The sequence below is a fragment of the Oncorhynchus mykiss genome, chromosome 1 (genome assembly GCF_013265735.2).
Source record: "Oncorhynchus mykiss isolate Arlee chromosome 1, USDA_OmykA_1.1, whole genome shotgun sequence".
In the NCBI taxonomy this organism is placed as follows: domain Eukaryota; kingdom Metazoa; phylum Chordata; class Actinopteri; order Salmoniformes; family Salmonidae; genus Oncorhynchus; species Oncorhynchus mykiss.
The window spans coordinates 34,123,935-34,245,830 of NC_048565.1; the positions used below are offsets into that span (position 1 = coordinate 34,123,935).

A 121,896-nucleotide genomic window follows, 5' to 3' on the forward strand; every position below is an offset into this window, starting at 1 on the left:
TCACTGTTAGTCTACACCTGTTTACGAAGCATGTGACAAATAAAATGTGATTTGATCCCTGTGTTCCAGAGTTTAACCCATATCTTATTGTTCTGATGTCCCATCACTCCTATTCACTCCCCTTCAACACACACAAACATGTCACTCAATCCTACCTACATTATTCACACACACTCCTAACCCACATCTAACCCCAATGACCTGTCTCCCACTCTAAACCCTCACTCACCCCCCAGGTAGATATGACCTGTGTGTGTGTGTTTTCATGTGTGTGTGTTTTTGTGTGTGTGTAGGTGGATGTATCATGGTTCTATAGGAACTGCTTGACAGACACGTGTAACTGTAACCGAGGCGGAGACTGTGAGTGTCTGTGTACGTCCATTGCTGCCTATGCACACACCTGCTGTCAAAACGGTGTCACTGTGGTCTGGAGAAACCCCTCTGTCTGCCGTGAGTACAGACACATATACACACGCAATGTGTGTCTGTTCCTCTGACTTTCTCTCTGTCTGTCAGCATAGGTGCTGGGTCAGTCAATGCTCCTACACGCCCGCATGCACACTCACACACATGCCAGTACACAGAACTATAGAGTACCCCCTCTGACCCTAAAATATTTATATCTGTTATCAAATGACCACAGATACACGTGCACACACACACACACACACACACACAATACCATGGTCTCTCTATCCCTGTTTGATCTACACAGTATGTCTTGGCTATGAATGGACACAGTACAATCACATACTGTACATATGTGATGTTGTATGTTTCTAAATGTTTGTACTTGTTTTTTCTTTCAGCCTATGATTGTGAATACTACAACCAAGGTCTGTTTGAACGCTAACCAAAATGACTGACAAAGGAACACCATTCAATCACACAAAAATACAAATACACATATACAAACTGAGCTACCTAATATAGTCACTCAACATTGAGAATATCCTCCACCCCTATCTCTCTCTCTCTCTCTCTCTCTCTCTCTCTCTCTCTCTCTCTCTCTCTCTCTTGCTCCCTCTGTAGAGTTAGGTGAAGGACCGTTTTCGGTGGTCAGTGCTGTATATAACGCTACAGTCTTCGGTGTGAACAGAACCAGTGGGTCAGTGTTTCCTCTAGTTAGGGAGTTCGTAGGCGGGCTGCCTCCCCCTGGGCTACTCTTCAACTTCATGATCACAGCAGGCCTACAGAAGGACCGCACATCACGTGAGTCTCACACACACCTACACAGACAAAACACACACAAACTCAACTCACATGAGCTTCACCCATATGTTAAACTCTGTATGACAGGTCTCCCGGTGGTCTCTCTGGAGTCAGCAGAGCGTCCTAACTACTTCCTGGTTGTGTCTGAGCGTACTGGACTGCGGTTGGAGCAGTGGACCCGAGGGGAGGAGTTTGGCCACAGGGCTTCCTTCCTGCAGCACCAGGGGGTGTTCCTGCCTGGCCACACCTCTTTTGAGCTGATTGGCCAGCCAGGAGTGTTCCTGACTCTGACACGCACGTCTGCACGAGCTCAGAAATATGACAACTCTGACAACTTCAAGACCAGCAGCTCCTTTACCCTGGAAGGTTAGATAGAAATACAAATTCATAATACGCAGCACACACACAGTTTCTTTTACTGTAGTTCTTATGTGTATGTTCACAATGTGTATGTTTGTATTACAGAGAGCAGTTTTGTGATCCCGTACCGCATGATGTGTGAGTGGCGCTACCATGCATGTGCCAGTCCGTGTGTCCGTACATGCAGCGACCCCGCTGCCACACGCTGCCACTTCCTGCCCCCGTAAGAACACGCCTAACACACAGTTAGAAATGCACACTTACAAACACACACTTACAACATGGTTATACACTGTAAGGGCATGATTAATGCGTGCTTTGAACATTTGTCCATGTCTATATGTGTGTCTGGCAGGGTGGAGGGCTGTTTCCCTCGCTGCCCCAAAAACATGGTTCTTGATGAAGTCACCAGGAGATGTGTCTACACAGAGGACTGTGAGTAGAGTGTGCATCACACCAGGATCTGTAAAGTTACATCGTTTTTAGAGTAATGTATGTCTGTGTGTCTTTCCTCAGGTGTGTCCCTACCTCCCACTCCTACACCCTACGCCTTCGTAAACCGAACGACCACCACCCCAACTACTACTACTGTTAGGTCTACTAGTACTATTACTACATCTAGGACCACGACTACTAGTACCAGAACTACAACCAGTGCTGCCTCTACAACTGTTACTGCCACCAGAGCCCCCACTACGCCCAGTACAGCCCACCTAACAGAGAGTTTCACTCCCACCCTCACCCCTCCTCACTCCCCCTCTCCTCCTCCCCCTTCTCTGCCTGCATCCTCCACCCCCACTGTGACTGAGGACACCCCTTTACCTGCAGTCTCTCCCTCCATCTCCCCCTCTCCCTCCCCCACCATTACTAGCAGCACCACTGGGGTCACGACCCCGACCTTGACCCCTGCAGTGGTCACTAGAGTAACTATGGAAATGCCATCCCCTACTTCCCCCAGCCTGGTAGTGACCGAATCCACCACTCCTCTTCTCTCTCCTGATTCTCCCTCTCGCACTCCCCCTCCTCCCCCTCCTGCTACCCCTCCCCAGCCTTCCACCCAGCCTTCCAGCTCCCCCTCAGCTCCCCCTATCTCCTCCCCCACTTCCTTTTCCCTTCCTCCCCCTCTCTCCTCCTCCACCCCCACCCTGACCACCACAGAAACACACCGTCCTGTTGCTACGCCCACGGAGACTACCTCTGTATTCCCAGTCATTTATGACACCTCCGTTACCATGTCGACATCACCCCCCGAGACGACGGAGTCCATAACAACGGAAACAGCCACTAGCCCAGACTCCTCTCATACACCTGAGGCAGTCAGCATGCCGACAGTGCTGTCCCCCTTCCTCCTGCCCACCACCCCCTGCACAGTAAGAGCCTATCAGTGAGAGACAGTTTGTATGGACATGATAAGAGGGCCAAGCATGCAGCCCTGGAGAACTCCCTTTGCCAGGAGCTGAAATTTTGATCTCTCTGGTCTCCCTCTCTCTCGTCTGTCTCTGTTCTCTCCAGCCCCCGTATTCCTACCGTGTTGATGAATGTGCAGAGCTGATCTGTTTTAACGGGGAGCTGCTCCTCCATAACTCCTCCCTCCACTGTCGGTACAACACCACTCCTCCTCGCTGCTCTCTGCTGGGCATGGCTGTCCTCACCAACACCGACCCCTGCTGCCCGCTCTGGCAGTGCCCCTGTAAGAACACACACTACTGTACATACACACACACACTACATACATACCAACACACACACACATTTTACAAACATACTGTGCTTGTGTGTGTTTGCCTATCCGTGCATGTGTGTGTATGTGTTAGGTCGCTGCTCTGTGATGTCAGACCTGCGTGTGATAACGTTTGACGGTAACAACGTGGCGCTGTATGATAACGGCTCCTACATCCTGGTCTACCTGCCCACAGAGAACATCATAGGAACAGTGAACAAATGCCCTACCAGCCAGGTACACACACACACACACAAAAGCTAAAACACACACACAAACGCTCTCTGTTTTAAATACACTCGCTATTACAAACTGTCATAGGATGCTATAAGCACCTGATTCTGATTGGTTTACTTTTTCTTGTTTCATATTTAGAGCGTCAACTCCATCAGACGACCTGTGAGTTTCCTTTTAACATCTAATCATGATCATTATCATAGTAATTGTATGGTCATTATCACATTGTGTTACTTGGACATCTTTCTCTCAGAGCCCTAGTGGTGGAACGTCAGGTCTGTGTTTCAAGAACTTGAACATCACCACTCCCTCCTACAGGATCATCATCAACCGTCTTGACCGCAAGGTGACCATCACTGACCGCAACCGACTGACCACTGAACCATTACTGATCGCATACACTGTAGAACACAGCTCATGCTATATCTGTGTGTGTGTGGGTATACAGGTGTCAGTGAACCACATCAAGGCGCGGCTGCCTTTCTCCCGCCAGGCTCTGTCAGTAGAGGACACAGGCAGTATGTACCTGATCACCACTCCTGGAGGAGTCAACATACAGTGGTACCACAGCACTGGCATCATGGTGCTGCAATACACCGCCCTCTCCAACACATCTGCTCCTACTAGAGGCCTCTGTGGTAAGACATCCATGAGCTAGATTTGGCATTTACTCTAACGCTTCCATACTTCATTGTCAGATCAGGGATGTGGGTTTGTTTTGAAGACATGATTTAATGAACCTGGAGAAGAGAGAACGTTTCTCTCAGACCTTGCCCTATTTCTGGCCTATTTCTTCAGGGTGTGCACGTGTGGGCGTGCATTTGTTCATCCGTGCATGTGATGAATATAAAAGTGTATCCGTAACAGTTTTGTAAATAAAGTATCAAGTTGTTTTTAAATTGTGATCGAGAGTTGCGCCTCTTCCTTCTCAATGCTCATACTATTATTTGGTTGCACCTTGTCTCACGTTGGTTAAGCACCTTTTACTCCCTGCTGGTGTGTCTCCCAGGGTGTTGTGACGGGAACCCGGCTGATGACCTGAAGCTGCCTAACGGTACGGTAGTGAGGGAGGTGGCAGACCTGGGTCTGTTCCTGCAGGCCTGGAGGGTCCACACCTCAGAGGACACGGAACACACACGACGCATCGGAGACAACTGTACCACTGGAGACTGCTCCACCTGTCTCTCCATGCTCAGACAGAGACCTTTCACTCCCTGCCACAGCAAGGTGTCTCCAGAGCAGTTCTGTGATGTGATGTGGGCAGGGGACCTCCACTATAAGGCCCACCAGTGTGACTTCCTGGCAGCCTACGTAGCTGTCTGCTACACTTACCAAGTCTGCATCAACTGGAGACGACACAACTTCTGCCGTAAGGACCTCGTACACACACGCACCAATACACACTAATACACACACACATCAGGTCAAATCAAATCAAAATCAAATAAAATTTTATTTGTCACATACACATGGTTAGCAGATGTTAATGCGAGTGTAGCGAAATGCTTGTGCTTCTAGTTCCGACAATGCAGTAATAACCAACAAGTAATCTAGCTAACAATTCCAAAACTACTACCTTATAGACACAAGTGTAAGGGGATAAAGAATATGTACATAAAGATACAGTGCCTTGCGAAAGTATTCGGCCCCCTTGAACTTTGCGACATTTTGCCACATTTCAGGCTTCAAACATAAAGATATAAAACTGTATTTTTTTGTGAAGAATCAACAACAAGTGGGACACAATCATGAAGTGGAACGACATTTATTGGATATTTCAAACTTTTTTCAAACTTTTTTAACAAGCAAGACATCCTGGTCCGTGACGGGGCTGGTTTTCTTTTTGTAATCCGTGATTGACTGTAGACCCTGCCACATACCTCTTGTGTCTGAGCCGTTGAATTGAGATTCTACTTTGTCTCTATACTGACGCTTAGCTTGTTTGATTGCCTTGCGGAGGGAATAGTTACACTGTTTGTATTCGGTCATGTTTCCGGTCACCTTGCCCTGATTAAAAGCAGTGGTTCGGGCTTTAAGTTTCACGCGAATGCTGCCATCAATCCACGGTTTCTGGTTTGGGAATGATTTAATCGTTGCTATGGGAACGACATCTTCAACGCACGTTCTAATGAACTCGCTCACCGAATCAGCGTATTCGTCAATGTTGTTGTCTGACGCAATACGAAACATATCCCAGTCCACGTGATGGAAGCAGTCTTGGAGTGTGGAATCAGATCGGTCGGACCAGCGTTGAACAGACCTCAGCGCGGGAGCTTCTTGTTTTAGTTTCTGTCTGTAGACAGGGATCAACAAAATGGAGTCGTGGTCAGCTTTTCCGAAAGGAGGGCGGGGCATGGCCTTATATGCGTCGCGGAAGTTAGAATAGCAGTGATCCAAGGTTTTTCCAGCCCTGGTTGCGCAATCGATATGCTGATAAAATTTTAGTCTTGTTTTCAGATTAGCCTTGTTAAAATCCCCAGCTACAATGAATGCAGCCTCCGGATAAATGGATTCCAGTTTGCAAAGAATCAAATAAAGTTCGTTCAGAGCCATCAATGTGTCTGCTTGGGGGGGAATATATACGGCTGTGATTATAATCGAAGAGAATTCCCTTGGTAGATAATGTGGTCGACATTTGATTGTGAGGAATTCTAAATCAGGTGAACAGTGTCTGTATTAGCTGGTGACGTCACAACAACAGCAGTGTGTCTGTGTGTGTGTGTGTGTTTGCGTGTCTGTGCATGCTTGTGCGTACGTGTGTGTGTGTGTGTGTAGCGTTGAGGTGTCCTTCAGGTAGGGAGTACCAGGCGTGTGTGTCGACCTGTACCACCCGGACCTGTCAGAACAGAGAGTTCTATGAGGAGACCACCTGCTCCCACATCAGAGAGGAGTGTGTGTGTCGCTCTGGAACCATCCTGCACCGAGCAGACTCCACTTACTGCGTCACAGAGGAGCAGTGTGGTGAGTATGTCAGCTCTATGTCAGCTGTATGTCAGCTCTATGTCAGCTGTATGTCAGCTCTATGTCAGCTGTATGCCAGCTCTATGTCAGCTGTATGTCATCTCTATGTCAGTGTACGTCTTCTCTAGTATGTCAGCTCTATGAGCTTGTGCTCTGTATGACTCTTGTTATGTTTCTGCTTCTGTGTTTTTTAGAGTGTACTGATACGTGTGTCTGTGTGTGTGTTTGTAGTGTGTACGGATAACGAGGGGTCTCCGCGGGCCCCTGGGGAGGTGTGGAATGGGTCATTGCGTGGCTGCTGTCTGTTCCGCTGCCTGGAGAACGGTTCTGTGGTGGCAGTAGAACCTGACTGCAGCTTTAGTCCCACTCCGCTGTGTGAGAGGGAGGGAGAGTACGTACTGGATGTCCTGGAAGAGGGGGCTTGCTGTCCCAAGAAGATCTGTGGTGAGGACACACACATGCATGCTTAGACACCTACATATACCATCGACTCTCTCTCTCTCTCAATTCAATTCAAGAGGCTTTATTGGCATGGGAAACATATGTTTACATTGCCAAAGCAAGTGAAATGGATTAACAAAAGTTAAATAAACAATAAAAAGTGAACAATATTACACTCACACAGGTTCCCAAAGAATGAAGACATCATATTATGATCTATATACAGTGTTATTATGTATATATACAGTGTTGTAACGTTGTGCAAAAAGCTCAAATAAATACACTTAAATAGAGGTTGTATTTACAATGGTGTTTGTTCTTCACTGGTTGCCCTTTTCTTGTGGCAACAGGTCACACATCTTGCTACTGTGATTGCACACTGTGGTATTTCACCCAATAGATATGGGAGTTTATCAAAATTGAATTTGTTTTCAAATTCTCTGTGGGTCTGTGTAATCTGAGTGAAATATGTCTCTAATATGGTTATACATTTGGCAGGAGGTTAGGAAGTGCAGCTCAGTTTCCACCTCAATTTGTGGGCAGTGTGCACATAGCCTGTCTTCTCTTGGGAGCCAGGTCTGCCTACGGCGACCTTTCTCAATAGCAAGGCTATGCTCACTGAGTCTGTACATAGTCAAAGCTTTCCTTCATTTTGGGTCAGTCACAATGGTCAGGTATTCTGCCACTGTGTACTCTCTGTTTAGGGCCAAATAGCATTCTAGTTTGCTCTGTTTTTTTGTTAATTCTTTCCAATGTGTCAAGTAATTATCTTTTTGTTTTCTCATGATTTGGTTGGGTCTAAATGTGTTGCTGTCCTGGGGCTCTGTGGGGTCTGTTTGTGAACAGAGCCCCAGGACCAGCATGCTTAGGGGACTCTTCTCCAGGTTTATTTCTCTGTAGGTGATGGTTTTGTTATGGAAGGTTTGGCAATTGCTTCCTTTTAGGTGGTTGTAGAATTTAACAGCTCTTTTCTGGATTTTGATAATTAGTGGGTATCGGCCTAATTCTGCTCTGCATGCATTATTTGGTGTTTTACGTTGTACACGGAGGATATTTTTGGTATTTGTCCCATGTTGTGAATTCTTGGTTGGTGAGTGGACCCCAGAACCATAAGGTGCAATGGTTTCCATAACTGATTCAAGTATTTTTAGACAGATCCTAATTGGTATGTCAAATGTTATGTTCCTTTTGATGGCATAGAAGGCTCTTCTTTTTTTATTGAACCTTTATTTAACTAGGCAAGTCAGTTAAGAATAAATTATTATTTTACAATGACGACCTACACCGGCCAAACCCGGACGATGCTGGCCAATTGTGCGCCGCCCTATGGGACTCCCAATCACGGCCAGTTGTGATACAGCCTGGATTCAAACCAGGGTGTCTGTAGTGACTCCTCTAGCGCTGATATGCAGTGCCTTAGACCGCTGCGCCACTCGGGATCCCCTTGCCTTGTCTCTTAGATCATTCACAGCTTTGTGGAAGTTACCTGCGGCGCTAATGTTCAGGCAAAGGTATGTATAGTTTTTTGTGTGCTCTCGGGCAACTGTGTCAAGATGGAATTTGTATTTGTGGTCCTGGCAACTTAACCTTTTTTGGAACACCATTATTTTTGTCTTACTGAGATTTACTGTCAGGCCCAGGTCTGACAGAATCTATGCATAAGATCTAGGTGCTGCTGTAGGCCCTTCTTGGTTGGGGACAGAAGCACCAGATCATCAGCAAACAGTAGACATTTTACTTCAGATTCTAGTAGGGTGAGGCCGGGTACTGTAGACTGTTCTAATGCCCTCGCCAATTTGTTGATATGTATGTTGAAGAGGGTGGGGCTTAAGCTGCATCTCTCTCTCTCTCTCTCTCTCTCTCTCTCTCTCTCTCTCTCTCTCTCTCTCTCTCTCTCTCTCTCTCAGAGTGTAATCTGACCATCTGTGAGAGTGAGGCTCCGCCCTGTGAAAATGGGAACCGGCTGGTGATTGGTTACAGTGCCTTGTCCTGCTGCCCAGAGTACCGTTGTGGTAGGTACTGAACCAAAAGATAATAGCTTTAATCATTCACTGGTATTGATAGGTGTGGTTTAATAACTGAGTCCTTGTTATTGGTCTGTCTCAGAGTGCGACCCCCATGCCTGTCCCCCCGTCACCGCCCCTGAGTGCAGAGAAGATCAGTTCCTCGTGGAGGTCCGTGAGGACAACTCCTGCTGTTACTCCTTCCTGTGTGGTAAGGTCAGACCTTCTACTGCTTCCTGGGTCGACCGTCTCCGTCCAACATTACTGTAGCTGAACTTTGGGTAGATGTTGCCCTTAAGTAGAGGACCGACGATCGGCCAAAAACAGTCAGTGACCAACGGTGTGTGTTTCTTCTCTCTGCAGTGTGTGAGTCATGTATCGAGCCCGTCCCAGCCTGTTCCGATGGCGAGATATTAGCTGTGAATCTAAACACCACTAACAGCTGCTGCCCTCAATACCACTGTGGTAACACACACACATTCTACTCTACACACTATACAAGCTGTACAGACAACACACATTCATGTACACACACACACACAGGGTTGATGTTTACAGCAGTGTTCTCCTGTGTGCAGTGTGTGATGTGAACCTGTGTCCTGAGTCGTCTCTGACCTGCTCTCCTGGCCTGTCTTTGGTCCAAACCACCCACCCTGGACACTGCTGCCCCGACCACCGCTGTGGTACACACACACAAACACACATTTTTGCACACGCAATAGTTGCACACACACATCTAAATGCACACACATACCATCATGCCCAGAACTGTGTCTTTGAAAAATCTTGTAGTCCTAACAGAGCATGGTTCTAGGCCTCCAGTTCTGTAGTAAACAAAGTCTCTCTTCTTCTCTCAGAATGCCAGTGTGAGGACAGCTCTCTCCCAGTCTGTCAGGTGGTGAGTCAGTCAACTTCAGGAATATTCCTGTTTGTGTGTGCAATGTGCATGCGTGCATGTGTGTGTGTGTGTGTTTGTGTGTGTCATAGTAACGTCTCTGGTCTCTCAGGGGGAGGTACAGGTGGAGGTTCCAGACAGCAGAAGCATCTGTGGCTGCCCCCGCTACACCTGCAGTAAGTACACACACATACACACACACTATGCACAAACACACCCTAGGCTACTAACCCCTGACCTCTGTGTGTAGAGAAGGCAGAGGTGTGTGTGTTCCAGGGAGTCACGGTGCTGGGGCCAGGGCAGAGCCTGATTCAGTACTATGAAGGAGAGCTGTGTTACACCGTACACTGTCTGACACACCGTGACACACACACCGGATACTACGCCATGGACGTGTCCGCTGTCAACTGCTCTCAGAAGTGTGGCCCGGTATGTCTCTCTCTCTCTCACACACACTCCAAACTTCCATCCTGATCAGAGTTACGTAAACCCTTCAGACCCCTTTCTGACTCCTCTCCCCCTTCTGACTCCCCCCTTCTGACCCCCCCTTCTGACTCCCCCTCCTTCTGACTTCTCTCCTCTTTCTGACCTCTCCCCTCTTTCTGACTTCTCCCCCTTTTTCCGACTTGTCCCCTCCTCTGACTTCTCCCCCTCTTTCTGACTTGTCCCCTCTTCTGACTTCTCCCCCTCCTTCTGACTTCTCCCCTTTCTGACTTCTCCCCCTCTTTCTGACTTGTCTCCTCCTCTGACTTCTCCCTCTCCTTCTGACTTCTCCTCCCTTCTGACTTCAACCCCTCCTCTGACTTCAACCCCTCCTTCTGACTTCAACCCCTCCTCTGACTTCAACCCCTCTTTCTGACTTGTCCCCTCTCTTCTGATCCCCCCCCCTTATGACTTCTCCCCCTCCTTCTGACTTCTCCCCCCCCTTATGACTTCTCCCCCCTTCTGATTTCTCCCCCCTTCTGACTTCTCCCCCCTTCTGATTTCTCCCCCTCTTCTGACTTCTCCCCCTCTTTCTGACTTCTCCCCCCTTCTGATTTCTCCCCCTCTTCTGACTTCTCCCCCTCTTTCTGACTTCTCCCCCCTTCTGATCTCCCTCCCCCCTTCTGATCTCCCCCCCTGCTGACTTCAACCCCTCCTTCTGACTTATTCCCTCCTCTGATTTCTCCCCTCCTCTGACTTCTCCCCCTCCTTCTGATTTCTCCCCCCCTCCTTCTGATTTCTCCCCCCCTTCTGACCTCCCTCCCACCTCTCAGCACCAGCTTTACGCAGCATCGTCAGATCCTCAGGTGTGCTGTGGCTCCTGTAAGAACGTCTCCTGTTCCTTCAACATCCACAACAGAACCACTGAGGTCTTCACTGTGAGAACACCCACACACACACACACACACACACACACACACACACACACACACAACCTAATACTGCCAAACAGACACAAATAATCTACCTAACACACAGGACAATCCTGGATGGATAACTTTGACGGTGTGTGTGTGAACAGGCGGGGAGCTCCTGGGTAGATAACTGTACACGGTACGACTGTGTGGAGACGGCAGGGGGAACCGTGGTGCTGGCCTCAGGGGTGGTCTGCCCCCCCTTCAACGACACAGAGTGCACTCAGGTAAACACACACACACACACACACACACACACACACACACACACACACACTAACATTCACACACAATGAGGTCTGTCTGTAACTTTTTTTCAATCATTGCAGAATGGGGGCGTGGTCCAGAGCTATGTGGACGGCTGTTGCAGAACGTGTAAGTGACCGATCACATTTGCTTCTCATATGCTTTCAGCTGTCAATCACAGGGGTGGGCAGGGCATTGCCTGGCAACGGTTGGGCTTATTGGCTGACTGGTTGGGGGGTGTGGCCTGTAGCAGCCTAAAGCAGAGTAAAAGCTTGTGGTTGGCTGGCAACAACCAGCATGAATCACTACACTACCCAGCAGCCTCTGCTGTAGGGGTGGTCCTAGATCTGCCTGATGGTCCTGATACACTGTCATGATAATATTGACGAAGGATTTTACTGTTGATTGGAAAATACTTTATTTGGTGGATAAATTATCATAACTCACAGTTATCTGGAGATTAACAGCATGCAAACAGTGGTCCGTCCTACCACTCCAATTTTCTTTTAAACTCAATGATGCTAATGATAAACTGTAGCTAAACAGACTCTGTAAATCCATAAAATACTTAGATGTCCATAAGAGGAAGGCAGTTTGTATTTTAAGTGAACTGCAGTGTTGGAAAAAGTATCCATTTGTCATACTTGAGTAAAATTATAGATACCTTAATAGAAAGTTACTCAAGTAAAAGTAAAAGTCACTCGAGTAAAAGTTTCGAGTAAAAGTTTAAAAGTATTTGGTTCTAAATATACTTAAATATCAAAAGTAAATGTAATTGCTCAAATATACTTAAGTATCAGAAGTATAAATCATTTCCAATTCCTTCTTTTAAGCAAAGCATATGGCACCATTTTCTTGTTTTTAAAGTGTATGGATAGCCAGAGGCATACTCCAACACTGAGACATCCTTTATAAAAGATGCATTTGTGTTTAGTGAGTCTGCCAGATCAGAGGCAGAAGGGATGACCATGTGTTGTCTTGATAAGTGCTTGAATTGGACCATTTTCCTGTGAAGTACTTTTGGATGTCAGGTAAAATGTATGGAATAAAACTACATTATTACTACTTAAGTAGTACTTTAAAATATTTTTACTTAAGTACTTTACACCACTGGTGAACTGTCCCATTAAACACAAATTGTGCATGTAAAGGTGAAGAACACAGACCCAGTCTGCTCTCCCAGTAATACAGCAGCTCTGCCTCCTTGTCCGCTTGCCTGCTTTACCAGTTTGGCCAATGGGAATGCTTGTTTTTGTTACATTTTGGCCAATGGTGATGCTTGGTGTTTAGTTTGGTCAATGAGAATGAGCCTTGGTGCATCAGCGTGTAGTAATCCTGAGTGTTTGGCCATCTGGCTATCTTCCCCAGTCTCAGAGAACATTGTCTGGCTCCCATGGCTGTGCATGCCACTGCGCTGATTCCTCTGTGTGTTTTCAATGTGTTCTAAACCAACGTTAACCTGTGTGTTCTCCTATCGTTCTCCTGACGTTGTTGTTCCTGCCGCTGCTACCAGGTTCTGGAGTCGGTGTTATACCGTTTACCGTTAACCCCGTAACCCCCACTGGTAGTACTAACTGTGACAAAGGTACCACGACCTCTCACCTTTCATCTTTAACCTCTCACCCCATAAACCTCACTGGTAGTACTAATTGTGACACAGGTACCACAACCTCTCATCCTTCACCTATCACAGTGTGTGTTTGTCTAGTCCTAACCCTACCACACCATACATATAAACTACAGGTCAAGGTTCACCTAACATTCCTCAGGACAAAACCCCATTCCAATGTGTCAACATGTTATTGCTGTGCTGAATCCTCTATGTGAGTAAGAATCATCCCCATTTCTTCACATATACAGAGAGTTTGGCCAAGTGTAGAGCTGGACGCCATGTTGCTACCTCTCAACATTCCATCATCCCCCACCCCTCTGCCCCCTGTGTCTTATCCCCGATTGGCTAGAGTGAGTTTAAGTTCAGGCCAGTGGCCAATGGGAGCTGGGTCTCTGGCATGAGAACTGCCCCCCAGTCAGCTGGCTGTCAATTAAACTGAGCCCCCGCTGCTAGGCAAAAGAGTCCTGCTCAATAGGCCTTTTACTGTGTGAATGACAGGACTCTGGGGCTGAAAGCTGTGTGTGTGCTTGCGTGTATCTCAGCGTTTCCTCTGTGTGCATGTGTGTTTAGGTAAGGAGGACGGTAAGATGTGTAAGCGTGTAGCAATCCGAACCACCATCAGGAAAGACGACTGCAGGAGCAACGCGCCGGTAAGAGAGAGACAGTATCAATAAGATGTTTTTTTTATGGAGTATAAAATCTTACCACCCCTCTCTCTCTCTCAGTTGACAGTGTATTCGTGTGATGGGAAGTGTCCGTCTGCCACCATCTTTAACTTCAACATCAACAGCCACGCCCGCTTCTGTAAGTGCTGCAGAGAGAGTGGACTACAATCCCGCTCCGTCACCCTCTACTGCTCACGCAATGCTACCCTGGTGGACTACAGCTTCCAGGAACCTCTAGACTGCTCCTGCCTATGGAACTAAAGATATCTACTGTAATCCAGGGGTAGGCAACTAGATTCAGGAGGATGGTCGGGGGCATGGAAAATTATTATAATAATTTGTACACTGTACACACACTGAAGAAGGCTGTAAAGACGAAACATCTGTGTACGCTATCCCTGATGCAGTAGAAAAATGTAACATATTGAATAATGAAGTAAGCTTTATGCAACATATTTTGTGAACCCATTACACCTCTTTGTTTGTCTGAATTCACAGGTTTTATGCACCAGCCAAGCTTCTGGGAGAGCGTGATAGTTCTCTTTTGATTAGTTACACTGCAAATTGACCACAACTAAGCCAAAAAATAAATGCTATTTGAAAATAACAATCATTTCATACATTGAGACACGTCTTTTTTTTTGTGGGAATACTTGGAAACATTTCCTAAACTAAAGTCATTTTTAGCTGAATTCCTGGTGATTTTACAGTCTTTTTTAACGTAAAACTAAAGTCTATCTACCCTGATCTAGTCAATGTGAGCTCCAGTATGGTAAACAGTAGGTTGGACGGAGGATGGAAGGTTAGAGGTCAGACAGGTGAAGACTCCAGGTAGGCGAGTTCTTTAGTCTTCCTTCAGTCTGTTGTTGAAGGGTGTATGCTGGCCTGTTGTAGTGACCCTGTCATTACAGATGTGTAGGGCTGTAACCAGTTCCTCCTGTACTATGATAACACTAGTCCTATCTGTACTGCTGTAGCCTGCTCCTCCTCGTGTGTAACACTAGCTAGTCCTCTCTGGCTTTATAATGTTCAGATCAGTTGGTCCCAGCTGACAGGACTACTGCTGATTTAGTATGTCAGTGATCTAGTTCTCTCCTGATGACTGACATGTTTAATATGCCGCTAATATTTGTCTTAGAACAAAAAAGATTCATTACAAATGTAAAGCTTTTATACAAAATTATTTGGATTTAAATCAATTAATTATTAATCCACCTAAGCATCTGGAAGTAGATGATCTGTAATTCTACAGAAGGCTGTATCTGCTGTGTTGTTTATTGTGAAGCATTGTGCCAGTAATCATACAGTATCTGCTGTGTTGTTTATTGTGAAGCATTGTGCCAGTAATCATATAGTATGTGCTGTGTTGTTTATTGTGAAGCATTGTGCCAGTAATCATACAGTATCTGCTGTGTTGTTTATTGTGAAGCATTGTGCCAGTAATCATACAGTATGTGCTGTGTTGTTTATTATGAAGCATTGTGCCAGTAATCATATAGTATGTGCTGTGTTGTTTATTGTGAAGCATTGTGCCAGTAATCATACAGTATCTGCTGTGTTGTTTATTGTGAAGCATTGTGCCAGTAATCATACAGTATGTGCTGTGTTGTTTATTATGAAGCATTGTGCTAGTAATCATACAGTATCTGCTGTGTTGTTTATTGTGAAGCATTGTGGCAGTAATCATATAGTATGTGCTGTGTTGTTTATTATGAAGCATTGTGCCAGTAATCATACAGTATGTGCTGTTGCCATCACACAGATGTTACCACTCAGAATAGAACAATAAAATACTCAACAGTGTCTGACTGGTTGGTGTTTTTTTGCATGAATGAAAAACTTTCCATCCTCCTCCACACACACACTCCCCTGCTGACTCAGTGTGTTCAGTGCTGATGTGTGTTTGTGTTTCTCTGGCCTGGTAGTGTGTAATTATTGTGTGGGGGTCTGTGTAACAATGTGTGTGTATATACACTGACTGTACAAAACATTAGAAACACCTTCCTAATATTTTGCCCTCAAGAACAGCCTCAATTCATGGACTTTACAAGGTGTTGAAAGTGTTCCACAGGGATGCTGGCCCATGTTGACTCCAATGCTTCCCACAGTTTTGTCAAGTTGGCTGGATGTCCCTTGGGTGGTAGACCATTGTTGATACACACAGGAAACTGTTGATTGTGAAAAACCCAGCAGTGTTGCAGTTCTTGACACACTCAAACTACCTGGCACCTAATGCCATACCCCGTTCAAAGGCACTTAAATCTTTGTCTTGCCCATTCACCCTCTGAATGGCACACATACACAATCCATGTCTCAATAGTGTCAAGGCTTAAAAATCATTCTTTAAACTGTCTCCTACCCTTCATCTACACTTATTGAAGTGGACATAAATAAGGGATCATAGTTTTCACCTGGATTCACCTGGTCTATGTCATGGAAAGAGCAGGTGTTCCTAATGTTTTGTACACTCAGTGTATAATTACCATCTAAATAAACCATGTTAATGACACTTCGTCATCAGTAAAATACCAGTGACCTCCACCAGGAAGAAGTGAAGTATTGAAGAGGCAGGAAACCACATTGATCCGTCATTGATTACTGATTGATCGGTAAATTATTCATTTTTTTATCATTCACACAGACCACTAGCTCACATTCAACTACTCGCTGTTCAGCTCTCAGCTCTCTCTACACCCACTCTCTCTCATACACACACCGACTGTTTTGATCTGCCGTGTGGAACACACAGCAGTGGAGTTGGTTAGCAAATCACTCCATCAATACAGCCCAGAAATTAATCGACTGAACAGTGGGTGTGTGTGTCTGTGTGAGAAAGAGAGAGTGGTCATAGATGCCCTAGAGAATAAATCTGCAAAGAGGCTGAGGTGTATGGAATGTTGTCTATCTGGTCTACTTTAAGTTCTTTACTTTCTTTCTCCCTATCCTTCTCTCTCCCTCTCTTTCTTTCTCCCTCTCTCCCCAGGAGTTTCTCTCTGTGTGGCTGCAAGCCTGGTTGTCATAGTAACCGGCTCTTATCCCAACAAAGAGGAAAGGGCGGCAGGGCAGAAAAAATTGGGCTGAACGACACACAGACTGATTGAATTGGACTGTGCGTGTCTTCACACGAGGCTCTGCTTCTCGGTATGCTGCTGCGGAGCGCTAAATTCAAAGTTGTGTTGCGTCACTGGGGAGGACTCCTCGGTACAGTTCAGCTGTGATTACACTCCTCCTCCTCTTACACAGAACTCTGACAACCTCAGTACTCACTGAAGCCACTGGACATTACCTCGCTCTTCGGTACATAGATGAGATATCCAAACAGACAGGTTTTCTGATTCCAAAGCCATATTGATATTGGATGTATGCATGTTGTGGTACTATCTTTAGAGGATGGTGCATGTCACTCCTGTTGTGCACTGATGAGAGGACCAGGCTTCCCAATGGATGGAATGGTGCGTGTGTGGCTGCTGATAGGGTTCATCCAGGTAAGACACACACACACAGTTTCTAGCTATTAGTTTTAGGTGAAACAGTTATCCATCACAACTCTCGTTTAACAGTCTGTGTAAAAGTTTCAAATGTGACACCTATAGTCTGAGCGATTTATAGAATGTCTATGTATAGAACGTTTCTCTTTCCCCTCTCACTCTCCCTCTCTTTCCAGGTGGTCAGTTTCTCTTGTGTCCAGTGCGCCGAGTTGGCGGTCGTGGTTGTTGAGGTTATGTTTGGCCGCTTCCCCTCTGGTCCAGACTGCTACACTATCTCCTACAGAACGGCACACAACCTCACGGTCAGAACCCACCCACCATACAACCATCACCCAACCTCACGGTCTTACCACACAACCACTGGACAACCACAAACATATCGCAACCACTAAACCACTCTCTGTCCTCGCCCCTTCAGGTGTGGCTTGATCCTATTGGCCGCTCTTGAGTGTTCACCTGACTGCAGGCTGCTGCTGCAATTGGCTGAGGAGCCAGTAGGAAGTGACATCACATTGAACGCTATAAAAAAAAACGCCACACTGGAGACTAAGACCTTTCATATTGGTGAGCCTAACCTTGACCCCTGACCTCTATGGTCCTGTTATACAACATAATTTAACAGATAATGGATGAAAAGGAATGGTTTACTGTTTCACAATTAGACTTGTGCAGTTGTAACAGGTTCGTGTGCGTGTGTGTGTGTGTATGTGTGTGTGCGTGCATTTGTGTTTGTTTATGTGTGCACTGTGTAGCTCCTGTCCCCCTCTCCTCTCTCCGTGTCGAGGTGACCACCACCAGTGCTTTGCTGTCCTGCACCCTACAGAACCAACAGACTCTCACTGCCCTCACTCTTCACTATCATGCACACCAAACACACACACACTGAACACACACACACTGACCACACACACAACTCCTCGTACGCAGTGAGAGGTCTGCAGCCTGGAGCACACTACAGCATCACAGCAGAGTTGACCACGCCCTTCACACACCTCAACATCAGCCTCACCCAGAGACTACACACCACCATGGAGACAGGTATATTTTTACATTTTTTCCCTTTATTGAGACCAGGACTCTTTCATAAGGGAGCCCTGTATATACAATGTCATGAGACAAAATCACAAATCTAATACAATATAAAACAAGTAAAATACAACATTCAAGAAAAACAATGGCATTCCTCAATAAGAAGGTTCCCAATCAGTATTTGAAATTGCTCGAGCAACACCAGAACATCCAGTTGTAATGTATTTTGTAGTTGGTGCCAGCAATGAGGTGCTTTAAAACTAAAAGCGGATTTACCTAGTTCGGTGGAGACCCGAGGAACCTCAAGAGTTAACCAACCTTGTTAACGGGTTTGGTATCTCATATTTTAATAGTGAAGTTAGGTGAGTTGGAATGTTGTGTAGTAGAGCTTTGTAAACAAAATGGGAATAATGAAGTGATCTACGGGACTTTAATGAGGACCAGACAACCAGATTCAGATTCACATCAACTGTATCATCCCACCAGGGGGAAACTCATTTGGTCATGTGCTTGAAAAGACAGTAGATAAAACATGACAACACAAAAACGACACAATAGAATTTAGTCCAAGTGCTATAGCTGCACATTAAAAATGAAAGTGTACACGAAGGATCAACAGACTATCTATTATACAGCCTAATGGCTGTCGGAATAAACCAGTCCCCATATTTATCTGTTTTGATTTTATTTTGAAGAAGTCTCTTTCCCCTTGTCCGGCTGCTGCTGAACTGAATTTTAAGTGAAGGGGATGTCCTGTAAAATGCTTTCAAGTTTTAGGATGATGAGTTTTGTGTACAAGTTGATGGCTGAAGGTGTAAGAGTACAGTCGTGGCCAAAAGTTTTGAGAATGACACAAATATTAATTTCCACAAAGGTTGCTGCTTCAGTGTCTTTAGATATTTTTGTCAGATGTTACTATGGAATACTGAAGTATAATTACAACTATTTAATAAGTGTCAAAGGCTTTTATTGACAATTACATGAAGTTGATGCAAAGAGTCAATATTTGCAGTGTTGACCCTTATTTTTCAAGACCTCTGCAATCCACCCTGGCGTGCTGTCAATTAACTTCTGGGCCACATCCTGACTGATGGCAGCCCATTCTAGTATAATCAATGCTTGGAGTTTGTCAGAATTTGTGGGTTTTTGTCCCCCCGCCTGAGGATTGACCACAAGTTCTCAATGGGATTAAGGTCTGGGGAGTTTCCTGGCCATGGACCCAAAATATCGATGTTTTGTTCCCCGAGCCACTTAGTTATCACTTTTGCCTTATGGCAAGGTGCTACATCATGCTGGAAAATGCATTGTTCGTCACTAAACTGTTCCTGGATGGTTGGGAGAAGTTGCTCGTGGAGGATGTGTTGGTACCATTCTTTATTCATGGCTGTGTTCTTAGGCAAAATTGTGAGTGAGCCCACTCCCTTGGCTGAGAAGCAACCCCACACATGAATGGTCTCAGGATTCTTTACTGTTAGCATGACACAGGACTGATGGTAGCGCGCTCACCTTGTCTTCTCCGGACAAGCTTTTTTTCTGGATGCCCCAAACAATCGGAAAGGGGATTCATCAGAGAAAAGGACTTTACCCCAGTCCTCAGCAGTCCAATCCCTGTACCTTTTGCAGAATATCAGTCTGTCCCTGATGTTTTTCCTGGAGAGAAGTGGCTTCTTTGCTGCCCTTCTTGACACCAGGCCATCCTCCAAAAGTATTTGCCTCACTGTGCGTGCAGATGCACTCACACCTGCCTGCTGCCATTCCTGAGCAAGCTCTGTACTGGTGGTGCCCCGATCCTGCAGCTGAATCAACTTCAGGAGATAGTCCTGGCGCTTGCTGGACTTTCTTGGGCGCCCTGAAACCTTCTTCACAACAATTGAACCGCTCTCCTTGAAGTTCTTGATGATCCGATAAATGGTTGATTTAGGTGCATTCTTACTGGCAGCAATATCCTTGACTGTGAAGCCCTTTTTGTGCAATGCAATGATGACGGCACATGTTTCCTTGCAGGTAACTTTGGTTGACAGAGGAAGGACAATGATTCCAAGCACCCCCCTCCTTTTGAAGATTCCAGTCTGTTATTCGAACTCAATCAGCATGACAGAGTGATCTCCAGCCATGTCCTCGTCAACACTCACACCTGTGTTAACGAGAGAATCACTGACATGATGTCAGCTGGTCCTTTTGTGGCAGGGCTTTAATGCAGTGGAAATGTTTTTTGGGGAATCAGTTCATTTGCATGGCAAAGAGGGACTTTGCAATTCATCTGATCACTCTTCATAACATTCTGGAGTATATGCAAATTGCCATCATGTGAAAATTAATATTTGTGTCATTCTCAAAACTTTTGGCCACGACTGTAGTGTCTGCTGCAATCTGGTAAATGGTGTGACCATAGTCAAGAACAGGGGAGTTGACTGTATAATCTTCTTCCTGCTATTTAGGCAAGAAGCAAGATCTATGAAAAAAATAATAACACACATAGATGTAATTAACGTTGACTGCTATATGTCTGAGTTGACTATTGTCTCTCCTCAGCCCAATGTCCTATTGGTTGGCTGGCAAGCGGAAGGAGCTACTATAGTGTGAGTAGGTAGAGCCTGTCATGGGCCGACGCCCATGTATGGGCGTGGCTTCAGGAGGTCACCTGATAGACGTTAAAACAGAGACAGACCTCCTCCTCCTCTCCTCTCACCTGACCACACATAACAACCTGCTACTGCTCTGGACCGCTCTCAATGACAGAAAGGTAACACACACACATAAGCGTGTGAGTGAGTGAGAGAAACGGGCTGTGTTAGCATGAATGGTGTTTGCTTTTCTAAACAGGCAGACACATTAGTTTCCTCCTTACAGAGGAGCGTGTTAGTCTGTGATTTAAAACTGATGATTGGGACATTCTCAGCGTGTCTGTCTGACACAAACACACACAATGTCACGTTCTGACCTTAGTTCTTTTGTTATGTCTTTGTTTTAGTATGGTCAGGGCGTGAGTTGGGTGGGTTGTCTATGTTTGTTTTTCTATGAGTTGGTATTTCTGTATTTGGCCTGGTATGGTTCTCAATCAGAGGCTGCTGTCAATCGTTGTCCCTGATTGAAAACCATACTTAGGCAGCCTGTTTTCACCCTTGATTGGTGGGTGATTATTTTTCAGTTTCAGTGTTTGCACCATTCAGGACTGTTTCGGTTTTCCTTTTGATTCTCCTGTTCTTTTGTATTTTGTATTCATTTTCCATTCAATTACATTATGGATACATACCACGCTGCATTTTGGTCCTCCGATCCTTCCTACTACTCCTCTTCAGAGGAGGAAGAAGACAACCGTTACAGAATCACCTACCAACCAAGGACCAAGCAGCGTGGTAACGGGCAGCAGAAATCTCAAGACTCCTGGACATGGGAGGAGATTTTGGGCGGCAAGGGACCCTGGGTACATGCTGGGGAATATCGCCGCCCCAAGGCAGAGCTGGAGGCAGAGAAAGCCGAGAGGCGGCGTTATGAGGAGCTAGCACGGCAGCGCGGCTGGGACGAGAGGCTAGAGTGGGCATCGAGCCAGGTGCCATGAAGCCGGCTCAGCGCATCTGGTCTCCAGTTCTTCTCCTCGGGCCGGGGGACATGGCACCAGCCCTACGCATGGTGTCCCCGGTTCGCCAGCACAGCCCAGTGCGGTCTATTCCACCTCGCCGCACTGGCCTGGCTATGAGGAGCATCCAGCCAGGTAGGGTTGTGCAGGCTCGTGCTCGAGACCTCCAGTGTGCCCCCACAGTCCGGTCTATCCGGTGCCTCCTCTACACACCAGGCCTCCGGTGGCAGCCCTCCACACCAGGCTGTCTCTCCGTCTCCTCTCTACAGGTGCTCCCGCCTGTCCAGCGCTGCCAGAGTCTCTCTCCTGTCCAGCGCTGCCAGAGTCTCCTGTCTGTCCTGAACTGCTAGAGTCGCCCGTCTGTTCTGAGCTGCCAGAGTCGCCCGTCTGTCCTGAGCTGCCAGAGTCGCCCGTCTGTCCTGAGCTGCCAGAGTCGCCCGTCTGTCCTGAGCTGCCAGAGTCGCCCGTCTGTCCTGAGCTGCCAGAGTCGCCCGTCTGTCCTGAGCTGCCAGAGTCGCCCGTCTGTCCTGAGCTGCCAGAGTCGCCCGTCTGTCCTGAACTGCTAGAGTCGCCCGTCTGTCCTGAGCTGCCAGAGTTGCCCGTCTGTCCTGAGCTGCCAGAGTTGCCCGTCTGTCCTGAGCTGCCAGAGTCGCCCGTCTGTCCTGAGCTGCCAGAGTCGCCCGTCTGTCCTGAGCTGCCAGAGTCGCCCGTCTGTCCTGAGCTGCCAGAGCCGCCCGTCTGTCCTGAGCTGCCAGAGTCGCCCGTCTGTCCTGAGCTGCCAGAGTCGCCCGTCTGTCCTGAGCTGCCAGAGCCGCCCGTCTGTCCTGAGCTGCCAGAGCCGCCGGTCAGTCAGGAGCTACCAGAGCCGTCCGTTACTCCGGAGCTGCCGGAATCGCCCGTCACTCCGGCGCTGCCGGAATTGCCTTTCACTCCGGAGCTGCCGGAGTCTCCCACCTGTCCGGTGCTGCCGTAATCTCCCGTCCATTCGGGACCCGTTGCAAGGGTCCCCAGTCCAAGGTCCGAGATCGGCGGAGAAGGTCGCCGCTCTAAAGAGGCCACGGAGACGTGTAAAGAGGCGGGCAAAGACTATGGTGGAGTGGGGTCCACGTCCCGCGCCAGAGCCGCCACCGCGGACAGACACCCACCCAGACCCTCCCCTATAGGTTCAGGTTTTGCGGCCGGAGTCCGCACCTTTGGGGGGGTACTGTCACGTTCTGACCTTAGTTCTTTTGTTATGTCTTTGTTTTAGTATGGTCAGGGCGTGAGTTGGGTGAGTTGTCTATGTTTGTTTTTCTATGAGTTGGTATTTCTGTGTTTGGCCTGGTATGGTTCTCAATCAGAGGCAGCTGTCAATCGATTGAGAACCATACTTAGGCAGCTTGTTTTCACCCTTGATTGGTGGGTGATTATTTTTCCATTTCAGTGTTTGCACCATTCGGGACTGTTTCGGTTTTCATTTTGATTCTCTTGTTCTTTTGTATTTTGTATTCATTCAATTACATTATGGATACATACCACGCTGCATTTTGGTCCTCCGATCCTTCCTACTACTCCTCCTCAGAGGAGGAAGAAGACAACCGTTACACGCAAAATGTTTTTGTTGTTGTTGTTTCTCTTCACAGGATAAGAGGTGGCCCCACTCGTCCGATGGCTCCTCCTACAACATGGCTAGTGCTATCATTATCGCTGCTAGCCAATCAGACGGACTGTTTTGCCCTGCAGAAGAACTCTACTGGACCCGGCTACTTTCTTACGCCGTTCTTCTGCCACATCCTTTTACCCTTTATCCGTTACTGGGAAAGTATGCATTAATACAGTCAATACCCAAGTAAATATACAACCAATACCTCTTTACCACTGCCAGACACACATTAACCCTATCTCTCTGTCTCTCTTTCTCTCTCTCTGTCGCTCTCATTCCCTCTCTTCCCTCGTTTGTTCACCTTTGAACTGCTGGATGTAGCAGAAAGAAAAGCAGATATCCACTGGAGTGACGTCACCCCCCAGCTCTATGTCCAATACAAAGATCAGGAGGAAGGGGAAGAAAATGGGGAAGAGGAGAAAGAAAGGGAGAAGAGAAGTGCAGGTCGTGTCCCAGTGTCCCTGTTGTCCAGAGGGCTGAAGGTGCCAGGTCTGAAGATCTACTCTCTGTCCCTCAGAGCCTCTCACCTCGCTGGGGCCGCTTGAAGCCTTGGGAACACGCACATCACTCACACACGGCCCCTTACCCCTCGGAACATCACCATTTGCAATGTGACAGCCAGTCAGATCACAGTAAGCTGGACGGCCCCAGACTCCCAGCATGCTGTGCAGTGGGGCTTCCTGGTTTGCTGGGGGGATGTAGCTTCAGGCCAGGAGAGGAGAAGGGGCGTGGCCAGCAGTTCCAGGTCGACTGTGATTGGAGGACTGGAGGGGTTCAGGAAGTACAGGGTCAGAGTTAACTCCGTCACAGAACATGATGTGGCAAGTAGTGGAGGAACTGACCATACACACTGGTATGAAACTCTGTGTTCGTGTAATTCTTTAGGTGTGCTTCTGCGTGGTTCTGTGTGTTATAAATATATTGAGTGTGTGTTTATGTGGTTCTGTACAGTATATTGACTGTGTGTGTGTGTGTGTGTGTGTGTGTGTGTGTGTGTGTGTGTGTGTGTAGCGCTGAACCCCCCAGGTGGTGTGTATGTTTCTAGCAGAGGGGAGAATCTGACAACGTGTTGGCCGACCCTGTCAGGTGCGTGTGTGTACTTCTGCCGTCACCCAGCAGTGTGAGAGAGGGCTCAGTAACAGAGTCGTCAGTAGAGATGCTTTGGGATCCAGCCCCTGGACATGGACACAACTATGAAGTCATCTGTCTCGACTGTCATCACACGCTTATGGTACTTCTGTAGAGTGTGTGTGTGTGTGTTTATAAAGTGTGTGTGCATGTATACTGTGTGTATGTGGTCGAGTATCTGTATAATGTGTGTGTATGTGGTCGATTATCAAATCAAGTGCCATGTAGACTAAGAGTGAAATGCTTACTTAAGCAGCATTTTTTGGGCCCTTCCTAACATTGCAAAGAGAAAACAAGAGAAATTATAGAAAAATAATAACACCAGGAATAAATATCCAATGGGTCCAAGCGTAAGGACTTCAGGAAACAGCAGAGGGAACACCCCCTTATCCACATCGATGGAACAGTAGTGGAGAGGGTAGTAGGTTTTAAGTTCCTCGGCGTACACATCACAGACAAACTGAATTGATCCACCCACACAGACAGCATCGTGAAGAAGGCGCAGCAGCGCCTCTTCAACCTCAGGAGGCTGAAGAAAAACAGCTTCTATCTCAAGGCCATCAGACTGTTAAACAGCCACCACTAACATTGAGTGGCTGCTGCCAACACTCTGACTCAACTCCAGCCACTTTAATAATGGGAATCGATGGGAAATGATGTAAAATATATCACAAGCCACTTTAAACAATGCTACCTAATATAATGTTTACATACCCTACATTATTCATCTCATATGTATACGTATATACTGTACTCTATATCATCTACTGCATCTTTATGTAATACATGTATCACTAGCCACTTTAACTATGCCACTTTGTTTACATACTCATCTCATATGTATATACTGTACTCAATACCATCTACTGTATCTTGCCTATGCCGCTCTGTACCATCACTCATTCATATATCTTTATGTACATATTCTTTATCCCCTTACACTTGTGTCTATAAGGTAGTAGTTTTGGAATTGTTAGCTATTACTTGTTGGTTATTACTGCATTGTTGGAACTAGAAGCACAAGCATTTCGCTACACTCGCATTAACATCTGCTAACCATGTGTATGTGACAAATAAAATTTGATTTGATTTGATTTGAGTCAATGTGCAGGGGTACGAGTTGTTTGAGGTAGATACAGTTGAAGTCAGAAGTTAACATACACTTAGGTTGGAGTCATTAAAACTCATTTTTCAACCACTTCACAAATTTCTTGTTAATGAACTATAGTTTTGGCAAGTCGGTTAGGACATCTACTTTGTGCATGACACAAGTCATTTTTCCAACAATTGTTTACAGACAGATTATTTCACTTATAATTTACTGTATCACAATTCCAGTGGGTCAGAAGTTAACATACACTAAGTTGACTGTGCCTTTAAACAGCTTGGAAAATTCCAGAAAATTATGTCATGGCTTTAGAAGCTTCTGATAGGCTAATTGACATCAATTGAGTCAATTGGAGGTGTACCTGTGGATGTATTTCAAGGCCTACCATCAAACTCAGTGCCTCTTTGCTTGACATCATGGGAAAATCAAAAGAAATCAAGCAAGACCTCAGAAAAACAATTGTAGACCTCCACAAGTCTGGTTCATCCCTGGGAGCAATTTCCAAACGCCTGAAGGTACCACGTTCATCTGTACAAACAATAGTGCGCAAGTATAAACACCATGGGACCACGCAGCCGTCATGCCGATCAGGAAGGAGACGCATTCTGTCTCCTAGAGATGAACGTACTTTGGTGCGAAAAGTGCAAATCAATCCCAGAACAACAGCAAAGGACCTTGTGAAGATGCTGGAGGAAACAGGTACAAAAGTATCTATTTCCATCTTAAAACGAGTCCTATATCGACATAACCTGAAAGGCCGCTCAACAAGGAAGAAGCCACTGCTCCAAAACCGCCATAAAAAAGCCAGACTGCACATGGGGGCAACGATTGTACTTTTTGGAGGAATGTCCTCTGGTCTGATGAAACAAAAATAGAACTGTTTGGCCATAATGACCATCGATATGTTTGGAGGAAAAAGGGGGAGGCTTGCAAACCGAAGTACACCATCCCAACCGTGAAGCACAGGGGTGGCAGCATCATGTTGTGGGGGTGTTTTGCTGCAGGAGGAACTGGTGCACTTCACAAAATAGATGGCATCATGAGGCGGGAAAATTATCTGGATATATTGAAGCAACATCTCAAGACATTATTATAATAATAATAATCCAACACCACAATCTTCAAGTTTGGAGTGAGATCAACAACAATACTGATATATTACTCAATAATAGTCAATAGAATGATTTGAAATCAGTCATGATATACTGTATCTTAAAGCTTAAAGCTTGGTCGCAAATGGGTCTTCCAAATGGACAATGACCCCAAGCATACTTCCAAAGTTGTGGCAAAATGGCTTAAGGACAACAAAGTCAAGGTATTGGAGTGGCCATCACAAAGCCCTGACCTCAATCCTATAGAAAATTTGTGGGCAGACCTGAAAAGGCGTATGCGAGCAAGGAGGCCTACAAATCTGACTCAGTTACACCAGCTCTGTCAGGAGGAATGGGCCAAAATTCACCCAACTTCTTGTGGAAGGCTACCCCAAACATTTGACCCAAGTTAAACAATTTCAAGGCAATGCTACCGAATACTAATTGAGTGTTTGTAAACTTCTGACCCACTGTGAATGTGATGAAAGAAATAAAAGCTGAAATAGTTCATTCTCTCTACTATTATTCTGACATTTCACATTCTTAAAATGAAGTGGTGATCCTACCTGACCTAAGACAGGGAATTTTACTAGGATTAATGTCAGGAATTGTGAAAAACTGAGTTTAAATGTATTTGGCTAAGGTGTATGTAAACTTCTGACTTCATCTGTAGGTAGGGTGAATAAAGTGAATAGTCAACAGGATAGATAATAAACAGTAGCAGCAGCATATGTGATGAGTCAAAATAGTTAGTGCAAAAAGGTTCAATGCAGATAGTAAAATAGTTAACAAATAGCTACCCGTACTAACTATTTAGCAGTCTTATGGCTTGGTGTAGAAGCTGTTCAGAGTCCTGTTGGTTCCAGACTTGCTGTATCGGTACCGCCTAGTATAGAGGTCCAGGATAGCAAGGGAGCTCGACCCCAGTGATGTACTGGCCCGTATGTACTAAATCAAATCAAATCAAATCAAATTTTATTTGTCACATACACATGGTTAGCAGATGTTAATGCGAGTGTAGCAAAATGCTTGTGCTTCTAGTTCCGACAATGCAGTAATAACCAACAAGTAATCTAACTAACAATTCCAAAACTACTGTCTTGTACACAGTGTAAGGGGATAAAGAATATGTACATAAGGATATATGAATGAGTGATGGTACAGAGCAGCATAGGCAAGATACAGTAGATGGTATCGAGTACAGTATGTACAAATGAGATGAGTATGTAAACAAAGTGGCATAGTTTAAAGTGGCTAGTGATACATGTATTACATAAGGATACAGTCGATGATATAGAGTACAGTATATACGTATGCATATGAGATGAATAATGTAGGGTAAGTAACATTATATAAGGTAGCATTGTTTAAAGTGGCTAGTGATATATTTACATCATTTCCCATCAATTCCCATTATTAAAGTGGCACCCTTAGATTGGATGCCAAGCAGTTACCATATCAAGTGGTGATACAGCCAGTCAAGATGCTCTCTATGGTGCAGCTGTAGAACTTTTTGAGGATCTGAGGGCCCATGTCCAATGTTTTCAGCCTCCTGAGGGGGAAGAAACATTGCTGTGCCTTCTTCATGACTGTGTTGGTGTGTGTGGAGTTGGACATAATAATTGCCAGGTCATCGTCGTTGGTGATCAGGCCAACCACCATTGTGTCTTCAGCACAGTCATGGGTAAGGAGGGACGTAAGCAGTACAGGAGGGACGTAAGCACACACCCCCATTTTGAAGGTCAGCGTAGCGGATGTGTTGCTGCCGACCCTCACCACCTGGGGGCGCCCCGTCAGGAAGTCCAGGATCCAGTTCAGTCTCAGCGCCCTGAGCTTAGTGATGAGCTTGGAGTCCATTATGGTGTTGAGTGCTGAGCTATAGTCAATGAACAACATTCTCACATAGGTGTTCCTCTTGTCCAGGTGGGAGAGGGTGGTGTGGAGTACAATAGAGATTGCGTCATCTATGGATCCGTTGGTGCGGTATGCAAATCGGAATGGGTCTAGGGTGTCTGGGATGATGGTGTGATCCAGGAGCAGTCTTTCAAAGCATTTCATGTCTACAGATGTGAGTACTACGGGGTGATAGTCATTTAGACATGTTACCTTGGCGTTCCTGGGCACAGGGACTATGGTGGTCTTCTTGAAACATGTAGGTATTACAAACTGTGTCAGGGAGAGTTTAAAAATGTCAGTGAAGACACTTGCCAGCTGGTGAGTGCATGCTCTGAATACGTGTCCTGGTAATTCGTCTGGCCCTGCGACCTTGTGAATGCTAAACTGTTTCAAATTCTTACTTACATTGGGTACATAGAGTGAGATCACACAGTCATCCGGAACAGCTGGTGCTCTCATGCATGGTTCAGTGTTGCTTGCCTCTAAGCAAGCATAGAAGGAATTTAGCTTGTCTGGTAGGCTTGCGTCACTGGGCAGCTCGTAGCTGGGTTTCCCTTTGTAATCTACGATTGTTTTCAAGCCCTGCCACATCCAACGGGCATCAGAGGATTCAATCTACCTTTATTGACGTTTTGACTGTTTGATGGCTCATCAGAGTTCATAGCGGGATTTCTTATAAGTGTCTGGATTAGTGTCCTTGATAGCAGCAGCTCTAGACTTTAGCTCAGTGTGGATGTTGCCTGTAATCCATGGCTTCTGGTTGGAATATATAAGTACTGTTACTGTGGGAACGATGTTGTTGATGCAGTTATTGGCGGCCTGCATACTCACAAGCCATGTCACTCATTGAGCCTGTTTGGGATGCTCTGGATCGACGTGTTCAACAGCGTGTTCCAGTTCCCGCCAATATACAGCATCTTCGCACAGCCATTGAAGAGGAGTGGGACAACATTCCACAGGCCACAATCAACAGCCTGATTAACTCTATGCGAAGGAGATGTGTTGCGCTGCATGAGTCAAATGGTGGTCACACCAGATACTGACTGGTTTCCTGGTGTTTTTCATGCCCCTATAATTTTTTAAAGGTATCTGTGACCAACAGATGCATATCTGTATTCCCAGTCATGTGAAATCCATAGATTAAGGCCTAATGAATTTATTTAAATTGACTGATTTCCTTATATTATCTGTAACTCAGTCAAATCTTTGAATTGTTGCATGTTTCGTTTCTATTTCTGTTCAGTCTATGTCTTTGTTCAGCCATGAATCCGGGAAACATAATATATAACAGTTCTTCAGGTCCCGTTGATAGTATAGTCTCGAACGGAGCTCGTCCAGTTTGTTCTCTAGTTATTATATGTTCTTGAGGGTAGAGGTGGTTTATTTACTCAACCGTCGTAGTCTCATCAGGGAGAATCTCCGGGACTTGAAAGAGATTAGGGCCTGGTTTGGGATGAGCAGTACATCCACAGCTGCTGCCTCGTTGAAAAATATGTGTTCATCTAAATCGAGGTTAGTGATTGGTTAGTGAGTCACACAAAATTATGGTGGAAATATTATGTACCAAAAAAAGTCAAGATCAGCGTAAAAAAACACACACACAAAACAGAATTGGTCAGGCGCCCGCCCGTAAGACGGCAGCTATCCATCTCTGCAGCGCCATCTCATGTGAGTTGCGCACACATTATATAGATACTTGGCCGCATATCTATAGAATATGTTAATATGTGTGTGTTAGGTTCAGAAGGTATGTGTTCAGAGGGCAGTGTTATCTGGTTTGCTACCAGGCAGGCTGTACCACTTCTTTCTGAGGACGGAGAAAGAGTCCTTCACAGACAGCCCCCCTGCACACACACACACACACAAACACACACACACACACGCACGCACACACACACACACACACACACACACCTGTCTCCCTGACTCTGCTTAATCGGTGTGTGTGTGCATGTGCGTGTATGTTAGCTCCCAGTCCAGTGGAGTTTTTTATCCTCAGTAAGACCACCTCGTCTGTGACAGTTGGCTGGGGCCAAGCCAGCGGCGATGTGAAAGGCTTCATCCTGTCAATTACAAACCAAACCTCCAATCAGCAGCTGAACCTCTCTGCCCAGGAGACATGGTGAGTCCTGCCCTCCTGGCACACTGTCCTTATTGGCTGATCTAGCTGCCCCTTGCTGTCTGGGTAACACTGGTTGTGTTTGTGTGTGTTCGCATGTTTGTGTGTGTGTGTGTGTGTGTGTGCGCGTGCGTGCGAGCGTGTGTGTGAGCGTGTGTGTGTAGGTCCTACAGGTTTGAGTGCCTCTCCCCAGGAAGCCATTACACAGTAGATGTTATCAGCAGCAATGGAGAGAGGAGGAGTACAAATGCTTCTGTAGACATCAACACCAGTGAGTAATGGAGACACACAAACACACACCAGGAATTCAGAGTTTATCTCCAGTTTATGTTCCAGGTCAAGTTCAACTGCTTTTTTTCTACATGCACACACACACACACACACACACACACACACACACACACACACACACACACACACATGCACATACCTACACACACTACATATTAACCACATACAACGAACCCAGTACGATTAATTAAGATTGGTTGAGAGCGACGAGGGGAATGTTGATTGACTGATATGACAAAAGATGTTCTGATTGGTGTTTCTCTCTAGTCAAAGGAGCCCCACAGGAAGTGCTGCTGGTGGAAGAGGATGTGACCTCATCAGTGTTTGTGAGTTGGGGAGCTGCCGCAGGGGGATGGAGGGGTACAAGGTAGTACACCGTCCTGTCCTCTCCCTTACTCTCTCCTTTCTCTCTCTCTCTCTCCTATTTTCTTCTCCTCTCCTTTCCTTTCATTTCCTCTTTTCTCCATAATGTATCATTTACATCCCCTGACAAATCATTAACAATGGCAAATCATTAGCAACAACAGTCTAGGTTTACCCATTCATAATAAGCCCTTTACATACACAAATGCTCAAACACACAGTCATCACTCGCTCGCTCTCTCTCACACACTAACACACACACACACACACACATAGAATGAGTTCTTCGTCAGAGGAAGCAGGACAGATGGGTCAAGTAACACTCAAGAGAACACACTCACCTGGTGGTTGCCTAGTGATCGTTGTCAGCGCAGATTGGCTCTGGTTACCGGCCATTTAAAGATGTATGACCCCCCCCCACAGCCACTGCCAGGGAGAATGACCAAGCACAATACACACACGCACGTACACACACAAACACACACACAGACAGACTTACTGCTTTATTCTGTCCAGATAAACAGAAATGCTGTTCGCTCTATGTCATTGATTTGGGGTTTGTCACTGCCAAAACAACATTTGATTTTGCCCAAACAACATCCCACATTTGATTTGGTCCTCTAATGTTTTGTCTGATTGTGTGTGTTCTTCTTAGCTACTGTTGTGTCCATCAGGGGACAAGTCGTCATGTCGTGAGATGGTGGTCCATAGCAACAGTCTCCAAGTTGGAGGTTTGACCCCAGGATCAGATTATGACATTACCATCCTTAGCCTGCTGGGATCAGACACCAGGCAACCTGTCATTACACAGTTCTCCATACGTAAGACACAAACACACTCACACAAATCAACCTCTTTGTGGCAACTCTAAATGTAACTGGCCATATCAGGGCCGTATCAGAGTTCCTAGTTGTAACCTTTGAACCTCAGATATGTGGAGAGACTGAGACAGAGCTGAGTGTGAGATAAGCCAGATGAGACATTATACTAATGTGTGTGTGTGTGTGTGTGTGTGTGTGTGTGTGTGTGTGTGTGTGTGTGTGTGTGTGTGTGTGTGTGTGTGTGTGTGTGTGTGTGCTGCAGGTCCGGCTGGTGTGTGTTCCCTCGCTCTCCTCCATGTTAACTCTTCCTGTGCCGTGGTGAAGTGGGATGCTGCCATTGGCCAGTTTGACTTCCACAGGGTAACTGTGGGAAATGGCTTGCATTCACACACGCTAGTGGTTGAGGCACGGCTGTAGCTACAACATGAGTGTGGGGTGCATCAGACAAGAAGTGGCAGGGACAACAGCCTCCCTGACCATAACGACAGGTACCTGAGTGCAACACAACTATTACTGAACTAAAATATAAATGCAACATGCAACAATTTCAATGATTTTAATGAGTACAGTTCATATAACGGAATCAGTCAATTGACACAAATAAATTAGGCCCTAATCTAAGAATTTCACATGACTGGGCAGAGGCGCAGCCATTGGTGGGTCTGGGAGGGCATAGCCCCAAGCACTTGGCAGCCAGGTCCACCGACTGGGGATCCAGGCCCAGCCAGTCAGAATGAGTTTTTCTCCACAAAAATACATATATCTCTATCTGTCCCTCCCTTCATCTCTCTCCCTCCCTCTCTTTCTTTCTCAGTACCGGGCCGTGTGAGGGGTGTGTGTATGGTGAGTGTGTCTGCTCAGAACTTCTCTCTGCATTGGGAGCAGTCAGAGGGGTGTGTGGACCAGTACCTTGTCAGCCTGCTGCCCATCCAAGGAACTGTCTCTGTCTACCACACACACAATGGACACGTACAGGTACACACACACACACACACACACACACACACACACACACACACACACACACACACACACACACACACACACACACAAGGAAGCGATTACACAGTAGATGTTGTCAGCAGCAATGGAGACGAGAAGTTAACCTGCTTCTGTTAACATCAACACAAGTGAGTTATGGAGAAACACACACACACGAACATACTAGCACATACAGTGGCTTGCGAAAGTATTTACCCCCCTTGGCATTTTTCATATTTTGTTGCCTTAAAACCTGGAATTAAAATCGATTTTTTGTGGGGTTTGTATCATTTTATTTACACAACATGCCTACCACTTTGAAGATTCAAAATATGTTTTATTGTGAAACAAACAATAAATAACACAAAAAAAAACAGAAAACTTGAGTGTGCATAACTATTCACCCCCCCCCAAAGTCAATACTTTGTAGAGCCACCTTCTGCAGCAATTACAGCTGCACGTCTCTTGGGGTATGTCTCTATAAGCTTGGCACATCTAGCCACTGGGACTTTTGCCCATTCTTCATGGCAAAACGGCTCAATGTCCTTCAAGTTGAATGGGTTCTGCTGGTGTACAACAATCTTTAAGTCATACCACATATTCTCAATTGGATTGAGTTCTGGGCTTTGGCTAGGCCATTCCAAGACATTTAAATGTTTCCCCTTAAACCACTCAAGTGTTGTTTTAGCAGTATCCTTAGGGTCATTGTCCTGCTGGAAGGTTAACCTCTGTCTCAGTCTCAAATCTCTGGAAGACTGAAACAGGTTTCCCTCAAGACTTTTCCTGTATCTAGCAGCATCCATCATTCCTTCAATTATTTTTTTAGATTTTTTTGTTGTTGTTGAATTTTACCCCCTTTTCTCCCCAATTTCGTGGTATCCAATTGTTAGTAGTTACTATCTTGTCTCATCGCTACAACTCCCGTACGGGCTCGGGAGAGACAAAGGTCGATGCGTCCTCCGAAACACAACCCAACCAAGCCGCACTGCTTCTTAACACAGCGCGCATCCAACCTGGAAGCCAGCCGCACCAATGTGTCGGAGGAAACACTGTGCGCCTGGCGACCTGGTTAGCGTGCACTGCGCCCGGCCCGCCACAGGAGTCGCTAGTGCGCGATGAGACAAGGATATCCCTACCGGCCAAATGCTCCCTAACCCGGACGACGCTAGGCCAATTGTGCGTCGCCCCATGGACCTCCCGGTCGCGGCCGGCTGCGACAGAGCCATCATTCCTTCAATTCTGACCAGTTTCCCAGTCCCTGCCGATGAAAAACATCCCCACAGCTTGATGCTGCCACCACCATGCTTCACTGTGGGGATGGTGTTCTCGGGGTGATGACAGGTGTTGGATTTACACCAGATATAGTTTTTTCCTTGATGGCCAAAAAGCTCAAATTTAGTCTCATTTGACCAGAGTACCTTCCGAGTATGTTTGGGGAGTCTCCCACATGCCTTTTGGTGAACACCAAACGTGTTTGCTTATTTTTTCTATAAGCAATGGCTTTTTTATGGCCACTCTTCTTTAAAGCCCAGCTCTGTGGAGTGTACAGCTTAAAGTGGTCCTATGGACAGATTCTCCAATCTCCGCTGTGGAGCTTTGAAGCTCCTTCAGGGTTATCTTTGGTCTCTTTGTTGCCTCCCTGATTAATGCCCTCCTTGCCTGGTCTGTGAGTTTTGGTGGGCAGCCCTCTCTTGGCAGGATTGTTCTGGTGCCATATTCTTTTAATTTTTTAATAATGAATTTAATGGTGCTCCATGGGATATTCAAAGTTTCTGGTATTTTTTTATAACCCAACCCTGATCTGTACTTCTCCACAACTTTGTCCCTAACCTGTTTGGAGAGCTCTTTGGTCTTTATGGTGCCACTTGCTTGGTGGTGCCACTTCCTTGGTGGTGCCCCTTGCTTAGTGGTGTTGCAGACTCTGGGGCCTTTCAGAACAGGTGTATATATACTGGGATCATGTGACAGATCATGTTACACTTAGAATGCACACAGATGGACTTTATTTAACTAATTATGTGACTTCTGAAGGTAATTGGTTGCACCAGATCTTATTTAGGGGCTTCGTAGCAAAGGGGCTGAATACACTGCTCAAAAAAATAAAGGGAACACTTAAACAACACAATGTAACTCCAAGTCAATCACACTTCTGTGAAATCAAACTGTCCACTTAGGAAGCAACACTGATTGACAATACATTTCACATGCTGTTGTGCAAATGGAATAGACAACAGGTGGAAATTATAGGCAATTAGCAAGACACCCCCAATAAAGGAGTGGTTCTGCAGGTGGTGACTACAGACCACTTTTCAGTTCCTATGCTTCCTGGCTGATGTTTTGGTCACTTTTGAATGCTGGCGGTGCTTTCACTCTAGTGGTAGCATGAGACGGAGTCTACAACCCACACAAGTGGCTCAGGTAGTGCAGCTCATCCAGGATGGCACATCAATGCGAGCTGTGGCAAGAAGGTTTGCTGTGTCTGTCAGCGTAGTGTCCAGAGCATGGAGGCGCTACCAGGAGACAGGCCAGTACATCAGGAGACGTGCTCACCAGAGGTACCGAGATGAGATCCTCAGACCCCTTGTGAGACCATATGCTGGTGCGGCTGGCCCTGGGTTCCTTCTAATGCAAGACAATGCTAGACCTCATGTGGCTGGAGTGTGTCAGCAGTTCCTGCAAGAGGAAGGCATTGATGCTATGGACAGGCCGGCCCGTTCCCCAGACCTGAATCCAATTGAGCACATCTGGGACATCATGTCTCGCTCCATCCACCAACGCCACGTTGCACCACAGACTGTCCAGGAGTTGGCGGATGCTTTAGTCCAGGTCTGGGAGGAGATCCCTCAGGAGACCATCCGCCACCTCATCAGGAGCATGCCCAGGCGTTGTAGGGAGGTCATACAGGCACGTGGAGGCCACACACACTACTGAGCCTCATTTTGACTTGTTTTAAGGACATTACATCAAAGTTGGATCAGCCTGTAGTGTGGTTTTCCACTTTAATTTTGAGTGTGACTCCAAATCCAGGCCTCCATGGGTTGATAAATTTGATTTCCATTGATCATTTTTGTGTGATTTTGTTATCGGCACATTCAACTATGTAAAGAAAAAAGTATTTAATAAGAATATTTGATTCATTCAGATCTAGGATGTGTTATTTTAGTGTTCCCTTTATTTTTTTGAGCAGTGTACATATGTACGCACCACTTTTACATTTTTTATTATTATTATTATTATTTTTTAAACAAGTTATTTTTTAATTTCACTTCACCAATTTGGACTATTTTGTGTATGTCCATTACATGAAATACAAGTTGTAATGCAACAAAATAGGAAAAACACCAAGGGGGATGAATACTTTTGCAAGGCACTGAAGCTCCCCCAGACCCAAACCATTCCCAGCCCTGCTCAGCAGCCAGGTGTCAGATAACCCCCAATGTAACCTAACACACACACACACACACACACACACACAGGTTGAGTAATAGAGCTCATTATTTATTAGGTAGACCTCCTGAGCTAAACCCTGAATCATTTATTCAGTGAAGCTGCTCTCCCCAGAAAGAGAGAGATAGAGAGAGAGAGTGCCGCATGGAGTTATGTTGGACACAATGTCCTGACTCTCTCTGACCCTAACTTGCTGACCACTGGACGACTGGGTTACTTCCAGAGCTGGACTATAACTACTACTGTTGCTACCCTGGACTAGTACTACTACTGTAACTTACCTGCTCTAACTGTTTCTACTTTACGGTGGTATGCACCGCCCTGAAACTCTTCAACTCTAACCGACTAACCGTGGCTAACTGTTCTTAACTGTGGACTGGGTTACTACTTTAGGCCTGGACTACTGCACTAAGAACTAAGCTGCTGTAACCTGCTGTAACACTGACCTGCTGTAGCTAAACTGTTGACAACACTGGACTGAAGAACTGCCAACTAGAACTTCACGCTAACTGCTAACTCTGGACTAAGCCCTCCAATCTAGAATCTTTCGATAATGGCTAGCACTAGACGCTAACACGGCCTCTTCCTCTCTAACCTGCTGCCTCTGACCAGCTAACTGTGCTAACTCCATCATGGGCCTCACTCTCCTCCTGCTCATCACCTACCTGGGATACACACACTCACAGGTTAGACTGGCGAACACACACACACACACACACACACACACACACACACATACACATACACATACACATACACATACACACACACACACACACACACACACACACACACACACACGTCTGCAACCGCATAGTTGTGTTGTGGTCATGTTCTGACCATGCGGTCTCTCATCAGGCTGATGTATCCAGTATGAGTTCTCGAACAGCGTTTACAGTCATGGTGACTGCCGCGTCCTCCTCCAACCTCAGCCCTCCGGTCAGCCGCATTATCAACACCAACGAAACCGGTGAGTCACAAACACACACACATGCACACGCATACACAAACACTTTAATGTGTGAAAGCCAAACTGATAGTGCTCTGAGGAATCGTTGGGTCTGTTCTGCTGCTGCCCTCTGCTTTATTATCTCCCACACAGTGTGTGTGTGTGTATGTGTGTGTGTGTGTGTGTGTGTGTGTGTGTGTGTGTGTGTGTGTGTGTGTGTGTGTGTGTGTGTGTGTGTGTGTGTGGTAACTGTAGTCGTGCTAAGCAGGATGAATGATGCTGTAGTGAATGTCAGTGAAATGCCAGAGCTCTCACCAGAATAGAGCAAGCTGGTCACACACACCCACACCCAGTTGGTTGACCCAATACCAAACAACATCAGTATCTGCAGTATCTGCAACAAGAGTAGGGGAGACCGGGGCTGGTTCTCTCACGGGTTAGTTGTCATAGTTTTAATTATTCCCAATCTAAATGGACCTGTGTAATATTTTTAAGGTTAAAATGCATGATTTAAAAAAAAAAAGAAATCATCCAACTGGTCAACTCACACTCATGACAAACAATTGAGGTGTGTGAATCTATGTTTTTCATAGGTGAAAGTTGTAAAAAATAATCTTGGAATTTTCTTTGGAAATGTTGGAATTATGTGAGTATCCATGAACAATTATGGTTTGTAGAAAAGAGAAACAGGGGAGATATATTTCAAGCCTATCCATTTTCTGTCACACACCCACACACGCACACATGCGTGTGCAAACACACACATACTGTAAATACTGTACACTCACATTTACACAAAGTGTCATATATTATTCTTACAGCATAAAATGCTGAATTTTGCTAGGAATATTGTTTGATCAAAGAAAGGCTTTGCTATTTCTAAGACTGTATGGTATAGTGCTTAATTTCCTGTTACAAAAGGAATAAGCTACTAGCAAACATAGTGGCAACCAACCCCGGTCACCTCCATCTTTCACAACATCCTCCCAATTTGTTGAATGGATTTACTTGTTAAGGACCTTTATGTATGGATTGGATGCTTTATGATGACATATTTAATAGAATTTCAGGAGATTTTGGTGAATATGGCTTGAACTACTTCTTCTTCCTCCTCCTCCTCCTCTAGCCCCAACATCCCCACCTACCAATCTAGAGGGAGAGAGGGTAGGCTCCAATGGGATCCTTCTGTCTTGGACCATGCCCTCTGACTCTCCCATCGACGGTTATGTGATCAGGTAAAGAGACATACTGTATGATGTAACCCCAGATTAAGGTGGACTAAGCCGTGCGTCCTCTAAAACACAACCTAGCTACTGCTTCTTGACACAACGCCCACTTAGCCTGGATGCCAGCCGCACCAATAAGTCAGAGGAAACACCATAGACCTGGCGATCATGTCAGCATGCATTTCACCTGGCCCACCACAGGAATCGCTAATGCACGATGGGACAATAACATCCCTACCGGCCAAACCCTCCCCTAACCCAGATGACGCTGGGCCAATTGTGCGCCACCACACATGACACACACACTTACCCCACCAGGACCTCTATATCAGGAGTTGTGAAAAGAAGGCCCGGAAAGTCGTCAAAGACCCCAACCACCCAAGCCATAGACTATTTTCTCTACTGCCGCACAGCAAGAGGTACCGGTGCATCAAGTCTGACACCAACAGGCTTTTGAAGGGCTTCTTGGTCTCCCAAGTGGCGCAGCATTCTAAGGCACTGTATCACAGTGCTAGAGGCGTCTCTACAGACCCTGATTCAATTCCAAGCTGTATCACAACCGGCTGTGATTGGGAGTCCCATAAGGTGGCCGGGTTTGGCCAGTGTAGGCTGTCATTGTAAATAATAATCTGTTCTTAACTGACTTGCCTAGTTAAACATAAAAATAAATGTGTATCTATTTCAGGTACAAGGAGATGTGTCCATATCCAGATACCACCTTCAAAGAGGTGACCAAGCACCTAGATGTCCCTGAGACCCTCCTCAACCTCTTTTTACCAGGATCTACCTATAACATTAAGGTAACACTCAATCAGTACACATAAGTACACTGTAAATTCCAATGTGTTGTCATTACTCAAAACTCTTGAGGAAACCTGTTGCACTTCAAATATCTGAGTACAGTTACTCTAAGTGATTTTGTAGTCATTACTCAAACCAATAGATTCACTGTGACCCTGTAGGGCAGTAGTCACCAACCGGTCGATCGCGATCTCCAAGCCTTTTGTAGTCGATTACCAAACATTTCTATATAAAATCCAACGATAAAGCTTTGCGTTCCTATTTTTATTTCTTGTTTCGCGCTGTTGACAGTAGGTGCAGTGGTGATTTTAGCATGTAATTCTTGGTGGGGCAAACCCCCAAAAATGTGGGCAGATGCATGCCAGCAAAGGCACTACACAACACAACACAAAACAATACATTAGTTGCCCTGTAATGGTGACAAACGGTGCCCACAAACTGTTAGGACAGCAGTCCCAACACCTTACCACTACGACACTTGGTTATCAACGGAGCCTTGTCTGGCAGCGAAACAGTTAATTCAGCCTCATTTACTGACTTTAGAAAACATAGGTGATATGGCTTACTTGCTTAAACAAATGTGGTTTCTACTGACAATTGAGATGTACAAACTATGCCATAAGGGGACGACAAGCGGATAAGAGGAAATCTGTAATTTCGATTAAGACATTAATAAGCAAGCCACGACGGACGTAGTCAATATAACTATTTGTTCAGCACTTTGGAAATGTACAGCGACAGAATTCAGAACATGGGCCGTTCTCCCTGTTCACCAAGTCTGAAACGTAGGATAAATAAAGGAGGCATATAAGCAGACGATGAAAGCTTTTACAATATTCAATGATTACATTTCTCTAAAACATGTTATAGGCTACATGTTCACCACCAAGTCAGAACAGTAGATGAAATGAAGAAGGGAAAATATACCAAATTATAAGGATGAGGCACATGGGCTATGAACAGCTTATTACACAGCATACACTTAGTATTACTTTCTTAGCTACAGTATACATATCTCTGTGGCATATTGCTTAATTTATGCAGCACCATACAAGACATTTTTGGAGTCACATGCTGACCAGACTGGACGCATTGCGTACGGGAGCGTTGCAAAATACAGTATATTTACACATACATGTTATTCTATCATTGCACCAACACTGCTTGTGCGCGTCAGCGAGCGTCTGCGTAGCCAGGCGCTAAAATAGAACTTGGTTCTATTTGTGATACTCAACGTGCTGCAAGTCCTGCCTCTCCCATCTCCTCAACGGTTTTTAGGAGCATATACCCACTTAGGTGATTGAAAGATGAACGGAGGTACCCACTCCAGTCCAGTTGGTAGTGGTAATGCACCTTAAAGTTTGTTAACAACCGCCATATAAAGTCCAAAGAGGAAGAAGCCTGAAGGAGGAGAGATTACTAGAAATGAACTCAGTTGACCATTTTATCTGTGGATTAATTGTCGGAGTAGAGAACCTTGTGCATTTCAGGTAAAATAACAACCCAATGTTTATGTCCAAGGACAAATGAGCTAACATTTGCCATAAATGTTGAATGCTTTTCAACCTATCCCCAAATTAATATAATTGGTTCAGAGTTTGTTTTGATATTTCAACCTACGTGTCCTGATCGCGTCTGGTGTGGGTAGACAAAATCAACTTACATGCAATGGCGCACGCAGACAAATGCGCGGTCTGGTCAGTATGTCACCTTGTTGTGCTGTGCTCACTTGAACAGGAATGTGGCGCGGCGGTCCTTCGTGGGTAAATTTTGTGATTGAACTTTGTCATCAAAGTCTGGCATTCTCTGGATTTATGGCGCTTTCAAAACAACTGGGAACTCTGAAGAAAAAAAAATCAAATCATGATGACGTCTGTGATCTTCAGGTCGTAGCTCTAGAAAGAGGCCCGAGTTGGATAACCTTTCAAAACGTATTTTCCCAGTCGGAGCTCGTTTTTTCCCCCAGTTCCCAGTTGTCTTGAACTCACTGAAATCAGATTTCCCAGTTCCGAGTTAACAGTTGTTTTGAGCTCGGCAGAAATCATACTGGATTGACAGCATGGCCAATGTTGAATGTTTATAATTTTAAGCATTAAACCCAGAATTGGGACCACACAACCACTGCACTGAATTTCTCTTCATTATTTATCTTCATATGACAAGGATTGAAAAGCATTTGCCAGTAGATCGTTGACTTGATTCATGATGATAACTGCTAGCTTGCTAGATAAGTTACTGTAGATATAACGTGATTTTACTTAATTTTATCTGTGGCCAATGACCTTGGGCCTTCTTGGATGGGCACTTCTAATGAAACTCGATGGCAAAACCCAAAGGGCTACAATTTTTTAGGTCTAACCCTTAGACTTGGCGGTGACGTAGTGTCCCCATGAGTGACAAAACACTGAGCCAAACACGGTGCAACGCTCCGTATTTTCTGCTGGCTTGCCCCACCACCACAGAAAGCACTGAGCTAGGCTGAAACTGCCTTAGTCAAGAAAACAAAAAAGAGACAATGTTTGTATGACACCTTATTAACTCAATGATATATATCTTTTTTACATTGTTTGCAAACTGATATGTGACACGTATTAATGCCAAAATAACATGCAAAACAGTCAAGCTAAAAATAATTATAAACTGGGTGTTTTCGAGCCCTGAATGCTGATTGGCTGACAGCCGTGGTATATCAGACCGTATACCACGGGTATGACAAAACATTTATTTTAACTGCTCTAATTACATTGACAACCAGGTTATAATAGCAATAAGGCACCTGGGGGGTTTGTGATATATGGCCAAAATACCACTCCGCGTTGCGTCGTGCATAAGAACAACCATTAGCCGTGGTATAATGGCCATATACCACACCTCCTCTGGCCTTATTGCTTAATTAAATCTTTATGGCAATACATTACATATCTCATGAGGCCTTGTTTTGAGGCCTAGCTTTACCCTAATGGCTGTGTGTGTGTGTGTGTGTGTGCATGCCTGTGTGTTCTAGGCAGATGCCTCTAGCGGGGAAACTATTCTCTTGGTCTGGTTGAATAATTCATTGTGATTAAATTATTGATCGTATAAACAGATCTATGGATCAGCCATGCTGTTCTTTTTCCACATAATTTTATGTCAACATATTGTATGTGGTCATGGTTAATAGTTTTCAGAATGCATTAATCCTTAATTACCTGTGTGTGTGTGTGTGTGTGTGTGTGTGTGTGTGTGTGTGTGTGTGTGTGTGTGTCACATTACCAGACTGGGTGTACTGTGTAAGCACACCCAGCAGTACTGAGCGAGCTATGTGCTGCTTTGTCCTGCTCCTCATTCAATAATCTCTATCCGTTGTTTCCTTTTCTCTTCCTTCTATTAATATTCTCTGTTCTATTTTCAAAGCTATGTAGCCATTTCATTATCTTATTAGAGTCAGAACCTCGTTTTAACATCTCATCTAAAGGGTACTCTCTACAGCAGGGTTGGGCAAACTATGGCCCGCGAGCCCATTCAATCCACTGTGCAGGAGGTTTGCGTAAAACCCCTTATGTCATTTTTTTTTAAGGGGGAAATTATTTTTGGGGGTTTAAAAAAACACTCCAGGCCACTCATGAATGTCTAAAACTAGATAGAGAGGATGTAGAAATTATAATGGATTCATATATTTTAAAATACCTGCCCTTTTTCTGGCCCGTGAAATAGATTTTGACAAAAAAATTGGTACAAAAATAATCTGTGTGGCCATTCGTTGAATTTTGAAATCCCGATGTGGCCCTACTGCTGTACACGGTAGTTACCCATTATATGATGCAAAACTTGTCATACTGGCTGTATTTTTTATTTAACTAGGCAAGTCAGTTAAGAACAAATTCTTCTTTACAATGACGGCCTACCCTGGCCAAACCTTAACAACGCTGGGCCAATTGTGCGCCGTCCTTTCGGACTCCCAGTCATGGGTGGTTGTGATATAGCCTGGAATTGAACAAGGTTCTGTAGTGACACCTCTATCACTGAGATGCAGTGTCTTAGACAGCTGCGCCACCTGGACGCCCCCTAAATGTATGCCTGATTGAACGGGGAATACTTCAGATGCACATGAAATGACCCCGGGAATCGCTCAGAGATGCACACAAATTATATACATAAAAAATGGGTGAATATTTCCTTTAAGACTAATATTTCCTTTAATATTGACCCCATCTGGCCTCCCCAACACCACAGCCAGCATCATCTGTGTCTCCCTTCCAGGGATGATTAGTGCTATCTGGGATCCTTGGGATGTCCCTACCCTAAACCCTAACATTAACCCATACCTTTACCATTTTACATTTCTACTTCAATGGGGTAGGGACTTCCAAAGGATCCCGGATAGCATGAACCATCCAGGGATTGACCAGGCCCAACTTGCTTAGCTTCAAAGACAAACTAGCAGTGGGATGCTATGGCTATGTGTGTGTGTACCTGCCTGCCTGGTGTTGTGTGGCTGTTGCATCAGTAAAAGTTCTGAATCTTGAATTAGTAATAATGACTCTCTCTCTCTCTCTCTCTCTCTCTCAATCTAGGTTGCAGCAGAAAACTCTGCTGGTATTGGTCCCTATAGCAAGTCTATGTACATCAAAACTGCTGAGGCCCGTAGGTATCCAATAATAACATACAAACACAGACACACTTATACACACAGACAATGACATCAGCTTGTCTATCCCTTTCTCAAGCCCCCGGCCTGGTGACTAATCTGACAGCATTTGCTCAGAACCACACGTTCGTAGTGGTCACGTGGTTCCTGCCGCTCCGCATCAACGGTCTGATCAACAAGTTTGCGGTCAAAGCCAAACACGCTCGTACCGGTCAGACTGTCCGCATGCTGGAGCTGGATGCTGAGGAAATCATGACCGTAGCGCTACCACACTGCAACGTACGTATGTCTGTCTTTGTCTTTCTCATTCTTTCTCTGTCTGTCTAGAGATACTCTGACTATATCGGTAACAGAAGACTATCTAGTTTTAACTTTGGTCCTCTGTGACAGATGTGAGATGAGCTTTTTCAACTGGTTTTTCAACTTTCAGAAAATATATTGCAGTCCAAACAGAGCAATGCTACAGGCCTCCAGTTTTTTTTTTTCTCTCTCTCTCTCTCTCTCTCTCTTCAGCTAAATTCAAAGTGGATTTATTGGCATGGAAAAAAACATGTGTTTACAGTGCCAAAGCAAGTGAAAAAACAAAACAACATCGACAAAAACCAACAAAGCAAATTAAACAAAATGAAGACAAAAACAATCAGACATTAACAGTAAACATTAGACAGCTTTTAAAATCTGATATTATTAGCAGTTAAAAAATGTAAGCTCTGTCTTTGTGTACTTAAAATACACAGTGTGTGTCTGTGTTTGTAGGATGCAGTAGAAATCCTGTCTCGTGGAACCGCAAGTCCATCAGAGGTGACAGCGTCCTCTCCTCCTGTCACCCTGTCAGCCGTCCCACCTGCCGCCACATGGGCTGTACCAATATCCGTAGGGGTGGACCAGCTGCGACCCTACACAGCATACGTCTTCGAAGTGTCCGCTTTCACCTCCGACGGAGAGGGACAGGTAGCCTCCACCATGGTCCGCATGCCTGAGTCAGGTACACATACACACACTCCACCTCTCTACATCTACATATCTCTGCCCATCTCTCCATATCTCTTTCTATAACCATCTACATCTCAATCCCTCCGTGTCTCACTATCTATTCCTCGCTTCATCTCTCTCTCTCACCATGTGAATATGTATTTGTGTGCTGCAGCCCCAGAGGACCCTCCCTACAACCTGTCGGTATGGAATGTGACGTCTAAGTCAGTCTCTGTCTCCTGGGATCCGCCAACCATTGTTACCGGACGCTTCAGCTACGTCACCCATCTCTACGGCCCCACAGGTACACACACACACACACATGCAGACACACACATATACAGGACATTTCATATACTTGCTGAAGTAAAAACACTGAAGGTGGCAGATCTAACCCTAACACTGTGTGTGTGTGTGTCAGGGTTTATCTATGAGAACAGCACAGGGGACCTGAAGTTTGCGTACTCTGGTCTGACTCCCTACACACACTACAGAGTAGAGGTCCGGGCCAAGTCTGCTGGCTTGCTGGGGCCTGAGGCCTTTTCTGCAGTACTGACACATTCTGAGGGTAAGAACAGACACATGTCTTGAGTGATCTACCAGTGCAGTAGTTTTCCTTTCCCTATTGGTCAACGAGGTGAGTGCAGAAGTATTTACCTACCTTGAATATCTAAACATTCTGCCTGGTTCTCTAACATTGTCTCTAAGACTGTCTGGTTCTCTGTGTGCGTGTGTGTGTGTGTGTGTAGCTCCCAGTGCGGTGCAGGCTCTGCAGGCAGTAGCACTAGACTCTGTGTCGGTGGGTGTGAGTTGGAGAAGCCCTGCCCAACCCAATGGTCTGATCACACAGTACAGACTCCTGGTTCTGTCTGACAACACACTGCTGCAGGACATCACTCTCATCGGAACACAGGTACCACTCTGTGGATCTGGTTTTACTATCCTTGTGAGGACCAGAAATCCTCACAAGGATACCAAAACAAGTAAAATTCAGACAAGTGGAGAACAAAATGTATACAGTACCAGTTAAAGGTTTGGACACACCTACTCATTCCAGGGTTTTTCTTTATTTTTACTATTTTCTACATTGTTGAATAGTAGTGAAGACATCAAAACTATGAAATAACACATGGAATCATGTAGTAACCAAAAAAGTGCTAACAAATCAAAATATATTTATGTTTGAGATTCTTCGAAGTAGCCACCCTTTGCCTTGATGACAGCTTTGCACACTCTTGGCATTCTCTCAACCAGCTTCATGAGGTAGTCACCTGGAATGCATTTCAATTAACAGGTGTGCGTTTGAGCCAATCAGATGTGTTGTGACAAGGTAGGGTGGTTTACAGAAGATAGCCCTATTTGGTAAAATACCAAGTCCATATTATGGCAAGAACAGCTCAAATAAGCAAAGAAAATGACAGTCCACCATTACTTTAAGACATGAAGGTCAGTCAATATGGAAGATTTCAAGAACTTTCTTCAAGGGCAATCTTAAAAACCATTAAGCGCTATGATGAAACTGGCTCTCATGAGGACTGCCACAGGAAAGGAAGACCTGGAGTTACCTCTGCTGCAGAGGGTGGACCATTTCAGATCGTCAGTGATATGTATGCCGAGGAACTTGAAGCTTTCCACCTGCTCCACTTCGATCCCATCGATGTGGATAGGGGCGTGCTCCCTCTACGGTTTCCTGAAGTCCACGATCAGCTCTTTTGTTTTGTCGACATTGAGTGAGAGGTTATTTTCCTGGCACCACACTCCCAGGGCCCTCACCTCCTCTCTGTAGGCTGTCTCGTAATTGTTGGTAATCAGGCCTACTACTGTTGTGTCATCTGAAAACTTGACGATTGAGTTGGAGGTGTGCGTGAAATCAAATCAAACTTTATTTGCCACATGCGCCATACACACATGTGTAGACTTTACCGTGAAATGCTTACTTACAAGCCCTTAACCAACAGTGCAGTTTAAGAAGAAGAAAGTATTTACCAAGTAGGTTAATAATAAAAAGTAACACAATAAGAAAAACAATAACGAGGCTATATACAGGGGGCACCGGTACCGAGTCAGTGAAGAGGTACAGGCTAGTTGAGGTAATCTGTACATGTAGGTGGGGGCAAAGTGGCTATGCATAGGTAACAAACAAACAGTGAGTAGCAGCAGTGTACAAAAGGGAGGGTTAGTCAAAGTAAATTGGGGATTTTTATGAATTCTTCAGCAGTCTAATGGCTTGGGGGTAGAAGCTGTTGAGCAGCCTTTTGGTCCTAGACTTGGCGCTCCGGTACTGGATGCCATGCAGTAGCAGAGAAAACAGTCTATAACTTGGGTGACGCGAGTCTCTGACAATTTTATGGGCTTCCCTCTGACACCACCTGTTATATTGGTCCTGGATGGCAGGACGCTTGGCCCCAGTGATGTACTGGGCCGTTCGCACTACCCTCTGTAGCGCCTTACGGTCAGATGCCAAGCATTTGCCATACCAGGCGGTGATGCAACACGTCAGGATGCTCTAAGATGGTGCAGCTGTAGAAACTTTTGAGGGTCTGGGGACCCATGCCAAATCTTTTCAGTCTCCTGAGGGGGAGAAGGTTTTGTCGTGCCCTCTTCACGACTGTCTTGGTATGTTTGGACTATGATAGTTTGTTGGTGATGTGGACACCAAGGAACTTGAAGGTCTCGCCCCGCTCCACTACAGCCCCGTTGATGTTAATGGGGCCTGTTCGGGCCGCCTTTTCCTGTAGTCCACGATCAGCTCCTTTATCTTGCTCACATTGAGGGAGAGGTTGTTGTCCTGGCACCACACTGCCAGATCTCTGACCTCCTCCCTATAGGCCATCTCATCGTTGTCGATGATCAGGCCTACCACTGTTGTGTCATCAGCAAACTTCATGATGGTGTTGGAGCTGTGTTTGGCTACGCAGTCGTGGATGAACAGGGAGTACAGGAGGGGGGTTGAGCACGCAGCCTTGTGGGGCCCCTGTGTTGAGGATCAGTGAAGTGGAGTTGTTGTTTCCTGCCTTCACCACCTTGGGGTCGGCCCGTCAACAAGTCCAGGACCCAGTTGCACAGGGCGAGGTTCAGACCCAGGGCTCCAAGCTTAATGATGAGCTTGGATGGTACTATAGTGTTGAATGTTGATATATAGTAAATTAACAGCATTCTTATATAGGTATTCCTCTTGTCCAGATGGGATAGGGCAGTGTGCAGTGCGATGACGATTGCATCGTCTGTGGATCTATTGCGGCGGTAAGCAAATTGAGGTGGGTCTAGGGAGTCCGGTAAGGTACGGGTGATACGGTCCTTAACTATCCTCTCAAAGCATTTCATGATGACAGAAGTGAGTGCTATAGTCATTTAGTTCAGTTACCTTTGCTTTCTTGGGTACAGGAACAGTGGCGGACATCTTGAAGCAAGTGGGGACAGCAGACTGGGATAGGAACAGATTGAATATGTCCTAAACACTCCATCCAGATGGTCTGTGTATGCTCTGAGGACTTGGCTAGGGATGCCATCTGGGCCGGAAGGCGTCAGGGTCCGCGACGTGGCTGGTTGTCACTTTCTAGTCTGTGATTGTCCTTAGACTTTGCCACAAGCTTCTCGTGTCTGAGCCGTTGAATTGCGTCTCCACTTTGTCTCTATACTGACGTTTTGCCTGTTTGATTGCCTTACAGAGGGAATAACTACACTGTTTGTATTCGGCCATATTCCCAGTCACCTTGCCATGGTTAAATGCGGTGGTTCGCGCTTTCAGTTTTGCGCAAATGCTACCATCGAGCCAGGGTTTCTGGTTATGGTAGGTTTTAATAGTCACAGTGGGCACAACATCTACTATACACTTCTTGATCAACTCAGTCACCATATCCGTGTATTTGTCAATGTTATTCTCAGAGGCTACCCGGAACATATCCCAGTCCGCATGATCAAAACAATCTTGAAGAGTGGATTCCGATTGGTCGGACCAGCGTTGAATAGTCCATAGCACGGCTACTTCCTGTTTGAGTTTCTGCCTATTTGGATTTGCCAAAGGGAGGGCGGGGGAGGGCCTTGCAGGCATCCTGGTCGTTGGAGTAGCAGTGGTTGAGTGTTTTAGCAGCGCGAGTAGTACAGTCAATGTGTTGATAGAACTTCTGTAGCTTTTTCCTCAAATTTGCTTTGTTAAAATCCCAGTTACAATAAATGCAGCCTCAGGATATGTGGTTTCCAGTTTGCATAAATCCAGTGAAGTTCTTTGAGGGCTATCGTGGTATCGGCTTGAGGGGGAATATACACGGCTGTGACTATAACCGAAGAGAATTCTCTTGGGAGATAATACAGTCTGCATTTCATTGTGAGGTATTGTAGGTCGGGTGAACAAAATGACTTGAGTTTCTGTATGTTATCACAATCACACCATGAGTGGTTAATCATGAAACATACACCTCTGCCTTTCTTCTTCCCGGAGAGTTCTTTATTCATGTCTGCACAATATACTGAGACCTCAGCTGGCTGTATGGACAAAGACAGTATATCCCGAGAGAGCCATGTTTCCGTGTAATAGAGTATGTTACAATCTCTTATGTCTCTCCGGAAGGAGATTCTCACCCTGAGCTCGTCTATTTTATTATCCAGAGTCTGAACATTAGCGAGTAATATACTCGGAAGTGGTGGATGCGTGCCTCCTGAGTCGGACTAGAAGTCCACTCCGAATACCTCTGCTCCGCCAGCGGTGTTTTGGATAAGCCTCTGGAATCAGTTCAATTGCCCTGGCAGGTACGAACAAAGGATCCAATTCTGAAAAGTCATATTCCCTGTCGTAATGCTAGTGAGTTACCACCGCTCTGATATCCAAAAGTTATTTCCGGCTGTATGTAATAACACAAAACATTTCCTGGGCTAATAATGTAAGAAATAACACGCAAAAAAATTAAATACTACAAAATTGCTTAGGAGCTAGAAGCAGAGCTGCCCTATCTGCCGGCAACCGTAAGAGCTATTTTACCAAGAAGGAGAATGATGGAGTGCTCCATCAGATGACCTGGCCTCCACAATCACCCAACCTCAACCCAAGTGAGATGGTTTGGGATGAGTAGGACCACAGAGTGAAGGAAAAGCAGTGCTCAGCATATGTTGGAACTCTTTCAAGACTGTTAGAAAAGCATTCCAGGTGAAGCTGGTTGAGAGAATGCCAAGAGTGTGCAAAGCTGTCATCAAGGCAAATGGTGGCTACTTTGATGAATCTGAAATATAAAATATATTTTGATTTGTTTAACAGTTTTTTGGTTCCTACATGATTCCATATGCGTTATTTCATAGTTTTGATGTCTTCGATGTCTTCACTATTATTCTACAATGTAGAAAATAGTAAAAATAAAGAAAAATCCTTGAGTGAGAAGGTGTGTCCAAACTTTTGACCAGTACTGTATATATATTTTTTTAATTTAGGAACTCAGACCCCCGAGCAACTGCGGCCCCTCATGATGGGTTCAAAGTTGCCCATACCTGGTTTAGGGTTAAGGTTAGAATTAGGGTTAGGGGTTAGGAGCTAGGTGTTAGGGTTAGGGTTTAAGGTAATGCTTAGGGGTAGGTTTTGAAGCAAAACAAATGATTGTAAAACAAACGATTGTGTGTGTGTGTGTTTGTGCCTGATGTTTTCCTCTTATCTTCAGAACCTAAATGACACTGATCTCCATGGTGATGGAACGTTAGTGCCAGGTATCCCTGGTGACTCTCTGCGGCGTAAGAGATCAGCTGACCTCAGCCTGACCACCTCTCCGCTTGCATTCACGGTCACCCTGTCCGACCACACAGTCGTCACTGGCATGACCATGACCACAACCAGCCGCACACACAGCGCTTCAACCCCCCCTGACCTTAATCCTAACCTTGACCACAACAATTACACTGTCCCCACAGTCACTGAGAGCCCCAGTCTGACCAGTATGGGCCCTGGGACTGACCAGACCTCTGACTTTCCAGACTCCTCCCCTATGACCTTTGATGCTGTAACTTCAGGGACTTCTGTCCTCTCCATGACCTCTTCAACCCCGGCCACACCCCTCCCCTGGCTCACTGCCAACTCACATCCCGGCCAGCTCACCTCTGGCCAGCCACGCCTCTCCACCCGTTCTGCACCTGCAGTCACTGGACACCTCCAGACACTCCCCTCCACCAGGGCTGCAGCCTCCAGCACCCCGGGAGGTACTGCACTCACCTCTAACCTATAACCATTTCACCTTTTAACCTCTAAACCCTTTTAAAGGTGCAATATGCAGAAATGGCTCTGCCCTTTCCTGGTTGCTAAAATTCTAATATTTCTCCTAATTTCAGTTTACATGACCAAACAAGCACTCAAAGTGTAGAGAATCATTGTACAATCTATACCACTGTAAAATATATTTGAAATAACCAGAAATCTAGTATTTACAGTTGTTTGAAGCTGGTGTACAAAACCGAACGTAAGACGCAAACGCGAAACTTAAGAACGGGAAGCATAGAAATATTGCGCATAGAACAGAACCAACGCGTCATAGACTTGCTTTCAATACCAATGACAGATCTATAACTAACATTACTATGTGAATTTGGTTGGGTCGCCGGAAAAGTTACATATTGCAGCTTTAACACTATACATATCTACCTCCATCACTCCAGTATCCCTGCACATTGTAAATATGGTACTGGAACTGACTAACCCTATATATATAAATCAAAGTGTATTTGTCATGTGCGGCGAATACAACAGGTGTAGACCTTACAGCGGAATGCTTACTTACAGGCTCTAACCAATAGTGCAAAAAAGGTATTAGAGGAACAATAGGTAAGTAAAGAAATAAAACAACAGTAAAAAGACAGGCCAAATACAGTAGCAAGGCTATAAAATTAGTGAGGCTACATACAGACACCGGTTAGTCAGGCTGATTGAGGTAGTATGTACATGTAGATATGGTTAAAGTGACTATGCATATTGGATGAACAGAGAGTAGCAGTAGGGTAAAAGAGGGGTTGGCGGGTGATGGGGCACAATACAGATAGCCCGGTTAGCCAATGTGCGCGAGCAATGGTTGGTCGGCCCAATTGAGGTACTATGTACATCAATGTATAGTTAAAGTGACTATACATACAGTGCCTTGCAAAAGTATTCGGCCCCCTTGAACTTTGCGACCTTTTGCCACATTTCAGGCTTCAAACATAAAGCTGTATTTTTTGTGAAGAATCAACAACAAGTGGGACACAATCATGAAGTGGAACGACATTTATTGGATATTTCAAACTTTTCTAACAAATCAAAAACTGAAAAATTGGGTGTGCAAAATTATTCAGCCCCTTTACTTTCAGTGCAGCAAACTCTCTCCAGAAGTTCAGTGAGGATCTCTGAATGATCCAATGTTGACCTAAATGACTAATGATGATAAATGCAATCCACCTGTGTGTAATCAAGTTTCCGTATAAATGCACCTGCACTGTGATAGTCTCAGAGGTCCGTCAAAAGCGCAGAGAGCATCATGAAGAACAAGGAACACACCAGGCAGGTCCGAGATACTGTTGTGAAGAAGTTTAAAGCCGGATTTGGATACAAAAAGATTTCCCAAGCTTTAAACATCCCAAGGAGCACTGTGCAAGCGATAATATTGAAATGGAAGGAGTATCAGACCACTGCAAATCTACCAAGACCTGGCCGTCCCTCTAAACTTTCAGGAGAAGACTGATCAGAGATGCAGCCAAGAGGCCTGAACTGCAGAGATCTACAGCTGAGGTGGGAGACTCTGTCCATAGGACAACAATCAGTCGTATATTGCACAAATCTGGCCTTTATGGAAGAGTGGCATGAAGAAAGCCATTTCTTAAAGATATCCATAAAAAGTGTCGTTTAAAGTTTGCCACAAGCCACCTGGGAGACACACCAAACATGTGGAAGAAGGTGCTCTGGTCAGATGAAACCAAAATGGAACTTTTTGGCAACAATGCAAAACGTTATGTTTGGCGTAAAAGCAACACAGCTGAACACACCATCCCCACTGTCAAACATGGTGGTGGCAGCATCATGGTTTGGGCCTGCTTTTCTTCAGCAGGGACAGGGAAGATGGTTCAAATTGATGGGAAGATGGATGGAGCCAAATACAGGACCATTCTGGAAGAAAACCTGATGGAGTCTGCAAAAGACCTGAGACTGGGACGGAGATGTGTCTTCCAACAAGACAATGATCCAAAACATAAAGCAAAATCTACAATGGAATGGTTCAAAAATAAACATATCCAGGTGTTAGAATGGCCAAGTCAAAGTCCAGACCTGAATCCAATCGAGAATCTGTGGAAAGAACTGAAAACTGCTGTTCACAAATGCTCTCCATCCAACCTCACTGAGCTTGAGCTGTTTTGCAAGGAGGAATGGGAAAAAATGTCAGTCTCTCGATGTGCAAAACTGATAGAGACATACCCCAAGCGACTTACAGCTGTAATCGCAGCAAAAGGTGGCGCTACAAAGTATTAACTTAAGGGGGCTGAATAATTTTGCACGCCCAATTTTTCAGTTTTTGATTTGTTAAAAAAAGTTTGAAATATCCAATAAATGGCGTTCCACTTCATGATTGTGTCCCACTTGTTGTTGATTCTTCACAAAAAAAATACAGTTTTATATCTTTATGTTTGAAGCCTGAAATGTGGCAAAAGGTCGCAAAGTTTAAGGGGGCCGAATACTTTCGCAAGGCACTGTATATGATAAACAGAGAGTAGCAACAGCATAAAAGAGGGGTTGGGGGGTCACACAATGCAAATAGTCCAGGTAGCCATTTGATTACCTGTTCAGGAGTCTTATGGCTTGGGGGTCAAATCTGTTGAGAAGCCTTTTGTCCTAGACTTGGCACTCCGGTACCGTTTGTCATGCGGTAGTAGAGAGAACAGTCTTTGACTGAGGTGGCTGGGGTCTTTGACTATTTTTAGGGCCTTCCTCTGACACCGCCTGGTGTAGAGGTCCTGGATGGCAGGCAGCTTAACCCCAGTGAAGTACTGGGCCTTATGCACTACCGTCTGTAGTGCCTTGCGGTCAGAGGCCGAGCAATTGCTGTACCAGGCAGTGATGCTCTCGATGTTGCAGCTGTAGAACCTTTTGAGGATCTCAGCACCCATACCATTTTTTTGTTTTGTTTCCTGAGGTGGAATAGGCTTTGTCGTGCCCTCTTCACAACTGTCTTGGTGTGTTTGGACCATTCTAATTTGTTGTTGATGTGGACACCGAGGAACTTGAAGATCTCCACCTGCTCCACTACAGCCCCGTCGATGAGAATGGGGGCGTGCTCGGCCCTCTTTTTCCTGTAGTCCACAATCATCTCCTTAGTCTTGGTTACGCTGAGGGATAGGTTGTTATTCTGGCACCACCCAGCCAGGTCTCTGACCTCCTCCCTATAGGCTGTCTCGTCATTGTCGGTGATCAGGCCTACCACTGTTGTGTCGTCTGCAAACTTAATGATGGTGTTGGAGTTGTGCCTGGCCATGCAGTCGTGGTGAACAGGGAGTACAAGAGGGGACTGAGCACGTACCCCTGGGGAGCTCCAGTTTTGAGAATCATCGTGGCAGATGTGTTGCTATCTACCCTCACCACCTGGGGGCGGCCCGTCAGGAAGTCCAGGATCCAGTTGCAGAGGGAAGTGTTTAGTCCCAGGATCCTTAGCTTAGTGATAAGCTTTGTGCTCAGTTAGTGCTCAGTCCCCTCCTGTACTCCCTGTTCACCCACAACGCTGTTAAACGCTGAGCTGTAGTCAATGAATAGCATTCTCACATAAGTGTTCCTTTTGTCCAGGTGGGAAAGGGCAGTGTGGAGTGCAATAGAGATTGCATCATCTATAGATATGTTTGAGCGGTATGCAAATTGGAGTGGGTCTAGGGTTTCTGGGATAATGGTGTTAATGTGAGCCATTACCAACCTTTCAAAGCACTTCATGGCTACGGACGTGAGTGCTACCGGTCTGTAGTAATTTAGGCAGGTTGCCTTTGTGTTCTTGGGCACAGGGACTATGGTGGTCTGCTTGAAACATGTTGGTATTACAGACTCAATCAGGGACATGTTGAAAATGTCAGTGAAGACACCTGCCAGTTGGTAAGCACATGCCCGGAGCACACGTCCTGGTTATCCGTCTGGCCTCGCAGCCTTGAGTATGTTGACCTGTTTAAAGGTCCTACTCACGTCGGCTACGGAACAGCTGATGCTGTCTCAGTGTTGCTTGCCTCGAAGCGAGCATAGAAGTGATTTAGCTCGTCGGGTAGGCTCGTGTCACTGGGCAGCTCGCGGATGTGCTTCCCTTTGTAGTCTGCAATAGTTTGCAAGCCCTGCTACATAAGACAAGCATCAAAGCCGGTGTAGTATGATTCAATCTTAGCTCTGTATTGACACTTTGCCTGTTTGATGGTTTGTCGCAGGGCATAGCAGGATTTCTTGTAAGCTTCCGGGTTAGAGTCCCGCACCTTGAAAGCGGCAGCTCTACCCTTTAGCTCAGTGCGAATGTTGCCTGTAATCCATTGCTTCTGGTTGGGGTATGTACATACGGTCACTGTGGGGACATCGTCCTCGATGCACTTATTGATGAAGCCAGTGACTGATGTGGTGTACTCCTCAATGCCATCGGAAGAATCCCGGAACATGTTCAAGTCTGTGATAGCAAAACAGTCCTGTAGTTTAGCATCTGCTTCATCTGACCACTTTTTTAATAGACCGAGTCACTGGTGCTTCCTGCTTTAAATTTTAGCTTGTAAGCAGGAATCAGGAGGATAAGTTGTGGTCGGATTTACCAAATGGAAGGCAAGGGAGAGCTTTTTACGCGTCTCTGTGAGTGGAGTACAGGTGATCTAGAATTATTTTCCTTCTGGTTGCACATTTAACACGTTGATAGAAATGTGTTAGAACTGATTTAAGTTTCCCTGCATTAATGTCTCCGGCCACTAGGAGCGCCACCTCTGGGTGAGTGGTTTCCTGTTTGCTTATTTCCTTATACAGCTGACTGAGTGCGGTCTTAGTGCCAGCATCTGTCTGTGGTGGTAAATAAACAGCCATGAAAAGTATAGCTGAAAACTCTCTAGGCAGGTGGTGTGGACTGCAATTTATCACAATATACTCTACTTCAGGCGAGCAAAATCTAGAGACTTCCTTAGATTTCGTGCACCAGCTGTTATTTACAAATATGCACAGACCCCCCCCCCCCCCCCCCCCCATCATGTTCTATCTTGCCGGTGCAGCATATATCCCGCTAGCTGAATATCCATGTCGTCATTCAGCCACGATTCCGTGAAACATAAGATGTTACAGTTTTTGATGTCCCGTTGGTAGGATATTCATGATCGTACCTCGTCTAATTTATTGTCCATTGTTGGCGAGAAGTATTGACGGTAACGGCAGCTTTCCCACTCGCCTTCGCTGGGTCCTGACCATGCATCCGGCTCTTTGTCCTCTGTACCTGCGTCGCTTCCTCTTGCAAATAACGGGGATGTCGGCCCTGTGGGGTGTTTGGAGAATGTCTTGTGCGTCCGCCTTGTCGAAAAAATATTTGTCTAATCCGAGGTGAGTGATCGCTGTCCTGATTTCCAGAAGCTCTTTTTTGCCGTAAGATACGGTTGCAGAAACATTATGTACAAAATAATTTACAATTAACGTGAAAAACCCCCACATACTACCACAATTGGTTGGGGGCCTGTAAAATTGCTGCCATTTTTTGTAACTTTTTGTATGCTTGCTTCCTTACTTGTTTTCTCTTATTTTTATTTCTCGTATTTTCTTTGTTCTACCTTATGATACTTTTAGTATTACATTACTATTGATTCCTGCATTGTTGGGTTTAGAGCAAGAAATGCATTTCACTGTACCTTTGCATGTGACATTACAACTAGAAACTTGATTGAAGACTATAGAGTTGATGAGTAGAGTGTGTTACCATGCACTACAGTCTGTCCTCTATACTGTGTGTGTGTTCCAGGACTGTATGTGAGAGAGGAGGTGATAGACATGAAGTCTGAGGAGCTGTCTTACCTTGTCTCTGGTCTTAGTCCCTTCACTGAATACACCTTCACTGTTACCGCTGCTACTGCTATTGGAGAGGGTCCTGCCTCACACGTCTCTGAGAAGACCCGCGAGCAGGGTACACATAGATACTGTATATACATTGTTTTTTAATATGTCATTGTTGTTTATTATTGTTCTTATTGTTGTGTGTTGTTGTTGTCATAGTTCCTAGCTCAGTGGTGGCTGTGTCCTATCAGAACGTTAGCTCCACTTCCATCCTGGTCAGCTGGACTCCGCCCCTCTACCCCAACGGACGAATCACACATTACACCGTTTACGGACTCAACCTGCACAGCAACCAGGCCCTGCAGAGAGTTACAAACAACACCAGCATACTGCTCACAGGTAACTCACACACATGCTGTATGTACACATATACACACATGGTACAGGCCTGGTTCAAGCCTGTGAAGATGTATTGGTGTTAAGTTGCTTGCTGTGTGTTTCAGGGCTGGAGAAGTATACAGGTTATAAACTGCTTGCTGTGTGTTTCAGGGCTGGGGAAGTATACAGGTTATAAGCTGCTTGCTGTGTGTTTCAGGGCTGGGGAAGTATACAGGTTATAAGCTGCTTGCTGTGTGTTTCAGGGCTGGAGAAGTATACAGGTTATAGGCTGCTTGCTGTGTGTTTCAGGGCTGGTGAAGTATACAGGTTATAAGCTGCTTGCTGTGTGTTTCAGGGCTGGGGAAGTATACAGGTTATAAACTGCTTGCTGTGTGTTTCAGGGCTGGGGAAGTATACAGGTTATAAGCTGCTTGCTGTGTGTTTCAGGGCTGGGGAAGTATACAGGTTATAAGCTGCTTGCTGTGTGTTTCAGGGCTGGAGAAGTATTCAGGTTATAAGCTGCTTGCTGTGTGTTTCAGGGCTGGAGAAGTATACAGATTATAAACTGCTTGCTGTGTGTTTCAGGGCTGGAGAAGTATACAGGTTATAAGCTGCTTGCTGTGTGTTTCAGGGCTGGAGAAGTATACAGGTTATAAACTGCTTGCTGTGTGTTTCAGGGCTGGAGAAGTATACAGATTATAAACTGCTTGTTGTGTGTTTCAGGGCTGGAGAAGTATACAGGTTATAAGCTGCTTGCTGTGTGTTTCAGGGCTGGGGAAGTATACAGGTTATAAGCTGCTTGCTGTGTGTTTCAGGGCTGGAGAAGTATACAGGTTATAAACTGCTTGCTGTGTGTTTCAGGGCTGGAGAAGTATACCGGTTATAAGCTGCGAGTGGCTGCATCTACTGCTGTAGGAGAGAGCTCTCTGTCTGACCGAGACGATATCTTCGCTGTCACACCCGAGGATGGTACCTGGCACACACACACACACATATATACACACACACCCCCACCTCTCTCATTATGTGGGTTTCATGATAGAGAGTCCAATGTTATCCCTATCTCTCTCTCCCTCTCAGAACCTGACTCCCCACCCATAGGATTAACAGTGGTAGACACCTCTCCTTCCACCACCACCCTCTCTTGGTCACCCCCGGAGAGAGCCAATGGAGTGATCCAACAGTATGAGGTCCTGTACAAGAACCAATCATATGTGGCAGTGTTGAACAGCTCTGTCCCCAGAGTGACTTTGACGGGGCTGATGCCGTTCTCCTACTATAACGTGTCTGTCAGAGCATACACACGCCTCGGACACGGGAACCACACCTCAGACACACTCACTATGCTGTCTGGGGAGGACGGTGAGTCTACACACACACACACACATACAGTACATACAAACACACACACACACACCACTCTCCGAGTGGTTACCCACTTGTACATGCAGTGAAACAGGACAAATATAAGCACCCCTTATTTGACCTTTTATTTCACACACACACAAACTAGGCACATGCACACACTAACGCCACATGTTGAAGTGTGTGTGTACCCTCTAGTACCGGGAAGTCCTCCCTACGGCCTGTCCTATGAGTCCGTCAGTCCCAATGAGGTGAATGTGACCTGGGAACCCCCCCTAGTGCCTAATGGAGTTATCACGCACTACAGGTACATTTATGCATGGATTCTGGATTTGTACTGTCTCATGATGAAAAGGCTATTTAAATTACGTTTGTTTTGATTTGATTTACAGCCTTGAGCTGCGAAACTCTTCCCACTTCCTCAACCTGACCACACCCATTAGCCACGTCCAGATCACTCACCTAAGGAAGTTTGCGCAATACACTCTGGTGGTGAAGGGACACACACGAATGGGCCCTGGAAACCACAGCAGTGACCCACTCAACATCACCACACTGGAGGATGGTGAGAGCCTCTCTAACACACAAACACACCCCAGAACCACCGCAGTAAACCACTATACATCACCCCAATGGAGTGAGGGATCTGGGGTAAGAGGGGGGAGGTAGAGGGAGGCCATGGTTAGGGTCATTGTGTTTCAGGTGGCCGCGTAGTGGACTATGGCGTTAACAAGACCAGAGACCCTGGACCACAGAATGTTCATCATCACCTCCTCTCACTTCCTCTCTGTCTCAAGTCTTCCTGATCCTCTGACAATACAAGTCAGAGGTCAGGGGCTACCACAGTGTTATTTAACAACATCAACACCATCACTTCTAACCAACCAGCTTTACTTCACAGGGCTGTGCTTACAGATGAGCCAGCATGCAGGCGCTATTTCCAATGATCAAGGAGCGTTTAGCTAACATTCTCTCCTCCTTCCAGTCCATTTCCCCTAGGGACCTGGTTGGTCTTAAATAATAGGAAGTGTGTTTCAGACCCAGACACTCCCCCTCAGTTCCTGTTAGCCAGGAAGTTGTCAGACTACGAGGTAGAATTGTCATGGGAACCGCCGAAAGAGGCCAACTCTGAGATCCTCTACTACATAGTCAGAGTCTGGTGAGTTTGATTTCAATATTGATCGTTAGTTTGAAACCTACTGCTGATGTGATGTTGAAAAAGGAGATGTTGAGGGATGAGTCATTCTGATTGAAGCATGAATTACAGCTGCAACATGGCCAGCTCCAACACAGCTCCAACATGGCCTCCAACATGGCCTCTTCCTCTTCTTCTTCTTCCTCCTTCCTTCTCTCTCCTGTAGGAATGAGTCATCTGAGGTGTGGCAGAATGTAACAGGTACAGCGGTGGTGATCAGCGTTGACTCAGAAAGTCGCTTCAACGCCTCTGTCTCCAGCTGGACGCGCCTGGGGGACGGGGGAGTCCTCATATACATCAGCTTCAGTATTATTGACGCAGGTACACACACACATCTACGTATGGCAAGCACGCATGCACTCACACTCACACACACAACCCTTTGAGAAAATCTTGTAGTCCCAACTGAACATGCCTCCAGTTCATTTTTAGTAAACACAAGTGACATGCAACTTGCACCAATTCATCCTGCAATTCTCTTCCAGTGCCATTTGACCCACCCCAGAATGTGTCGTTGGTGAACCTGACCTTTTCTTCAGTGACCGTCCTCTGGCAACCCCCCACTCAGCCAAATGGAATCCTCCTTCACTATACTCTGTACTACTCAGACAATACCACTGTCACAGAGCAGGTGAGTTATACAGCATCACACTCTATACTACACAGACAATAACACTGTTATAAAGCAGGTGAGTAACACACACACACACTGTATGCTCGTGTGTAAAAGTGAGTTATTTTCTAATGTAAAGGCATCGTTTCTCTCTCTCCTCTCCATCAGCGTATCCCAGTGTCAGAGCTGGACCCTGTCTCTCTGGGGGAGGACCTGTCCTACTGTCTGTCTGGCCTGAGAGGAGGACAGAACTATAGCCTCTGGCTGACCTCCAGCACCATGCAGGGGGACGGAGGGGTCCGTACTGATCCTTTAGACCTACTCACCCCAGATGGCGGTCAGTTTCACACACACACACACACACACACACACACACACACACACACACAGAGAGAGTCTGCACTGTTTTTTCCAACCTCCTGAACTTGCTAAAATCACGTAAAAATTCTGCGATTGAAGTGTAACTTTCAGCTGGCTGGTAAAAGGAGGTAAGTCTGTCAGTCTGACAAACTGGCCCTTTTTGTCCCTCCGAGGCCTCCGTACCTCAGACAACCAGTTTGTATCTCCTTTTACTGAACCCTGTGGAAGCTTACTCTTTGACCTGTTGGATATCTGATAATGTCTTATATTCCCAACAGAGCAATGATACAGGCATCCAGTTCTTTTGTAAACACATTGGCTATCAACAATGTCACAATGCTATCAACATACATCCAGTAGAGATGTTTCATCATGTAGTTTTGTGAGTAGGTCATTATCGTATTAGTGTTAGTAGTTTAGTCTGTAGCTTAAGATGCAGATGAATCATTTTCAAATGGCAGTATCTGGATGATCACAAGAAGTAGCAATGTTCCTGTCAAATAAATTATGTAGATAAAAATAGTAGCTTTTGTGTTATTCAAAAGAAATGTAGTTATTGTTCCTATTTGACGATGATCTCTTTGTTTTTATGTGATTTTGGGAAAAATTGTGTAGACAGACTGCTGCCTCCATCTGACGTATAATAGTGACTGCCTCTTGTTTCGGTCTGAAGATATCTCTAATACTGACTGTGTGTCTCTGCCTCTGTGCTCCAGCCACGGGACCTCCAGCTCACCCTGCCTCTCCTGCCCTGCCAAGCCCAGCAGGGCTCACTGCCCTGGGCTCAGACACCCACACACCGCCCTCTCTCCTCCACCCATCCATCCACTTCACCAGCCTCTCAATCTGCCTTCACTGAGGTCTCCCCTCCCTCCTTATATCTTCCATCTCTGCGTCTCTCCTTCTTTCCATCCCTGTTTCCCCTGGTGCACATGCTCAGTTTGCTCTCTCCATATGGTCAGACTCAGTGACCGGAACTTAGAGGATGGACACCGGAAGTGGGTGTGGCCAGGATGAGTATCTGCTATTCAAAATGTCTCTGTTTTTTTGTTTCTCGATTTGAAGTATCTCTGGTCAAAGTGTTCTTGTTTTATTCCACACTGAGGTTATTCTCTCCATATGACTCATGGGGTGATGATGATGTTAATGATGACGATGTTGTTAATGATGATGATGACAAAGTGCTGTTTTATGTTTGTTGATGTGTTTCTCTCCCTGGGGTGGTGCCAGTGTTTGATTGGTTGATGTTGCTGGTTTGGGTGTAGATGTACTATTATGTGTATATACAGCATAAATAACCTGTAGTGTTCTTCTAGTGCTAGGACTGAGTCTGAAGAATTATCTAGTTCAGTCAGTGATACTAATTCCTCCTCTCTCTCCACAGTGCCCAGTGATCCGGTCCACAATCTCAGTGCTCAGATCTTCAGTTCTACAGCCATCATAGTAAGCTGGGACCCCCCTATGGAACCCAATGGACGCCCCTTCTACTTGCTCACCCTGCAGGAAGCAGGACACCCCCAACCCCCTAAACCTCTGAACCCCTCTTACCCTAACACCAACCCCCCCGGACCCCCCGCTGTCAACAATACCATCACCAAGACAACCAACGATAACGTCTTCCTGTTTACCAAACTCAGGAAGTACTATCCCTACGTCTTCACCGTTACCCCGGCAACCAGCGCCGGCCCGGCCCACAACCACACCAGCCTGCTGCACGTGAGGACTGATGATGATAGTGAGTCTACAGACACACACACACACAAATGCACACATGTGCATACACATACATAATATTAACCCACTCTCTCCCTCCAGTTCCCAGTTCAGCTCCAGTGCTGGTGTCCTGTAGGAACCTGTCGTCCTCCTCTGTGTCTGTGGTGTGGCAGCGCCCCCTGGAGGCCAATGGAGAGATAACAGAGTATTCCCTCACCATGTTCGGCCCTGGCGGCTCCAACACCACACACACCCCCAACACCATCCTCACACTCACACAGCTTCTGCCCTACACAGCCTACAACCTCTCCATCACCGCAGCCACACGCAAGGGCTCCGGACCCCCGCTCCTACTGATGCTGCACACAGATGAAGCAGGTCATCTTTAACCTCTCACCTTTAACCCCTACTAACCTCTAACCTCTACCCTACCATAACCGCTCCAACTGCTGCTGCATACAGACGAAGGCCAGTAATGTACTCTAACATTGTGTTCCACCAGGTCCGATGTCTCCTCCCCGGAACCTGTCTCTGTATAACCACACAGCCTTTTCTGTGTGGCTGACCTGGGAACCCTCTCTGGAACCCAATGGTGTGGTCACAAACTACGGCTTCAGGATCTGGGAGATTAACACAAACACAATCAGATATCAGGTACTGCACACACACAAACACAAACAGTCACAAAGAAACATTAACATTTTTAAACTGGAGTGCTGCAACTTTGCTATGTTCTAACTAGAAGATTTCCAAATTCTTCTCTCTCTCACTCTCAGAACTCTACAGGTCCGTGGACAGAAGGACAGCTGAGTGGGTTCAGGCCTCACAGCTCCTATGAGATCAGTGTGCTTAGCTACACCAGAGTGGGTCATGGAGACCAGTATAGCACTCCTGTGTCCTTCACAACCAATGAGTCCGGTATGTATGTGGGTGTAGGTGGTATGTGTGTGTGGGTATGTATGGTTGTGGAACTAGAAATCAAGTGCCATATGCGTGTGGAATTGGCTATTAATCCTTTTGCATAACCCCTGTGTCTCCTGGCTCCAGTGTCTGAAGTTGTGGGTAACCTGTCCTGCTCTGGTCTGGGCTGGGACTCTGTGTTTCTACACTGGGAGCCTCCAGCCAACCCCAATGGACTCATCCTGTACTACCAGGTCCAGGTGGACAGACACTCAGACTCACAGTCATACATACACCAGGCTGACACAAACCAGTATACGGTCAGCGGGCTGGCACCGGATGCAGAATTCACACTCACCGTAACAGCTGTCAACTCTGCTGGCCCAGGAGACCAGGTCAACTGTACTGCCTACACACACCCCGAGTCAGGTACACACACACACGTACACTACACCAGGAGACCAGATGAACTGTACCCACTCAACCCACTCTTATATCCTCCTGCAGTTCCTGGTGTCCCTCGATTCCTGAGTGTGTCAGAGGCCACGTCCACCAGCGTGACGCTCCAATGGGCTGCTCCCCTCTCTGCTCTGGGCATGCTCACTGAGTACCACATCACTGTGCAGCTGCTGTCACCTGACTGCCTGTCCAACACACCCCTTTCTGAAGCCACACCCCTCCCAGAGCCGAGCCCTTCCCTGGCTCCAGGCTGCGTGGATCAGGAGGTACGTTTACCTGGATATCTGTCGTCATCTTTCTACATGTATATCTGCAGAATACATTTCCTAACATTGAACTCAACATCATATTCATGTTCATGATCTTCCTGGTCAGGTGTTGGTGTCAGTGAATGGTTCTGATGGTGGGGAGGGCAATAGGAGCATCACTCTCCAGTCTCTGGTCAAGTACCGCCTCTACCGCTTCAGAATCACAGCCCTTACTAATGCTGGGCCAGGAGAACACACACCCTGGAGATACACACACACATTGGCTGGGAGTAAGTACACACACCCACCCACGCACGCACATACACATACAGTCACATCCAAAAGGATTGGAACCCTTGACAAATATGAGCAAAAATTGACTGTTTAAAATAAATAATACAAATACCGAGCTATATTGTATGTTCCAAAAAATGAGAAAAATCTATTATTTTATACTAATACAATGGTGAATGTGCATAAAGATTACATAATTCAGATATGACATAATTGTTTTAGACTACAGTGCGCGACCTGGTTCATTGAGCCAATAAATCAGCACAATCTACATTGTTGTTTTTTTCTAATTGCCGGAGTCTTGGAGCTAGAATTAGGATAATGAATATTGTGCTAATGACGATACAAAAAATTATTAAATGTTGAGACCAGTTGAGCCCTGTATAGCACCACAATACACATCAAAATACAATAAACACATTAAACTACACATTAAAACACATCATTATACACAACAATACACAAAAAGCTAAACATAAATCAGTAGTGGAGCGGTTCTAGAGTTTCAAGTTCCTTGGTGTCCACATCACCAACAAAATATCTGTCACGCTTGTCGAAATGATTGAACCAAGGCGCAGCGTGCGTAGAGTTCCACATAATTGTAATTCATAGAAACTAACCAAAACAAAATAAACAAGCAAAAATTAAACATGCCGCTACTGGTGTGCACACAGGCAACTATCTGTAGACTAGATCCCACAAAGCACAATGAGGAAATGGCTTCCTAAATATGATCCCCAATCAGAGACAACGATAAACAGCTGTCTCTGATTGGGAACCATACCAGGCCAACATAAACCATTAGTAACCTAGATGACCCACCCTAGTCACTATCACACCCCAACCAACATAGAGAATAAACAGCTCTCTATGGTCAGGGCGTGACACTATCATGGTCCAAACATACCAAAACAGTCGTGAAGAGGGCACAACAAAACCTTTTCCCCCTCAGGAGTCAGTTGAGAACAAATTCTTATTTACAATGATGGCCTAGGAACAGTGGGTTAACTGCCTTGTTCAGGGGCAGAACAACAGATGTTTTCCTTGTCAGCTCAGGGATTCGATCTAGCAACCTTTTGGTTACTGGCCCAACGCTCTAACCACTAGGCTACCCACTGCCTAAATTTATTCTACAATGTAGAAAATAGTACAAATAAAGAAAAACCCTTGAATGAGTAGTTGTGTTCAAACGTTTGACTGGTACTGTGTATATATTTTTTTTAATTAGCATACAATATAGCTTATACAGTCTTTTTTAAATCATCTTTATCAAGGGTAGCAATAATTCTGGATGTGACTGGAAATACAAGTACCTACACACCCAGGCAGTATGCGTATATTCATACCTGTCTCTCCCCTCAGACCCTGATGCCCCTCCCAGCAACCTCTCAATGACCATGTCCTCCAATGGCCTCCGTATCGAATGGCAACTCCCAGATGTGATTACCGGCCCCACTTCCTACCTCATAGACGTAATCTCTGTGAGTACACATGCACACACACACTCAAAGAATAATGAGAAAAAAGGAGTTTCTTGCATTTGTATGTTGTGTTGTTGTTCAGCTGGATAGCGAGGGGTTAAACCAGTCTATAGTTCGCGGCCCAGAGGAGCTGAGGACCGTAGTTGTGTCAAACCTGACTGCGTTCACTCGCTACTCTGTGACCGTGACCGCCTTCACTGGACGACTGGAGAACGCACGGCGGGACGGACAGGCCACTGAGCCCACTGTCATCAGAACAATGGAGGAGGGTGAGGAACCCACACATACAGTAATACAGTAGCTACTTTATTCAACTGCTAGAAGGTAGTTAAGCACTCTCTCTCTCCTCCTCATCCTCCCTCCATCCCTCTCCCCTGCTCCCTCCAGAGCCCAGGGATCCCCCTAAGAACGTGACCCTCCAGGTAATTCCAGAGGAAGTGACCCGTGTGTTTGTGACCTTTGCCCCCCCGGAGGAGCCTAATGGGAACATCAGTTCCTATACGGTGCTGGTCTACCGCCAAGGCCAGCTAGAGATGACCATCGACCGCCTCACCGTAGTCCAAAACGAGAACCGCACCCTGACCGCAGTCATCGACGGGCTGAAGGGAGGCTACAACTATAGTATACGGGTGAGGATCTCACACACAGGCACAACTACACAAACACATGGTTCACAACAATAATATACGGGTGAGGAACACACACAGTGTCGCATAACAATTGTGCTTTCTGAAAAATTATTCTCACCATTTGAAACACTCCGACCAACTCTCTCTCTCACACACAGATTGCAGCGGTAAACGGAGCAGGTTTAAGCCCCCCCAGCTCAGAGGTTCAGATCACTACAGGGATCAAAGGTACAGTGCTACATAAACACTACATAACCCATTCATAATCCCTACATAACCCCTTTATAACCCCAACATCCTTAGAAACTTAGTTGTAGGGGGTGTCATATTGTGAATATATGTGTGTGCACTACGAACACTTCATGATACAGAAATGTGTGTGTGGGTAGCTCCTGCCAAGCCCACCCAGAGACCCCAGGTGATGTTGGACCGAGGAGGAGTTGCCATGGTAACCTCCAGAAGCATCATTGTTCGCATGCCAGCCTGTTTCTACAGCAATGACAACGGACCAATCAGCAGCATCCAGGTCATCATGTCCGAATCTGGGGGTACGACATCACACACACACACACATAAACACACACTATCACACAGAAAATATATCCTGAACTAAAGTATGTAGGAGCCACTGCTATAGGTCTAGTCTGACATCTGTCTGTCTCTCTGTCTCAGTGATGGACAGCATGAACCTGACCAACTGGAAGACAGCATTTCTCTCTCGTCCCGCCCCCTACCTAACAGACAATGGCTTCCCCAACCCTCTCTGCGTGAGGGACCGTATGAGCAGGGACACACAAACCAGCAGACTCACTTTCTCACGCATTAGACACAGTATTGTGAGGGACAGGGTTCTGGGACATAGAGACTCAGGGGGGGAGCGCATAGACCACCAGGATGATCACTATGTCATCGGAGAGAAGGACAACTGTCTGACTGAAGAGTACAGTAACACACTCTGTAACGGACCCCTCAAACCAAACACTGTCTATGTGTGAGTATACACAACACAAACATGTAAACACATACACGTGCACATAGATATAAACACACACATACGTACAAAGTTTAATACAGTGCATGTCTTTGTCTGTGTGGCAGGTTTAAGTTCCGAGCCACCAACATCCGGGGCCAGTACACAGACTCCGACTACTCTGAGCATATCAGAACAGCAGGTAAGCACTCCTCTTCTCTCCACAAACATCTTTCCTCTCTGATGCAAACTGATTAAACAACACCACTCTCACTCCTTCATTTGAATTTTTTACATTTGAGTCATTTAGCAGAGGCTCTTATCCAGAGCAACTTACTGTTAGTGCATTCATCTTAAGATTACTAAGCGGGTCAACCACATCTCTCAGTCATAGTAAGTACATTTTCCCTAAATAAAGTAGCTATCTGCAAACTCAGAGCTAGTAAGTTTCAAGTTAATGTCACATGCACAAGCACATGAAACGCCTTTCTTGCTCTAAACCCAACAATGCAGGCATCAATAGTAATGTAATACTAAAAGTATCATAAGGTAGAACAAAAACACACAAGAAAAAAAATAAGAAGAACACGTGAAAATTAGAATCTAAATACAGGGCCAGTTTCAATATAATATTATTTTCAATGTGCAGAGATACTGGACTCATGGAGGTAGATATGTATAGTGAGTGCTTGACTTTGACTGAAATAGGTTCCAGTGTCGTGCAGAAAATCTCCCCCCTGCCAGAATCCCCCCCTTTCTAATTTCCTTAATTTTGTGTCTAGATCAAATACTTTCTGTGACACACATCAGAGTCAAATACTTTCTATAGAACAAACTTCACTTCAGGATAGGCAACCGAAATGAATAATTAATGTATGTATGTTAAATTAAACATACAGGAGGGAGTCAAATGTCAAACATTTCAGAACAACTATGGCTGAATTATTATCCTTACACTTTGAAACATACTAATCGAATAAGACATGGGAGAGATGACGAATTTTGTCAAAGAGATTTATTTATAGACTAATACAAATTCAGTAGGGGATTTAGGTAAGGGCGACATGGCCAGCCGCCCAGGGCTGCATCTTGCCGGCCCCGGGTGCAGGCGTGGAAGAGGGGTTTGTCCAGGGCGCCATACAAGCTAGAACCGCCACATACACTTGAAACATATAGCCAAACCGAAAACTGCAGACGAAAATGTTTTCTTCTACTATGTCAGTGAAATGTAGGCTAAACTGACAACGGAGTGAAGAGCAGAAATCTTAACTAGCAAGCAAGTCGCAGCAATGAAGAACGCGAAGAGGGGGAGAATTCTGGCATGGGAGAGATTTTCGGTACAACACCTGTTCTCATTTTGGGTGACGGTACTGTTTGTTTATATTTAGGTGCAGGAGCTCCACAATACTTTTGAGCTAATATGCTAGAAGAGGAACAGGAGCTCAAGCAGAGTAAATGATGATTGTATGTGAGTGTGTGGACGTGTGTGTACGGTAACGTTAGTATAAATGTGTGTGCATGACATGCGTGTGTTGGAGTGTCAGTGTGCGTGAGTGTGTAGAGTCCTGTGAGTATGCATATACACAGTGCAAAAATAAAAACAAAATGCAAGGGTCAACTCACATAGTCCGTGTAGCCATTCTGTTAGCTATGTCTTGTGGTTTAGGAATAGAAGCTCTTCAGGCACCATCTTTACGACTGTGCGTGGTTGAGTGGACCATTTTAAGTCCATAGTGATTTGGACACGGAAGAACTTGAAGCTCTCGACCCGATCCATTGCAGCCCGTCGATGTAAGTGCAAGTGTTAGTTCACGAAAGGCTTATTTTTTATCCTTCCCTCAACCCCTCCTGTCTGTCAGTGGATGGGTTGTTGACCAGAGATGAACAGATCATTCTGGGAGTTCTCCTCTCCTTCTTCCTGGCCCTGCTGCTCATCCTCATCATCTACGCCTCTGTCAGGTAAACTGGTTACAGCTGATGCCTCTAGTTTTGTAGTTTTTTATTTTATTTTTCTATATATATATTTTTTTTAAATTATTATTAACAAATATCAACAAACAAAAGAGAAATAGTCACATACAAACAAGCATACATACAAACGATTTACATTGCCAGGAATCCTAAACAAACAAATCATATTCATTAATAATACAAGTTTTAATTGCCTTTTTGTTTTCAATTTTAGTTAAAGTAGTGCCATATTGTTTAAATTAATTTATAAAGTGAAAAAAGTTAGGTTTTGAATTAGACCATTTGCATTTGTGAATATGAAATTTACCTAGTATTATTAGCAGTTGAATTAAATATACTACATCTTTATCTATGTCAGAATGTATTAAATAAATCATTATATCAAAACCATTAAATAGTACAACCAGTCCTATTTTTTTGTAACAAAATTCTGTATGTCAATCCAAAACATTCTACGATAAATACAGGCAAAAAACAAATGCAAAATGGTCTCCTTCTCCATTCCACAGAAATCACATTTATAGTCAATATTCAGCTTGAATCTTTTCAAAACATGTTTCACAGGATAGATTCTATGTAACATTTTAAATGAAACTCCCTTTACCTTGTTACTGATACAATATTTGTTAGCAATTTTCCATGCTTTCCCCTATTGTATATCACCATAGACATTTGACCAAAATAATCTTGCTGAGGGAATTGTAGTGTCACAAACCATATTCCTAATCTGTTTATTACTACATTTATCTTTGATGTTAATATTGCCAATTCATATATTTTCATGTAAATCTATGTTACTTACATCAACCACAGAGGAATTTAAAAGAGATACAACCCCCATTGGAATTGAAATCAAAAACAATTGCATATTCTTTCAGTGTTATTGGAATTTTAAATGTATCAAGAAATTCCCCAAATGAGAGTAGATATCCATCCTCATTCAGTAACTGACCAACCAAAATAATTGTATTCTCAAACTAGTAACGAAAAAAAAGAGACTTATTTTTAAATTGTTTATCTTTGTTGTTCCATGGAAAGTATCTGTGAGGGGAAAACTTGTGTTTATACACTAACATCCAAGCTAAAATTGCCTGCTTATGGAATTTGGCCAACTTTACTGGGATTTTATCAACATCAAAATTACATCAAAGCAGACATTCTAAACCACCAACAGAGTCAAATAAATACTTAGGGAAGACATTCTAAATACTGTTCTGGTTCTTAACATACTTCAGAATCCAATTTATTTTAAAAGTATTAATTAGAGTTTTGAAATCTATAACCTCAAGTTTTCTAGTTTAAACCCAGCCAGCCATAGTCAGTTGTGTCAGAGTGATTGACATGTTCCTCATCCAATGACAGGATCCGTCAGCGGCAGAAGGAGGGCGGGACCTACTCTCCCCGGGAGGCGGAGATTATAGAGACCAAGTTTAAACTGGATCAACTGATTGCTGTGGCTGACCTGGAGCTGAAGGAAGAGAAACTACACCGGTCAGTGTGTGTATGCCTGTGTGTGTCTTTTTCTCACACATACACACCCCCTCTCTCTCATTCGCACACAACTTCACAAAGGTTTACCCACTGTAACATTATGCTCACTCTGCCTCTACTACTCTACCTGCATGCCTACAGAATGTGCATGGCTGCTGCTAACACACACGCACGCACACTACAGTACACACATAAACACACACACAATCACACAAAGGCTGTCTGTGCTCTCCACTCTCACTCTAACCCAGGGTTTTACAAACTCGGTGCCCGTTTTGAGTTTTGCCCCAGCACTACACAGCTGATTCAAATGATCAACTAATCATCCAGCTTTGCTCCAACTCCTCTCTCAAACTCTCTCTCCAGGTATTCCTCCTTCTTCTTTAGACGGAAGGAGATATTTGTCATCCAGTAAGTTGTAGCACTCAGTGTGTGTAGTCCTTGTTAAATAGCACTCCATGTGTGTGTGTTGCTGTGTTGCATTGCTACAGTTGGAAGTGTGTATTGTTGTCTCATGGCTTTAGTCTACTGAAGTGCTGTTCAGTCAGCCAGTCTGTCTGTAACTGTACAGTAATGGAAAGTAAAGTCTGCTGTACTCACAGTGTACTGGTGTGAGTGGAAAGTAAAGTCTGCTGTACTCACAGTGTACTGGTGTGAGTGGAAAATAAAGTCTGCTGTACTCACAGTGTACTGGTTGGTGTGAGTGGAAAATAAAGTCTGCTGTACTCACAGTGTACTGGTGTGAGTGGAAAATTAAAGTCTGCTGTACTCAGTGTACTGATGTGACTGGAAAGTAAAGCACTCACAGTGTATTGGTGTGACTCATATTGTTCTGTCAACTCTGTTTCAGACTTCTCAGCTACAGAAAGTCTCTCAAGTAAGTCACCTAATGAGTGTGTATGTTGTTCTATGTCTACATTATGTGAGTTTGTTGGGCAATAATAGTTGGATTTGGATTGCTGCCCTGTGAAGGATTTCTCTTATCCCCACCTCCTGTTTGTTTGATTTTTGATATTCATATATGGTTTATGCATTCATGTGTGAGCTGTGCCAAGATTTTGCTCTTGTAGGACAAAAAACGTGATTCTGATTATCTCTGTCTCTCAGGCCCGTCAATAAGAAGTCTTTCCTGCAGCATGTAGAGGATCTGTGTGCCAACGAGAACACCAAGTTCCAGGAAGAGTTTGCAGTATGTAACTCTAACCTCTGACCCCATGTGATAACCTGTGTGTGTGTGTGTACGTGGATTGACAGCGTTAACCCTGTCTTCTCTAGGAGTTGCCCAAACTGCTGCAGGATCTGGCTACTTCAGACGCTGACCTTCCCTGGAACAGATCCAAGAACCGCTTCACTAACATCAAACCCTGTATGTACACACACACACACACACACACACACACACAGTGAGCGTAACACACACACACAACCTAACACATTCTCTCCTCTACAGACAACAACAACCGTGTGAAGCTCTTGTCTGAACCTGGCATGCCTGGATCTGACTACATTAACGCTAGCTTCATCTCAGTGAGACACACACACACACACACACAGAAGAGAACACTCATGCTTTCAGAGAAGCTCACATTTCTAAACACCCCAACGTTTGTGTTACAAAACTGGAGACCTGTGACCTACTCTGTTCTGACTGTAACATTCTTCCTCTCCCGCTTAGGGTTACCTGTGTCCTAGTGAGTTCATCGCGACCCAGGGTCCTCTCCCCGGCACTGTGGCTGACTTTTGGAGGATGATCTGGGAGACTCGCACACGAACCATCGCTATGCTCATACAGTGCTATGAGAAAGGAAGGGTAAGGACCGGATCAAGGTTTTAATAGTGTCAGGTTCGTATGTCTGTTCAGATCCGGTCACCAATTTTGTGGGTGTGTTTAGATCCGGTGTCACCAGTACTGGCCAGAGGACAATAAGCCAGTGACAGTGTTTGGGGACATCATCATCACCAAGCTGACAGAGGACGTTTATCCTGACTGGACCGTCAGAGCTCTCAAAGTGGAGCGGGTAACACGCACACGCACACGCACACGCACACACACACACACACACACACACACACACACACACACACACACACATATATATATATATATATATATATATATATATATATATATATATATATATATATATATATATATATATATATACATACATACATACATACATACATACATACATACATACATACATACATACATACATACATACATACATACATACATACATACATACATACATACATACATACATACATACATACATACATACATACATACATACATACATACATACAGTGCATTCGGAAAGTATTCAGGCCTCTTTACTTTTTTTCACCTTTTGTTAAGTTACAGCCTTATTCTAAAATGGATTAAATTGTATATTTTCCTCATCAATCTACACACAATACCCCATAATGACAAAGCAAAGAGATTTTTAGAATTTAAATAAGATATATATATATATATATATATATATATATATATATATATTTTTTTTTTTTTTCTCTATAAATTAGCAAAAATGTCAACTGTTTTGGCTTTGTCATTATGGGGTATTGTGTGTAGATTGATGAGGGGAAAAAAACAAGTTTATCCATTTTAGAATAAGGCTGTAACGTAACAAAATTTGGAAAAAGTCAAGGGGTCTGAATACTCATCGGGACATGGACTCTACAAGGTGTCAAAAGCATTCCAGAGGGACGATGGCCCATATTGACTCCAATGCTTCCCACAGTTGTGTCAAGTTGGCTGGATGTTCTTTGGGTTGTGGACCATTGTTGGTTGATACACTCAGGAAACTATTGAGTGTGAAATCTAGCAGCACTACAGTTCTTGACACAATCAAACCGGTGCACCTGGCAATTCAATATTTTGTCTTGCCGATACAGCCTCTGAATAGCACACATACACAATCCATGTCTCAATTGTCTCAAGGCTTAAAAATCCTACTTTCAGTTGTCTCCTCCCCTTCAACTGCACTGATTGAAATGGATTTAACAAGTTACATCATTAAAGGATCATAGCTTTCACCTGGATTCACCCGGTCAGTCTGTAATGGAAAGAGCAGGTGTTCCTAATGTTTTGTACAATCAGTGTATATTTGAGTACCCCAGAGTAAACAAGTTCAGAGTTATCCTCTTGACAATAAAATCATTATTCTCTCTCTCCTTCTAACTCCCTCGCTCTCTCTCCCTCTGTCACTCCTTCTCTCCCCACCCTCTCTCTCTGTCTGTCTCCCTTTCTCCCCCTAGCATGGGGACTACATGGTGGTTCACCACTTCAACTACACCTCCTGGCCAGAGCATGGTGTACCAGATTCCAGCACCACACTCATACAGTTTGTTCGAGCCATCAGAGCCAACAGGCATGAGAACACTACTATAGTGGTGCACTGCAGTGCTGGCGTGGGCAGGACAGGAGTGTTTATAACGCTGGATCACCTGATCCAACACGTCAGTGATCACGACTTTGTGGACATCTACGGTCTGGTGGCTGAACTACGCAGTGAGAGGATGTGTATGGTGCAGAACCTGGTGAGAAATATGCATTTATACAACATGTATCATAATATAATATTCTTACTGTGATATGGATATGATACTTCATACTATAATCTAGTTTTCCTGGTGCATTCAAACCTGCCAGACAGAATCTTAGTCTGTTCACGCATATCCCCAGGCCCAGTATATGTTCCTACACCAGAGTACTCTGGACCTGCTGAACAGTAAAGGAAACAGCCAGTCCATCTGGTTCATCAACTACTCTGCTCTGGAGAAGATGGACTCACTGGAAGCTATGGAGGGTGAGCACACACATATAGAAGAACACACACTAGCATACACATACGTCATCAACGCACATTTCACATATCTACTTTTTTGTGCTCTTGCAGGTGATGTCGAGCTGGAATGGGAGGAGACTACGATGTAAAGGCTGAGAACTTATCAGTCAGCTTCACACCTGATGAACACACATCTATCCCTGGGTCATGGGGCCAAATCCTGGACACACTGACTGTTTGTCAGATGGATTGCTCCACCAGAGATGGAGGGAGAGAGAATTGTGTAGTCCAGAGTCATGTTTCCTCTAGCTTCTTTGGGAACACAAGTTGTCCTTTTCTGGCAGGAGGGTCAAAACAACAACAGAAACTTAGTTGTTTACCTGGCCTGAATCATCACACAATTACAGTCCTCGTGGAGTCCTGCATCTTTTGTAAAAGTTCACAGGCAGAAAAGATAGGGATATATATCACACATGGAGGTTTACAGGTATCTTGCAATAGTCATTCCACTGTGTATTTCATTGGATTCTTGTATCATGTTTTTGTATATTAGGTTTTTCGGCCAAATAGTGTTGTCACGGTGTTCATATGTTTCCTTCGCTGTGTTACTACGTTTATATCACGTGTTGCTATGTTTGTCATTGTAATTGGGAGGTTTGAGGTATAATATATTTGTGGGGTGTTCTTGTGTATTTGATGTATTTTGTTCCACATCTGTGTTTTGGACCAGAAGTAAAATCAACTCCACTACTCACCTACTGTCTGTCTGTCTGTCTCAGTGAGCTGTTTAGAGTATAAAAATGACACCCCAAAAGAGTGAAGCATGAAATGCACTGAGAATCTCACTGACTGCTGATACTGTAGGTACTTATCACAGTGGGAGGCCGTTCCTTCTCTTGCTAGAACAAAAGCGGTACCTGTTGCGTGCCGACCCGGTAGCGACGAACCTACGCAATGCTTGTCAGTGGCCAACAGCTTGACTTGGAGCCAATCAGAAACACAAACCTCCATGTGGGGGAGCCAACAAAAAAAATGAAAATATAGGGGCTTTCTACAAAATAGAATCGTGACCATAAGCAATACGCATGGATATGCATTGCCAAACAACGCTACTGCCCCCTTCTGGTTTGGAGTATTGTAACAAGGCTGAGTGGCTGACGACTTCCAAAGTCTTTGCTGTGTGAACACAAAAGAGTGACTGCCAACACTGTTCAGAGGTGCTAAGTACTGTCGGCAGGCAAACCTTTCACATACACAAACGGATAGACAGGACCCAGGACTCAAGGCAGAGTACAAACTACTTTATTATGTAATTCTCTTCAAACATAAATCTTTAGAAATATTCCATTAGTAAACACTGTAATTGTTATAAACATGATATCTTAGTAAATACTTAATGTGACGGTGCACAGGTGCTCTCTTCAACAGTGTAAGACATCTCCAAGATGGATGCAGGACAGGCGAGCCAAACTCAGTGTTAAGGTGATATGTTAGGGCTTTAGAACATGCTAAAATGTCTACTATGACTCCTGCTTGTTTTCCACTAAACCATCTAGTTAATGCTAACGCTAGTGTGATCACAGCTACAGTATAGCCCTTTACACAGAGCTCTAATTATGATAATGTATCATCTGTGTGTGTGTCTCTTGTGGTAACAGTGGGTAACACTGTTGCCCTCATAATCTGAAAAACAAATAGATTTCCACCTCTGTACAAATACATAAATACACACATCGGCAGTCCGTCCATTCCTTTTACTATATATATATATATATATATATATACCACCTATATACTGTGCACATGTTCAGTATTCCGATATACTCTAATAATATGGTGCAACACGAAGAAGATCAGCCTCAGTGGGTCACCACGTGTCACAGCCCTCAGAGAGAGGGAAAGGGAAAGAAGAGATGTAACAACACTATTATAATAATAATGAAACATATTCAATATTCTGATAAATAAACATACTTAAGTAATTCTGTGGTTTAATGCTCTGTGTGTGCATGTGTGTGTACTGTGTGTGTATATACATTCCTACATGCATTCCAGTGGAGAACAGGTTAATCATGTGAGAATGGGTAATAGTTAACCCTTTAGGGATTCAGAAAGTGAGATTGAATATTCAAAAGTACAAATTAGATAGAATGTTAGAACATGACTGGTCAATAACATACAATGTTCATGTTATTACTGATCAAACAATAAGTTAGAATGTTGAACAGTTTGTCGTCAGTACTGGTATCTTCCTGAGTGTGAGGCTTGGACCAGTGTAGCAAAACCTCAGAGAATAGAACAATGGTATTCGCACACACATGCAACAAGCACACACAGACACACCCTTTCACACGCACATACACTGGCAGACCCTTATAATCTCAAACACACATGCACACGCAGATATGTTAATCAGGGTAGAAGTCTGACATTACGAATAGAAATACAGATTGTAATCATCTGTAAGCCAGGAGTCAGGAGAAACAGTCTTCCCTCCCGGCAAATCTGACATACTCACTTCTTCACGATCAAAAGTATTATTAGCATCTGATTATCATATTTTACCACACATCACCAAAACACAGTGTGCTAAAGAGGAGGGCTAAAACCCTAGATGATGTTGATGATGTCATTGAGGTGACATGTCTCCATGTCCAGACAGCTCAACACATGGAGGAGATCTGTGTGTTCCATCAGCTGTGTGACATCAGGGCAGGGTTAGAGTCGGGGATCAGGTGGTGAGAGGTTGTATCCTAAATTGTTCTTTCTAAAGTCAGGAACAGATATAGATATGTACAGATGACACTGTGTCACAAGAGCTGTACGATTAGAAAATCTCTGTTTAGAAATGTTGTCAAAATGACATCCTATTCAAAAATACACATGAAATCATTAGATGACTTTGATTTTATATTGATTTGAATCCTCTCTATTATCTCCCACTCGCTTTATCGGCTTATTCCCTTTCTCTCAGACGACTTCCTTCCCGCCCTCTTTCTCTTCCTTCCTTCCTCGTCTCACCTTTTCTCTATCTTTGTCTATGAGTGTTTGTGTTGTGTGTGTTTCACCAATACAGTACATGACCGTTTAACAAAAGGTCAGAGGGCGCATGATAAGGTGTGGTAGGGTGAGGGGGTCATATGTCAGACGAGGCTGCGGGAGCCACTAGAGTTGCGTCTGCGGAGGGGGTGAGGCAGGGTGTGTGAGAGAGGGCAGGGGGAGTCGGGGGGACAGTACTGGTGGGGGTGGTTGTAGGGGGGAGGAGGGGGAGGCAGAGGGGGCTCAGATCCCTCTCTGACCCGTACTGGCGTGGACATCGCTGATTGGATGAGGCGGTGGTGGGAGGCGGGGCTTCCTTGGTTGAGGAAAGCTTCCATTCTCCCGCGGCCGCTCTGGTCCATGACGATCACCTTGACGATCTGCTGGCATTGAATGAGAGTGTCTGGGCGGAACTCTCCGGGGTGGGTGGCACTTAGCATGGCTGGTGCTGCCAGAGCCAGTTGGGTGGAGTCAGGACTGGTCACATGGTAGGTCTGGAGCAGCCTATCAGGGCTGGGCTGGGTCATGTGGTAGGTCTGCAGCAGCCTATTGTGAATTGACACCTAGTTTAGAAACAGCCAGAGAATGGCATGAGGAGTTACCAGCCTGAATGCAGCCTACAGCAGCCCTCTGGTGGGTTAGATACACTGGCAGCATGCAGGCATGCAGGGAGTGAACGCATGCTAACACACACACCAGCCCAGAGACACACCTGTGTTTGGGTGGAAGGGCGTTTCAGGGTCAACATTTGGGCTCCAGTGGGTGGGTGTGAGTTTGCGTGCGTGTGTGGAGGAGGAGGAGTGTGTGTGGAGAGGGATGAGTGTGTGGGGGGAGATGACACCGAGGGCATGGTGTCTCATCCAACACAGAGATATACATTGCTAAAGGACTGACTAAGAGTTAGGGGTTGGGGCTGCCAGGTCTGTAGAGAGGGTATTTAGAGCGGAGGAACTGGGCTTGAGTCATACATGTGCATGCATACACAGACACACACATACATTAACTCTGAGTCTTGCCATGGAGATGGTTTTCTAGCAAGCCAGCAGGGCTTAGAAAAGCTTATGACGGCTGGGAGGCAGATGTTGTGTTAGCAGGAGGCTAATAGCTAACTCCCTACTAGCAGGAGGCTAATAGCTAATAGATAACCGTGCATTGGCAGGTGGCTAATAGCTAATTACTGGTCTCTGTTAGCAGAAGGCTGATGGCTAAAGCTATCCCTCCAGTTGCAGCTGTGTTGCTATGAGGCACACAGAGCTGGAGGGAGCTGAGGAGGGTCTCCCTACTCCTCGCCTGTGTGCATCTTTGCTAACACACATACACTTACCTGAGGCAGAGTGTGTATGTGACTCACCTCCACAGTGTTGTTGCCAGTCTTGTCATACAGGTCTTGCTGGGCTGAGGGCAGAAACACACAAGTGACACTCAGATACACAGCATGATGTGTGGATGCTAGTCGCTAACTTTGTGTTTGTTACCAGTGGGTGATCCTGTGTGTCGACTGAGTGTGTCCATCTGTCCTCCATTGGTGTGGGGAGTGTGAGTCTGCACCCCCTGTTCTCTCTCCAGCTCCCCTACAGACAGCGAGATATGACCATATAATTACATAAAGAGCCTGCTTGTGTGTGCATGTGGTGTGCGTGCGAATGCGTGTGTGTGCGTGTGGTGTGCGCGCGTATGCGTGTGTGTGTGGTGTGCGTGTGTATACGTGTGTGTGTGGTGTGTGTGCGAATGCGTGTGTGGGCGTGTGGTGTGCGTGCGTATGCGTGTGTGTGTGGTGTGCGTACGAATGCGTGTGTGGTGTGCGTGCGGTGTGCGTGCGTATGCGTGTGTGTGTGGTGTGCGTACGAATGCGTGTGTGGTGTGCGTGCGTGCGTATGCGTGTGTGTGTGTTGTGCGTGCGTATGCGTGTGTGTGCGTGCGTATGTGTGTGGTGTGTGTGCGTGCGTGCGTGCGTATGTGTGTGCGTGCGTACGTGCGTATGTGTGTGTGCTCACATTGGATGTGTATCTGCTCCATCTCGTTGACCTCAGTGATGGACTCACGTAGCTCCTCTGTGAAATTCCTGAGCTCCTCTCCGCTGGGGGAGCAGAAACTCACCAGCTGCTTCTTCTCTGAAGAGAACGGACTCAACATGGTGATGCCATGAGCATAGTCTGAACACACACACACACACAAAAACAGTTAGCTATGTAACCAGAATGGCGATGCCATGGGCATAGTAGGACTCTGGACAGATAATGTCACCGCTCATAGTTAGCTATGTATGGGGCAGTACAGTGTAATAGCATAGTATAGCAGTAGTAGTAGTAGTAGTAGTAGTAGTAGTAGTATAGTAGTAGTGTAGTAGTAGTAGAGTAGTAGTAGTAGTGTAGTAGTAGCAGTACTTTTAAAGTAGTAGTAGTAATAATAATAGTAGAGCTGTAGTAGTAGCAGAGTAGTAGTAGAGTAGTAGTAGTAGTAATAATAATAGTCGAGTAGTAGTAGTAGTAATAGTATAGTAGTAGTACTAGTAGTAGTAATAATAGTAATAGCAGTAGTAGAGTAGTAGTAATAATAATAGTAGAGTAGTAGTAGTAGTAGTAATAGTAGTAGCAGAGTAGTAGTATAGTAGTAGTAGTAATATTAGTAGCAGAGTAGTAGTAGTAGTAGTAGTAGTAGAGTAGTAGTAGAGTAGTAGAGTCGTAGTAGTAGTAGTAGAGTAGTAGTAGTAGTAATAATAGTAGAGTAGTAGTAGTAGAGTAGTAGTAGTAGCAATAGTAGTAGCAGTAGTAATAGTAGTAGCAGCGTAGTAGTAGTAGAGTAGTAGTAGTAGCAATAGTAGTGGCAGTAGTAGTAGTAGTAGTAGCAATAGTAGTAGCAGTAGTAGAGTAGTAATAGTAGTAGAGTAGTAGTAGGTGTAGTAGAGTAGTAATAGTAGTAGTGTAGAAGTAGTAGTAGCAGAGTAGTGGTAGTAGTAGTAGTAGTAGTAATAATAATAATAATAGCAGAGTAGTAGTAGTAGTAGTAGTAGTAATAATAGAGTAGAATAGTAGTAGTAGTAGTAGTAGTGTAGTAGTAGTAGTAGTAATACTAATAGTAGTAGAGTAGTGGTAGTAGTAGTAGTGTAGTAGTAGTAGTAGTAGTAGTAGAGCAGTAGTAGTAGTAGATGTGTAGTTGTAGTAGTAGTAGTAATAATAAGTGTAGTAGCATATTAGTGGTAGTAGTAGAGTAGTAGTAGTGATACTAATAGTAGAGTAGTAGTAATAGTGATAGTAGAAGCAGTAGTAGTAATAGTGGTAAAGTAGTCTTAGTAGTAATAATAATAGTAGAGTAGAAGTAGTAGAGTAGTAGTAGTAGTAGTAGTAATAGTAGTGGCAGAGTAGTGGTGGTAGTAGAGTAGTTGTAGTGATAATACTAGTAGAGTAGCAGTAGTAGTTGTAGTAATAGTAGTAGTAGTAGTAGTAGTAAAGTAGTAGTAGTAGTATAGTAGTAATAATAGTAGAGTAGAAGTAGTTGAGTAGCAGATTAGTAGTAGTAATAATAATAATAATAGAGTAGTGATGGTAATAGTATTTATTAACCTTTATTTAACTAGGCAAGTCAGTTAAGAACAAATTCTTACAATTGTACAATGACGGCCTATCCCAGCCAAACCCTACCCTAGCCCGGACAACGCTGAGCCAATTGTGCACCGCCCTATCAGACTCCCGATCACGGCCGGTTGTGATTCAGCCCAGGATTGAACCAGGATCTGTAGTGACACCTATAGCACTGAGATGCAGTGCCTTAAACCGTTGCGCCATTCGGGAGCTACTAGTAGTAGTAGTGTAGTAGTAGTTGTAGTAGTAGTAGCAATAGTAGAGTAGTAGTAGTAGTAGAGTAGTTATAGTAGTAGTAGCAAGTTGTAGTAGTTGTAGTAGTTACATTCATTGCTGAAGAGGTGAAACTGCATGCCCAGTAGACCCATGGCTTTACAGAAGGTGTAGGAAGCAGAAGTCTTCTTCTTTGGACACAGCTTCAGGATCTGTGTGAGGAGACAACAGAATGGACATAAGCCATACAGTGAGCACACACGCATACGTGCGCATACACATACGCACACACTTATACAACAGGTGGGTCTAATCCTGAATGCTGATTGGTTAAAAGCGCATTCCAGCCGGTGTCTATTCCACAAATTACCACCGGCTAAATCTATGACCGTTCGATTTGACGTCATCTCTCCATTTAGACGTCATCTCACATTTCTTTTAGACTAACATTTAGTTTTCAACAGCGAAAATGTGTATAAACCTTACTGTCTGTCTCTCCGACATTTGCAACGTTTTTTCAATATTCAAATTCGATATCCAACTGTCCCATGGAAATGAACGTGTTGGAATCGGGAGTTGGGACGAGAGAGAGGCAGGCAGCGTTTTCAGCCAGTCGAAGTCATGAATCAGCTGGCATCATTTTTATGGATATATATAAAGAAATGTCAATTGAAAAAGGTACAACGAAACGAAGTGCAGCTAATTTGCAGTATTTTCATCTTCAGTTTGAAGGTATTGTGTTAATTGTGCTGTTGGTTTTAACCGTTAAAAACAGACCGCAAAGTGAAATATTTTACTTGGCAAGAAAGAACGGGCAGCACAGCCTACCGGTTGACGTCTCAATCGCGTTGTGCTTGTTTTGTCCAGCAGAGGGGGCTGCTCGCTATACAGCTCCATTCACTCTTCTTCTTCTACTAACTACTTGCTCGCGATAGTTTTAGAGAAAACTGCTGTGGAAAACTCGGCCAGAAGCTAGCAAGTGTCAAGTGAACCCACAACATCACCAGAAACGTCTTTTCAAGCCAGGTAAGTTAAAAATCGTTTGAGATAATAGCTAGTGATGTTATGTAACAATGTATTATATAGATAGATGTTCTGCTCTATAAGGTTTTAAATTGGTTATGCTAGCTAACGTTAGCTATGTAGACTAACGTTAAGTTAGCTAGCTACTGTTATGGTAGCTAGGTTAAAAAACGTTCACATGTAAACATGCAGTGGACGGGATTTTGAAAATATGATTATATTAAATGAATGCACAATTAATTCTGAGAATATTTTTGTAGATTACAATTTTAATGGTTTGGAATTAGAATAAGTAGTGTGAAAATATTGTAATGAAACAGCAGGGAGTAGGTTTCGAACCCTCGACCTTCTAGCCCGAGGTCCGGCGCGCTATCGACGGTGCCGCAAAAGCATGCTCAAACGGCAGAGTCGATTTCCATGCTTATAAACCCAGGGTCGTTACACTACTCCCTCCTTTCAAAGAGCGCGTCCTCGCGGCTCTACGTCTTCCAGGAACGCTCTCAGCGGCCAAGCACACGCACTGTCGTGGATGCGAGGTACGATCACTTCTGACACCAATGTAATGAAACAGCAGGGAGTAGGTCTCGAAACCCTCGACCTCGAGGTCCGGCGCGCTATCGACTGTGCCGCAAAAGCATGCTCAAACGGCAGGGTCGATTTCCGCGCTTATAAACCCAGGGTCGTTACAATATATTTAGAAATGTTCATGGATAACATTAGTAGTGGAGAGGAAGGAGAGGAGGAAGAAGAGTGAAGGAGACAGAGGAGGAAAGGTAAAGCTATGGTTACAGAGCCTGCCAATTTATTATTCCAAACAATGTTTTTGAGATAAATACAAAAATGAGGCAAGCAATGGGAATCTGTTAACCAAAGTATTTTATCTAATATTATGTTGTTTATTAATACAGATTGGAGAGAAAGGAGAAGGAAAAATTAAGGGAGTAAAAAGAGTGAAGGAAGGAGAGTGTAGAAGAGTGAGGTGGAAAGGTGAAGAGAAGGAAAGGAAGACGAGTGAATAAAAGAGGAGAAGAAAAAGTTGAGCGTAAGAAGAGTGACACAAGAACAGACAGAGGAGATACAATGACACTTTCCAAGAAACGGAAATGCACTTTTTATGAAAAACATGAGAGAATTTCCATTTATACGCTCAGGTCAAGACGATAGAATTGTTCACTGCACCCTTTGTAATTCCTCTCTTTCAATTGTCAGCCGGAGAAGAACGGCAGTGGTAGAAAATCAGCAGCCGAAAAAGCATAAAGCCTCTCTGATTGGCCGTGTTGGTATGCCCTCTGTCACCACATTCTTCAAGAAGGTAGAGCCTTCCCAAGAACAATATGGTTTAGCTGTGCAGGAGGGTGTCTTTGCATACCACACTATGTGACACAATCATAGTTACAGATCTATGGACTGCACAGCACAACTGACACGGAAGCTTTGTGAGCCAAAGTTTACATGTGCTAGGACAAAATGTGACGCCATAGTGAGTAACGTGTTAGCAACATGGGCAACTACTTTGCTAACACAGGACCTAGACCAGGTTGAATTTGTGTCCCTGTCCATTGATACGTCCAATCATGGACATTTAAAGCTGCTGCCAATAGTAGTCAGATATGTAAGATATATGATGGCAGCACATCTGTGGAAACAAAACTGCTTGATTTTGTTGAATTGAATGGAGAAACAGCAGAGGAAATTGCAGCCGAGGTCCTGGTGGTCATCCAAAAATGTAACCTGGAAAACATTCTCTGCCGACAACAAATACCAACTTTGGAGGGCTGAATAGGCTGGGGAGGGTCAATGTCCATACCAAAGTTAAAAATTCTCTGCAGCGGGAGGTGATTGGCTTCGGTTGTCCTGCCCACATCACTTATAACACAGCCAGAACAGCTTTGGATATGATGTTGAGTACCTGCTCACAAAGATATTTGGATATGTTCATATTTTCACCGTCAGAGTAGAAAGACTGAAGGGCTTTTGTGAGTTTGTTGGCCAGGAGTACCATAACATTTTAGGACACAGCAATGTTCACTGGATGTCCATGCTCCCTGCTCTAGAAAGAGTGCTGAAAATGTATGTGCCATTGAAATCCTTTTTTATGTCTGAAGACAAATGCCCTGTTGTTCTGTGAACAATGTTCAAAGGTCCACTGACTGAACTTTGGCTGGCCTTTGTCCATGGAAACTTGACCGTATTCAGTGACACGATCAAGATGCTTAGAGGCCAGGACCACTGTGCTGTGGAGTCAGCTGCAATTCTGAGAAACGTTGAGGCAAAATTCTCTGCAAGAGATGATGACAACTTCATTCCAGTTTTGGTCAGAGGACTTCTGAAAGAGCTAGAGGAAAATGGAGCCATGTCTAAAGAGAGCTTTCTCAAAACATCCCAACCATTCTTCACTACGGCTGTGAACTACTTGCAAGCATGGGGAAAGCACACAGATAATCTAAAAGATTTACATGGTCTCCTTTTAAAAAGGCAACCTCAGCGTGAAGAGATCCAGAAGGCAGCAGGCACACTGCAGGAAAAATACCCCAATGTGACCATCAATGAGGATGCATTGTGTGACGAGGTTACTGGCCTGCAAAAGTTCCTAAAGGGGGATCGCTTGAAGAATGGAAAACATCTGAGACACCACTTAGTCAGAGATGGAGCACAGTGGTTACCCACTTCAAAGAGAATGACATCCCACACACTAACCTAGCTAGATTAGCGTCTGTTGTCATGTGCTTACCTGGAAGTAATGCACCAGTCGAGAGAGTGTTCTCCCAAATTAATGATCTATGGACAGCAGCAAGAAATAGGTTTACTGTTACTACCATCAAGGCCATGCTTATTGTGAAGATAAACTTCAACCTCCCCTGCCAGGAGTTCATGGAGAAGCTGGCCAAAGACAGAGCAATCCTGATGAAGATACATTCTTCGGAGAAATATACATATTAGGTTGGTATAAGTATATTATGTAGTTACCAATCTCATCAGCATCTTATTTCTTTATTATGTTAAGTATTTCACATTTACTATTGTCTGTTTTTTCAATTTTGCTCATGTTCTCTTCTGCTCTTATTGTAGCAGGACCACTGAATGGCTGTTCAGATCGGACAGTTCTGTCTTGTCTGTAGTGTTTCTGTAATATAGTTGTTTTCTCTGTCTATCACAGTGGGCCTGTTAAGACTAAATACATGAAACCGGAATTGTCCCCCTTTTTTATTTCATAGATATAACATTGGCTATTTTAATTATATATTGACCACCGAACTGGAAATGTCCCCGGTTTTCATTTCAGACATCTGGTCACCTTACCTAACAGAGAGTACATTTTCTATGTCAGGTGAAATCGTGCCTCATTAGCTCATTATTATGGAATTATCCAAATAAATATCACTAGAAAACAGCTTAAACAAATGCAGCTACTGTTGTTATTCTGTTTGCACTGTTTGACGTGACTAAGTTAGCCGTAGTTGGCTAGCTAGCAAGCAAGCCATAAGAACGTTGCCAGCCATAAGAACGTTGCCAGCCAGTATGGCAATGGAACATTTAGAACAGTGGTCACCAACCAGTCGACTTGTCGATCTCCAAGGCATTTCTAGTCGATCGCCAAACATTTCTGTAATAAACTGTAATGGTTGTCGTCAGGAGATAGAGAGGACCAAAGCGCAGCGTGGTTAGTGTTCATCTTTTTAATGGAAAACTGAACACTTCAAAAACACAAAACAACAAAGTGACAACCGAAACAGTTCTATCTGGTGCAGTCACACAAAGACTGAAAACAACCACCCACAAACCCCAACAGAAAACAGGCTACCTAAATATGGTTCCCAATCAGAGACAATGACTAACACCTACCTCTGATTGAGAACCATATCAGGCCAAACAAGAAACCCAACCTAGAAACACAAATCATAGAATACCCACCCAACTCACGTCCTGACCAACTAAAACAAAGAAATAACACAAGAACTAGGGTCAGAACATGACATAAACCCAAAGATAAAGCCTTTGTGTTCCTAATTTGTTTTATTAGTCTCAGGCTGTTGGTGGTAGGTGCAGCCCTGGGCGCCGGGTAGGAAAACTGTTACCATTTCATGTGTCTGAAGGTACAAACTCTGCCTTCCCGGTGGGCCTGGAGAGGAAATCAAGTACACTATGCGTACCGCTGGCCAATCAGATTGCTCAGATGACCAAATCTGCAGTAACGTAGGAGGCGTAAAAGAAAGCTACGGCAAAATTGATACTGTGAGATTTCAAAACGTTTAAAACCTTAACTAGAGAGAGACTGTCAACGAATACAGCAAAGAGCTGCTGTTTTTATGAGAGATCATATTTAAGTTCTCACTCAGCACTGTCAACACTTTCCATTCAACACTTTTATAACCCATAAAATGCGCGTTCTTCCTATTTCCACTCAGCGCTACAACAAGCACTGCAGCAGTAATGAATGAATAGGAAAGTGTATCTATAGGCTTGCGTTGTTGTTATTATTAGCGGCTTGGATCATTTTTAATATCAAGGAATATTTAAATTTCTCTGTTCATAGGAGTAACAACATGAATTTGTCCATGAGGCAGAAATAATGCAGTGCGACTCGAGTTTCGCCATCAGCTGGAAGACAGTGTCCCTTTTTGGTCAGTGGAGGAAAGGGAGAGCGGAGGGATGTTGAGAGACAGAGCCTCAGTCTGCTGCTCTCTCCCTGAGACTGACCATCAGATGCAACCACCATCAGCCCAGTAAAATAAAAAGCTAATTATTTAAATGTATTTTCACTCAGCTGTGGCTCACAAGTAATAGAACAATGGATCTATTACCGGTGTGATCATATAGCCTACCTCAAGATTTGAAATATATATATTTTTTAAATGTCCTGAACAACAATGCATTGGCAGGTAAATTCAAGCAAAGCCAGTATGTGGTGATAATGTATTGGGCCTATAGCTTACTGCACCAACCTCATTGCTACAGTACTGTTTTTAATTGGTTAATGTTGCATAGGCTTACATTTTTTAAGTCATGTTAATAAAAAAATCAGAGCGGTAGATCTCAGCATTTTGACTCAGAAAGTGATCTTGACTCAGAAACGGTTGATGACCACTGATTTAGAACGAAAGACTGGGTCGTGTCCATAGAAACAGAACAAAAAGACTGAACGACTGGGTCGCGTCCATAGAAACAGAACAAAAAGACTAAAAGACTGGGTCGTGTCCATAGAAACAGAACAAAAAGACTGAAAGACTGGGTCGTGTCCATAGAAACAGAACAAAAAGACTGAACGACTGGGTCGTGTCCATAGAAACAGAACAAAAAGACTGAACGACTGGGTCGCGTCCATAGAAACAGAACAAAAAGACTGAACGACTGGGTCGCGTCCATAGATACAGTACAAAAAGACTGAACAACTGGGTCGCATCTCTGGCAACCGAACCAATAGAACGAATGACCAGCCGGCTTGGGTAGCAACCCTAGATTTGTTTTGGGACTATATCTTGTGAAAGGAAGAAAAGTATGAATAAATTCATCAGAATAATGTTTTTAATGAAAATCATTATTTGATTATGTTGGTACCATTGCATAAAAGTGATAATGCCCGAGAAGCCGTTGGCACGGTTTTCCAGGTCTAACAACACCATTGCCAATATATCCTCCAAACACCAGCTTCTCGGGCATTATCACTTAAATAAACACTGGTCATGCTTTAACGTGTGGGTGTGTGTGTGCATGTGTCCATGAGTGCGTGTGTGTGTGCTTGTGTGTTCTCACCAGTATGAGGTCGTTGAAAAGGAACACCTCTCTTTGGGTGTTCGCCAGTTTCTGTTTCAGAGGTTTGTTGAAGTCTGCCACCTCAAACAAACGACAGCAGCAGACCAGCCTACGGTGGGGCACAGACAGGATCTACAGAAAAACACACACACACACATACAGTTGAAGTCGGAAGTTTACATACACTTATTTTTCAACCACTCCACAAATGTCTTGTTAACAAACTAGTTTTGTCAAGTCGGTTAGGACACCTACTTTGTGCATGACACAAGTATTTTTTCCAACAATTGTTTACAGACAGATTATTTCATTTATAATTCACTGTATCACAATTCCAATGGTCAGAAGTTTACATACACTAAGTTGACTGTGCCTTTAATCAGCTTGGAAAATTCCAGAAAATAATGTCATGGCTTTAGAAGCTTCTGAAAGGCTAATTGACATAATTTGAGTCAATTGGAGGTGTACCTGTGGATGTATTTCAAGGCCTACCTTCAAACTCAGTGCCTCTTTGCTTGACATCATATGGAAATCAAAAGAAATCAACCAAGACCTCAGAGAAACATTTTTAGACCTCCACAAGTCTGGTTCTTCCTTGGGAGCAATTTCCAATCACCTGAAGGTACCACGTTCACCTGTACAAACAATAGTACGCAAGTATAAACACCATGGGACCACACAGCCGTCATACCACTCAGGAAGGAGATGCGTTCAGTCATCTAGAGATGAACGTACTTTGGTGCAAAACGTGCAAATCAATCCAAGAACAACAGCAAAGAAACGTGTGAAGATGCTGGAGGAAACAGGTACAAAAGTATCTATATTCACAGTAAAACGAGTCCTTTATCGACATAACCTGAAAGACCGCTCAGCAAGGAAGAAGCAAGTGCTCCAAAACCGCCAAAAAAACTACGGTTTGCAACTGCACATGGGGACAAATATTGTACTTTTTGAAGAAATGCCCTCTGGTCTGATGAAACAAAAATAGAAAATGTTTGGCCATAATGACCATCGTTATGTTTGGAGGAAAAAGGTGGAGGCTTGCAAGCTAAAGAACACAATCCCAACCGTGAAGCATGGGGGTGGCAGCATCATGTTGTGGGGGTGCTTTGCTGCAGGAGAGATTGGTGCACTTCACAAAATAGATGGCATCATGAGGCGGAAATATTATGTGGATATATTGAAGCAACATCTCAAGACATCAGTCAGGAAGTTAAAGCTTGGTCGCAAATGAGTCTTCCAAATGGACAATGATCCCAAGTATACTTCCAAAGTTGTGGCAAAATGGCTTAAGGACAACAAAGTAAAGGTATTGGAGTGGCCATCACAAAGCCTTGACCTCAATCCTATAGAACATTTGTGGGCAGAACTAAAAAAAGCGCATGCGAGCAAGGAGGCCTACACACCTGACTCAGTTACACCAGCTCTGTCAGGAGGAATGGGCCAAAATTCACCCAACTTATTGTGGGAAGCTTGTGGAAGGCTTCCTGAAACGTTTCACCCAAGTTAAACAATTTGAAGGCAATGCTACCAAATACTAATTTAATGGATGTAAACTTCTGACCCACTGGGAATGTGATGGAAGAAATAAAAGTTTAAATAAACCATTCTCTCTACTATTATCCTGACATTTCACATTCTTAAAATAAAGTGGTGATCCTAACTGACCTAAGACAGGGATTCTTTACTAGGATTAAATGTTAGGAATTGTGAAAAACTGAGTTTAAATGTATTTGGTTAAGGTGTATGTACATTTCCGACTTCAACTGTAAACCATGGGGTAAACACACACACAGACTCCACTCTCTCTCTCACACACACACACATACACCAATCTCTCTTTCAGGCTCTCCCTCAGTCACACAACACACTCACCGTCTTCATGCCCAGTATGGACTGTTCCACACGGCTGACGTAGGTGACGTGGTCTTCGTTGGAGCGTAGCTCTCTCTGCTGGGTCCTCTCATAGATCCCGGTCACCATCTCCCTGGGGATGTCTGCCCCGTCATCCACTCCTGAGGGAACAGGGACACACAAGGAACTAGAGAGGGAATTCCCGAAAATGAATTGCAAACTGAATTAACTCCACCCCTGGTTCAGGCTCGTTGCAGGACAAGGCAGGAGTGGCTGATGTTAGGATCATCAGGGACCTCAGCCATTCGAGCCACGGCCTGTTCTCCCCACTTCCATCACTCAGATGCGGGCAGTACAGGAGCATCATGGCTAAAACAAACAGACTGGCCAATAGCTTCTACCCCCAGACCATCGGGCTGCTGAATAGCCACCACTAGTCAGCCCCCCCCACCCACCCTTTTCTGCTTCCCCACTGGACATCTACCCTGCCCCCAGCCCGATGGACATTTATCATACTGAATAGCCACCACTATTCCTACCATATCATTATTATTAATATTATTGTTTCATTCACACAAGTATTTCACTGTACACTGCAACTTCATCTGCGACCCTGTGCATGTGATAAAATAAAAATTAAATCTATCACCCTGCTGTGGCTGTATCTCACCACTAGAGGGAGATCTTGTGCTGTGTTTCAGTCAAGAGAGACTCAACAGAAGCCTCATCCCCAGTAGAACATTTACAGTTATTTATTTTATTTAACTAGGCAAGTCAGTTAAGAACAAATTCTTATTTACAATGACAGCCTACACCGGCCAAACCCGGACGACGCTGGGCCAATTGTCCACCGCCCTATGGGACTCCCAGTCACAGCCAGTTGTGATACAGCCTGGAATCAAACCAGGGTCTGTAGTGATGCCTCTAGCACTGAGATGCAGTGCCTTAGACTGCTGCACCACTCGGGAGCGGGCAGGAGTTAATGATGTTCAACTCCCAGTCCATCCTCTCTCACCCCCCAATTTGGTGTGTTCTCTAGATTCACCATCCCTGATCCCCCACAATTCAATCTGTCTTCTTCAACCAGCTGTCAATCATTCCATATGAAATTGGTCCTGTGTTGTATTAAAATATATGCTGAGTATACAAAACATGACATAGACTGACCAGGTGAATTCAAGTGAGAGCTATGACCCCTTATTGATGTCACTTGTTAAATCCACTTCAATCAGTGTAGATTAAGGGGAGGAGACAGGTTAGATAAGGATTTTTTAACCTTGAGACAATTGAGACATGGATTGTGTATGTGTGCCATTCAGACTGTAAAGGGGCAAGACAAAATATTTAAGTGCCTTTGAACAGGGCATGGTGGTATGTGCCCGGCCCACCGGTTTGTGTCAAGAACTGCAACACTTCTGTTTTTTCACGCTCCAGTTTCCCGTGTGTTTCCCGTGTGTAACTTGACACAACTGTGAGAGTCAACATGGGCCAGCATCCCTGTGGAACGCTTTTGACACCTTGAAGAGTCCATGCCCCGACAAATAGAGGCTGTTCTGAGGGCGAAAGGGGGTGTAACTCAATATTAGGAAGGTGTTCCTAATGTTTGGTATACTAAGTGTACAAAGCATTGTCTGTGCACCTGTTCTATAAATAACCGCTCCAGTGTCTCTAGTCTCTAACACCAGGCTCAGAAACACTGTCATAAATGTTGCAAGACTTCTGCAGCTTATTATACTGAGTCAAACACACACAGGCACACACTGTCCATAAATTACCACCGTGGACTTCAGATTATTTTTATTCTTTCTTCTATCAGTAGGCTCAAAAGAAAAGCAAAAAAGGCAAAAATAAAAACGCAACCCCACTAACAAGCTAGGTACCGTTTAATAAGCTAGGTACCGTTTAATAAGCTAGGTACCGTTTAATAAGCTAGGTACCGTTTAACAAGCTAGGTACCGTTTAATAAGCTAGGTACCGTTTAATAAGCTAGGTACCGTTTAATAAGCTAGGTACCGTTTAATAAGCTAGGTACCGTTTAATAAGCTAGGTACCGTTTAACAAGCTAGGTACCGTTTAATAAGCTAGGTACCGTTTAACAAGCTAGGTACCGTTTAATAAGCTAGGTACCGTTTAATAAGCTAGGTACCGTTTAATAAGCTAGGTACCGTTTAACAAGCTAGGTACCGTTTAATAAGCTAGGTACCGTTTAACAAGCTAGGTACCGTTTAATAAGCTAGGTACCGTTTAATAAGCTAGGTACCGTTTAATAAGCTAGGTACCGTTTAACAAGCTAGGTACCGTTTAATAAGCTAGGTACCGTTTAACAAGCTAGGTACCGTTTAATAAGCTAGGTACCGTTTAACAAGCTAGGTACCGTTTAATAAGCTAGGTACCGTTTAACAAGCTAGGTACCGTTTAACAAGCTAGGTACCGTTTAATAAGCTAGGTACCGTTTAATAAGCTAGGTACCGTTTAACAAGCTAGGTACCGTTTAACAAGCTAGGTACCGTTTAATAAGCTAGGTACCGTTTAATAAGCTAGGTACCGTTTAACAAGCTAGGTACCGTTTAATAAGCTAGGTACCGTTTAACAAGCTAGGTACCATTTAATAAGCTAGGTACCGTTTAACAAGCTAGGTACCATTTAATAAGCTAGGTACCGTTTAACAAGCTAGGTACCATTTAATAAGCTAGGTACCGTTTAACAAGCTAGGTACCGTTTAATAAGCTAGGTACCGTTTAATAAGCTAGGTACCGTTTATAGATTTGTGTTTCACACACAAACAACACACAGACAGACAAACACAGACACACATATACAAAGACAGCCAGTCACCTCGTAGGTTACGTATGAAGTCGTCAAGGCCCATCTTGCGTTGAGGTTTGATGTTAGGGGAATACATATCAGTGTTGAGGAGGACCACAGCAAAGGCCAGGATGAAAATGGTGTCTGGGTTATGGAACTGCTGCACCACCTCGGGATTACACATACAATACCTCTGACTGGAGAGATGGAGAGAGAGAGATGTAAAGAGAGTTGTTGTTACAAATACAGTACCTCTAACAGGGGGGTAGAGGGAGATATTGAAAAAGAGACAGAGAATGAGATAGTCAAAGAGAGAGACAGTGAAAGGGACACAAAGACAAAGTGAAATAATAACAATAATAATTTGGTGGATGCATAAATGTGTCCTATTTCTGTGCACTGGACATGAATTGGATGTGTTTTTTCCATATACCAACTCCCCCTGAGAGTGAGAGTTCTTAACAGCAACCCTGACTTAATTAGGGTTAAGTGCCTTGCTCAAAGGCACATCAACAGATTTTCCACTTTGTCTCTGGCCCAATACTAAATGCTAGGCTATCTGCCGAGACAGAAAGCTATTCTGTTGTAATGGCCTCAGAGACAAACTGCTTGTCCATTCGTGTCATTAGTTAGTAACTATTTAATTTTTCTTTCTTAACTTCAGACATTATGTAATACTGTTTATTTGTGGGTTCTTACATCCTGAGAAGAGATACACACATACAAGCTTCCTGAGTTTTCAGTTTCTTGAGAGTCCTGCTGCACATCAAATACTCTTGACACTGGGAAGGAGCAGTGTTTGTGTGAGTTCAGAAGCTGATATCCAGGTCACTGCTAACATATTCACAAAAGCATACAGCAGGATGGGTCTAACACTCAACCCCAGAAAAACAAAGAACTACTTCCAGCAACCATGGGAAGCAACCTGCCATCCCCCAAGGTCACTGCCAACAATACAATACTTGAAAACATTCCCAGTTTCACATACCTAGGTAGCCACCTCTCCACCAATATCCTAATGGATAATATCCTAAGACCGCACTCAATGAGCTGTATGAGGCCATAAGCAAATAGGAAACCGCTCATCCAGCGGCGGCGCTCCTAGTGGCCGGGGGCTTTAATGCAGGAAACTTAAATCTGTTTTACCTCATTTCTACCAGCATGTTAAATGTGCAACCAGAGGGGGAAAAAACTCTAGAGCAACTTTACACACAGAGACTCGTACAAAGCTCTCCCTCGCACTCCATTTGGCAAATCTGACCATAATTCTATCCTCCTGATTACTGCTTACAAGCAAAAACTAAAGCAGGAAGCACCAGTGACTCACTCAATAAAGAAGTGGTCAGACGACGCAGATGCTAAGTTACAGGACTGTTTTGCTAGCACTGACTAGAATATGTTCCGGGATTCTTCCGATGGCATTGAGGAGTACACCACATCAGTCACTGGCTTCATCAATAAGTGCATCAACAACGTTGTCCCCACAGTGACCGTATGTACATACCCCAACCAGAAGTCATGGTTTACAGGCAACATCCGCACTGAGCTAAAAGGTAGAGCTGCCACTTTCAAGGAGCGGGACTCTAACCTGGAAGCTTATAAGAAATTGCGCTATGCCCTCCAACGAACCATCAAACGGGCAAAGCATCAATATAAGACTTAAGATTGAAATGTACTACACCAGCTCCAACGCTCATCTTATGTGGCAGGGCTTGCAAACTATTACAGACTACAAAGGGAAGCACTGCCGTGAGCTGCCCAGTGACAAGAGCCTACCAGACGAGCTAAATTACTTCTATGCTCGCTTCGAGGCTAGCAACACGGAAGCATGCTGGCCAACTGGCAAGCGTCTTCACTGACATTTTCAACCTGTCCCTGACTGAGTCTGTAATACCAACATGTTTCAAGCAGACCACCATAGTTCCTGTGCCCAAGAACACTAAGTTAACCTGCCTAAATGACTACCGACCCGTAGCATTCATGTCCGTAGCCATGAAGTGCTTTGAAAGGCTGGTCATGGCTCACAGCAACACCATTATCCCAGAAACCCTAGACCCACTCCAATTTGCATACCGCCCAAAAAGATCCACAGATGATGCAATCTCTATTGCAGTCCACACTGCCCTTTCCCACCTGGACAAAAGGAACACATACGTGAGAATGCTATTTATTGACTAAAGCTCAGCACCATAGAGCCCTCAAAGCTCATCACTCAGCTAAGAACGCTGGGACTAAGCACCTCCCAATTCAACTGGATCCTGGACTTCCTGGCGGGCCGCCCCCAGGTGGGAAGGGTAGGTAACAACACATCTGCCACGCTGATCCTCAACACGGGGGCCATTAGGGGGTGTGTGCTCAGTCCCCTCCTGCACTCCCTGTTCACCCATGACTGCATGGCCAAGCACGACTTCAACACCATCATTAAGTTTGCAGACGACACAACAGTGGTAGGCCTGATCACCAATAACAATGAGGCAGCTTATTAGAACCTTATTAGAACCTCTCCCTCAACGTGATGAAGACAAAGGAGATGATTGTGGACTACAGGAAAAGGAAGACCGAGCACACCCCCATTCTCATTGACGGGGCTGTAGTGGAGCAGATTGAGAGCTTCAAGTTCCTTGGTGTCCACATCACCAACAAACTATCCAAACACACCAAGACAGTCGTGAAGAGGGTATGACAAAACCTATTCTCCCTCAGGGAACTGAAAATATTTGGCATGGGTCCTCAGATCCTCAAAAGGTTCTACAGCTGCACCATCGAGAACATCCTGACTGGTTGCCTCACTGCCTGGTGAGACGAATGTTGAAAGTCATGCATCCTCCGATACACAACCCAACCAAGCCGCACTGCTTTTTAACACAGCGTGCATCCAACCCGGAAGCCAGCCGCACCACAGGAGTCGCTGGTGCACGGTGAGACAAGGATATCCCTACCAGCCAAACCCTCCCTAACCCGGACGACGCTAGGCCAATTGTACGTTGCCCCACAGACCTCCCGGTCGCGGCCGGGTACGAGAGAGCCTGGGCGCGAAACCAGAGTCTCTGGTGGCACAGCTGGCGCTGCAGTACAGCGCCCTTAACTACTGCGCCACACGGGAGGCCCAACAATATTTTTTCTTAAAACTGCATTGTTGGTTAAGGGCTTGTATGTAAGCATTTCCCTGTTAGGTCTACACCTGTTGTATTCGGCACATGTGACAAATAACATTTTATTTGATGATGAAATCCAACATCGGATTGCTCGAACAAGTGCTGCCTTTGGTAAACTCAAAAACAGGGTCTTCAAGGATCGCAACACTACCACCAGGAACAAAGTGGACGTGTACAAGCTGTGATCACCCCGACCCTGCTATACGGTGCGGAAACCTGGACCGCATTTTGAAAACACATCAAACCCCTTGAAAGATTCCACCACGCTGCCTCAGGAAAATACTTAACATCAGCTGGGAAGACAGACAAACCAACATCAGTCACCTGGGGTGAACCAACTCCTCCAATATAGAAGCCATCGTAATGAGACCAACTCCGATGGGCAGGTCACCTCATGAGGATGAGCGACTCAAGGCTTCCTAAACAGATCTTCTACTCACAGCTAGAGAAAATACTTGTATTTTGTAATTTATTTGAAAATACCAACTTTTCAAATACTTGAGGTAGTCGAATATAGAGATTCAACTAAAGGCATCTTATTGGCATCTATTTCCTCTGATATTCAAATACAGGTCTCAGAAAAACAAAAAATATTTGAAGGTATTTGAATATATGCAAATTATTTGACTGCCAAAGAAGTGTTTAACAGACATTTTTCAGAATTGCTTTTCATCCTGCATTTAATTACTCTTTACATCATTGTCATAGCCTATGATTCTTTAACGGTCATTTTAGCTCTTGGTTAATCATTTAAGATGGAAATTGCATTTGATGAACATCAAGGTCTCAAACTTAAGCCGCTCTGAGGGCAAAAGGGGGGCGGGTTCAACTCAATATTAGGAAGGTGTTCCTAATGTTTGGTAAACTCAGTGTTTTTGGTTCGACACAAATGGCCTAGGACATGGACATATGATAGACACATTTTTATGACCAAAAATATATAATTAATAATAATAATGAACACTGAGAGTGGTAAATCTGTCACTGAAAGTGTGAGGTCTGTGGACCCATATAGACACTGGAAAAGTGTTCAATTTACACACTGCTTAGTGTAAATACTTATTCAAATATTTTCAGTGTTAATTATATACATTTATTATATATTATTATATATGTTATATACACACTGCTCAAAAAAATAAAGGGAACACTTAAACAACACAATGTAACTCCAAGTCAATCACACTTCTGTGAAATCAAACTGTCCACTTAGGAAGCAACACTGATTGACAATACATTTCACATGCTGTTGTGCAAATGGAATAGACAACAGGTGGAAATTATAGGCAATTAGCAAGACACCCCCAATAAAGGAGTGGTTCTGCAGGTGGTGACCACAGACCACTTCTCAGTTCCTATGCTTCCTGGCTGATGTTTTGGTCACTTTTGAATGCTGGCGGTGCTTTCACTCTAGTGGTAGCATGAGACGGAGTCTACAACCCACACAAGTGGCTCAGGTAGTGCAGCTCATCCAGGATGGCACAACAAAAATGAAGCAGCTCTCTGGGACACTTGACATTAAGACCTAGATTCAATCAGATCAAGCATAAACACGTGACTGCCGACACCTTTTTTGGCGGTGTTGGAGTTGTAACTGCATTAGACCTGTCAAATCGGTGAGCAGCTGCCTGTGTAATCATTGTCACGAAGCCACACCAGTCCTACTCACATTCGTATTTCAGAACGAGAAAGTGTAGGCTACTCTATATAGAAATAATGACACTCAAATTTAAAATCAAAATAGTGAGGATTTCTATCAGCCTAATTGAAGTGTAGATTACATATCATATCCCGGTGTTCCAACTAGTAAACATGCAAGTCCTGGTATAATTCCAGGAGCCACTTGTGGATTTGACAGCTCTAATGCAGTTCCACTGTCACGGATCCCTCCAGAACATTTATTACGCACACCTGTACCCTGTTCCCAATTATTAGTACTTGTATAAGTGTGCCCTTTGGTTTCCAGTGGGCTGTCGTTTTTTGTTACAATGGCTTTCGTGCCATTGTGGATTGCGCAGCTGATTATGGGTCTCGTCCTGTGGGTTAATCATTGTGCGCATGTATTATTTATTCAAGGTACTCCTCGCTCTTTTGTTTTGGGTTTCTACCCTGTGTTTTGTTACTTGTTTGTTTGGTCTTCATCCCCGTGCCTTGACACGGCACGCCGTAATTTGGGCTTAATAAAAAAAACTATTACGCATTCTTGCGTCTGTCTCCTGATCCTTCATGCCAACGTGACATCCACCACCAAAACAACCGCTATGCAGGTGTTTGTTAGTGCAGATCTGATAGGGCTAGATTCTAAGTGTGCATAAAAATAACTGAGCTAATATGGCTTACTTGCTTGAAAAAATGTGGTTTCTGCTGACAATTGAGATGTACAAACTGTCATAAGGGAATGACAAGCGGATAAGAGGCAATCTGTTATTTCGATTGAGACTTTAATGAGCGAACTAGGACGGACGTGGTCAATATAACTATTTGTTTAGCACTTTTGAAATGTACAGTGACAGAATACAGAACATGGGCCGGTCTTACAGTATTCTCCCAAGTCAGAACCGTGGATAAATAAAGGGGGCATATAAATAAGCATACAATGAAAGCTCTTTCAATTTTTGAAGATGACATTTCTCTAAAACAGGCTATAGGCTACATGTGCACCACCAACAGCTAAACAGCTTACTACACAACATACAGCTAGTATTACTTTCTTAGCTACAGTATACATATATCCCTGGCATATTACATCATTTATGCAGCAGCATACAAGACATTTTTGGACTCACCTTTTAGTGCTGTGCCCACTTGAACAGGCGGTCCTTCGTGGGCAAATTTTGTCATCAAACTTTATCGTTGAAGGCTGTCATTCTCAGGATTTATGGTGCTTTCAAGACAACTGGGAACACTTAAAAAACAAGGTTGCATCATGATGACATCAGTGATCTTCAGGTTGGAGCTCTAGAAATGCAATTGCAATTCCAAGTTGGATGACCATTCAAAACTTATTTTCCCAGTCGGAGCTCGTTTTTTTCCAAGTTCCCAATTGTCTTGAATGCACTGAAGTCAGATTTCCCAGTTCCGAGTTTCCAGTTGTTTTGAGCACGGCAGAAGTCATGCTGGATTGACAGCATTGTCAATGTTGAATGTTAATCCTTTTAAGCTTGGAAAAGACACCCTTAAACCCAGATTTGGGACCACACACCCACTCCACTGAATAGCAGGCTAGCGATTGCTTTGCAATGATTGCAGTTAGACACTGATTCCTTCCAAACAGCTCATTGTTGAATTTGCAATTTCCAACTTGTTGTGTAATGTTTATGTCCAATGGCCGATGAGCACCGATACATTTTATCTATAATTTCTCTTCATTATGTATCTTCATATGACAAGGATTGAAAAGGATTTGCCAGTAGATTGTCGACTTCATTCATGTTGATGAATGCTAGCTTGCCATCAAAGCTACTGTATATATGTAATTTGACTCAATTTTATCTGTGGCCAATGACCTTGAGCCTTCTTGGATGGGCACCTCTAATGTAACTCTTTGGCAGCACCTAAGGGATTCGAATTCTTGAGCTCTACCCTTAGATTTTTCAAGGCGTAGTTTCCCCACGAGTGAAAAAACATTGAACCAATCATGGCGCAACTAGAAAACATTACCAACCCCTACGTTCCGTATTTTCCGCTGGCTGCCCCACAACCACAGAATGCACTGAGCTAGGCTGAAACACCTGCATTTGGAGATGCCTTACAAAATGTGGCTTTATTAATCAATGATAACTTTTGTTATTTTTTTTACCTTGTTTGCAAACTGATATGTGACATGTATTAATGCCAAAATAACGGGTGCCACTGCTTCACATGTTGACACATATTGCTTCACATGGTTGTCACATGTTTTCACATTAACTTCACATTAAATGAGATCTCACAAGATCACATGCTCACATGATCACTTGCGAAATTAATGTGTTTATCCGTAAAGGAATAACTCCGTTAAAATGACTTCTTATGTCACCCTTATGACAGATGACATAACATCCGTTACCTAACAGACCTGTAATAGCATGTCTACCCTACTACCCCCTCCCAGTTCTGTATTATGTCATCCTTGAGCTGTTCTTGTCTAATGATGTTCTGTATTATGTCATTCTGTATTATGTTTCATGTTTTGTGTGGACCCCAGGAAGAGTAGCTGCTGAATGGGGATCCTAGTAAAATACCAATACCAAATACCAAAGACCCTAATCCAGGATGTAGGACACTTCTTGTTTTAGACCTAAGAGAACACTCGGTAGGTAGAATTGAGCTCATCTCTGATATTGATAGATTATCTCAGCTGCTGAGGTTATTAGTAGTTAGGTCAAATGTGGTGCTACGTTGGAACCTGCTGTTCATGGCACTCCAGAACTAGAGTGCCTAACCCTGGAGTAACCCTGATTGACTGATCAGTTTAAGGGTGTGATGTGATTGGTTGATGGGTCTGACCTGAAAGCTTCAATGAGTCTCTCCACCTTCTGGGCCTCTCCCTGGACTCTGATGTGAGACTGGAACTTCCTCAGAGCCTCATCCAGCTCCATCCCAGAGAAGTCCATCTCATCCACCACACAGCTAGAGAGACAGAGGGGGAGGAGAGGTTAGTTGCGTATGTCTCGCTCATGTCACTGTTGACGTCATTGGTGTGTGTGTGTGTGTGTGTACGAGGGTGAGTGTACAACTGCTCTTGGTGGTTTTTTTCTTCCTTTTTTAGTCATAGTTTCATTACAGAACCACTGACCTGGAACACATATACACACACACACACACAAATATGCTTACACACTTGACAAATGCAAATATACAGTACATATTCCGTCCAATGGATAAGGGCAAAGAAAGCTGTGTGAGACGGAGAGAGAGATAGAGGGGGAGTAGAGAGAAAAGGGCGAGAGATGTAGAGAAAAACATTGTGCTGAGTGCTGTGACCTATTTTTTCTCAAAGCAAAACACACTCTCTCCTGGTTCTCTCTCTCTCTGCAGTATGAGAGCATGCATCCATGTGTGTATGTGTACGCATTTACAGTGGGGTCTGGAATTATTGGATCCCTTGATAAAGATCAGCAAAAAGACTGTATAAAATAAATAATACAAATACTATGCTATATTGTATGCTCAAACTACATATATTGTACTAAAGGAATAACCCCAAGCACACATCAAAATGGCCGTGCACACCAGCAGTGGGTTTGGCCTTCGAAAGAACAATGCATATGCAGAAAAGACCACATCCCTACTGTAAAATCTGGTGATTTTAAGTTTAGCATACAATATTTTTGGAGCATACAATCAGTGGTGTAAAATACTTAAGTAAAATTACTTCAAAGTACTACAGTCGTGGCCAAAAGTTTTGAGAATGACACAAATATTAATTTCCACAAAGTTTGCTGCTTCAGTGTCTTTAGATATTTTTGTCAGATGTTACTATGGAATACTGAAGTATAATTACAAGCATTTCATAAGTGTCAAATGATTTTATTGACAATTACATGAAGTTGATGCAAAGAGTCAATATTTGCAGTGTTGACCTTTCTTTCTCCAGACTCCTGCAATCCACCCTGGCATGCTGTCAATTAACTTCTGGGCCACATCCTGACTGATGGCAGCCCATTCTTGCATAATCAATGCTTGGAGTTTGTCAGAATTTGTGGGGTTTTGGTTGTCCACCCTCCTCTTGAGGATGGACCACAAGTTCTCAATGGGATTAAGGTCTGGGGAGTTTCCTGGCCATGGAACCAAAATATCGATGTTTGGTTCCCCGAGCCACTTAGTTATCACTTTTGCCTTATGGCAAGGTGCTCCATCATGCTGGAAAAGGCATTGTTCGTCACCAAACTGTTCCTGGATGGTTGGGAGAAGTTGCTCTCGGAGGATGTGTTGGTACCATTCTTTATTCATGGCTGTGTTCTTAGGCAAAATTGTGAGTGAGCTCACTCCCTTGGCTGAGAAGCAACCCCACACATGAATGGTCTCAGGATGCTTTACTGTTGGCATGACACAGGACTGATGGTAGCGCTCACCTTGTCTTCTCCGGACACGCTTTTTTCCGGATGCCCCAAACAATCGGAAAGGGGATTCATCAGAGAAAATGACTTTACCCCAGTCCTCAGCAGTCCAATCCCTATACCTTTTGCAGAATATCAGTCTGTCCCTGATGTTTTTCCTGGAGAGAAGTGGCTTCTTTGCTGCACTTCTTGACACCAGGCCATCCTTCAAAAGTCTTCGCCTCACTGTGCGTGCAGATGAACTCACACCTGCCTGCTGCCATTCCTTAGCAAGTTCTGTACTGGTGGTGCCCCGATCCCGCAGCTAAATCAACTTAAGGAGACGGTCCTGGAGCTTGCTGGACTTTCTTGGGTGCCCTGAAGCCTTCTTCACAACAATTGAACTGCTCTCCTTGAAGTTCTTGATGATCCGATAAATTTTTGATTTAGGTGCAATCTTACTGGCAGCAATATCCTTGCCTGTGAAGCCTTTTTTGTGCAAAGCAATGATGACGGCACGTGTTTCTTTGCAGTTAACCATGATTGACAGAGGAAAAACAATGATTCCAAACACCACCCTCCTTTTGAAGCTTCCAGTCTGTTATTCTAACTCAATCAGCATGACAGAGTGATCTCCAGCCTTGTCCTCGTCAACACTCACACCTGTGTTAACGAGAGAATCACTGACATGATGTCAGCTGGTCCTTTTGTGGCTTTCAGTTCATTTGCATGGCAAAGAGGAACTTTGCAATTAATTGCATTTCATCTGATCACTCTTCATAACATTCTGGAGTATATGCAAATTGCCATCATACAAACTGGGGCAGCAGACTTTGTGAAAATTAATATTTGTGTAATTCTCAAAACTTTTGGCCACGACTGAAGTTAAGTCGTTTTTTTGGGTATCTGTAATTTTGACTACTTTTACTTTTACTTCACTACATTCCAAAAGAAAATAATGTACTTTTTACTCCATACATTTTCCCTGACACCCAAAAGTACTCTTTACATTTTGAATTCTTAACAGGACAGGAAAATTGTCAAATTCACGCACTTATCAAGAGAACCTCCCTGGTCAACCCTTGTGCCTCTGATCTGGCGGACTCATAGCACACATGCTTTGTTTGTTAATTATGTCTGAGTGTTGGAGTGTGCCCCTGGCTATCCATAAATAAATAAATAAATAAAACAAGAAAATGGCGCTGTCTGGTTTGCTTAATATAAGGAATTTTAAATTATTCATACTTTTACTTTGATACTTAAGTATATTTAAAATCAAATACTTTTAGACTTTTAGTCAAGTAGAATTTTACTGGGTGACTTTCAATTATTACTTTTTCATTTTCTATTAAGTTATCTTTACTTATACTCAAGTATGACAATTGGGTACTTTTTCCACCACAGCATACAATATACAGTAGCTCAGTATTTGTACAGTCTTTTATGATCATCTTTATTAAGGGATCCAATCATTCCGGACCCTACTGTATGTGTAAAACATATTGTATATGCCGTATGCATGCATTCAAGTGTGTATGTGTGGTTGTCTGTGCATGTGTGTGCTATATTTTGTGTGTGGACTCACTCCAGGACATCTCTGTTGAAGAGTAGCTTACTGTTCCCCAAGAACTCTCCAATCATCTGTCGGCTCAGGCCCTTCCTCTGTAGCAGGAAGTGGGCCACGCCCATGGGCGTGTCTGGGACAAAACCACGGGTGATCAGGAAGTGGATGCCTCGCTCTGGGTTCCTACAGAAGAGATAGACAGCACAATATCGGTGTATGCATGTGTGTGGGGGTGGATGTGGATAGGACCGTAAAGTAACAGGCAAATCAGTGAAGCACTTTAGCTAATTTACATTAACTACAGGCTGCAGGCCAACAGTATGTACCACTATATATAGAGAACACCTCTCTCTCTCTCCCATTTCCCTCTACCCCTCTCTAGACCAGATACCTGTTCTGTGAATAATTCTGTGAGTAGCTAAAGGACAATTCGACCCTGTGTGTGTCAGGGAATTGAATTGAGGATGCCTCATAAATTCCAATTCAATTATTGAATTTCAATTGAAGTAGTAAACAGGATGCAGAATTGCAATTTTTATTTTAATTAAAGGAAATAGAATTGAATTCAGTGAAATGAAATACAATGCAAATGCCTCTTCTATTTTAGGTATAGTCTATACAAATATGCATCTTGTACATAAAACATCAAACATGTCGTTATATACATGCATATAAAATATTGTTGAAGCAATTGATTTTCAGGACTAACTCTTAAAAAGAATGATCAAGGAAAACAAACCCAGTGGGCACAGACGTCAATTCAACGTCTACTCCACGTTGGTTCAACGTAATTTCATTCAATGACGTGGAAACAACGTTGATTCAACCATTGTGTGCCCATGGGAACCCTGTATGCAAATATGATAGGTTATCATATTTCATTAATCCCTTACATTTGTTTTAATATGGGGGAAATACTACTTTTCCCAGAATGCATTAGTTTGACCATCAAGTTGACCCTTAATAAAACAAGCCAAACAAATGAAATTGTTGGTTGAAATATAATTGGCTATTCTAAGCACTAAGGTTAAAGAGTACATGAACAAGAGTACATTGGTTCCAGAGAATTACATATTCTTTGGAATCTGGAAGTTTGACCTTTCAGATTAAATGAAACTCTCATGTTCTATGACTGAAAGGAATTTCTTTGAATTGTACTGAATTAAATTCTACTTCCTGTCACTCAAATTCAAATTCTACATCCTGTGGGTTGTGGCCAATTCAATTAAAATTTCAAATCATGAGTTGAATGGGAGTCAATTCCAAAATTCGTAATTGAGCACAACCCTGGTATTAGGTATATAAAGTATTTGCGTATTTGTATTTGCGTGCATATGTGTGTGTGTGTGTGTGTGTGTGCACTCACACGTTGAAGAGGTTCAGTCCAATGCGATAGAGTCGTTTGCGATGCGTATCAGTGGAGAGTGTGGGGGATCGGCAGGAGGTAGGGTCCTGGCAGCGGTCTCTAGGCAGAGAGAGGACCAGGGCCTGGAGAGCCTCAGAGGTGGGGTCCCTGGTTGACTGGGACCCTGGCTGGGACTGGGGGTGATGAGCCTTGGGGTATGTGGAGTACTGGGGGTACTGGGAATAGGAGGACTGAGTGGTATACTGGTTAGACTGGGCTGAGGCAGAGGTGGAGGTGGAACTGAGTCTCTCTGAGCCACTCTGCCTCCCCATCTCTCCCCCCTGCCCTGTCACAGTTGACCCCCTTCTCGACCCTCCTCCCTCCAACAACTCACTGGGAGGGGGGGCAGGAAACTCCGCCTCACCCCTTAGCTGGGAGGTTGTTGATTGAGTCCTCACCCCTCCTCCCCTCTCTCCCCCATCCACTGAGACTTGCATGCTCCCTCCCGCTCCTGCCCCTGTGTTGCCGTGGGTAGCAGTGGTTGTGGAGGTGGTAGTCGTGGAGACAGTGTAGTTGTTGGTGTCGATGTGAACGGTGACGTCTCTGAAGGCCATGAGCAGGGAGCTGGCACTGCGAGGCATGCAGGCACTCTGTGCAGCCATCCGAAATGCCCCGGGGTCCATCAGCAGCCCCCCTGTCCCCCCCTCAACCCCCTCTGACAGGCTCCACCCACGCAGGGCCTCGTCTATCGAATGGGCCAGTGAGCGTACCTGGAATAAGAATCATAATACGAGTCATTGGAACACCTGTACGTTTTATGATGCTACGCTAGGCTTACTGTTTACTGATGCTAGACTACGCTAGGCTAAAATGCTACATATAAAGCCCACCTGCTCTGAGAAGCAGTCCTCCAGCTGTGTGAGCGAGGGCCCGGGGCCCGTGGCGGAGGAGGGGGGCAGGGAGGTGGAGCGTGAAGGGGGTGGTGGGGGTGTTTTGGGGCGCAGGGGGGGTCTCCCGGTCTCTAACAGGAAGCTGTGTCGCTGGGTGGATTTTTGGTTCCGGCTGGGGTTGGGCCGGCGCAGGGAGATGCGGCGTGGCAACTTGCTCTCTGACAGAGAGTTACAGATCTTCTGGAAGTTCTTACTGAGCTGGTACTGACGGAACGCCATCTGAATACAACACGCAGCGCGCCGCGACACCAGGTGGCCTCCGTACCTCTGTTCCAACTCCTCTATCTACAAACAGAGAGGGAGAGAGAGGAAAGAGAAGAACAGAGAAAAATATTGTTAGTAAGGTTTTGGGGGGAGGGATATTGTAGTCACAGAGCAATGCTACAAGCCTCCATTTGTTAAACTGGATATTTCTCCAAAATAAAACGATAGCAGGACAAGCTCTCCTCTCCTAAAACAGTACAACAGACTCCAATCCCTCTTCATCACAGACACCAATCACTACATCACTGTGTTTCAGGGAAACAGAAGTCAAAAATAAAGCTATTTTATTAAGACATTCTTCTGTTTCACATACAGATGTAGGATCTTAATTTGATCACCCTGTTGCAGGACAACAGGAGATTTAAAAGGTTTTAAAAGGCTTTTTAAGTTTGCCATTTCCACTTAAAATTTTCAGACTAGATTTTCCCGTACGAAAAATGGATCCACCCCTAAAAAAGGCGCAATAATTACAATCCACATAATACTTCACATTTTCTGTGGATACAGGAGTATTTTCCAGCTGTAGCAAACTGGCACAAATTAAGATCCAACATCTCTATTCAGCAAGCAATCCCCTTTTACTTCCTCTGAGACTCAGAGAGAGGGGGAGTGGGAAGGAGATGCAGAGAAGGGGGAGAGATAGAGAGAAAGAAACACAAACAGGCAGCAGCATGGTCCGTTTCTGCCCGCCTGTATCCCGCTGCACACACACCTGTTTGGTCTTGTTCTCCAGGGCAAGTTCATAGTCGCTGGGTCCTTCTCTCCGAGCCACACCCCCCGACCCCTCTCTTTCCTGTCTGCTGGAGGAATTCCCGCCCTCCAGACTCAGCAGCTGCCCATCACTATGGAAACAACAACACTCACCTTCAACCCCTGGGAAAACGTGTGTATGTACACTACCGTTCAAAAGTTTGGGGTCACTGCATTTCGCTACACTCGCATTAACATCTGCTAACCATGTGTATGTGACAAATACAATTTGATTTGAGGAGTGATGGTTGCTGATAATGGGCCTCTGTACGCCTATGTAGATATTCCATAAAAAAAACAGTCATTTACAACATGAACAATGTCTACACTGTATTTCTGATCAATTTGATGTTATTTTAATGGACCAAAAAAATGGCTTTTCTTTCAAAAACAAGGACATTTCTAAGTGACCCCAAACTTTTGAACGTATGTACAGTATGTATGTATGTGTGTGTATGTGTGTGTCCTTTACTTATCTTTCTTAGTCTTTCAGTTGTTATATAAGCCAGCTCTAACACCGCAGCTACTGTATAAAAGCAAAGACTGCTCATGCTTAAATAATGACTACATCAATAATGTTCTTCTCTGGTTCTGCTATTCAGCTAACACAGCCTGACACACTGTGTGTGTGTGTGTGTGTGTGTGTGTGTGTGTGTGTGTGTGTGTGTGTGTGTGTGTGTGTGTGTGTGTGTGTGTGTGTGTGTGTGTTTGGCGCATGCTGGAGGCTGCATTTTATTAAGACTCTATTAAAAACACCATCATGCCTCAGCACTGCATCAGAATACAACAAAGTACATTCAAATGTATTTAAGGCTTAACAGACAAGTAGATATGGACAGTAATGGCTATTTAATAGTACTCCTGCTTCACACACACACACACACACTGGTTTTTCCGCCTCCTCCTCTGTCACAGTGAAAGAGAAATTAACATCTGTCATCTCACATCACTCAAGAGCCGCACAGAGACCTACAGCCAGAGGACACACAAACACACCTGCACATACACAAACAGACACGCACAATTCTATCTAAAATACGATGGAGCGATGACCCCAATCTTATTTTAGATAGATAATATGCAACAGTATTGTAGTAGGCTGTCTCGAGTCCGGTCTTGAGACCACATATTCAGTGTCTCGGTCTTGTCTCGGTGTCGGGTATATTTTTACTCGGCCTTGACTCAGTCTCGGACAATGAGGGCTCGTAATTTCTTCCTGAGACTAGCCGAGACCATAACTATCAGCTCACATTCAGTCAGAGCATAAAGCCAACAAGCTCTCACAGTCTCACTGCATAAATAAAAGTTAATACACATTCCCCAAACGTCAAATTTTGATGTTCCTCCTGCTGCTCTGCATCGTTCCTCCTGCTGCTCTGTATCGTTCCTCCTACTGCTCTGTATAGTTCCTCCTGCTTCTCTACATCGCTCCTCCTGCTTCTCTATATCGTTCCTCCTGCTTCTCTATATCGTTCCTCCTGCTGCTCGATATCGTTCCTCCTGCTGCTTTGTATCGTTCCTCTTGCTCTGTATCGTTCCTCCTGCTTCTCTATATTGTTCCTCCTGCTGCTCTGTATCGTTCCTCCTGCTTCTCTATATCGTTCCTCCTGCTGCTCTGTATCGTTCCTCCTGCTGCTCTGTATTGTTCCTCCTGCTGCTCTGTATCGTTCCTCCTGCTGCTCTGTGTCGTTCCTCCTGCTGCACTGTATTGTTCCATTTATCCAAACATCAAATTTCGAAGTTAAGTTTATGCACTCGTTCCGAATGGTTAAGGTAATGGTTAAGGTTTGGGATAGGGTTAAAACATTAAGGTTAGACACTCATCAACACCCTATCAAAACCCAAGTCTACTTGATGGTAATAGCGATCACTGTTACCCTTAGTGGCTGGTTTTGAAGACATTTCCCAACCTCCTCAGGACATGGATAAACGTCCAGTTTCGACGTCAATCTTGAACGATCTCCCTGCATTAAACTTGACTTCTCTACTCCCAGTTCATATACATAAAATGTAATGACAACATTGCTCTGCTCTCTCCAACCTCTTCGGGGCTAGAGAGGTTGAATCAGTCACTACTACGCAACCACACACAGACAGAGAAGGAGTCTGATGGCATTTGTGTAGTGTGTGGACATGGCTTGAGCAGCACACACAGACACATACAGACAAACTAAAGGGAGCTAGCTCCACAGGGGCACAATCACAGAGCTATTAGATAGCCCCTCTGAGAGAATCAGTAATGGCACTGCAGGATAGACTGGAGAGAGGGAAGATGAAATGAGAAAGAAAGAAAGAGAGCGAGAGAGAGAAAGGTGGGCAGAAGAAAAAAAAGAAGAACAGCTAATAAACTGAGAAAGTCACAGAGGAAGAGGCAGAGAAAAAGAGATCGCGATGGAGTGATTTCAGAGTTCAGATTTCAACCTTACCTGGAGGAGCCAGTGGGAGCAGCCTCTGGGGCAGGACAGCAGAACTGATGTAGTATTGTCTGACTCCTGTAGAGGAAGAGAGGGGGAGGAGAGGAGAGGGGGCAGAGGAGATAGGAGTATGGTGAGAAGGGGAGAGGTGGGTGGGACAAGAGGGGGCAAAGAGTTGGAAAGAGTTATTTTACTCTTATGGTATTAGAGCAGAGTTTAATCAGAACCAAACTCTCAACACACACAAACCTTATTAACTACATCAAAATAATTCAGACATCAGACATATCTGTTGTTTTAGTAAGATTTAACAAGTACAGATGGTTACTCAGATGGCTACTCTCTCTCTCTCTTTATCTCTCTCGCTCCCTCTTTCACACACAAACACACACACATTCATATGCACACATGTGCAGTGACAAGTAACAAAACACTGATACACTGATAGACCAGGACAGACACACAATAAACAATTATACGATATACAGTACAAACAATACAACTAAAAATTATATTTTTTATTTTTAAGTATCACATGCTTCGTAGACGACAGGTGTAGAACAACAGTGAAATGCTTACTTAAGGGTCCTTTTCCAACAATGCAGACTTAATGATATTTTTATGTTTAGGGTTACAATTAGAGTTACAATTAAGGTTAGGGTTAGGGGTTACGATTAGGTTTAGAGTTAGGAGTTAAGGTTAGGTTTAGTTTTAGGCTTAGGGTTAGGGATTTGGGCTTAAGTTTAGGCTAAGGGTTAAGGTAAGGGTTTTGATTAGGTTAAGGGTTAAGGTTAGGGTGTGTGTGCATATGTAGTGTGTGTGTGTTGGGGTGTCGGTGTAAGTATGTGTGAATGTTAGGGTAAAGCCCAGTGTCTGTGCAAAGAGTCCGTACAAGAGAGTTTAGGCAACCAATTGGTCGGAGGCCAACCAATTGCCATACTAAGTGGTGATGCAGCCAGTCAAGATGCTCTCGCTGGTGCAGCTGTATAACTTTTTGAGGATCTGGGGGAAGAGGCGTTGTCATGACGTGTTAGAGTGTGTCTGTGTGTGTGCTTGTTTGTGTGTGTGGCTCCGCAGTTCATGGAACAGAGGGGGGAAAAAAACAAAAAATAATAATAAAATAAAGAAAGTGGGTACAAAACTCGTCGCACACCAAAACATACAAAGCACCAATACATGCAACGAACAATCACCGACAAGGACATGAGGGTTAAATACACAACATGTAATTGATGGGATTGGAACCAGGTGTGATATATGACAAGACAAAACCAATGGAAAATGGATCAGTGATGGCTAGAAGATCGGTGACGTCGACCGCCGAACACCGCTCGAACGACCGCCGAACACCGCTCGAACAAGGAGAGAGGCCGACTTCAGTGGAAGCCAGGACAGTGAACGCCCTCCAGACCCTCGACGTGAACTGGGACCCCAATCAGACACTATATCCTCAGGCACCCTGTAGTGCCGGAAGACGTGAGTAAACAGGGCCTCCGCAGTTTGTAAGGCCATAGGGAGACCGGTCAAAGGGAGGAGACGACAGGACTTAGAAAAATGATCCACTACGACCAGGATAGTGGTGTTACCCTGTGAAGCTGGACACTGGGGGGGAGCGGGCTCTGCACGTGACGCCCGCTCAATGTCCGCGTCCAGCTCCCAAACAAGAGGTGGGAAGTGGGATCCATGGGCCGCTCCTCTGTGTCATACAGCCGGGACAATGCGACTGCCTTAAAGTTCTGGGAGCCTGGTCTGTAAGAAAGGGTAAACACAAAACGCGTGTGAAAACATGGCCCACCTTGCCTGGCGAGGGTTCAGTCTCCTCGCCGCCCGGATGTGCTACAGATTGCGGTGGTCAGTCCAGATGAGAAAAGGGTGTTTAGCCCCCTCAAGCCAATGTCGCCACGCCTTCAAGGCCTTGACGACAGCTAACAACTCCTTGTCCCCCACGTCATAGTTTCGCTCCGCCAGCCCAGCCTCAGATGCGTCCACCTCCACTATGGACGCCAAAGAGGGATCCGGATGGGCCAGCATGGGAGCCGAGGTAAACAAAGCCCTCAGGTGACTGTCCGCCTCAGCTGTCCACTGCAAGTGCACTGGACCCCCCTTCAGCAGTGAAGTAATGGGAGCAACTACCTGACCAAAACCCTGGATAAACCTCCGGTAGTAGTTGGCAAACCCTATGATTTGCAGCACCTCCTTTACCGTGGTAGGAGTCGGACAATTACGCACGGCTGCAATGCAGTCACACTCCATCTCCACCCCTGATGTGGAAATGCGATACCCTAGAAAGGAGACGGACTGTTGGAAGAACAGGCAATTCTCGGACTTGACGTACAGGTCATGCTCCAACAGGTAACCAAGCACTCTGCGCACCAGGAATACCTGTTTGGCGCGTGTAGCGGAGTATATCAGAATGTCATCAATATACACCACTACACCCTGCCCGTGCAGGTCCCTCTACAAAAGCTTGGAAGACTGATGGCGCATTCATCAACCCGTACAGCATGACGAGGTACTCATAGTGCCCAAAGGTAGTACTGAAAGCCGTCTTCCACTTGTCTCCCTCTCTGATACGCACCAGGTTGTAAGCGCTCCTGAGATCTAGTTTGGTGAAGAAGCGCGCCCCGTGCATGGACTCAATCGGTCCATTGTCTGGACAATGCGGTCCATGGCGGCACCAAGATGGTAAAGTATTACTGCATGCTCCTGGTCGCGCTCCTCTACCTCTATGGCCTTACCTTCTCCTGCTGACTCCATAGAAGGGTCAGTGATTCTGTAATGGGGTGTGTGCTGGTGGCAGGGAAGTCAGGCGCAGGAGAAGGAACTTGGTATAAACAGAGTATTTTAATAAATGCTCACAAACTCTGAAAACCAACATATATAAAATAAAGAAAGTGGGTACAAAACCCATCGCACACCATAACATACAAAGCACCAATACATACAACGAAAAATCACCAACACGGTGCAGTTAAGGACAATGTGTGCTGCTCTGTTTTGAGCCAGCTGCAGCTTTGCTAGGTCTTTCTTTGCTGCACTTGACCATATTACAGTAATCAAGATGGGACAAGACCAGAGCCTGAACAACTAGTACAGATGATTTTTGTGATACTGAATATAACTCCTTATTTAGAATTTCAGTGAGCTTTGGGTACTGACATGTAGAGTGTGGAATCATCCGCATACAAAGTCATTCTAGCTTTTATAAGACCAGTGGCAAATCATGTTTGTTGTCATGCCAAATATTGTCAAAACAACGTCAAGGTAGGAACTCCGTTACAGGAAGAATTCAAACCCAGCTGGTTAAAAACACTCATAGGACCAACCCAGAGCTTTATCTCAGGTAACAGTGGAGTTCTCTTTCTGTCTGTGTTGGCCATAGCAAGGTCACCTCTCTGTCTGTACAACACACACAAATGCTGTAACATCTCTAACACAGAGAGCAGGTTAATATTTTAACACTACACATCTCCCTCTTCTCTCTCTCCTTCTCTCTGCTCTCTCACTCAGTCTCTCTCTCCCCTAGCCCTAGCCTAGACACTCTAACATGTTATAAATTATCCAGGAGCGGACAGTTACTCTCTCTCTTTCCCTCTCTCATCTCTATTTCTCTCTCTGTCCTGAGAGTAACTGATTACAGTTTGCTCTAAGGGCTAAGCGGGCCAGATACATGTGGACCAGCTGGAAGGAGGCGGGGGGAGAAATAAGCAGACCCACGTACTCACACACACACACACACACACTATTTTAGTGTGTACTGTATGTTATATAGTGTGCCTCTTCCACGTCATCCCCCCACATTTGCAGTTTGTGCACTGGGTAATGTGAGAGCATTGTCAATCATATGGAGAGACGTAGCGGTTGAAGGGAGAGAAAATGAGAGAAGGAGTAGGAGAGAGCTCTGAACACTAACCCCTAGACATGGTTGTCATCATCGGGGGGAAACGGTTGTAAAATGTATTTTAAAACTACCCCCGATTTTAACCCAATCTTAACCTCAAATTAAGACTTAAAAGCTAATATTCTTGTTCTTGAATATTCACGGTATAGCAAATGTTGATAGAACAAAAATAAGTTGATGCTGGATAATGAACAATCACAAAAAAGCCTTTGTGCAAAAAACTTCCAGAAATAATGAATGTAGTGGAAACATTTTAAAGCCTTTATTTTCTATGGTTTATGTATTGCAAGAATAAAAATGTTTGACTTAACCTAATAGGATATTTTCTACTGTAGTTCCTGTATATCCCGTGTGCCAATTCCTCAATGCTTCCAAAGTCTAAATATCAGTAACAGTCCACAGGTCCAACAGCCTCATGGAACCCTGGTTCTTCCTCACAGTTAAACATCATCAATCTCCCCTCCTCTCTTCCCTCTTTATCTCTTCTACTCTGTTCTTGTCCTCAGTGGGAGAGGAGTCCCAGAGAGCATAATCAGCAGTCCTGTTGGGATTTCACTCCTAATCAGATCACACACACACACACACACACACACACACACACACACACACACAGGGTTTAATTCAAATGGATTCAGAACCATGGACATGGCCACTAAAGCTATAACAGTAGAGCTGAGCTGCAGCTAAACCAACTACAGTAGGTCTACAACAGCTGTAACAGTAACCTACACAGCTACAACAGTAGAGTTGTATTCTATCCAACAACAGTCTGACATTTAAACCTCACCCCTCAACCAGGTTTTAAAGCAGTGTTTCTTTGCCAAGGGTGTAGCATGCATTTGAGCAATATCCCTCCAAACAAACACATACACAGACCCAAACAGACACACACACACACAGCTGTGTGTTATATAATCTCCTATGTTTTGGTCTCTCTATGCAAATAATCCGCTACTTTAAATTATCCACGTCACACTCATGATGATCCTACCATTGTACCAGCCAAAATCATCAGGAAAGCAGGCAGGCCTACATCTTACAACCTGGTACCCTATGGGTCTACTCGAGTTGAAATTGAAGTTGGCACACACACACGCACTGTAAAACATAATCTGGTGTTTTCAACTAATTATTATTAAGTAACTGATTCCACTGCCTTTTTTTAGTTTACTCAACTCTTTGGTCCAAGTGTTGCAAAAAAAAACTAAACGTTTGACCAAAAACAGCTTCTGGACGTCAGAACAGCAATCACGAACCTCAATTTGGATGAAGATTTCTACTTCAACGAGTCAGCAGCTGTAGATGTACTGCTCATTCCAGACCAGGCACAAATCCCTGTGACTCGAAAGAGGAAGAGACGGTGCAAAAGAGAAAAAAAGAGTGGTCTCCCTGATGAGACTACGACAGCGAGTAAATAAACTGCCTCTACCCTCCGTTCTATTGACGAACGTATAATAACTAGAGAACAAACTGGACGAGCACCGTTCGAGACTATCCTACCAACGGGACTTGAAGAACTGTTATGTCCTATGTTTCTCGAAGTGGTGGCTGAACAAGGTCCTGCCGACTAGGCACACACTGTTTGAATCAACGTTGTTTCCACGTCATTTCAAGAAAATTACATTGAACCAATGTGGAATAGATGTTGAATTGACATCTGCGTCCAGTGGTTGGATAATACATTGCCTATAAAAGTATTCACACCCTTTGACTTCTTCCACATTTTGTTGTGTTACAGACTGAATTTAAAATGGATTACATTGAGATGTTGTGTCACTGGCCTACACACAATACCCCATAATGTCAGTGGAATTATGTTTTTGACATTTTTACAAATAAAAAAAAATGTAAAGCTGAAATGTCTTGAGTCAATAGTGTTCAACCCCTTTGTTATGGCAAGCTTAAATAAGTTTTGAAGTAAAGTTTTCCTTAACAAGTCACATAATATGTTGCATGGCCTCACTCTGTGTGCAATAATAGTGTTTAACATTCAACTAAAAAGACCAGGGAGGTTTTCCAATGCCTCGCAAAGAAGAGCAACTATTGGTAGATGGGTAAAAAAAAAAAAGCAAACATTGAATATCTCTTTGAGCATGGTGAAGTTATTAATTACACTTTGGATGGTGTATCAATTCACCCAGTCACTACAAAGATACAGGCGTCTTTCCTAACTCAGTTGACGGAGAGGAAGGAAACCGCTCAGGGATTTCACCATGAGGCCCATGATGACTTTAAAAAGGGGTTTAACGGCTGTGGTAGGACAAAACTGAGGATGGATTAACAACATTGTAGTTACTCCACAATACTAATGACAGAGTGAAAAGAAGAAAGCTTGTACGGAATAAAAAAATATTCCAAAACATGCATCCTGTTCACATGGCACTAAAGTAAAACTGTAAAAAATTGGCAAAGAAATTAACTTTAGGTCCTAAACCGTTATGATTGGGGCAAATCCAACAACACATATCCAACTTTTCATATCATGTTATGGGTATGCTTATCTTCGGCAAGGACTATGGAGTTTTTTTATGATAAAAATTAACAGAATAGATCTAAGCACTGGCAAAATCCTAGAAGAAAACCTGGTTCAGTCGATTTGAATCACACTTTGTAACACAACAAAATGCGGAAAAAGTGAAGGGGTGTGAATAGTTTCTGAAGGCACTTAATAGCCAAGTTATCATTAATCATTATGTATTTATTCCTCGTGTGTCAGGCCCTGAATTTAGAGAGCCTTTTTATTCCCTATTTTGGTTAGGTCAGGGTGTGACTAGGGTGGGTACTCTAGTTTTTTTGTTATGTTGGCCTGGTATGGTTGCCAATCAGAGGCAGCTTTCTATCGTTGTCTCTGATTGGGGATCATATTTAGGCAGCCTTTTCCCACTGGGTTTTTGTGGGACCTTGTTTATGTATTATTGCTTGTGAGCACTGCATAGGTTCACATTTCGTTTTGCGCTTTATTGTTTTCTGTGAGTTTCATTTAAATAAACATGTGGAACTCTACGGACGCTGCGCCTTGGTCCAGTTATTCCAACGACCGTTACATCGTGTTATTATTTTTTAGATTATTTGTCTTTTTTCTCTCTCTGCATTGTTGGGAAGGGCCCAGAAGTAAGCATTTCACTGTAAGTCTACACATGTTGTTTACAAAGCATGTGACACAAATGTTATTATTGGATTTGACATACTGTAGGCAAAAATTCAGTCAACTTAAAATGATGTGGTTGCTCAAATTGTCTCATATGTTCATTCAACTAGAAATCATTATTTGGAAATCATTACTTACCTTAAAGGCTGTGGAACTATTTACACACACAGAGTGCTTTTAACATACAATGTTTTCAATTTACATATTTGACACACGATTACATTGTGCATGTTCATTTATACAGTAATTAATAGTGATGTTACGTTTGATACCAGAGCTCCATATGTCACAAATCGCTAAGCAGCTAGCTCTGAAGCAGTGTGCCGATGCGTGTATCACAAGTAAATCATCAATGATGTCCGAAGCTTCGTTTGATCACATGCTTTTTCAAACCATGTGTTCCAAAATATGAGATCCCACAGATTTTCACCATGGTTCCAGTGCTTTCTTCAATTCCAAGCTACTTTCAAACACTGACCTCTACTGGACACCGTACTTACAAATATACTCAACATTTCTTCACCTTGGACTTGAACTCACAACCTCTTGGGTTACAGTATTCCAGTCTTCCTGCTAAGCCACCATGTCTGTGTCAATAACTGATTTCACCCGTATTGCTACACTTTGCATTTCAAAGTATATCTCAACTCTGTTAAAAGAGAAACACGATTGCATTTATCATAGTGATTAAGGAGAAACATTAAATATGCACCACAAACATTAGACAACTATACATTAAAACCTACAATTGCTGAAATAAGTAAATCAAATCAATGATGAGAGAATAGTCAGATTAACTGAAAATTGAAACAGACACGGTGGAGTAGCAGGGCTCAGAATGCCATGAAACAAGAGGTTCAAATCAGGGGAGAAACAATGCCCACTCTCATTGAAGCCATGGAAATTCCTGCAGAACCGCGGTCGGCCTTCAACTGCCTTGGCTTCAATCTGAGGGGTCGGTCGTTCTCCCCTGTTGTAACTAGTTCCACGGCTTTTTTTTATAGGTAAGATGGCCAAATAATAATTTCAAGTTGAATAAATATGAAAAAATTTCAAGTTTGAGCTATATTTGGACTAACTCATTTATTTTAAAACTTCAATTAATACCGTGCCGTTTATTTTATGAACTTTTCTAGGGCAGGCGTTCCGCTAGCGGAACCCCTCGACAACATTCCGCTGAAAAGGCAGAGAGCGAAATTCAAAAATATTTTTGGGAAATATGTAACTCTCACACATTAACAAGTCCAATACAGCAAATGAAAGAAACTTCTTGTTAATCTACCCATCCTGTCCGATTTCAAAAATGCTTTACAGTGAAAATACAACATATGATTATGTTAGGTCACCACCAAGTCAAAAATACACACAGCCATTTTTCCAGTCAAAGATAGGAGTCACAAAAAGCAGAAATATAGATAAAATGAATCACTAACCTTTGATGATCTTCATCAGATGACACACATAGGACATCATGTTACACAATACATGTATGTTTTGTTCGATAAAGTGCATATTTATATCCAACAATCTCAGTTCGTGCAGTAATGTTTTGATTCCAAAACATCTGGTGATTTTGCAGAAATACTCATAATAAACATTGATAAAAGATACAAGTGTTATTCACAGAATTAAAGATAGACTTCTCCTTAATGCAACCACTCTGTCAGATTTCTTAAAAACTTTACGGAAAAAGCATAATCTCAGAACGGCGCTCAGAGCCCAATCCAGCCAAAGAAATATCTGCCATGTTGGAGTCAACAGAAGTTAGAAATAACACTATAAATATTCACTTACCTTTGATGATCTTCATCAGAAGGCACTCCCAGGAATCCCAGTTCGACAATAAATGACTGATTTGTTCTATAAAGTCCATCATTTATGTCCAAATAGCCACTTGTTATTAGCGTGTTCAGCCCAGTAATCCATCTTCATGAGGCGCGAGCACTTCGTCCAAACAAAAACTCGAAAAGTTCCGTTACAGGTTGTAGAAACATGTCAAACGATGTATGGAATCAATCTTTAGGATGTTTTTAACATAAATCATCAATAAGGTTCCAACCGGAGAATTTCATTGTCTGAAGAAAAACACTGGAACGAGAGCTAACTCTGTCGGGAGCACACGTCACTAGCCTGAGACACTCTGCCAGACCCATGACTCATTCAGCTCCCATTCCCCCCTCCTTTATAGCAGAAGCCTGAAACATGTTTCTAAAGACGGTTGACATCTAGTGGAAGCCATAGGAAGTGCAACTTGACTCCATAGACACTGTGTACTCGGCAGACCAAGCTTTGAAAAACTACAAACTTCAGATTTCCCACTTCCTGGTTGGATTTTTCTCAGGTTTATGCCTGCCATATGAGTTATGTTATACTCACAGACATCATTCAAGCAGTTTTAGAAACTTCAGAGTGTATTCTATCAAAAACGAATAATAATATGCATACATTAGCATCTGGAACAGAGTAGGAGGCAGTTCACTCTGGGCACGCTATTCATCCAAAAGTGAAAATGCTGCCCCCTATCCCAAAAAGGTTAAATCACTGAACAAAACAGGCGCCTATTAGACAGAATAATTATTCTCCTCTTTGACTATGCATTTTTTGCTGTTTTTACTTTCGCCACTAGAAGGCGATCGGCCGATTTCTGGGGGTCTGTACTCAACAAGTTGTTGATTGTTCTTGTGCTTGCCAGTTAGCTAGGAGTTCTAAGCAGAAGGAAGTGACAAGAATAAGGGCTGTCCAGAATGTCTCCTTTCCATAGACGTTGAGAAACGTGGAAGAAAGGAGTGAAGTTGAAGAAGTAATGGTAGTAGGAGTTGAGACACAAGATGATGTTCCTTGTCAACAGAGGAATCCTGACATGTTCCATATTAAGAAGGTGGACATTGTAGCGTTTATTACTTTGGTTATCAACTGCACAGCGCAAACAGAGAGGAAATCGAAGAAAATAGGTATCATTGTGAGTGCGGCTGAGCGTTTTTTGGGACTAAGAGATTTTTCTGCAGAGGGATTACAAGGAATTATGTTGATGAATGCTCCGTCCTCCCAGGCACCTGAGCCTATGTAGAGAGGTGACTGAAGGAGTGGGATGGTTGTTTGATTTATTTTTGTAATACAGTATTTCGGGTCCCCCCCTTTTTCCCCAAATGTAATATTTTTTTGTTTCAATACCCTGTATAGTAGGTGGCGGCAATACACCAACAGGTGTAATCTGCCATAATGTAAAGAAAAATATAAAAAATAAGCAGTTTTCAGCTGTTAGCAGATGGCTAGCAGTTTCTTGCTGACAATAAAAACGGATGATTGCCATCATTTTTTCGAGTCATTACTGAAATGTTTTATGTAACAAGTCAAACATTAAACCTAAAACAATTCATGGTAACCTCCTAAATCATTCATTTAGACCCCGCGTTTATTTGAAAGGGTGTTTATTTGCTGTAATGTGTAATATTGCCTGGCTATTAAAAGGGACAGGTGGCTATTTGAGACTCAGTGTTTAATTGAAGTTTTACGTAAACAAAACAAAAGTCTGTGGAACCAGTTACTTAATAGTAATTAGTTGAAACAACTCGTTTTTGCTTTGTTTTTTACAGTACACACACACGTTATCACATTCGCGTTGATAAAAGATAGTAAATGGACTCACTCTGATTGATTGGCAAGACCCACCGAGCGGCAGAGAGTGGTAGGAGTGAGGGGAGCTAGGGGAACCAGGGGATTCAGTGTGCGGCAGCCCGGGCTGGTCCTGCCGTCCTCCCCCTTGCCCGGGCCGGCCTCGCTTGGCGGAGGGCTCGTTGACTGCGGCTGGGCCGGTACCAACTGCATGTCCTCCGGATTAGCGGGTTGTGGAGGCGGCTTTTCTTGGTCCGGGTGGATCTCAGGCGGAGGCTGGGCAGGCAGAGACCCGGTGTCATGAGGTTGTGTGTCTGGATGTTGGTGCTGAGGATGATGAAGGTTCCTGTTGGAGTCCGGGTGATGATGATAATGATGTTGTACTCTTGCCTCGCGCAGATTCCTGTTCTCCCCGAGCAGCTCGTCCACGCGCCGGTCCAGTTCATCAATGTGCAGGCGCTGTGTCTGGATGAGGCTCTGCTGGTTCTGAACTATTGTGGTCAGTTCTCTAAGGTACAGAATTGCCTGGACCGGGTTCTCTAGCAGGCTGGTCCCCTGCAACGCCATGACCAGAGAGAGATAGCGCAAAGGAGAGCGATATTGAGATTATCGAGTGTAGTCTAGGGGAGAGGTAAATTTCTCCTCTCTTCTCCTTTGCTTTTTATGCCTCCATTAGTCCCTCCCTTCGTTGTAACGTTACTCTTCTCTTCTGTTTTTAAACCTATTCTGTTTCTGTGAGAGATGATCAGGTGTAAGAGAAGATAATATTCCGTTCAAACGGAAAAAAGCAAGAGAGAGACAGGAAAAAAAGAGATATGATGATCAGATGTAGAGGTACACCTTCCCGTCTTCCCGTGATGAGATTCTCCTCTTCTCCCTTGCGGCCACTGATACGGCTGTGCTGCTGATTGCTGCTGCTGATGACAGTTTTCAGATCCAGATGCGACGCAAAGCGAGTTGGGCGGGGGAGTGTGGCGTCATCACACATGAATGCGCACGCGCACACACTCAGCCTAGCGTGTTTAACACGCCTCTCTGTATCTATGAGTTATTTACTGTATTTCAGAATTATGCAACACATGCTCTGTCTGTGCACTATAGCCCTTCACACACGCAAGCACTCACGCATCCCCCTCCACACACACACACACACACACATACACACAGAGAGAGAACCCATATTTATGTTGAATTATTTTCCCTTTTGTACTTTAACTATTTGCACATCATTATAACACTGTACATAGCCTTAATATGACATTTCAAATGTGTCTATTCCTGTGAAACTTGTACGTGTAATGTTTACTATTCATTCTTCATTGTTTATTTCACTTTTGTTTATTATCTATTTCACTTGATTTGGCAATGTAAACATA

The 121,896-nt window shown here is 44.3% G+C and overlaps 3 protein-coding genes and 1 long non-coding RNA gene across 9 annotated transcripts in view; 3 read left to right on the forward strand and 1 right to left on the reverse strand.

Annotated features, from left to right (window-relative positions):
* The window catches only part of LOC110532237 (otogelin-like protein), a 65,719-nt gene extending 50,167 nt beyond the window's left edge, over positions 1 to 15,552 (forward strand). Inside the window, exons 29-55 of the mRNA XM_036989435.1 lie at positions 294 to 450; positions 810 to 836; positions 1,033 to 1,212; positions 1,300 to 1,578; positions 1,678 to 1,795; positions 1,928 to 2,007; positions 2,089 to 2,942; positions 3,085 to 3,262; positions 3,387 to 3,529; positions 3,668 to 3,691; positions 3,783 to 3,875; positions 3,978 to 4,167; positions 4,539 to 4,898; positions 6,305 to 6,490; positions 6,722 to 6,934; positions 8,839 to 8,943; positions 9,038 to 9,145; positions 9,298 to 9,399; positions 9,513 to 9,617; positions 9,792 to 9,832; positions 9,942 to 10,005; positions 10,080 to 10,258; positions 11,086 to 11,190; positions 11,334 to 11,453; positions 11,556 to 11,601; positions 13,655 to 13,734; positions 13,810 to 15,552. Of these exons, the coding sequence (XP_036845330.1) occupies positions 294 to 450; positions 810 to 836; positions 1,033 to 1,212; positions 1,300 to 1,578; positions 1,678 to 1,795; positions 1,928 to 2,007; positions 2,089 to 2,942; positions 3,085 to 3,262; positions 3,387 to 3,529; positions 3,668 to 3,691; positions 3,783 to 3,875; positions 3,978 to 4,167; positions 4,539 to 4,898; positions 6,305 to 6,490; positions 6,722 to 6,934; positions 8,839 to 8,943; positions 9,038 to 9,145; positions 9,298 to 9,399; positions 9,513 to 9,617; positions 9,792 to 9,832; positions 9,942 to 10,005; positions 10,080 to 10,258; positions 11,086 to 11,190; positions 11,334 to 11,453; positions 11,556 to 11,601; positions 13,655 to 13,734; positions 13,810 to 14,010 (4,338 nt within the window). The 3' untranslated portion in view covers positions 14,011 to 15,552. The remainder of the gene's footprint in view (positions 1 to 293; positions 451 to 809; positions 837 to 1,032; positions 1,213 to 1,299; positions 1,579 to 1,677; positions 1,796 to 1,927; positions 2,008 to 2,088; positions 2,943 to 3,084; positions 3,263 to 3,386; positions 3,530 to 3,667; positions 3,692 to 3,782; positions 3,876 to 3,977; positions 4,168 to 4,538; positions 4,899 to 6,304; positions 6,491 to 6,721; positions 6,935 to 8,838; positions 8,944 to 9,037; positions 9,146 to 9,297; positions 9,400 to 9,512; positions 9,618 to 9,791; positions 9,833 to 9,941; positions 10,006 to 10,079; positions 10,259 to 11,085; positions 11,191 to 11,333; positions 11,454 to 11,555; positions 11,602 to 13,654; positions 13,735 to 13,809) is intronic.
* Positions 15,553 to 16,907: 1,355 nt separating this feature from the next.
* Positions 16,908 to 25,083, forward strand: LOC110521761. Of its 2 annotated transcripts, XR_005051563.1 has the most exons (8): positions 16,908 to 17,234; positions 17,414 to 17,539; positions 17,656 to 17,801; positions 17,990 to 18,275; positions 20,799 to 21,009; positions 23,466 to 23,644; positions 23,807 to 24,338; positions 24,497 to 25,083. It is a non-coding gene; the product is annotated as an uncharacterized LOC110521761 (long non-coding RNA). The 2 variants fall into 2 exon arrangements; XR_005051565.1 differs by lacking the exon at positions 20,799 to 21,009.
* Positions 25,084 to 30,610: 5,527 nt separating this feature from the next.
* On the forward strand, positions 30,611 to 75,888 carry LOC110521642 (phosphatidylinositol phosphatase PTPRQ). 4 transcript variants are annotated; one of them, XM_036976180.1, is made up of 47 exons: positions 30,612 to 31,098; positions 31,386 to 31,485; positions 32,137 to 32,302; positions 32,565 to 32,790; positions 33,117 to 33,277; positions 37,589 to 37,700; positions 38,806 to 38,914; positions 39,591 to 39,705; positions 44,260 to 44,329; positions 44,413 to 44,612; positions 45,090 to 45,318; positions 45,481 to 45,609; positions 45,727 to 45,873; positions 46,055 to 46,218; positions 50,948 to 51,479; positions 57,239 to 57,400; positions 57,490 to 57,669; positions 58,510 to 58,617; positions 58,729 to 59,010; positions 59,212 to 59,320; positions 59,406 to 59,578; positions 62,566 to 62,916; positions 62,997 to 63,272; positions 63,397 to 63,548; positions 63,671 to 63,812; positions 63,942 to 64,223; positions 64,302 to 64,519; positions 64,629 to 64,791; positions 66,158 to 66,276; positions 66,359 to 66,545; positions 66,664 to 66,905; positions 67,064 to 67,133; positions 67,295 to 67,453; positions 67,578 to 67,896; positions 68,004 to 68,077; positions 69,735 to 69,834; positions 71,209 to 71,337; positions 71,704 to 71,748; positions 72,188 to 72,214; positions 72,445 to 72,526; positions 72,613 to 72,703; positions 72,788 to 72,864; positions 73,013 to 73,147; positions 73,230 to 73,355; positions 74,605 to 74,886; positions 75,032 to 75,155; positions 75,246 to 75,888. In XM_036976180.1, the coding sequence occupies exons 4-47, from the start codon at positions 32,727 to 32,729 to the stop codon at positions 75,281 to 75,283; spliced, it is 7,056 nt and encodes a 2,351-aa protein (XP_036832075.1). In that variant the 5' UTR covers positions 30,612 to 31,098; positions 31,386 to 31,485; positions 32,137 to 32,302; positions 32,565 to 32,726; the 3' UTR covers positions 75,284 to 75,888. The 4 variants fall into 4 exon arrangements, with proteins under 4 accessions (XP_036832089.1, XP_036832075.1, XP_036832081.1 ...); XM_036976186.1 differs by having other exon boundaries at positions 31,386 to 31,444; XM_036976194.1 differs by lacking the exon at positions 71,704 to 71,748 and having other exon boundaries at positions 30,611 to 31,098.
* Positions 75,889 to 76,420: 532 nt separating this feature from the next.
* On the reverse strand, positions 76,421 to 121,454 carry iqsec3b (IQ motif and Sec7 domain ArfGEF 3b). 2 transcript variants are annotated; one of them, XM_036976369.1, is made up of 15 exons: positions 120,555 to 121,454; positions 109,872 to 109,937; positions 107,408 to 107,537; positions 106,372 to 106,716; positions 105,503 to 106,251; positions 104,158 to 104,319; positions 101,041 to 101,163; positions 93,428 to 93,594; positions 90,614 to 90,753; positions 88,739 to 88,870; positions 82,077 to 82,176; positions 80,168 to 80,326; positions 79,649 to 79,744; positions 79,525 to 79,568; positions 76,421 to 78,736 (listed from the first exon to the last, which is right to left on the reverse strand). In XM_036976369.1, the coding sequence occupies exons 1-15, from the start codon at positions 121,085 to 121,087 to the stop codon at positions 78,278 to 78,280; spliced, it is 3,405 nt and encodes a 1,134-aa protein (XP_036832264.1). In that variant the 5' UTR covers positions 121,088 to 121,454; the 3' UTR covers positions 76,421 to 78,277. The 2 variants fall into 2 exon arrangements, with proteins under 2 accessions (XP_036832264.1, XP_036832273.1); XM_036976378.1 differs by having other exon boundaries at positions 78,545 to 78,719.
* Positions 121,455 to 121,896: the final 442 nt, after the last annotated feature.

Coding starts and splice junctions, on each gene's coding strand:
- LOC110521642 (XM_036976180.1), top strand. CDS start 32,727: ATGAGTGTGGGGTGCATCAGACAAGAAGTGGCAGGGACAACAGCCTCC. Junction 64,520..64,628: donor CAGGCTGCGTGGATCAGGAG/GTACGTTTACCT, acceptor CTTCCTGGTCAG/GTGTTGGTGTCAGTGAATGG. Junction 67,454..67,577: donor CATCATGTCCGAATCTGGGG/GTACGACATCAC, acceptor TCTCTGTCTCAG/TGATGGACAGCATGAACCTG.
- iqsec3b (XM_036976369.1), bottom strand. CDS start 121,087: ATGGCGTTGCAGGGGACCAGCCTGCTAGAGAACCCGGTCCAGGCAATT. Junction 109,938..120,554: donor GGTCTTGCCAATCAATCAGA/GTGAGTCCATTT, acceptor CTTCCTCTACAG/GAGTCAGACAATACTACATC. Junction 79,745..80,167: donor GGAGCAGATACACATCCAAT/GTGAGCACACAC, acceptor CGCTGTCTGTAG/GGGAGCTGGAGAGAGAACAG.